The 119,826-nt window shown below is 49.4% G+C and overlaps 7 protein-coding genes across 8 annotated transcripts; 3 read left to right on the top strand and 4 right to left on the bottom strand.

The window, feature by feature from the left end:
* Positions 1-14,671: 14,671 nt before the first annotated feature.
* On the top strand, positions 14,672-20,884 carry FITM2 (fat storage inducing transmembrane protein 2). Its single transcript, XM_030963253.1, has 2 exons — positions 14,672-14,845; positions 17,471-20,884. The coding sequence occupies exons 1-2, from the start codon at positions 14,673-14,675 to the stop codon at positions 18,120-18,122; spliced, it is 825 nt and encodes a 274-aa protein (XP_030819113.1). The 5' UTR covers position 14,672; the 3' UTR covers positions 18,123-20,884.
* Positions 20,885-27,672: 6,788 nt separating this feature from the next.
* GDAP1L1 (ganglioside induced differentiation associated protein 1 like 1) lies at positions 27,673-41,432 on the bottom strand. Its single transcript, XM_030963195.1, has 6 exons — positions 41,117-41,432; positions 38,624-38,816; positions 34,156-34,329; positions 32,105-32,202; positions 31,869-31,983; positions 27,673-29,062 (listed from the first exon to the last, which is right to left on the bottom strand). The coding sequence occupies exons 1-6, from the start codon at positions 41,294-41,296 to the stop codon at positions 28,719-28,721; spliced, it is 1,104 nt and encodes a 367-aa protein (XP_030819055.1). The 5' UTR covers positions 41,297-41,432; the 3' UTR covers positions 27,673-28,718.
* Positions 41,433-45,428: 3,996 nt separating this feature from the next.
* Positions 45,429-50,424, bottom strand: LOC115911937 (oxidative stress-responsive serine-rich protein 1-like). Its single transcript, XM_030963218.1, has 4 exons — positions 50,376-50,424; positions 49,388-49,508; positions 47,660-47,770; positions 45,429-47,041 (listed from the first exon to the last, which is right to left on the bottom strand). The coding sequence occupies exons 2-4, from the start codon at positions 49,462-49,464 to the stop codon at positions 46,366-46,368; spliced, it is 864 nt and encodes a 287-aa protein (XP_030819078.1). The 5' UTR covers positions 49,465-49,508; positions 50,376-50,424; the 3' UTR covers positions 45,429-46,365.
* An 89-nt stretch (positions 50,425-50,513) lies between these two features.
* OSER1 (oxidative stress responsive serine rich 1) lies at positions 50,514-56,375 on the top strand. Of its 2 annotated transcripts, XM_030963312.1 has the most exons (4): positions 50,514-50,568; positions 52,807-52,922; positions 54,724-54,837; positions 55,564-56,375. In XM_030963312.1, exons 2-4 carry the CDS (start codon positions 52,813-52,815, stop codon positions 56,255-56,257), a joined length of 918 nt encoding a protein of 305 aa, XP_030819172.1. In that variant the 5' UTR covers positions 50,514-50,568; positions 52,807-52,812; the 3' UTR covers positions 56,258-56,375. The 2 variants fall into 2 exon arrangements, with proteins under 2 accessions (XP_030819172.1, XP_030819173.1); XM_030963313.1 differs by lacking the exon at positions 54,724-54,837.
* A 3,254-nt stretch (positions 56,376-59,629) lies between these two features.
* Positions 59,630-91,431, top strand: JPH2 (junctophilin 2). The gene is given in 7 exon segments (XM_030963537.1): positions 59,630-60,420; positions 67,517-68,300; positions 82,355-82,473; positions 85,891-86,150; positions 86,153-86,677; positions 87,912-88,009; positions 88,913-91,431. Coding segments are annotated over 6 exon segments (2,148 nt in total). The 5' UTR covers positions 59,630-60,041; the 3' UTR covers positions 87,993-88,009; positions 88,913-91,431.
* A 6,361-nt stretch (positions 91,432-97,792) lies between these two features.
* LOC115912168 (thyrotropin-releasing hormone receptor-like) lies at positions 97,793-102,005 on the bottom strand. Its single transcript, XM_030963578.1, has 2 exons — positions 101,235-102,005; positions 97,793-98,173 (listed from the first exon to the last, which is right to left on the bottom strand). The coding sequence occupies exons 1-2, from the start codon at positions 102,003-102,005 to the stop codon at positions 97,793-97,795; spliced, it is 1,152 nt and encodes a 383-aa protein (XP_030819438.1).
* An 8,362-nt stretch (positions 102,006-110,367) lies between these two features.
* OCSTAMP (osteoclast stimulatory transmembrane protein) lies at positions 110,368-114,016 on the bottom strand. The gene is made up of 3 exons (XM_030963577.1): positions 113,973-114,016; positions 112,059-113,097; positions 110,368-110,781 (listed from the first exon to the last, which is right to left on the bottom strand). The coding sequence occupies exons 1-3, from the start codon at positions 114,014-114,016 to the stop codon at positions 110,368-110,370; spliced, it is 1,497 nt and encodes a 498-aa protein (XP_030819437.1).
* Positions 114,017-119,826: the final 5,810 nt, after the last annotated feature.

The raw sequence follows: 119,826 nt of genomic DNA, 5'->3' as shown, positions 1-119,826 counted from the left end.
CCTCCACGGTGTCCATGTGTCTGTCCCCGGGGAGGGGAAATGGCTGTAGCATCCGAAAGCCATATCCTGCAGCATCAAGTGTGTTTCCCTACAACATCCCACACAGTCACGATGCCAGGGGACAACTGAGTTATTGCAGGTCACAGAGACACCTGGCCAGCTGGAGGGGCTGCTTGCAATGCCTGTCACATCTTCCTCCCACCGTGCTCAGAGCCAGCACAGGTGGCCATGTGTGACCTGCAGCAGGGCTCGCTGCTGCCACCCCCCCATGCTGCAGTGCCCCAGGTAAGCAAGGTACTTGTCCCCCTGTGCCTCACCAGCTTTGGGTTCACCACAGGCAGCTTTGGAGCCAGGATCTGGCTCTTCAGTTGCATCAAGAGGAGCACCAAGGCCAAACTCCCACTCCTGAGCTGGCAAGGGGTACAGAGATGGAGTGCAGGGAGGAGAAGGCAGTCCCACAGCAGCAGCAGCAGGTCACTGCTTCTCATGCCCACAGCTCTGACTGACAAGAACTGAGGGTCCCAGACCCATAACTCCTGCCTGTGCAGGGGCTGACAGCATGTCCCAGAGCCTGGCTGGCTGCACCCAGCTGCCCCAGAGACCTGCTGAGCAGCAGAAGCTGACCAGGAGCTCAGGGAGGCACAGACCTGAGCATGGAGCAGGAATAAGGCCCAGGTGCTGAGCTGATGTGCTGTATCAATACAGCCTCACCCTGCTGGGAGCCTCCAACAAAGAGACCCCTCTGTACATTTTTCCTGGCATTGTCTCTCTCATAAAGCAATTCAAGGTGCTGTGGGCCGTGGGGAGCTGTTGAGACATGTGCCAGAGGGGTATTTCCATCCACTCCCCACCCAGCAGGTGGGATGATGGTTGTGCCAGTGAGGAGACAGGGAAAAAGCAGCTGGGGCATGTCTGGCCCCACTGCAGCACAGCAGCAGGGGATCCCTCAGTGCAGAGAGCAGCAGCACCCCATGAACGAGCAGGGCTGGGTATCCTGTGGTGGGCTGTGCTGTGCTGGGCTGTGGATGGCACTGGGAATGCCAGGGTGTCAGAGTGGCTCCCATAGCCCTCTGACTTTCCAGGCTCTCTGTTGTAGGGGTCTAACAGCTCAATCTCACCTCCAGCACCAGATCACCCCAAAACACCAGCCACATCTCTGCAGGTGCTGGGCAGAGTGCCATCCCCAGTTTGGCAGCCCTGCAGACACTCCTGTTTCATGTTCATCTATGGAGACAGGTGTGGCAGCTCCAGGGACCAGCAGCAGGACAGCACTTTGTGCTGCACCAGGGGGACAGGCACTGGTGCTGCCTCCCTCCACTCAAACCCAGATATCAAATCTCTCATTAGCGAGGCTGGTAAAGGCAGTTTCATTCCCAGCAGATTAAAAAGGCAGATGGGGACATGCAGCAGTGATCTTAACTGGGCAGACTGGGAAGTGCAGCTGCTGCCAAGTGCACACTGAGGTAAGGACTTTGGGGCTGTGTTGTGGAAAGGTGGTTTTTAATGATCTATTATTACACAGAAGACAGAACCCTGAGCAGCAAATGCTCATCCAACACTAGGAACTGCAAAGCTTTTAATTTGGGATATTTTTTTTGAGTTTTTGTCTCCCTGGGGGCTCGGGGAGATTGAACCCACTGCAGCTCCCTGTGCCACGCAGCAGCTGAGCCTCTGCGCAGAGGCAAGGCGAGGGTTTTGTCTTGGGTGCAGATTGAAAGCACTGCTTAATCAGCACTCCACGAGACAATCCAAATTCCAGGAACTGGAAGGGGTTTGTGTCCCTGCCAGGCGTAATATCCTGCAGCCCAGACTGGCCCGGCTGCCAAAGCACACGGTATCTGCAGCGAGGACCTCGCTGGGAGCCAAGAAGCACATGCATTCAGCTGGATACAGCCACAGCAGGCAAATTCCCTTTTTAATGAGCATCAGGGGGAACAAAAAAGATAAATCACTGCGTTCAAGCACTCTCTTGGCAGAGACACCCTCTGATGCTTTTATGACCAACAGACAGCAGCTTGCTCCAGAATAAGACATAATGGGACTTGCAGGATTTCTCTGTCATGTTTATTTCTCCCATCTGTTGGCTTTGGGCAGCACCCATCACCCACATTCCAAGGTGGCAGACGGTGACATGAGCCCATACCGGACTGAGCAGGGCTTTGCCCTTTGCTGACATCAGGATCTGCTGTGCTCCCTGAGCCTCCTGATGCCTGGAGCAGGTTGATGTGGATTTCCATAGCAGGAGCCTTCTCTTTATTGGGGTAAAATACAATGAAACCAGGGTCCTGTCTGAACAAAACTTTCCCCAGGCAATGCACAAACTCTGTAGCTCAAGTAAAATATTCCCCTCTTATCAATTGACAGAAAGGCTCATTTTCCATCTTTGCTGAAAGATGTTCCTTTCCCCCATTCCCACCTCAAACATCAAGAGCACCAGATACCTTGATGCCCACCCTGGCAGGGAAGAAAAGTGGAGTTTTTGGTGGATTTTTTTCATTTCTGGAGCCCTGTAGAGGTGCAGCATATCCAGAGCTTGGTTCCTCCTAACACACCATGAAGGGAGATCTTCCTTCTGACTTGGAGGTTGGAAGATTTGATCTCCATGTCTTGTGACTTGAGTAAGCCCAGGCTGAGCTCCTGTACATTCTTCTGTGATCTTCCAGGAGTGAAATACCCATTGAGGTGTAACACAACTGAGATCCGTCCTGAAGTCTGAGGGCTCCAAAGTGATCCTTCTTCCTATTTAGGAATTCTTTGTAAATGCTGAATCCCTTACTGAGCTAAGCTGAACCTTGGAGGTTCAGCTTCTGTCAGACCTCACCCTGAAGAGGTGACCATCAGCAGGGACAGGAGCTCTCCTGGAACTTTTCATACAATGCCCAGCACATCCCTCTGCTTCAGGTGTAATGTCCTCTTATAACCCACAGCTCCTGCTTGTGCATTTGCTAAGGTGAGGAAAAAACCTTTCCCATTTTATATACAGTGATGGTGTAGAGAGCCATCAGGTGAGAGTGTGGGCAGGAGCCTGCACCTGTGGGTCTGACCACCCAGGCACAGAGCAGCTCTGCCCTCAGTCTGGCTCCTGACCCCTCTCCAAAAGTGACCTGGGCACTACAATTAGCTCCTTTTAGTGGTGCAGCTGGCCAGGACTAATGCTTTTGAGTCCTGAAGTAAAACCACTTGTTTTGGGGTATTAACTAAGATGTCCCTCAAGGCTGACATGATCCTCCATGAGATGCTTGCTGAAGAGGTGGGTGCCAGCCCCCCACCTCTCCCCACAGTACCTGTGGCACTGTCAGAGCTGTGGCCCCACCATCAGCCTGTGAGGAAACTCTGATGGCCAATGGCTCCAGCCAGCACCAAGATATATTTGGAACCTTTGAAAGATGAGAAATTTTTCCACTAGCTCTAGAAATAAACATCTCTGAAGTCAAGCTCTGTGGACAGTAATTGCTCACAAAGGTATTTTTTTTACAGTAACTGGGCTAAGTTTAGAAATTCACATAAATAACATGGAAGCTCCTCTCAGCACAATTTGGAAGATAGTTAATTTGCTGCTTGCTAACAAATGGTTGTTTAGCCCGATGCAGTGGGTGTGTGATGGTCTCACTGCACACTGCCAAGATGAGAAGAAACTCTCAGCTCAGTGGGAAGAGGGACCCATCACACCCCGAGTCAGCTGAGACCAAGACAGACCCAAACCTTGGAGCTGTGAGCTCCTCACCAGCTGCAACCAGGCTGGGTCCGGAGACCCCCTGCCCAGAGCAGTGCTGTGCCCACCCCCCATCCCCACTGCACACCCACAGCTGCCCCAGCAGGTGCAGCCCACATCCAGCTGTGCCCAGGGACCCGTGCCAGAACCAACAGCCCTGGAAACACGGTGCTGGTGGGGTTTTTACTCTGCTGCCGCCAGATTTGTGCATGATTGTTTTCCAGGCTCACTGGTGGGAAACCCATTGCTCACATCCAGGAGTCCTGGTGGGAATTTCCCACCTCACCAGTCTGCACAAAATTCATCATCTGGGGTGAGCTGGGATCATGTCTTTCCTCATCATCTGACACAACCACTGTGTAGTGGTTGGGAGTGGTCCAGCAAAGGGCTGGATCAGCTGCTGGACGGGGGCTAGTGCATCCCAGCCCCGAAAGCCCAGACCCAGGGAAGTGAAGTCAGGACACCCTGGCAGCCTCACCGTGTAATTTTCTTGCTTGGACGGGGGTGTGCCACAGCTTGACTGCAGCCCCTGTGTATTCACTCCATTCCCTTTTTTTCCAAGACCAAAATTAAGATAGAAACTGAGCACCTGGCACTGGTTCACAGGCAGGTTTTTCGTGGCTGCACAGGGAGGTCTTGTTCCCATTGCTCCTCTTCTTGGGGTGGCCTCACTGCTCACATGCCCATAACTCCACTGAGGCACCAGCAAACACCCTCTGACCATCCCACCAGTGCAAGGTTGCTTGTCTCCAGCTGAAAAAGGTTTTTGCTGTAGAAAAACACTGCCAGTGTTTGTTTGTTTGGCTCAGATTTAATGACTGGGGCTAAGAGAGATGCTGCTTTTCCTCCCTGCCTCTGAAGGAAGAGGGCGATGCTTGCAGTGTTTTTTTGTGCACTGGGATATTGGGATGGGTGTGAATTGTCCCTGGGGTCTGCCAGGGGCAGGGAGGTGGAGATGCAGCTTAGGTGGGTGATGATCATCCAAAGCCTGAGGAGAATTTAAAAGCAGGCTCTGGTGAGTGCAGGAAGGTGGTGCAGAAGGAAAGGCAGAGCACAGGAACTCTCAGGGACATCCAGAGGTGATTCAGGGCCTTTGGGCAGGAAGGATGTGCCCCCAGAGGCTCTGGGTGTGTTAACATTTCTGCACAAGGCTGGGAACCAGAGCAGTTCAGCTCTCCCCAGCAGTGCTGAAGCAGAGCGAGCACCTGACAGGTGACACGGGGATGAAATCCAGAAGTTTCCCATCTCCACAGTGACACTGAGCAAACCACTCTCCATACATATTTCTCTGCCCATACTCTCCCATCTGGATTGATCACACCTACCAGAGGGCTCTGAGGGGTTTCTGTGACCTGTCCTGCATCAGAGCCAGTCCTGCCCCTCCAGGTGAGCGGGGCAGGACTGTGCAGGATTTCTGCAACATCTGCCAGATCCTGACATGGAAGCTGAAAGGAGCCTATGATATCTTTGCTCACTTTTAAAATCTTTTGCTGTACCTGCACATCTTGGGGCCCCCTGACTTCTGCCTACAGAAAGTGAGAAGTTTGATGGACATTTTGTATTTTCCCTCCACTCTCCCATAAAGATGTATTGTGAATCTTTGCCAAGAAATCTCCTTTTTCTCATGGGACTTCCAAGCTTTCCTATATCCAGATGGCTGGATCCAAGCCACCAGATTTCTCTTTGCCTAGACATGAAATTTCTCAGGTACAGCCACGGAGGCTCAGAAGTTTGCAAGAACTTTGCTCAAAGCTGGAAAAAATCTGGGAAAGAAGAAATTGAGACTCGGGATGCTCTGCAAAATGGGAGCCATTATCTCTGCAGGACAGAAGGAGCAGAATGGGGGATTCCTGCAACTCTCTGGCATCTCTGTCCATCACTCAGGCTGTGTCCACACCGTGACACAGAGGTCTGACAGTGGCTTGTGCTGGCACACCCACGTTGGCCTGACCTTGTCTGTGAGCCACGAGCAATGGGAAGGAAAGAGCAGCAGAGCTGGGGACACCCCAGTGCCAGGAGGTGTGCCTAATACTTATTTGATATATAAAAATATTTTGATCAAAAAATATATGCATCAAAAATATTTCTTTGATATATAAAAATATTTTGCTCTTTGGATATAACCACCAAACATGCTGCAAATTCCCTACAGCTCCGATCATACCCTTCCTATTCACACTTGAGGAGAGCTGGGGGGGAAATGTGTGACCTGCAGAGGTTTTCAGGTGCCTGGGCTTGTTGTGGCCCATGAGGACCAGGGCTGATGAGGTTCATGCTGTCTTGATGCCCCTCTTGTGCTTCCCCTGCCCTGAAACAAGGGGAGGTGAGAGTACAGTGCCCCAGGCACGGGGAGGGGGCACCCCCAGAGCCTCCCCCAGCATTTCCCAGCCCATGTCTCTCAAAGACACCCTCAGGGCCTTTGCATATATCCAGCTGGACCCTGTTACAGCCCCTGCACTTCCTTTTGTGTTTTTAACATCCAGCTGAGGGTTTCTGGCCCAGAGAAAGGGAGGGTGCCATTTCCCCAGGGACCACGTTGGCTCAGTGAAGGGAAGGGGGTGAGGAATTAGCCCAGCCCCATCCATCTGCTTTTGTTTCACCTGGTGCTCAGCTGTTTCTACTTTCTCCCTTCCCTTTTTTTTTATTGAAGCTGCATTTTCATGCTGTGCTGATAAGCAAGAGGAAGCCTGGGGGCGTTGGTGGGTGGTTTGGTGGCTGAGTGTGTCTGAGTTTCCCCCTCCAGCAGCTGCTGCAGTACAGACATCATGGGCAGAGTGATCCAGCAAAGCCCTCTTTCCAAAACAAACACCCTGAGTCTCCCTGCAATGGGTTGGTGGGATGGCAGAAGCCAGAACTTGATAAATTCACGGGTGTTATATGATGTTGTGTCTTCTGGAATAGGTGACTCACAGTGTTCATGGTTGAACCTGCAGCAGCAGGTGGGACATACAAAGTGCTCTCTGAGCAGCTGATGCCCAGCTGGAGTAACTGGCACCAATGAAGTTGTTATAAAGCTACAGCAGCAGTGCTGGGAGCAGGACTGGTCTTCTCTGCAGACAAGAAAAGGATTTTCCCCTCTGCCTGCTCCCATGATGGAAAGGATGAGGTGTGTGCAGGAGTTCATGGACCGTGCTGAGGGGAGGCCTCCAGGTCTCCTGGCTGTGTTTTGTGTCTGCCCAGCTCCTGAAGTGGTTCAGTAAATCAACAAGGCTCCCCCCTGTGCCTTCTGAACCCCCTCCAGCCGTCTCACACCAGTGACTGCTGAGGTGACGAGGGGGGTTAATTGACTCTGACAAATATTTACCTGTTTCTCTGGTTTGCAGAAACCTCGCTCCAGCCCCAGCTTTGAAGTGCAGTTCAAAGCCCCAGCAATGCTGACGTCTTGGGAGGATGGAGCTCACCCCAGCATGCAAAACCTCTCTGAAAGGAGGGAAATGCATCCCCCCCATCCTCCTCGGGCACCAGGTGCAGTCCTGGCATTTTCCATCCTCTCACAGGGTCCTGCTCATCTTCTCACCCCAGAGCAAGATCTGCTTTGCCAGTTGTTTGGGGCCTACATTAAATAATCAGCCCAAAGAAAGGCCTTGTTCCAGCAAAGAGGCAGAACATGTTACACGTGTATTTTTGTTCCTAACCTCACAGTGGTGTCAACAGAGATTGGGCTGAGTTGCACATCTGTGGTGGGCTTATATTTAAAAAAAAAAATCTTGTTTGAACTGTACAAATAAACACTTGTGAAAAGAATCCTGTTTCTTTAAGTGAAGTTGGTAAATGCTCTGATTTAGTTAAAGCATTAGGATTTGGCTTTAATTTTATTTTTCACCAGAATTAAAGCTAGAAGAGGAAAAAAATGTTTATTCTCAGAACAGGTAGAGTCTAGGCAGGAGGAGCACAACACCCATCACCTACCTCCTCCTCCTTGGGCTGCTGGTGCCAGGGGCTGGTCTCTGTGCACTGGTGACCACCCTCCACACCTTCCTTCCACTTGGCAAGGTGCAGGCTGCGTTGCTGTATTTTGGGAGATGCTGTGTGCCTGGCAGGCTGGGATGGGCTTCCTTGGTGAAAGTTTGGGTCAGGCTGTAATGAACCAGTCATGGTCCTGCCACCCCTGGAGCCTGACAGTGAAATGCCAGGAGATGCCTTGGAGAAGGTTCAGAAGCTCAAGAACAGACACTTCAGGCTCAATCTGATGTTTGGGAGCATTTAATCCTACTGGCAGTTCTTCAGTTCATGGGGCTCCAAAACTCCTGCAGATGATAAAGGGAAGGGTCCTGGATGGGAAAAAAGTGGGGAAAACTGGAGCCCAGGCATCAGAACAGCTCTGAGCTTCTATTTGAGGCAAATTCACTCCTTCCCTGCCCTCACCCTGACACATCCTCTCACCTCAGTGCCTTCCTGCCCCTCTTGTCTGTCAGGTGCCACCCATGGCTGATATATATAAATAAACAATATAAATTCCATGGCCTGGGGCATCCTGGTTTCTTCTGCCAAAGGTTGAAATATGGGGCAGCCCCGTGGTGAAAGCATGGCAAGGTTAGCAGAGATGTTGAGTTCACTGAACACAGGGAATGCATAGGTAAAAAAAGCAAACAAATAACTCTTAAAAAGAATAATTTATAATATTGGGCATCCAAATTAAGCCTGTGACAGAATTGAATGCACTGGCTCTTCGGCACACCCTTTGAACATCTTTGTAATTATTATTTTTTTGTCTGCAGAGCATTTCAATGGTCATTGCGGTCAGGAAAAATCCAAATCACATTTCCAGCCAACACTTTTATCATTATCCAAGCCAGTAAAGCACAGATTAAATATTATGTATACATATATTTTAGATTTATACTCAAATATTTATAATTATTCATTGGACTGAAATAGCTCATGTTTTGTGGCTGGCTGTACCTGGTATCCAGTCAAGAAACCAATAATGTGAACTGTGGTCCTGCAGCTAATCAACACAAAGTCACTTCCAAATTTTGCACTCTGATTCTTTCCTGCAAATATATGAGCTAAAAATGCACCAGTGAAGTTTGAAAAGTCCATATTTCTGAATTTGAATTAATAAGCACAGTCTGTTTCCTTCCCATGTTGCAATAAACAGTAGTTTCTTAATCTAAAACTAAAAAAAAAAGCAATGTTTTGGTAGAGTAGCTTGAGGGCCACCCAGGAAATGGTTTCGTGGAAGTTGTCGTTGAGTTTTGTGTGAACTCTAATCTATGCTTGATAATCCCTATAGAAAGGGAATAAAAGGGAACAATAAATAATGCTTTTAGTGTATGGCTAACAGGAAGGTTAATTGGTCTGGGCAGGAGTTAATTCCCTGTAACTGCTGCTGGGAGAGCACTGCCCACTCAGCCTACAGGGGAAAACTTCTCAGCAGCTACCCCTGAAAGAAAACACATCGAGGATCAGATTAATTCAAATGCACAGGTGTGGGGATGAGGAGGTTCTCTGGCAAACACGGAAGGTGTGAATTATGTGTTGTGGAAAAAAAGGGGAGTATTTCATCAAGGAGCTGCAAGTGCAGCCACCACAGCTGCTCAAGCAAGTCAGGCAATTAGAGATAAACATGAGTAATTAAGATCATTTTATGTCTAAGTACATGTACCCTTAATCACATGAATTATATATTTTTTCACATGTAATCTCATCCCCATTCCATGTGCTAATGGGCTCCTTAATCTGTATTCTATGCAGAGTAGCTATTTTACATCTTTGTGAACTCTGCTTATTTTTAAGCTCTTCAGACCATCATTGCAGCTCTCTGCAGCCTCACCCTTTTCTCTGAAAGTCATTTAGGAAGGAGAAGAACAGAATTTCTCCCATACTGTGCTCAGGGTGTGGGGATACGGAGCCTAAGGGTCTGTGGCTGGGGAGGGAGTTTGTCAGAGCCACAAATTAAACTCATGTTTCTCACAAGACCATTCTCTCCTGTAAATCAAACCCTGTCATTAGTCTGCTCTGCTGTGATCTAGCTGTGCCAAACAAGAAATGTAAATATTTTGTAGCAGGAGGTATTAATTTTTAGCATTAATAAAGTTTGCACCACTGAAAACTGAATTGGTTCTTTCTTATGCTTTGCCCCATATACCAAAATATTTTGATATTTGGATGTAACCACCAAATGCTGCAAATTCCCTGCAGCTCAGATCATACCCTTCCTATTCACTTGAGGAGAGCTGGGGGGAAGATGTGTGACCTGCAGAGGTTTTCAGGCTGGGTCTAGCTGGGTTCACTCTGTCTAAATTCCCTGGGGTAATTTCCACAGCTTTTTCTAAAATTCCTGCTGTTTTGGTACAGGGAAAGACCTTTCCCATTTGTTTGGGGAGCCACACAGGTGATGAGTTACCAACATCTCCCTTCTGTTTCCCAACTCATAATCTCCACTGCAAACAGCACATCATCCCCTCTCAGGTCAGCCTTGGCTCTGCCTGGACCCATGGCAGGGCTGGGGCTGGTAGGAAGAGCATCCCTTCCCATCAGAGATGGGCAGCAAAGATCCAGGCCAGTGTGAGAGAAAGGCTGCTATGCCTCCACCCTGGGCTGCATTTCAAAGGCATCACTGACACAAGGGAACAAAGCCCAATATTATTTTTTGATCTCTTTTCCTAAGCCAGCAGTGAATAGAGAAGGCTGTGGAGCTCAAAGCACTGAGGCTGATGGAAGTGTCTCAGCAAAGGGCCAAAACTATCTTAACTTCAAGCTTAAGCTCCCATTAGGCAAAGAAAATACAGCCCAAATTATGCTTATGTAGCACCTCTCATGCAAACATCCCAGGACACTCCAGGATCAAACTCAAACACAATCAATCATGGAGATGTGAGCAGTGCTCACCAAGGAAAACAGAGAGCAGGGGAGGCTGGGCAGGAATGAGCACCTGGCTCCCCCAGGGAAGGGCTGGAGGCTGCCAGGGCCCTGGGCAGGCAGGGATGGGTCAGCAGGTGCTGGCAGGCTGTGGGAATTGCTGGGAGGGGGGAGGATGAGCTGGGAAGACAGAAGATCTCCCAGATCCAAAGGGGTTGTTATCACTGGGGTAACTCATCCCCAGGGAGTGTGTGGACACAGGCTGATGGCTCTGCCAGCCCAACAGACTGGGTGCTTGGATGGGCACCCACCAGCTGCTCCTGGAGCACACCTTCCCAAAAAACCCACCTTACCCCAAATGTGGGTCAGAGAAGAATATTGCTTGAGTTTGGTAAAAAAAATAATAATTGTGTAATTTTCTCTCCTTCCCCTCACAGCATCCCTCCTTAGCCACAACACAGAGCAGTGAACCCAGAAATCCCATAAAATAAAACTATTCCTATTTAGCACAGTCAAGAGGTTTAGTTTGACTGTTTGGGCTAAGATTTCAATTCAAATGTCTTGGTCCTATTCCACAGCAAACCTCCCAGCCTTTGCCAATTTATTTTTAAGTGTCAGGACACTCAAGGTGGCTGAACCTCCTGCAGAACTGAAGAATTAAACTCCAGCAACTCATCCTCTGATGGCTTTAAGGCATAATCAGCTTTTCAGTAACAATCTTGCCACTTTCTAGCCTGTAATATTTTTAAGTGATCATCAGGAAGAACTTGTGAGCAGGGGTCTCAGGACATTGAGGGGTGAGGCTGTGACCCCACTGCAGCATCGTTTTAATCTCACCATTGAGGCAACAGCAGATCACAAACACAGCACCTGAGCAAAGTGCCACTGTTTTGCAAGATCTGAATTTCTCCACAGCTAAATTTAAGTGTGCAAATTAGGTGAACAGTGGCCCTGTGCTCCTGGAAAGGGCTGCTAAGGCTGTCTTTCCACTGACTGTGTTGAAAGAGGTGTCTGCTTCAAGATGAGGAGCCTCAGTTCTCAGAAGGTATCCACACTATAGTCTCACATCAATGAGGCAGACTTCTTTGCACTCAAAATGACTAGCAGGTAATTAACAGAATCACCCAAACAAGACAAATAAAATTTCTAAGCAACTTACTTATTTAAAACAATTAACAATTCCTAGTGTCATTATTCCTTCTCTAATTCATAGTTGATATCATGTGAACTCTATGAAAGATTTCCCCCCAGCCTGCTGCAGGTTATGAGGATGCTTTTTTCAGCTCTGTTGGATCCTATTTCAAATCTCTGCTCAGGGAGCTGGGATCTCCCCATTACCTGTCCAATTAAGTGTCCTAAGCTCTGGGGACTGGGCATGAAGGGACAAGGCTTACCAGCCACTCTTCAGCCCTGGAAGTTGTTCTACAGCTCCTAATGAATCTGTCCCTACAGATCTTAGGGGCAATATGGGATTTCTCAAAGAGAAGCAATTTGTTGGAGGCTTTGGTTCAAATTAAATCAGAAAAATAAATTATTCCCAAACTGGTTTTAAAAATCAAGTAGTCTGAAAAATTTCAGTTTCAACCAGGCAGGGATTTGGTGAAGTTAAGGAAGAAGTTAAAAAAAGCCAGATCTGCTGTACCTGACAAATTAACTCAGTTTAGTGTGGTTTATACCTGTCACACCTTGACCAAGTATCCATGAGAGCTTTTTAGGAGCCTTCTGCCATTCCCTTAGAACAAACCTTAGTCCTTGTTTATGAATGAAAGTTTTATCTGCTGTTTTGAAAGACCTAAATTCCACTTCTCTGATTCTTCACTGAGGTATGGCAGTCGGCTCCTCAGAAGGTCCACTGGCCTTGGCTTGGTGCTCATGGCAGCAAATACCAGGCCTGAAAGTAGAGATTGTCTCTAAATCTGCAGAACACCTGGACCCAGCGAGTTTGCTCGCTGCGCTGGTGAGAATCCGTGATTTACAGAGCTAATCCTCAGACATTTCGAGCTGGGCTGAGGATAGACAGCATTTGCAGCCCATGCCATCAGCTGCATTCATCTGGAGCAGGTGCCAGGCTTACGAAATCCCCCCTGTGTGTGGCAGACAGCACAGCACGCTTCATTAGCAGCCAGCGCAGCAGCTCCCACCTCCAGCACTGCAAACAGTCTGCGCAGCACAGACCCAAACCTGGGAAGCACAGGAGGCAAGGTTTCAAAGGCACAGGGGATTTAGGCAGACAATGAGGGACTCTGTGAAACCTGCTCCCAGCCCCGCTCATCCTCACTCGTTTGAGTGAGCGCAGCTGCCTGTCGTTTCTAATTCGGGGTGCTAGACATGGCCGTGGCAGTCTTGTTAAAAACAACAGCTAATAAATTGCCAAATGCCATTTACCCTGGATAACCTCCTTAGCCCAAGCCCTCCATATCTGCTGGGGCTGCTTTGATGTGTTGATCTGCTCTCTCAGCCCAGATGTTGTCATAGATTTGCTGACGATGACGGCGAAACAGCTTTGAAATACTCTGGCAAGAAATACTTTCCCATCCTGTCTCAGATGGGATCTGCTTCTCCCCCCCCCCCACCACTCTCACATTTTTCTTACTGAGGCCATTGGGATGAATAAAGGCTCTTTGTTCACTGAGCCATTTCTTTTCTTGCTGATGATTTTTTTTATATTTTAAAAACTAAGCTGAAATGACAGCGGCAGCTGTTCAATAGATGAAATAGGTCTCAAATACCACAGCGATGGCTGGTGTTTGGACACCGCTTTTAGCCACAGACATGGAGAGTGAAAAGGCATGAGAGCCTTAACAGCTCCAGAAATACTTTGTCCCTTCCTCTTAAGACCTAGGAAAAATGGAAATAATTCTACTGATTGAGAAAATTCTCAGATTTTCTCATTAATATCATGGTAAGACCCTCTTTTCAGATATACTGGTAACCTAGTTAAAAGTAGTGCTTGCTCTTTAACAGGGCAAGAGGAAACAGCCTCAAGTTGCACCAGGGGAGATTTAGATTGGAGATTAGGGAAAATTTTTTCACCAAAAGTGTTACAAGCACTTGCAAAGGGTGCCCAAGAAAGTGGAGGGGTCACAATCCCTGGAGGGATTTAAAAGACGTGCAGATGTGGCACTTGTGGACATGGCTTTGTGGATGGGTCTGTGGGCAGGTGTCTGTGTGGATCCACGTGGATGGGTCTGCATGGATGGATCCACATGGATGGGTTTGTGTGTGTGGATCCATGTGGATAGATCTGTAAGGATGCATCTATGGGAATGGCTCTGTGGGGATGGACCTGTGGGATGGATCTGTGGGCATCCACCTGTGATATGGTAGGTGGATCCATGAGGTTCTGTGTGAAACCGTGTAGATGGATCCTTGTTAATGGCTCTGTGTGGATGGATCCCTGCGGATGTCTCCATGCAGATGGATCCATATGTATCCGTGTGAATGATGGATCCTTGCAGATCCCTGTGGTTGGCTCCCTGTGGATGGATGTATGCAGATAGATCCCTGTGGACAGATCCCTGTAGGCTGATCTGTGTGAACAGACCCCTGTGGATGGACCCATGTGGATGGCTCCCTGTGAACAGATCTCTGTGGACGGCTCCCTGTAAACAGATCTCCATGAACAGATTCCTGTAAATAGGTCCCTGTGGATGGCTCCCTGTGGATGGATCCCTGTGAACGGATCCCTTTGAACAGATCCCTGCGGGCAGATCCCTGTGAACAGATCCCTGAGGATAGATCCCCGTGAACGGATCCCTGTGGACTGATCCCTGTGGACTGATCCCTGTGGGCTGATCCCTGTGAGCCAATCCCTGTGAGCCGATCCCTGCGACCCAATCCCTGAGGATGGATCCCTGCGGCCTGATCCCTGCGGGTCGATCCCTTTGAACCGATCTCTGTGAGCCGATCCCTGAGGATGGATCCCTGCGGGCCGATCCCTCTGGGCCGATCCCGGTGGGCCGATTCCTGCGGGCCGATCCCTGTGGGCCGATCCCTGTGGGCAGATCCGCGCTCACGGCTCCCGGTGCTCCGGGCGCTCTCCCGCGGGCTGCCAGCAGAGGGCGCTGTGAGGCGGCGCCGTGTGGCGGTGCCGGCGGTGGCCGCGCGGGGGCGCTGCGGGGGCGGGGCCGGGCGGTGCGGGCGCTGTGGGGCGGCCATGGAGCGGCTGGAGCGGAGCGGGCGCTGGCTGCGGGCCGCGCTGGCCCGCGGGCCGCTGCGCCGCCGCCTCCCCGCGCTGCTGCTCGCCATCGTCGTGCTCGGCTCCGCGCTCAAGGACAGCGACCTGGTGCCCGACACGCCGCTGCAGAACAAGCGCAACCCGCTCAACGTGTGAGGAGGGGCCCGGGGGTCGCGGCCGGTGCGAGCGGGAGGGTCCGGGCTGGGCGGACCGAGCGGGCCAGAGTGCCCGGAGGGGGCCGGGGGTCGGTGCTGGCCGCGAGTGCCTAGCTGGGCCCGGGGTTGGTGCTTCGGTGATGAGATTTCCTGTTCCTGACTCAAAGGTTTCAGAATACCGGGAGTTTCTGGCTCAGTCTTTATTGGAAGGGGGGAAAAGGAGCTTTTTTTTTTTTTTTTCCTTAATCTCGCAGATAATTCCTCGTATTTGAGTAAACTGATTTCACTTTCTCTGGCAGGCAGTGGCAGGACCCGAGGGCAGGGCCTGGGGCTGTGTCAGAGGGCTAGGCTGGGTGTTAGGAAAGGGTTCTTCATGGGGATCATAGCTGAACACTGGAACAGGCTCCCCAGGGCAGTGGTAACAGCGCCAGGGCTGACAGAGCTCAGCGTTTTGACATTTTGACAGCATTTTGACAGTATTTTGACAATGCTTTCCGGCACATGCTGTGACTCTTGGGCTGTCCTGTGCAGGGCCAGGAGCTGGACTCCATGACCCTTGTGGGTCCCTTCCAACTCAGCAGATTCTGTGATTCTGTGATAGTAACTGAGCTGATCTAAAAGCCAGCTGAAGGAAATAGGTCTTGTAGCATCTTTCCTAAAAGCAGAGTGGCTGCCATCCTTTTCTGGCACTTGGGCAATGATCTAACTGGCTTAGTCATTCTGTGAAATTAGTTTGAGCATTTTGAAGGAAGCAATGTGCTGGGCTGGAGCACATGTGCTGTCCTGCTACAGGTCTAAAGTAAAACTAAAATGGCTGTTTTCCTCTGTCACTTGGGGAGCTTTGGACTTAACTCATTCAAATCTGTCATTTGGTGACATGGGAGAAGAACTGTTTTCAGTGTGATTGAAAGAGCATTGACAGGAAACACTTAGAGAGAAATTGATCTTACGGTAAAAACATATTTCATTTCAGCTCTCCTTTTTAAATAGAGGAAGGTGATCTGTACTGACAGTTCCTGAAGCAAGTATTTTTTCCCTGCAAATTACTTGCCTCCTGGCTTGTCAGCAGTAGCCTTGGCAGCCTTTCTTGCTTTTAAATAAAATGAGGGATTTATTTCCAATTACTGTTTCATGGTAGCAACTGCAGTTGCCACACAGGCATCACTTCTGTAAAATTAAAGAGTGAATGAGGTACTCCTCAAAATCCTGGGCAAGGCCCTGACCGGTTTGTTAGGGTCATAAGGAGAATGCAGAACTCCAGACTGGTTTGGCTTTGCCTTTGATGCTCAGGTGAGGATTAAACTGTGTGTGTCTGCCCACAGCTCAGCCACAGAGCAGAGTTCCGCTGTCTCTGTTTTCAAACTGGGCTCTGGGTAACAAAGGGGCTGCACAATTCCCTCTCCCACCAGCTGATAGGAAGCAAGCACCTTGGAAAGTGCTGATAGGAGAAACAAGCCTGGACTGTGGCCTCCTTTATTCATTAATAAATTCACTTACATGTGCTCCAGTTTAAGATTTGAAAAGAGATTGAGTTAACACAATACTGTCTTCTGTTAAACAAGATATCAACACATTGTCAGCCAGGCTTCAAGATTTTATGGGCATCACAGCAAAAGTTTTCAGGCCAGAGAGTGAATTTAGAGATGGAAGGATCTGTGTATGCTGAAAGAAGGCTCTCATTGATTGAAAAGACAATAAAGGAACAACATTGAGCTGCTTCATTTATTTAGAAGGACATGAGAGAGGAAAAGCTTCACAGGCTGATGAGGGAAAAGAGCCAGCCCTTCTGGCTCTCTTAAGAGGCTGAGGTTGTGAAAGGCTTTGTAAGCAAGGATAATTGAGATGGTGGAAGAGTCAGAGAAGAGGTTACTGTGGTCAGGGTGGCAAGCTAAAAATACATTCTTTGCAGCTGCATTTTGAGTAGGGCAGAGTTGAGCTGCTTTGTAGGGTCAAAGTGATTGCAAAACTGAACTGCAGGTCTGCTGCAAGGCATGAGGGCTCTGGGTCCAAGGCAGTGCTGCCTTGGGAATGAATACCTGGCTGAGGAAGTATTCAGGTTTTGTGCTTGAGAGAAGTACTGGAGAGAGGGTTAAGATTGTGGCTAAGCTGTATTTTGGGAGGAGGGCACAAGTGTGGCATTCACATTCTCTGAAAAAACCCCTTCACCCAGGATTTTTCTCCTGGGAAGCTGAGAAGCCTCAGAGAAAAGGAAAACAATTCTTATCTCATTTGCTTCTCCTCTGTTTTGCTCATGTGGAATGTGTTTGGAGATTGTTTACCCATTGGATTCTGGTGTGAGTTGTTTTGACTCGTTGGCCAGTCAGGGCCAAGCTGTGTCAAGACTCCAGAAAGAGTCATGAGTTTTCATTATTATCTTTTTAGCATTGAGTAAATATCTTTTCTGTATTCTTTAGTATAGTATAGTATTCTTTAATATATGATAGTATTATAAAGTAATAAATTAGCCTTCTGAGAACATGGAGTCAGATGCATCGTTCCTGCCTTCATCGGGACACTCTCTGCAAATCTCTTATTTAGACGGTTCTGAACACTGACCTTGAGCACTTCCTCCACCGTGGCATTTCACCCATGCTGGTGTCTCCTTTGCCTTTCCTCTGGCAGATACTTCGTGAAGGTGGCCTGGGCTTGGACTCTGTGGCTGCTGCTGCCTTTCATCACCCTCACCACGTACGAGTTGGGCCGGAGCAAGTTCCTGTACGGCCGCACCTGGAGCGCGCTGCTGGTGCTGCGGCGCCTGGGGGCCCTGCTGGTGGGCACAGCCGTGTGGTACTTGTGCACTGAGCTCTTCATCTACATAGAGAACCTCACTGGGGAGTGCTCCCTGCAGGGCAAACCCAGCCAGCCAGGCCAGCCCCCCCGGCTCTACGCCTCCAAGCGCGAGTGCCAGCGGGACAGCGGCGTCTGGGACGGCTTCGACATCTCGGGGCACTGCTTCCTGCTCTCCTACTGTGCCATGATGATCCTGGAGGAGCTGGCTGTGCTGGAAGCGCTGGCCATAGAGCACAGCTCCAAGCTGCGTGTGGTGATCAACGTGCTGCTGGTTTCCCTGTGTTCCCTCACCATGATCTGGGTGTTCATGTTCCTCTGTACTGCTCTGTATTTCCATGACTTCAGCCAAAAGATTCTCGGTGTGCTGATAGGTCTGGCAGCTTGGTATGGGACATACAGGTTTTGGTATTTAAAGCCCTTTTCTCCTGGACTACCTCTTCCAAATATACCTTTGAGTTCAAAGAAATACAGCTATAGCAGATAAAATAAGGTTTGAAACGTTTTGGATTTTGCTTTCAGTACTGGAGTAGTTGAATGTAGGAATGGTTACTGTATTTCCACTGTAAGGAACAAGGTGATGGGTTGGAGGAAACCAAATCTGTACTAGCCATTGGTTGGCAGGTGATAACGAGCTTCTTCCCTGGGAGAAGAAAAAAAATCAGGATTGGAAGAGGTCTGCTCTTGTTTAGGAGTTGCCAACTGGGATTGTCAGCAAAGAAATCGGGAGCTGAATCTGTTTCTCTCACTAATAAATGGAGTAGCAGACCCAAGGCTAAAAGAGGCCTTTGATCTTTAGGAGTGTGATTTATCTCAATTAATTCTCCCTCTTCCTTTTTGAATTATGTCAAGATATTGTGGATGATCCAAACCTCAGGCTTTTTTTAATGTTCCTATTTGTATTGCCTTATGGGAAAGCTCTAATAATCACAGTGCTGCTAAGCATTGCAAAAATATCAATTCTTGTGGAAAGCAGTTCTTTTGTGAAACTGGAACATCTCATGTTCTCAAGCATTAAAAACACTAACTTGCCAGAAATGCCTCATAGCTGCTTCTGCAACAGAGAGTAAACCTGAGGTGCAGTGTCTGAAGCAGACTGTGACTCTCAATTCATGCCATGTTCTAAAAGGAAACTCTTGGAAAAACAAGCCTTAACTTTCTCCTTAGGTGAGGTAGATGTAATAATATTTTGTCATTTTATTCTAGACACTAAAAAACCCAAACTCCTTTCTGTTTTGCTAAAAAGTCTAGTATGAGGATTGGAGTTTTAATTTTTTTAAAATCTAATCCACTACACACTTTGCAACAACAAATTCCTTGGGTTTGTTCTTTCTTCTAGAACAACAGTGGAATTCTGGTGTTCTGAACGAGCTAGCTTATCCTGCTATTTCCCAAATAGTCTGCTTGGTAATGAGTGAAATGCGTTGTTTATCCTGGGAGCTGCAGAGCAGAGTGTGCTTGAAGCAATATTTATTCTTGCAATACCAATAAGCTATTTAATTTTGATTGCACATAAAGCTGTGGCCACTTTTGATGCGGCTGTAAACCTACTACTGAACAAAACACTGCTATTAGATAATGAATAGAGGTGAGATGGGTTTGCTCACCTTATCAGTCAGATGTTTAGCATAGTTTTTATCTCCAAAAGCTTTTAATTATTTCATAGAGGCTCATTCATGATGCAGTTACATGAAGTGTGTTTGACAGTGATGACAGGACAGCCAGGAAGGGCTGTGGGCAAGGCTGTGGGTCACCTCTGATGCCACAGAGTGACTTTTTCTGGTACAGGGTGTGATGCTCCATCAGGTAATCTTGGCATGTTTTGCCAGCTCAACCTCTGTCTTCCAGCAGGAGAGTGGAAGCATTTGCAATTCCTCCAGCAGTGTTAGTTCCATGCTGTGGTCTGCCTCTGAGGAGAACTAAATTCACTGGAATTCCCACTGAATTTGGTGGCAATTGGAAGTTGTGTGTCCTTAGCAATTCACCTCTCAGAAAGAAGCTGTCCACGGGGTTATGTCTTTTCTGTCAAACTCCTCTTGGTTTTGTATTAAATTGCCTTTTAAGCTGACTCTTTGAAAATTGCACTGATTAACTCATATTGGGTTTAACTAAATTTGTTTAAACAATGCAAATATATTTGCAGACTCTTTTGATGTAATTTAAGCCTACTCCCAATAGAGCTAAGCTAGGCTGCAAGCCACATTCACCATGAAAAAGGATTATATACCCAGAAGGTTCTATGATTAATTTCATTAAGTTCCTATTTTAGGTTATCTTTATGTAACTTTGCTGTATAGACAAACCCTTGGAACAGGAAATGCTGTTTACTTAAACCAACTGACTTGCTGAAGTGATGTTCATTTTCACAAATGTTTTGTGCAATCACTGTGGATATTTCTGTCCACTTTAACCAGTGTCATGCAGATTATTTTTTTAATGGAAATTATGTAGAATATGGTTATTCTCTTATTTAAACGGTGAAAGAAAAACATTTGAAAACTTTATCAGTGTTTGTGTCTTTGAGAATCTATTCCTGCTATCTGTAAAGATGTTGTTGGTACTCCACATCCCTGGATCACCCAGCCCCACAGAGTCTGTGTGACTACTGAGATGTCTGATCAAAGTGGCACTGAAAATTCTGCACTGTTTGAAAGGGTTAACAGAGGATGGGTTCTCAGGAGTCAGGATTTTAAAAATAAACAAAAACAAACAAAAGCCATGGCTGACTAAAGCAAGTTTCCCAATGTGTGCCTGTTATGCCAAGCACTTCATTTTGTAAGCCTGGTTTATTGTAGCAGAGGGGAATCCTAATCCATTGAAATGTATGGGGGAGCTCCCATGGGCTGGAATACTCCTTGTGAGTTTGGAAATCCTGGGGTCTTTCTCAGAGCCCAGACACCATGGCCAGCTCTTGGCTCAGAAGGTTCCTTTGTGCTCCAGACCTTATTTGTGCTTTTTGACTCTACTCCAAACTAGGAATCTGCTTCCTTGTGCTTCATCTGGAAACTTAAGGTTGCAAATTTCTTGTTCACATATTTGCCGTCTCATTTATTTGACTTCTCTTTGTCTCCCAAATTTTATCATTAAAATAAAAATTGCAGCCTCTCCACAACAGATTTGCAGCCAAAGAGAAACAGTGCTGGGAGCAGCAGGATTTGGTATCCTGTGCCAAAGGCACAAATCAGCTGTCAACAGGTATTACTGGTTTGTTTCGAGTGTTGGGGTGGATTTTTTTTTCTTTTTCTCCATTAAAGTATTCCTGTTTTTCTCACAGAGTTGTCTTTCTGTCTGCAGAATTACCTAGGGGATTTTTGTCTCCAGCATCTTACCAGACGTATTTCAACATCTCTCTGCTAATCTTTCATTGCCTGTGTTGGGGCTGTTTTGTGGGCCCTGTTTCACAGTTCTTCCATAGGAGCAGCATTGGCCTGACTGTGTGGCCCAGGCACCTCTTGGTGCCTTAAACATTTTCCTCTGCTGGGCACAGGTAGAGCACAGTGGGAAGAGAAACTGCCTTAGGATTCATTTCACTCTTCACTTACCTGGGACTCTTTCAAATGTTGATGTCACTGCAGGTGATATCAGGCAAACAGGAAAGTTGAGGTCTTTCATAAGAGCCATGTGAGCAGTTCAGACTTTAAACATGCCTGAACCCAGGGTTTGATTCTTCCTCCAAGTTTGTTAAAGCAAACGTCATCCATGAATGCTTCACTGGTGCTAAATGATATTCCTGGTTTCCCAGTTTATTTGTGTATGCTGAAACTTGGGTTGTGGGTGGCTGTAAAAAAAAAAAATCCTGTTTTCTGTTTTGGTGTGTGGCAATTGGTGACAAAGTGAGAAACACCCAGTTATGCCCTGGAGTGCACTTTAATGGAAGAAACTGCTGTGATATGTTAAATATTTTGGGAAATCAGTCTTTAGTTGTGAACACAAGTCAATGGTCACTTCATGAAATAGTAACTGATTTTTCCACTGCAGTTTAATGTTCCTCAAACCAGGACACTTAAAGTAGCTCTGTGCAGCTCTCTGCAATCGGCCTTCTCCAGCTCTTTGATCACCTTGTGTTATCTCCTTTTGCTCAGAAACCTGCTTCCTGGGATTATTTCTTTTCATAGTTTCATCTCTCCTCCTGGAGCACAGATTAGTAATAAATGCTCTCCACCTCTGCTGGATGTGTGCTCTCTCAGTATTTTGCCTTCCTTTCTTTGAGGTATTTTGCAAAGCTTAAGATGAAAGTAATTACTAGACACAAAAAGGCTGTTGTGACTCTAACCGATGTTTAACTGTTGTTAAACTGCTCTGTCACTGTGCTGGTGGAAACCTGGAGAAAAGCACATGGTTTATTCATTTAAGCAGAACTGCACCTGATGTGCTCAAGCTCAGGGAAGGAAAAAGGTGATGTGATGAGCAGAGCTCGATGCATTAGGAGAGTTACCTTTGTCCTTCTCTTGGGGACTGAGTGCTCACTTCACTGGAGGGTACTTTCATCCAGGTGCTTAGCAGGAAATCATTAATTTGGATATGGGAAGAGTCCCTGAGTGCTTAAATCAATGAGAGCATAAAATTTAAAAGCTGAAAAAGCAGACATGGAAATGGCTATCAAGATTGAGTGCAGCCCATGAAATCTAAGGCAATTATATAATTGTATTATTTAGTCTGAAAGGTTATTTATTTTTAAACTACCCCCCGTCCATCACAAAACAAAAGACAATGCCATGTGCTTATAACAAGCCAAATTACTCCTCTGTAAAGCTTTGGGACTAAAAGATGGCACAGAAAATTAACAGTAGGGGAAGAGCTCTACCAGCCTTTCAGGAGGGTTGGATATCACGGGAAAGCAGCAGTTGGAAAAATGCCCTTTCCCTGTTGTGCTCTTCCTGACAATGTGTGCAGTGGCAGGAGATCTGTGGCAGAGCTGAGGATCTCCCTGGAGGTGAAGGCTGAAGAAAGGAAAATGTTCAACAAGAATAAATGCAAACAATTACTTTTTTCCTCACCTCTCCAAAGCCTTTTCCCGTGTCCAGTCCGGGTTAATTTTGCAGCTCTGGGCTGTGCATTCCCTCAGTCCTGGTTGATTTCAGAGCAGGAACTGGGCACATCCTCAGTGTAAATGTCAGCTTCTGAAATGCCTCCCCTGGATCCTGCCTTGCCTGCAGAGCCTTCCCATCTCATGGGTTCTGTGCTGGGAGGTCACTCATGGTGTGACCATGTCTGTGTCAGCCTGAACACCATCACTCACCACCGAGGAGAATTCAGCTGAACAGGCTGAGCTCAGAACAGCCAACTATGGGGGGAAAGCCATGAAAAAGGGGGGAAATAAGGATGGTGCCCAGCCCACAGAGACTGTTAAGCTTATCCAAATGTGTGAATAGTTGTTCCCACACCTAGCAGGATTGTGCTGTTGGGAATGGCACCAGGCCTGCCTGCTGCAGGTTTTGCAGGTGATGGCAGCAAGCACAAATCTGGTGTGGGCTTGGTACGGTGTCACTCCAGACCACAGCTCTGGTGCCTCAGCTTTGTCATAGCCTGACCTTTTCCGTTTTTAGAAGAATGGGAGTAATAGAGGTTTGAGGTTTTTATGAATATATGTATTTTTTGTCTTGATTGTCATAGTTTGGAAGTTAGGAGAAAAAAAATGGGTTTTGGTTTATTTTGTTTACTGGGGATTTTTCTTTGTTGTTTCCAGAGATTTTGTTTGGGTTTTTTTTCTTGTGACCAAGGGAAGAAAGACCTATTGCTGTTGTGCAGTGCTTGGATCCAAGGGCACAGAATGGAGAGAAATTGCTTCTAAGCAAAAATAGAAGAGTGTTCAGGAGGCTGGTGGTGGAGTGACATGACCTTGTGATGTAAAGAGCGTGTGCAAAACTGCACTTAACTATGCAGGATACTTGGTTCTGTGTCAAGAACTGCCTGCACCATTACACAGCACCCTCAAACCTGGTTACACTGTTCTCATTGCAAAGTAGCTTTATTTGGATAACTCGCCTGGAGCTAAAAAGGATTTAGGTCGCAGGAGAGATGAGACGCTGGTAGGAAAGGGCTGAGAAGGGAGGCAATGCAAGTAGGGGGATGGATAGTGTTATTTTTAAAGGAATGTTTTAGAAATCATTGATCTGTGCTGTTAAGAGGTTTTTAGCAAGATTCCATCTCCTTCCTTTTCAGCAGTTCTTCCTCAGACAGGGGGAAGGGGAGGTGATGCAGAACCTGAGAGCCCAGGGACTCCTGACAACAGGATTGGTCACACATGGCCTGCTGTCTGTGACAGGAGAGTGACACCAGGCAGCCCAGGGGACAGCAAAGGGGTAGGACAGCAGAGAGGGGTAAAGGAAAAAAGGACCTGAAAGTAGATCATTGTGCAGAGGAAACAAAAAGGAAGAAAAAATCCTGTGAGCTCCTGAGAAGTGGGCGGAGGCTGACATTTTGCTTATTGAAGCTCTTCAGCACCAAAGTGACATGGAAATGGAAATGATCTCCTCTCTGCAGGTACAGCCTGGCCAGCAGCACACAGGTACTGCTGCAGTGATGGACACCTGTGTTCTGACAGAGCAATTCTTCATCCTCATTATTTATGGCAGAGCTGCCATTCCTTCTTCCACTGAGAGCTGTTCAGTGCACGCTGTTTTCTCTCTCTTTAATCCTCCAGAGGAAAGTCAGTTAAAAGGAGAATGAAAGACAACGACAGTGAAATGTCCTTTGGGCACATTTGGGGATCAGCACCAGGGGAAAACCAGGAAATGTATTTGTCATGAATGTGCTTTATCAGAAAATCCAAGTTCCTGTGTGGTTTTATTACTGCTTGTAACTTTAGCTTCAGTAGAAATGGCTGGGTCTGAAACATCTGCAGTTTGGCCGCTGAGGCCATGCTTTGGGAAATCTTTCAGACACACAAAATCTGTTCCTGTTCACTGCATACAGAGATGTTTTCACTCTCCTTCACACCTGTGGGGCTGAACTTTTCCCTGGGCACTGCTGCAGAACTGGGGACCTTATTCTGTCCCACCATGACAGAAGGAGCCTTTCTACACAGACTTGTGTAGCAAGAGCATCTTTGCTGTGAATAGAAATTGCCCTTTTATCCTCAGCTATGCCCCAAGTAATTGCAAATTTGGGGTTACAATAGTTAGCTCTTAGGTTGTACATTATTTCCTGTTTCTTTGGGTTTTTAGTTCTTAATGTCATATTATCATATTTTATATTATCCTAGCCATCTCAAAACACTATATTCATGTTATCCCACATTATTTCAATCCCATATAGCTTTCAGCAGCCTGAGGGATTTAGTTGCTGTCACTGCCTGCATTGTGGATCCAGTCTGGGTGGTTTCGGCTTTGATCCTAATGATGGCAGTGAACGCCACCAAACACAGCCTGATGTTAAATATTTTCACAAGCTTTAATGTTTTGGTAGTATGTGGGGAAATCCTCCATTTACTTTCACAGCAGAAAGGAAGCAAGGGGCAGCTCTTCTTCCCTCTAGTCTGGATTCTGAAATTGCAGTTGGGTGGTAAGGATGGTTTTTTTCACTGGAAAACAGAGGAGCACTTGGCAAATAATTTCTGACAGGGCCACCAAATGGTCACCAGACATTCTTAGGCAGCTCTTGATTCATTTGGCAAGTTGTGAGAGGCTCTGTGGTGTGTTGTCTGTCCTCTGGCCAGCTTGGTGTTGAAATCCTTTGTTCTGCATGGAGAGGTCTTCTCCATCCCTTGCCAAGCAAAGGAGAGCACTGCCAGCCAGCAGTAAGGATGACATGTACTTTTTCAATTTTCATAATCGAGTCTTTTGAGCAAATCCTGTAGGAGTAAAAAGATTTCAGAAGCTGTAGCTCTGCAAATGTGACCACTGGGAGCCTGTTAAACAAGAGGCTTGGGAGGCAGGAGGGAGAGACTGTGTCATGAAGCTGCGTCTCAGGGATGCTTGGACTTGACAGAAAGCCCCTGATTTTCATCCCTCTGATAATGAGAAGTTCCACACCTCGGCACAGACACAGATGTTAAAGCACTGAGGAGCCTCAAAGCACATTTGTCTCTAAAACACAGGGATTTCAAAGGATAAAAATTTGCTTGGGTAAATAAATACATCTAGAATGAGGGAGAACCCTGGCTGGGGTTGGGTCAGGCACACAGGAGTGTTGGGTGCAGGATGCAGCCATTCCCTCTTGTCTAAAATATAAAATAGCACCTCTGAGGTGCCTCACCTTCCAGCCTTTCCCCTTGGGCACTGCTGTTACCCCACACCTTGCTGAGAGCAAAGCATAGAGTCCTGGAGTGAGAAACCAGTTTTGCCATCATTTTCATGTTTCTGTGTACAGAACATGCCCTGGGCAGCAAACAGGCCAGTGCCTGGCTCATGCACAGGTCATGCAGTGGGCACCCCTTGCAGTGGAACTGGAGCAGAAAGGTCTGATCAGGCTGAGATCAGTCAGAGCAAGAGCAAATTTTTATGATGACAGCCTGTAATCACCCCAGGGCTGCCTATGGACACGGGCTAAGGGGATTGATCAGGGCTCTGACATTCATTCAGGGATCTCACACATCAATCCAGCCTCTGCCTGCCACAGTAATTGTCTTTTATCACTCTCACCAATTGCTTTTCCCTGGAGCAAAGTCCTGGTACTTTTTCATTACCAGGACAGGAAAACAAGGCTTAGTGACAGGGAGTGGCGCCATTTTTTTTTAATATTTTATTTTTATTTGGTCCAGAACAAAGGCTTATTATTGACTATTTCTAGCTGAGAACCTGTACAAAACCCACCACTACATCATCAGTGGCTTCCCAGCAGCCCACAGTGCAACTCTGGTGACAGCTCCTGCCCATGCCTTGTTCCAGCTGCTGGATCTGCCTGGCTTCCTCCTAACAGCTGCATTTTAACAGTGTGCTCCAAACAAAACCCGCACCTATTTTCTTCAGTGTTTAGAGATCCGATTTGCTCCATGACTTTACATTTCTGTGGTTTAAAGTACAAAAATAAATAAAATGAAGGAGCAAAGTAACCAGCAGCAGTCTTGCAAAGCAGCTTCCTTCTACCTCATTCTTGGGCTGAAACCCCAGGAATGGAGGAAGTTTTTGTTCCCCTGGGTTTCCTGGCCTTATAACCCATTAATATTCCTTTCTGCACCTGGTGTGTGCATTTCATCATCTTTTGGAGATCACCAGGGAATGTGCATGAAGGTCCACAAAGGGAAAAGGGTGAAATCCTGGAAAGGGTTTTATGTTAGTGTACCTTTATAAATATTTCGGGGTGGGGGGTTTATCACCAGCTAATTGACCAAAGAGAGGATGACCCCTAGTTCATCTTACACCTTTCAGATTCAGCAAAAGGGAGGAGTTCAGGGCACCCTCCTGCCTCCCTCTTCAGAAGAAGGAAAACAACTATTTCTTCTGAAGTCACCGACTCCACAAAGCAAATACTGAAGGTATTTGGGAGAATGTGTATCTGCAAGGTTTCAGTCAGCAGCCTCAGCTGCAGGAGCCAGGTGGATTTAGGTTCTCACACACCAATTTTAAGTGCTTACCCAACCCCACGGTGGTAACAGGGATAACACAGCCTCTGCAGCTACACAGCCTGTTGTATTCCAGAAGCCTGTGAGACCAGCCTTATGACAAGCACCATATAAAGGTGTGTTTTGCACTCTCTATGTGCTCATCCCCTGTAATTCCTGCTAATTATTCCCAATTCTGTGACTGCCAGGTTGTACCAAAAAGTCCTGGGAAAGCTTGCTGCTTTCAAATACATAAAGATAACCTTTGAATCAGAGGCAAATGCAATTCCTGTTATTTCAGCCACACTTGGCATTTGTTCCCAAGACCTGAGATACAGCATGGCTCCCAGGGATCACTGGAGTGCCTGGAAAGCCAGCAGGCTGAGTGCTGACAGAAATTAGTGCTTGGAAGAGGAATACATATAATTTCCATGCAAGTTTTATACCAGTGCAGTACATGAGGCAAAGCACAAACCACCTGCACATCCCAGTGCCCTGGGGCATGCCTTGCACTGGGACCAGTAAGATGTGGAACACATTTAGAGATGCGAAGCCATTACTCCTCCCATATGGTTTATTGAGGATCTCAGTTTCCAAAGCATGAGTAGCAGTGAGGCCTGTTATTCTTTCCAGCATGCAAAAGGCACAAGAAAGTCATCAATGTGATTCTGTGCAAAGTGTCCCTAAGAAAACACACAGCGAGGAAATGACAGAAAAGAGCCCCTGATGGAAGAAAGCCAAAGCGCCTTCAGGAAAGTGCTGAAAAGTTCTGAAAATGGTTGTACTTTTTCAGAGTCCAAATATGCTCAGTTGGTGAAAGATGCTTTGCAAATCCGTGAAAGAAAACTCAAGAGACAGAGCCAAAAGGCTTAAAACAATAATCTCCTTCATGTGCCAGAATTCAGGATGAAAGTCAAAATCATTTATCTCAAGAAAAAAGTGCGGCAGTTACAGACAGACATTAAATTCCCTTAAAAAAAAGCCCACCAGAACCAGACGTAGAAAGTGGATACATTCTAAGAGCAGCTCAATAAAAAATATTCCTTTTAATGAAAATAATTTTTAAAATGGAATACTTGAAGAACAGAAATCCACCTTGACTGTGACCAGCTACTGCACCCTGCTCCGAGCATGACAACACAACGCCTTCTAGAAGAAGAAAGTCCCCACTACCTGCATGTGTGAAATGTGGCCGGTGAACAATTTGGAAACACAAACGTACAGGACCAAGTATCCAAGTCCCAGTAGTCAACTTGGCTGTTGGGAAGCCTCCTGGGATTCTGTCTGTCCCCCTGGAGCTGGTGGTGCTGGAGGCAGTGCCGCTTCCCAGTGGGCAGGGCTGGCCCCGTGAGCCCTCGAGCCTCTGGCTGGAGTTGAATATCTAAACCTAAAAAAGGCATTTACAAGTTGACGCTTTTTTGTTGTTGTTGTTGTTGTTGTCTTATTTCCTTGCAGTATAGGTTTCTACTTCTAGACTATGGAATGTTACATTAAACAATATAATTATTCATTACCTTGCTTCAAATTTCATTACAGTTACTGAGGCTTCATCATAATTTCACACAGCACAGAGACACCAAACTAAACACCAAGCAGTCAGCACTAGATGTATTTTTTCTTTAAGTACCAATAAGCAAAATATCCCATTCCCCCCAGAGATCCCATCAGGAAGGAGGCTCCAAGGAAGGAGGGAGGTTTCCGCTTGACCAGCCTGAAGGCATTGGGTACCACTGCAGAGAGGAGCGTGGTGTGGATGTCTCCCAAAACTTTCCTGAAGGCGAAGCGTTTCTGTATCCTGTCAAAGAAGGACTGTAGGTTGGGTCTGCTGCCATCCTCCCAGTATTTCTTAGAGAGTCCCAGAAACTTGAGGCGGTGCAGGGTGGCTCCTAACAGGACATCGGCCAAAGTAAAGACGCATCCACAGAGCCAAAGTTCACACTTCTGCCCTGGAGAGAGAAGACACAGAGCAGAGGTAAGAATCCCTTGGGGGGGCACCTAAAATCTTGCTCAAAAGATCCACATAGGCAGGAGCATTTGTAGATCTGGGGTGGTTTTCCCCAGCTCTTTGATGGGCCAGGAGCTCAGAGCCCATCTACTGTGATGGAGAGTACGGGGGTGCCAAGAGCTGGGAATAGGAGATGATGATTTATAGCTGGTGTGAAGAGACAAATTACTGGCTGCAAAGCGGCTCTGCTGCCTCTCCCCCCAGTCAAGAGCAGCAGGAGATGGCATCCTCGTGTACCAGGAGGTGCCTGGAAAAGAGCCCTCTGCCCCCCTTGAAGGAAGATGCTGTGCAGTGACCCCTTCTGCAGCGTCAGTGCTCAGGAGATCAGCAGTGTCTGCCCTTGGCAGCACCAGGAGCTGTTTCAGGAGTGTCACGTCAACTTGGCCTATTTTAGGGATGTGAGAAATCCTCAGGAATCAAAACCATTTGCTGGATGGCCTGGCTGCTCTCCCATGTGTGCTGCTGGGGAGGTTCTGCCTTTGTTCTCTCTCCTGTACCAGGGACCCTGCTCCAGGACACCAAAACTGGCAGCACCTCTGTGCCAAGAGCCAGGATTTTGGGGAGACAGAGCTCAGGGTGAGTGCAGGACATGAAGAAAGATACTGAAGGGTTTGAGAACCCCTGATAATGGGTGATCCCAGAAATAACCCCACTAGAGAGACATCCAAAAATAAACCAAGCTGCTGTTAGGCTGGAAAAAGCAGTTTCAGGCCAGGATATTGTTAAGCACTCCCTCAGTGCCCTTTCAATACTGAGGAGCTGGGCTGGGATGGAGCTGAGGGAGATGAAAGAAGATGCAGGTAAAGAACATCAGAAGGGACACAAAAATCCACCCTCAGTCAGCTTTGCTCCAGATTCCTAATTCTGGGGCTCTTCACTGTGCTGTGGCCATTGTGTCAGGAAAGGGAAGAGAGGCTCCAGTAGAGCCCCCCAGGACAGGCACTGCTGCTGCTGCAGGGCTGCCTGCAGGACCAGGCTGGGGCAATTATGGGTAATTAGCAACCCTCATTTGTAGCTGCTTGGCAGCCTGCCAGATCCTGCTGGAGGCACTGCCCAAGTGGACAGATTGCCTGTGCCTAATTAATCAATAAATATTTTCAGTGACTAATGACTTGTGCGGGTGCTGCAGCCAGAGCTTCTCGGGTGTGGAGGGGACCTTGTGGGTGCTGCTGCTCAGCGGTGAGGCGAGCAGGGCTGAGGCAGCTGCCTCACTCCAGGAGCTGCTGCAGGTGAGCAGAAAGCACATGTGAGGGTGGTGACTTCGGGAGAGAGCTGTGATCCAGCCCTGTCCCTCTGTCCCTCCTGGCTCTGGGCTTGCACCTCTGCTGAGGTCTGGAGCCCCGTGCACCCCTGCCCAGCACCCAGTGGGGTGGAAGCACAGGCACCTCTTCCCTTTGCATGCCCAGCAGCCCCAGCTGGGCTCAGCCTGTCCCAGCTGAACGGAGTGCCTGTGGCTGGGGTCTCCTGGTGCTGCTGCAGCACCTCCCACCCTGCTCCTGCTGCAGCCTGGGCTGTGTGGGAGCAGAGCTGCTGCACTGCAGCTCCTGGGAGCTTGCCAAAGTGGTGATCCTGCCCACTGCTGACATCCTGACCATGGGCACAGGGTGGGAGTTTGGGGCTCTGGAGCAGAGGGCAGGAGCAGCACCCAAGGACTGAAGGCACTGGAGCACCTGGGTGCTGGCAACAGCAGCAGCAGCAGCGATCCCTCTGCTCCAGGCACCTGGGATGTCCTCCCAGGGCACCTCATTAGGCTGAATTCTGCTGTCCCAGCCCTCACAGTGGTTAATGAGGGTGTTTGAGGAAATTAGGGCAAGGCAGGATGCCACAATGAGCACATCAGGGCTCTGGTAAATGCCCAGCCCGATGCCCTGCAGGGCCTGACCTTGGCACCTCCGAGGGCTCTCCAGGGTGGCCCTGAGAGTGACGCAGGGCTCGCCAGGGCAGGGCCAGCTGTGGGACCATCCCCTCATTAGCTGTGCCTGGGCTCTGCTCTGCATCTGGCACCTGGTGCTGGCAGCCCTCCCGGGGCCAGGGCTCTGAGCCCGGCCAGCAGTGAGGCAGAGAGCAGGAAGGCTGGCACCACCCGAGGGTGATGGCAGGACAAGGGCTGCCCAGCTGTGCCCAGGCACCCCTGACTGCCAGGGCTGCTCTGGGCAGGCTCCCAGCGCCGTTGTTGGCTGTCAGGGATGGCTGGTGTCCCTGTCTCCCACCTGCTGGCATGTGACGCAGGCTCTGTAAAGGCTCTGCCCTCAAGGGCCCCTCAGATTCCTGGGTTTCCCTGCCCGTGCTCCTCTGGGATGTGCCACAGCCTGGTGATGTGAGGGCTTGGCTGTGGCACACGTCCCCATCTCTGCACTTTCAGCAGCCAGTGCTCCTCGTGGTGCTGGGGCCAGCCTGCTGCTTCCTAAGCCAGACAGAGCATCAGTCACTGTCAGTCCCTTGCTGGGGTAGAGGGCACCTGCCATCACCCTGAGATGACTTTGGGGCTCCCAAAGAGCACCCTTGAGGACTGGGGTCCTGCTATTCCCTGTGGCAAGGAGTGCAGGGCTGGTTTGCCCGAGGTCAGTAAGACCATGGCTGCAACAACATCAGTGTACCCAAAACCAGGAGAGCCCAGAGGCAGCCCCAGACCCAGCAGTGGTTGCTCCATGAGCGTTGTTCATCAGGTGAAAAGCTTCTGGCTGTTTCTGGTGTTGCACCTCAGCCTCCCGTGGGAAAACACCCCATAAGCACAGCCCAGTGCCTACCTTGGTACTCCAATTTCCTTTTCTCCAGCTCAGCCTCAATCTGGTCGAGCACCATCCCGAGCTCTCCAAGGATCTTCTTCAAGTAGTTCACATTATCGTGCTCCAGGATCTTGGCCTGGGTGGAGAGCAGGGTTAGGATGGGGAATAAGTGGATGCAGGGACACAAAGCATCAGGTGTTCATGGCAGGTCTGTGTTCCCCCAGCACCAGGGATGTGTGTGGCTTTCACCCACTCACCATGAGCTTCTTCTGCTTGGAGAGGTAAGGCTCAGAGAGCTGTGGCTCCTCTTCATGGTCCAGCTTCATCAGATCCGTGGTGGCATTAGCTAAATGTCCTGGGGGGAGACAGAGAGGCTGGGATGACCAGTGTGTGATAGCGAATCACCTCATCCTGCAGCCAAAATATGGCTGTAGCACCAAGGGAAAGCATCCCAGAGAGCTAAAATGGGCCAAATTCATGGCTTGCTGCTGCTGTGCTCCCACATCTGAGGGTGTGTGGCTCCCTGCACACAAGGATCTCAAGGAGCAGGGCTGGCTCCAAGGTATGGCCAATCTCCTTCCCTGTGGTGAGTCCCAGCCTGGGAGTTTCAGCTCTTCATTTCCCCTGCTGGATTCATGGTAGAGCTGCTGGAAGCTCTGTCTGTTGCTTGCTGGTTAAGGACAGCCCTGGGTTTGCCCACAGCCTGGCTCCTGCAGCTCCATCCCCAGCAGGCTGAGCCTCTGGGATGTCCAAGCTGGCTGCCCACACTCGGGTGTACATTCAGAGCAGTGGGGCAGGGAGGGAGTGCTCCCTCCTGGGTGAAGCTGTCCCTCAATTCCATGGTGTGGAGCCCATCATGAGCATGGAGAGATGCCCACCCCTGTGCCTCTCTGGGCACAGGGAGGATGGGAAGGGCTTTGTGCAAGGGAGCTAAAGGAGGGAAAGGGGCAGAGTGAAAGGAAGAAAGGAATCCTAGAGGCAGAGTATCCTAAGGGATAGCATAAATTACTCAAAGTTGGGCTAATGTCTTCCAGCCAGGGACCATCTGTCTTTCCCTCCTTGTTCCCTCCAACAAGGGAGGCCTTGGCTCTGCCAGTGTGCTGATGCAGGAGGTGCCAGGGCCAGCTGGGGTGGGAGCCAGCAGCAGGCTGTGCACTGCTATAAAATGCTGAAATTCCCATTTCTGCCGTGAGCTTGTGCTTGCTAAGGCTGCCAACCTGCTCTCCTGGGGCTGCAACGCAGATGGAAACCTGGATATCATCCTGATTTCATTCCCCTTGAGAGAGCCTGGAACCTGGGTTCACCCTCTCCTTGGGACACCACAGCATTGATTTCCCTCAGCACCCACTGCAACAGGGCAGCTGAGCCATTGCCTGAGGGCAGAAGATGAGCTGGGGAGGAACCATCAGCCCATGGACCTGCTCATACCCCTGCTGTGGCTTGGGAAAAATGCCACAGTGACAGGGTTTGGACAAGGAGATGTGTTCAGAGACCTCAGCAGGGTGCTGGGGAGGTGATGTGAGGCAGATAGGGGCTGAAGCCATCACAGCCACACCCTTTGGGGGAGGGAGGGGCTCTGGCCCAAGGTCTGGGGGTGGAGGTGACACTTGGTGACATGGGGAAAGCTGTCTGTGACGGGTGTCAGCAGAGGCAGGGCAGACCACAAGCTGCACCTCAGGAACTGCCTATTTCTCTCTGTGCACAAGTGCATCCCACCCCAGCAGGGCCATCTGGGACCCAGGCAACCAAAGGGATGGGGGTGGGAACAGTGTTTTCTATGGGCTCAGCTTGGGGCTGGAGCCTGAAGGGAGAGATCTGGGACTTGCCAACACCCTCCTGACAAGGTCGCTTTTCTGGCCAGGAATTCTCTCCAGGAGCAATCCCTGCCATTGAGTTATATTAAGCATCGTCAATGTTTCATGAGCACTTGAAGGTCAGGTACACAGACTTATGCCGATTCATCCCCTGCCTGCAACTCAATCTGGCTGCTCCCTCCTGCCTTTGCCCTTAGAGTTATTGGAGGGAGAGGGGCAAATTCCTGTGGCCCAGAAAGAGCTGAGGAGAAGCCTGGGCACCCGGACACCCCCTGAGTTAGGAAGTCTCTCTAGGATGCCTGCAATTCCCAGATCAGGGAATTGCACTTGTGCAGGTGCTGCAGGCAGAGCTTTTTGAGCATGGTGGGGACCTTGTGGGTGCTTCTTTGTGCTTTGCCACTTCCCAGCTGTCCTTTGGCAGGAAGGGGAGACGAGCAGGAGCACGGTGGGCTGTGGAGGAGCTGGGCAGCCTCCTGGGAAGGTGACTGACTTACTGCGGATCTCAGTGGTGGCGTACTTTGGGATCATGGAGTCGGTGGTGAGCTCGGGGTGCAGGATGCAGCCGTGGGTGTAGGCGTCCATGGGCAGCGAGTCCAGCAGCTCCCGGTACTGCAGCACCCGCGAGTGCAGCGGGCTGCCCGGCTCGGGGATCAGCTGCGGCACGTTCTCTGCACGGCCCAGGAAAGGGTGTTAGCAGTGAGACACAGTGGAAATTCTCCAGAGCAGAAATCAGTTTTGATTTAGGTGAAATGCACATCTATCCCTGCACAAATCACAAACAGGACGGGACTGCTGGGAACGTGCCTTGAACTGTTTTATTTTCCAGCATCAGTCTCATTACATGGTTATGGCAATGGGAAAATGCCAGCAGCTCACATCCCAGCAGCAGACCGAGAACTTAATGTTACAACTTACTTTATAAGTTTTTTGACCAATCACACAAAGCAAAAGCATATTGGCAGTAGTTCCATCCAACCACTGTAAGCACACATACCTTGGGTTGAAACAATGCCTGCTTATTTTGAATACAACAATATTCAGGTAATATTTCATCCAGGCAGAAGCCTTAAAACACAATGCACAGAGCTCCATTATTAAGCTTAAAACTTCCTAATATCTTGCTAGATAAATTTTTCTGTAGCTTAGGGAATTATTCTAGACAAGCAAGCAATTAATACGCAGACCATTGTTCTAGTTGTCCTTGCTTTTCTACTTTTTACATAATTTTCCTGCTGACCTATCTCATGGCTACTGCTTAGCTCTAATCACAGTTCTGCTGTCTCTGAGGCCTGCCTTTTGCAGCTTTCCCAAAACTTTCTGATTTACAGATTCCCACACATCTTTGAGTTAAGTCTGTAGCTTGAAAACACAGCTGTTTAGTGTGATTGCCTGTTCTCCTAAAAAGCCTATGCTTGGAGAAACTGCTTCAGCCAAAGGACAGAGATAAGGGGGGCAGACAGAGAGACTGTTAGAGAGGGGACAGCCTGACCCAGGAATTCTTTCTGATGAAGAAGAATTAGAGGCAAATGTCACATGAAAACAGTAGAATGAATATGTGTGAACCTATTGTGAAGTGGCATGCATATGTATTTGAGAGAGAGAGATAAAAAAGGATCTAGAGTTCCCAGAGGTACACATATATTTTGAAGGGAGCAGTCCCCACATGTGTCCAGCTCTGTAACAAACATAGCTCTGTAATAAACATACCAGCTTTACAACTTTCACAAAAGTTGTGGAGTTTGTTTTGCTTTCACAAATCAGCGGCACCTGGGAGGGCTCAAGCGCTCCTCAGCGGCTCTTCAGCCAGCTCTGAACAGCAGGGAGCAATCCTGCTGAGACAGCAGGGCTGCCTGGGGCAGAGCTTTCACTCAAATCTGTCAGCTCTGCCCTCGCCCTCCCTGCTGCCCATCCCAGCCAGGAGTGCAGCCAGCCCGTGCCCCGAGATGGGCAAACCCACAGGATCACAGGGCAGTGTACAGATTTATCACCCAGCCACACAGCCCTGGCGTTCCCTGGGGTCAGTGCAGCCAGCCCTGATGTCCACACTCTAATTTCTTGTCTCTTAGAATGGGAGGAAAATCTTCCTGGTCTGCAGAAAAGAGCTAAAAGATGAGGATTTAAGTTTAGGATCTCCTGAGTTACATATTCTTTACTCCAGTGGCAGTGAGGTACCTCATTCTGCTGGGCTTCCTTGAAAATCCCCAAAATGGCAATCAGAGTAGATGACCAAAGAAGCCCAGTGCATCTTCCCTCCATGCTCAGCCAGTGTCTCAGCTGCAGGAACATTCCTTGCCCTGGCTGGCTCTGCTCCTCCCTGCCTTGTTGGGTTTATTCACTTTCTATGGATGGTGGTGTGCATCGTGCCTTTTATTACACTGTCAGCCCAAAATACATGGCAGGTGACACCAGAAGAAGCAAAACATTGCTCTTGTCTCCCCCAAGATTTTCAACTCTGCCATTTTTTTAAGGGATCATAAATGTTTATAGTGTCTACAGGCAGTGAGTAAATCCACCACCAGGACTCTGACTCTTGCCCACATCCTGTCAGCAGCACTGGGCTCTCCACGTGCCGGTGTCCCCACTTGAGTTGGGTCATGTTGGCAGGGTTTTAGCAGATGTGAGCAGGGCAGCCCCTTGTTTCAGGGCCTGAAGGGACAGCTGTGCTCTGCCCAGCCCTGCTGCTGGTGGCAGGAGCTGGCCTTGCCTTTATCCTGCCTGCTGGTGCCCATGGCTGGATGAGAACCAGGCAAATTTTGGTACCTCCTGTACTGGAAATCTCATGGCTCGGACCCCGACTGTCCCTGCTGGAAGGCTCCACAGAGTTGTTCCCACTGATAGGCATCAGTGTTACTGTCCCCTGAGCAAAGGGAGGTTTTGGTGGCTCCTCCCTGCCATGGGCTGCTCCCTGTCTGCACTGCCTGGGCTCCAGCTCTCCAAGTCGGGATTTTCCACCCGAGAAAAGTGACCAGATGAGCGAAACAACAACTGACCTATAGCTTGTGTGCTCCTTCCACAGGGCTCCTGGCCAGCACCCAAAGGGCTGGGGCTGAGGCTGGGAACAGCACATGCAGAGGGACAGCTCCATCCCGCAGGAAGATGGAGCAACCACAATGAAATAGCAGCGTGCTGGCCACCAGCCCATATCCTTCAGCACGTTCCAGGGAGGTTTTTCATTGGGATGGCCTGACTTGCCTTTACATGCCACAGCAGCCTGCACATAGAGGCTGCTGATGCACTCTGTGGCTGTGCAAGGGGGTGCAGACCTTGGAGGACACTCCTGCCTGGAAGAAATATTGCCCTGATCAGTTTCTGGGTTTCTGGGCACTGCTGGGCAGTGTCCTAGTGAGAAGCGTCCTCAAATGTGGCTTATTGGCACTATTCACTGCTATTTTGGGAGGAAAGAAAACATTTCTCCACACACTACCCTTTACTGATAGCTGGACCCCAGTGTGTATAAGCAGCTGATAAAGGCCATGCCCTTAGCCCAGGGGAAAACACAGCTCAGTAAAAAGACCTTGTAAAGGCCTTTTCAAACTGTACACATTTCTGCAAGGTGGCTGATTCCCCCTCAGATCAGCACTGCCACATCCTGGTAATGCTTTGGGCAGCTGCACTGCTGGGTGATGGGATGGAGCAGAGCATGGAGCAGGGACTGATGCTCTGGGCCCTCTTTCCTGGAGCTTCCCCTCTCCATTTCCCAGCAAAAAGGTAAGAAACTACACCTGGCTGGAAGATCTCAACGACAGGAGTTTCCCAGTGCTCAGACAGCTCTGTGTGCCCCTCCTGCTGGGGACAGCCTGTTGTCACATATGTCAGACCACCTGCCCTTCGCAGAGACCAGCTGAAGTGGTGCAGGGACTCACACCCCTGATGTCCCCTGGTGCTGGGGCTGCTGCCAGGCAGGAAAGCAGCTGCCATTCCCTAGGACATGCTGCTGGTGTGGGATTCTCCCGATGGAGCCATCCCTGCTGCCCCGCTGGGAGGGAGCTCTGTGCCTCCACGGAGCAGCAGCGCAGTGGAGGGGCCAGGAGAGGACAGCAGCTGAGCTGGCAGGGAGCCCTGGCTCCGGGAGCTATTTTGAGATGTTTTTGATGTCTCTGTTGCAAGGGGATGGATGCTGGGCTGAACATCGTGATGGCAAAGCCCGAGATCCCTGCTCAGCTTTGAAGCCTGCCCGGTGGGTGTCCCAGCCCAGCAGCCCCCAGGACTGGGGGAATGAGGGTGAAGGGGTGTGAGATGCCAGGGAGAGGCTGCTCACAGCAGCTGCTGAGCAAAGCTGGCTTGGAGCTCTGTCTCAGCATCCCGGTGTGCCAGGCTCAGCAGGCCTGCAGCCCTGCTCCAGGGGAATATGAGCTTCCCTCTCCTGGCTGTCCCTTCCTCTGGGTTTGTGTCACATCATCCTCCCATGGTCCTCAGCACTGCTGGCTGGTTTTGACTTTAAAGAGGCTGTTTCCTCTGAGGCACAGCAGCAGCAGGGACAGCAGGGCCCCTGGCCCAGGAATCCTGGAGGAAGCAGGGCGAGGAGCAGCAGCACACAGCTTACACCCACCTTCTCTCAGCAGAGGCCCTTTTGGCCCCTTTATACAATTACCCAGGGCCAAAGCACAGATGTGCCAAAAGTCAGAAGTGCTCCCATGGGCTGTGCCCCAGCGGGGACTCTGGTGAAATGCCACCATGCACCATGGGGACTGAGAGAAATTGTCTGGTTTGGAAGCGTGATTTCCAGGTCATAAAAAGGGGAACTTAGCTACCACACCCCTCAGAGCCCTCCAGCAGGGCATTTCTGTTGGAAATTCTTCAATTTCATGGGAAAACATAGAAGTCTGGGGCGGGCTGGTGGCTTGTTGATTTTCTGGGGTGAAGACGAAACGTTAAAGGAAAAAAGTGGGTTCATTGAGCAAACAGAATGTGGACTAGACACAAATTTCCTCTGAAGCAGAGCCCAGCCCAGCCTTGCCTTACCTCCGGTGAAGTTCTTCTCCATGTAGTCGATGATCTGGTTGTAGTCGCTGATGATGTTGTCCCTGTGGATGATGACGGGCACCTCCTCGCCCAGGTTGAGCCGCATGAACCAGGGCTCCTTGTGCTCCATCAGGGGCATGCTGACGTCCCTCTCCTCGCAGGGCAGCCCCTTCTCTGCGATCACCAGCCTCACCTGGGGCAGGAAGCCAGGGAGAAAGAGCTCAGCCCCATGCACCGAGCTGGTCTCCAGTCCCCCCTACCCCATTGCACCCTCAAACCTTTCCCTTAAACTTAATCCTGACATGCCAGGATCACGGGCATGCCCTGCAAGAAACCAAGCAGCTGTTGCCATGGGGCAGCTGCAAAATCCAGGCAGCCAGGAAAGAATTTGTTTCCTGGCAAAGAGGGGATAGCCAAACCCATCCTGTCTTCTCAGAATCATGGACCATCCTCCCTGGTCCTGGTGGCCTGTGTGACAGGCAGAGAAGAGCCAATCCCTCAGTGGGTGGAGGGAGGCAGGAGCTCTCCAGCTGGGAAGTGATGCTGCTGTGGATCCCAGCATGGCCCAGCACATACCTGAAGAAAAAAAGGAGGAGGAAGAGGAGGAAGCAGGGCTGCAGCAATGTTATGCCTTACACGTGCACCCAGTGAGTGCTGCTCACAGTGCTGCTGGCTGAAGGAGACCTGGATGCTGACTCAGGTATGTCCCACTCTGAGGAGAGGACTCTGCCTTTACCAGTGAAGGCTCTGCTCTGTGGGAAGTTCCAGGCAGCCCCTGTGACCCTGCACAGCATTCCTCCTCCTCTTCCTCCATGCTGGCATTATCTTGAGGGCATCACCCAGCACCTTCACACCTCTTGTGTCCAACCTGCTGCCTCCCCCTTCCGCTTCCCCTGCCCTCCTCCAGCCCTGGGCCTGCCCAGCACAGCAGGGATGGCACCCACACATCTCAGCGGTGGGAAAGGTGAGTCCAGCCTTGCAGAGGGCAGGGGGAGGCAGGAGTGGGACTGGATGTGGGACACCATCACCATCCTCACCTCAGGGCTGATCCTGCTGCTCTGCTCTGTGCATGAGATGGTGCTGAATATGCACTCAGGGATGGCATTTTAGGCTTCTGGGTTATAAAACCTGACTATTATGAACTAAGTATGTCAAACATGAAAAAAAAAAAGCCCATGGGGGATGTGAGAAAGCCATGATTTCCAGAACCACTGAATGAGGCAAAAGTACTTGTTTTCATCCAACTAGCAGCAGCTAAAAATACAATTTAACATATATAAGCCTTTCTATGAGTACTTCAGAGTTCCTGGGGAATTAGTCATTAATTATTCACAGGACTGGCAAGTTAATTTTTTCTTATAAAGTCAAACAAGAGAAAGCCTGGGCTCCTCAACTGCAACTCACTCCTGGCCTTTTCCTCACAGCTGATAAATAAACCTCAGCCAGCACCACCCAGGGTATCCAGTACCGCCCGGGGTATCCAGTACCACCCGGGGTATCCATCCCCAGGCTCCCTGGACTGCTTTCAGGAGCTGAAGGCCTGGCAGGAGGCAGCCAGGGGTCCCTGCCAGCACCCCAAAGGGGATCCCGGGCTGGGGTGACAAAACATTCCGGGGAATTGCGCGGGGAGCGGGCACGAGCATCCCCGGCAGTGCGGATCCCGATCGCGGCGGCCCCGACCATGTGCAGCCACCCTGCTGCATTGGGCATCCTCCCTCCTTTGTGTCTGCTGGCAGGAACGGGCACCTCTGCCCGGCCTTCCCGCCGGGCTGTGCAGCTCGAGGAGGCCCTGGCACCGGGAACTTGGTGTTCCGACACCCACCCCTCCGAACAGCCCATTCTCCATATGGTGTTCATGGCTCGGGAATGACGGGGGGTTTTGGGGCCGGGGGAGAAGGCTGGGTTTGCTACACAGTTGCCGTGCTGCGAAATGAGCATTTACTATTGTCTGGAAAACGGGATTTCTTGCTGGGGCAATCCGGGAATAGAATTTCCAGGGCGCTGCTGCAGTGTGAGGAGTGAATGAATCATCGCTGCGTGCCGGGGTCCGGGATCCTCTCCCGGGTACCAGCCTGGCTCGGGCTGCCTTTCCTCCCGCAGCAGCATCAGCAGCAGCATCAGGGTGGTCCCGGCCCGGCTCTGCCTTTGTCTGCGCTCCCGGCCACGCCAGTGTGGGGCTGGCAGCGAGCACAAAAGCCGAGGCGGCTCCCGGTGCAAGCCGTGATACCAAAGCAAAGATTTGGCTGAGTCCCCCCCATCCTCATCCCCATCCCCTCCCCAGGCAGATGCTGTAAAAGGTACAAAGATCTGCCTGGCCGCACGTCGCTGCCCCGGCCAGCCGCGGGGCTGAGCCCCTCGCTCTCCCCCGAGTGCATCCATCCGTCCATCCATCCGTCCATCCATCCATCCATCCATCCTCCCAAGCAAAGCGATGCTCTGGCACCTGGAGGTGATTCTCGCCCGAGCGCCCGGCCGAGCGATGGTTCTCTTTACCTTTTGTGAGCTGAAAGACTGGGTCCAGTGGTACAAAACCAATCTGTCCTGGGATTTGAGAGCGGGGTCCGTCGGGTCGTGATTTTCCTCCCCTTCCGTGGATTTCCCCGCGCTGTTCTCCAGCGCCGAGATGGGCCACCAGCTGCAGTTGGTGGGAGTAACATTATTGGGAGTCGCCATGACAGCAGCGAGCGAGCGGGAGAGGGACGGGGAGAGCGGCGCCAGCCCAGCATCACATGGGCTCCAGGCAGCCCATCCCCGGGGCAGCCCCGGCTCCCGGGCAGCGCGGGCGGTGGGCGCGGGGTCACGGCACGGAGCGCTCCCGGGGCCGCCGCTCCCGGCGCTGGGCTCGCCGCCCGTCCCCGCTCGTGGCGGGGCTCCCACGGAAACGTGCAGGCATCGCTGCAAGAGAGGAGTCAGCAGCGGAGGCTCCTGCCTGCCAGCTCGGCAATCCGGGGCAGCTCCAACGCCTGCGGCTGCCTAAGAACATTTTTCAGCAGAGATTAAGATATTTTTTTTTTTAGTGCTTTAGATATGGCGGATGTGTAATAAATAGCCACAGTGATGGACACTGGCTTTAAAATGCCTAGAACGTGTCATTGCAGCCTTCATGGAAAGAAGCAGCAATGGCTCTTTAAAGGTATTCAATTATTTTTGGAGAGCACAAATTAATTTCTGCCTATTGGGTGTTATGCAGCCCATAGAGGGGCAGAGCCCAGGAGCCTTTGGGGTGTGCCAGAGCCCAAACTGGATGAAGTAGGCACAGCTGGGGGTAACTTCCAGAATTAGCAAAGTGTGTCACAATTCCTAACTGGCCAGGAGACTCAGAGGGCACTGGGGCTTCTGGAGCTGCTGCTGCTCTCCAAGCCCTGCGAGCATCACACAGGGGTTTGCAGGCACAGGTGTGTAGGCAGCTGGATACAGTGACCTGGACATCTGGACTTGTGCATTGGACACTTGGCTTTGTCATGCCCCATCTCCAGCAATCAGGGAGCCTGGAGATAATTTCCCACCCTTGTAGCTATTGCCAGTGCCAGGGGATAAAGCCAGTCCAGTCAGGGGTGTTGTAGGGGCAGGTTCTGGTGAGGATGGGGGAGAGGCCCTGCAGGCACAGGGAGCCAGCCTGTGTCTCAGGGCTGTGTGAGGGCTCTCACTGTGAACCACTGGGACTGGTGAGGATAGAGACAGGATGGTTTGGAAGAGCTGGTTTGAGTGGGGAAACTGAGGCACGCTTCACCCAGGAGCACTGGGAGGGAGCAGGGCCAAACTGGTACCCAGCTGCATGAATATAGTGCAAGGAGCAGTTTTCCGGGGACTGGGGGATGAAAATGAACTATTTGGTTGTTGTGATGTTCTGCTCCTCAGGGTGTGCAGAAGGTGATGAGAGGGGTGAGGCTGGGAAGTGCTGTGCCTCCCTGTTTTCTCCCCCCCAACCCTGCAGCCCCCTATAACAACCTCTCTCCCAAGTCCCTGAACTGGCCTCAGGGTCACCACAGGGAGAGGCTCTTGCTTGGCCTCCGCTTTGGGGCTCCAAAAACGAGAGAAAACTGAGCTTTGAGGAGCTGGCACCCCATGTAGTGCCACCCTGCCCCTGCTCCACAGCCTCCCCTCGCTGCAGGCGTTTTTGGGGGCTCCTTGCACTGAAGGGGACACGGTGGGTGCAGAAAAGGCAAGGAGCAGGTTGGTCAGGCAGCAGCTGCTCTCCCTGGATCGCTGTCCAGAAGGCCCCATCTAGTGGTACAGCTTGTGGTGAATTAGTGCTGCGCCGTGGGGAGCAAAACACGACAGGTTTTACTGCATCCCCCCGGGTCCTGCAGGTACACGGAGCCTCTCTAGGGGCCTCTTTATTTAGCTGGGTTTTGGCTTGCTAAACCGAGCAAGGCTTGAAGGGCACGAGGGGTGCCAGCCCCCCTGACCTTGCGTGACCTTGAGATCATCCCCAGCATTCAACACAGCCTCCCTGACTGCCAGAGGGGCTGGTGTGGGGCTGCCCCATGGGATCTGTGCACAGCCCTGGCAGAAGGTGCCACGGGAGCAGGATTGTGCTGCTGGCAGTGTGGGAATACAGAATCAGGGAGGGTCTCATCTCAGAGCTGATGCAAAGATTACAGAGATGAGAGAACAGGAGGATGGAGTCAGTCACGGGACTTTGCAGGCACAGAAGAACCCTCCCTGTTTTAGAAGGAGAGGGTGGAAAACAGGCTCCAGAAACAGCTCCATTGATTTTTTTCCCCCCCAGTGGCCTGATTCAGTGTCTGCCAATGTAAAGCTCAGCTTGGATTCGATTTGGCTTCTGTAAGGCAAGAAAGAAATGTCATCGATCCAGGGTGCCCTTCTGCTTCCTGCTTTGGTTTAACTAGTCCTGAAAGCAGAGGGACAAGGACTTGTGCTGCTGGAAAACACTCAGGCTGGGTTTGCTGAGATAAGAAGTAGAGAGTTGGGATCTGGTAACAAGAAAGTCCTGGGAGCACTGCAAGTCCACTGGTGCTTTCTCAGAATATTTCAGACATATTCTGTAGGTTGACTAGGAACAGATCCTAGAGCATCCACACACAGTAAAAATCCCCCAGGCTTGTTGGGGCAGGTAGAGCAGCAGCTGGGAGCACTAGGGCTGCATTCAGCACTGTTTGTACCAGAGCATCTCTACTCATCAATCAAGCCAAAGGTGCTGTTCAGGCATTCCCAGAGAAGATGCAGTTTTCCAATAAATCCTGAGGTTTCAGGCAGGCAGCAACAATAAGTCACTGCGTTATCAGAGTGACATGGATAGACATGGACAGAGTGAGCTGAATTGAGAAGGTTTTGATGGAAACAATAAGTTTGGGCCTCTCTTAGGGCCCATCATTTACCCCCAGGGGTTGGTCTGTGCTGTGCAAATGTCACCAGCAATGTTCCAGTACATTTGCTGCAAACCTCACAATTGCAGTCAAGAACCAAAATATCTGCCCTTGCTCTGCCACAGGCAGCACTACATGTGCTTAAACACTGGCAAAAACAGGGGTTCAGGAAGGAAACAAAATGACTGAGTTACTGTCTTTTTTCCCCTTTTGCTTCCTCCTTCACTAGCAGTTCCTCCAGTCCTCCATAGGACACTATGTGCCCTCAGAACCTGTTCTCAGGCTGTTCCCTCCCACCTGGTGTTCTGGCAACCTAAATTCATTTCTCATCCCTCAATTTCAGGATATATCGTGGACTAGTTTAACCTCCACGATTTCCCCAATTCCTCCTCTCTCCCTGGACACAGCAGGTGTGTGGCACATTGTCCTGCTCCACAGCTGAAAACATGCCCTGCAACGCTGTCCATCCATACTGGGTTTATGTAACACCAGCCCAGACACTTCCTGGGGTTCTGCACACTTTATTCAAGAGCAGCACAGCAGAAACTGCCCCAAGGTGACCTTGACCAGGCTGCCACTCCACATTTCTACAGAAGGGCCTTGCTGTGCCCCTTTATTAGGCTCCAGAGGCAGAAAGGAGTGGGGACAACCAATACCAGGCTTAAAGAAGCATTTTTGTGCCTGTGGAAGAGCTTTGCCTCAGTTTCACAGACATGGACTCTGGATCAGGGCTCACCAAGAGGCAGGGAAACAACCTTCTGTCTAGCAACAATTCCCATGGTGTTAAAGAGGGCACAGAACCAAAACATGAATAAAAATAGGAGCAGATACCCTCTGCTGAAGCAGAAACACCCTCTGGAAAATAGCAGCAGCAAAGATAGCTGGTACTAAATATTTATGTTTACAAGCAAAGTACATATGATACCAGATTTTCTGTAGGGAGAAAGAAGGGAAAGTGGAGAAAACCCAGAGTGTGTGTGGGTATTGCAGGATAGAGCTGGAAGAGGGAGGTGACAGGAGGAAATGTAGAAATCAGTTACATTTGAGTAAGAGCAAAGACTGCATCCTAAATATATGCATGAAACTTAAGAGCAAAATGAGTTTTAGTTATATTTCTATGTTTTTTGATTTATTTGGATTTTAAATCTCAGCTTCCTGAACTTGTAAATTTTTGGGATGGTGAGAAGAAAATCTACAGTGATTATCATCTAGAATGTCTGAGCCTTCTCCAGCACAGAATACAAGGCCAATTGTCCACATCTGCTCTTCATCTATTTTTACACAACTGCTTGTGACTCCTTGGCTTGCTGACCACTCATTTTTCAGCATGTAAGTAAAAATTACAGTACTTTACTCAGACATGGTTGTTGAGCATGTACAGCTGACAGTGAAATCAGAGTTTTGTTAGGTTTTTTTAACTAAAAAGGTCTTGAGGGAAGATGAATATGTGCCAAATTATTCAGACTTTAAGTTGCTGGGTTTTGACAAACATTTATTAATGCAAGTCTCGGCAACAGAATTTTTTATTGCAGTTATTTTCCACCAGCAGGAATGTCATAGCTCTACAGCACAAAGCCAGGATGATACACACGTCTTGCTCACCACCCCCTTTCCACACCACTCTGTGTATCAAATGTGCTCAGAAACATCCTGCATAGATGGCTCCACCCTCTCCACTTCTGAGACTGCACAGCCCAAAAAACCTGGTAGCCTGCTCCACTCCCCCCTAAATTATTCCATCTGTAAAGCACAAATAACAAAATATATTTTTACTTCTAAGAGCTTCACTTATCTGCAGAAAAATAGAACTGCTTAAGAGTGAGCGAGTTCGATTAAGGAAGGGTCCAAGTACACACGCTCTGGACCTCCCAAAAAAATTGTAAGGAAGAAGCATTCACAACTTGATCCAACTAAAAAAGGAGCCAGCCAGTGTTCAAGGAAAGGAGATTCATCCTATCCAAAATGCTGAATGCCTTCTCATCCTTCTCTCTAGAGCAGGATAAAGAAGATGGAGCTGTAGCTGTGAAACTTTTCTCTAAGTATGGAGATACACTAAGAATGAACATTCCAAACACATCAAAATATCAGAAAAAAAATAGAAGTTTTTTTGGTTTTGTTTGGTTTTCCCAAAACATAGTGAAAACGGCATACAATATCCACAGCACAAACCAAAAACCAAACAGAGCTCATTTGATCTAGAGTGCTTTTGTTAAGGTATTCAGAGACTTTAGTGCATTCTTTTTAGAACTAAGCTCAGAAACTATATTTAATTTTTCATTTTATTAGAAAACTAAACTGTATGAGGCAAAGAAACATTTAATCAAACACACAACAGTGAAAACATGGCACTGACAAGGCAATTAGCCCAACCATTGTATCAAACTCTGCTTCAGGATTCTCTATTGCTTACAGTCAAGTATACATCATCTCTGCCATGTGAGACATTTTCTTGGGAATATATAAGTAGTATTCCATGTATCCCGAAAGATCTTCAATAGTCACATCATCCACAAAGGCTCGAGCTTGCTCAGAACAAGACCTGGGAGAGCTTGCTGAGGCTGTCGCAGAGGGAGATCTGTTCTGGAGGGAGTGGGCATGGACTCCCAGGACAGCCTTCTCGCACTCGGACAGGACGCTGCGCAGCCCGGAGAAGGAGTACACCTCCATGGTGCGCCACTGCTGGCACTGGCACTTCCTGTCCCTACAAGGGCACTGCCTGCCGTTGCTGAGCATGGATAAGGACTGGAAATCTGAGGTTTGCAAGCTGTTCTCAAAGGATGAAGGGAGAGCAGGGCAATTCTCCCCCAGCTGCTGCAAAGGCTCTTCGGCGGTGAAAGCTTCCAACGGTTCAGTTCTGTCGTTACTGGCCTCAAGGTGAGAATCCTGCCCGTCCTTCGTACCACGTTCTGCTGGGACAAAAACATCTGAGCTGATGACACCCTTCGAAGTGTCTGCCTGGGCTTTGTGTTTCAGCTGGTTGTTGGCTTTCATGTTGCAATAGGTGAACTTGGGAGGGTGCAGGACCGGAGACTTGGAGCGCCGGCGCCGCGGGACCCTTGCCGATCCTCGGGAGGGCTTTCTCACACACCTGCAGGGTTCAACAGGGGAGCAAGTGGGTAACTCCACAATCTAAACTACAGCTCAGTAAGCTCTACAATGTGATTAAAAACATTTTACAAGATTATTTTTCTGCTCAGAAACACCAGATGACTGGACACTTACAATCTCTGACACAAACCGTGGAGGACTCTGAAGAAATTCGGGTTCCCCCAAAGGAAAGATACATACAAGGAACCCTTATTCAAGGTGCTTCCCCCCAAGTCTTCTGCCTTAAGCAAATGATACTCTGTCATCCCAAATTCAACTGTAGTGCAGAACCTGGGTCAGTTGGAGCTGCTGGAAGATCACACTGAATATCCAGGTACTTTAAAAGCAATAAAAGAACCCAAGAGTGAGGTGAGAGGGGGTTGCAAACGTTTAAGACTTGCAGAAAAGTATTACTGATGATATCAACAGAAAAGAAAGTTTTGGGAACCCTCTGTAAGAGAAGATGCAATATTGTTTTTAAAGACTTTAATGAAATCAAAGAACAACATATCAGTTATGGAAACATTTTGTGATAGAAAGGAAAGATATCTTGAAGCAACTAATTAACAACAAGTGGCAGTGAAAGCTGCCTGCAACTGTTCAATGTGTCATGTTTTACCCATGCCACGCTTCCTTGGAGCTGACAGGCTGCTGCTTGGCTCCATCCATGGCTGCTCTTGTCACTGTTCTGAGAATGGTCCCGTCGCCCACGGACAGAGCTGCAATACATCTGGGTAAAAAGGGAAATGCCACATCACAGAAATGCCTGAACACACAGCTCCAGAAGCCCACAGCCAGCCTCTGTGCTTTGGATGCCCATCAAATTTGCTCCCTCTGTAGTCAGTGGGTAGAAACAGAGCCTTAGAGAGATTTATACAACCCCTCTTACTATACTGGTCCCATCAAGTGGCTAAAGATAGGTGAGATGAAATGAAAGGCAGCCAAAATTCCCAGAGCTTGATGTCATGCCCTATTTGTACTAAAATGACGCTTTAAAGGAATGTAAACTCGGGTTCCAAACGTTCTTGTCAGACAATAGTCATTAAAGACAGTCTCCTACTCCTCTGAAATGCAAAGCAAGGTACTTGGAGCAGCAGGCTGAGGGGGAGTGGGTGGAGAAGTGGAGTAGGTACAACAGGCAAGGACAGATTACTGATTTATTTAGTTCTCATTAAATTTTTGAGATAAGCATGGGATGAAAAAAGCATCTGACCCTAGAGGTCTAGATGACAAACATAAATGCCTCAGCACATGAACCTGTATTTATAGTTAAGATGGCTGCAGGTGTGATTTGGAACACTGGAAATTGTAAGAAATGAGGCTGAAATTCAGCAAAGAGCCCAAATACTCTGCCCAAAGTTGATCTTAACAGACTAGTCACAAGATTTGAGCTGTTCACAACACAAGCCTGCAAAACAAGATCTTTTTATGCCTAAGATGTCATCAGGAATCAACCAGAAACCCACACAGTCTGCCAGTGGTACTACATCAAAAGTGTTATGATTAATAACCATAGTTCCTTGATAGAGAACAGCTATTTTTTTTCCACATTGCTCAGAAGACATCCTGAAGTAGAGGGAAAGAGTAGCAAAGCAAAATATATTTCCACATGCAGAGGAAGCCCTGAATTCACAGTGTTGATGGCTGTGGGGATGAATTCACAAGGTAACACTGTCAACACAAAACTTCCTCTTGTGTTTGTAAATTCCCAAAAGACTTCAAGTGAACTGTCTCACAGTGTTAGACTGCATAATTTTATCAGCTCTTACATTACATATTATCAGCACACCTAGTATCTTACTGAGTAAGTTTTTACAGTAAAAATGTTTGCAGACTCCACAAAATCCCCTGAAATCAGAAATGCTCAGAGCTCATATTTAGCCTGGCCCTTCCCAGTGAGACTGGGCTCCCCAGCACTCTGAGGTGTTGGTGCTGCTTTCCAGACACCTTCCAAGCAAAATTTTGTGCACTAAATAAAGGTTTATAATGTGGCTGCAGCCACCAGTGTTTACAGGAACAGACAAACAAATTCTGTGTCACACCAGGTGCCTACAGCTACGACAGTTGAAAGTGGGTTCACTGCTTTAGGTGAATCTTTCTATGTTTCCATGCAGTCACTGTGTGATTTCAGTTGGATATTAGTCAAAATTACTCTGTAATAAAGTACTGCTTTGCATATTAGACAGTTATAATGACTGTATTTCATCTGAAGGGATGCAGTTCAGAGAGAGCAAAGAACCTTTCACCAAATGACTTTTTCTTTTTGAAATGTAAAATAATAGAAAAAACATACAAATATGTAATAAAAACCTGACAAATTACATTGCCTTTTTTGTTGCTCACTTACCCTGCTGCATCCACTCTCAGCTTTTTGAATGCTGTTTGTAGACTCTCTTCCTCTTCATCTTTAGCTTCCAAGTCCATTGATGTGCTCTCAGTGGGTAACCAACCGTGCCATATAGAATAAACTGAAACACAGACATTGGGATTTGATACTGAGGTCTGAACACAGATGCTCTGTACAAAAGTGACTGACACCATGATGGGTGCTCATTCTTCTGTGGGCAATGTCACTGTCCAGACCCACCCTGGGCTTTTCACTGTGAACTCCAAAGTCTGAGTTTTTCAGAACAAGCACAGCCTGTGTAAAAAATATCAAACTGTCTTCTTATCAATGGGTGAATACAGATCCTGGCAACCTGTGTGACTGAGTTGTGAGCATGGCATCTGCAGCAAAGCTTCAGAAAGGTTTCAGGAGTCACGGGATGGTTTAGGTGGACAGGGATCCCTGGAGGTTCCACTCTCCTGCTCAGGCAGGGCCACCCCACGCTGGTTTCCCAGGACCATGTCCAGGTAGCCTTTGAATAACCCCCAGGAGGAAGACTCCAGAGCCTCCCTGGACAGCGTGTGCTCAGCCACCCTCAGAGAAAAGCGTTTCCTTATGCCCAGACAGCGTTTCAGTGTGTGCCCACGGTGCCCGGTCCGGGCCGCAGGCAGCACCGAGCAAAGCCTGGCTGTCCCCGCTGTGCCCACCCTTCAGGCATCTCACACCCCGCTGAGATCCCTCCCGAGCCTTTCCTCACGGCCAGCAGCGCGGGGCCGGCCGGGCACTGCCCGGTGTGACAGCCCCGCTGGCCCGGGCGCGGGGCCGGGACCGGCGCCAGGCCCGAGCCAGGCCCGCGCTGCCCGTGCCCGCCAGAGCCTCCACAGCCGCCCAGCGCCGGCCCCGCTCCGCCCCCACCCCCCGGGGCCCCCGAGCCGCCCGCCGGAAGACGCGCGGCAGCCCCTCCGCTCCCCTCCGCTCCCGGGGTGCCGGCGCCGGGGCCGCCACTCACCCTCACCCACCGCCGCCGGCCCGGGGCGCGCAGCACAACAGGACGTGACGTCACCGCCCGCGGGGGGGCGCGCCGGGCCCGCCCGCCCGCCCCGCCGGGTGCGCGTGCGCGAGCGGCGGTGGTTCCGGGGGGCGGCGGGCGGCGGCGGTTCCGGGGGGCGGCGGGCGGCGGCGGGCCCGGCCCGCGGAGCGCGGTGAGTGTCATTCCCGTTCCTGTGTCCATCCTCCTCCTTATCCCCTCCGCGTCCTCATCCCACTCCCCTGCGCGGGTCCCCCTTGCTCCCCCCGGGGGCCGGTGAGCGCCGTCCGGTCCCCGCGGCGAGACGTTCCCGCCGCCGCCGGTCCCCTCGTGAGGGCGGAGGGCGCCGGGGCAGCCCCGCCGGGCGCGGGGCGGTGCTGAGTCACGGCCCAGGGGTAGCGGCGGGGGCTGCTGGGGCTCCCCGGAGTGCGGGCGGGAAGGGCTGGGGAGGGAGCTCCGGGCGGTTAAAAATACAGAATGAAAAAATATAAAATACAAATGAAACATACACAAGTTCCTGTCCCGCGGCCCGTGGTTAGCCCGCGGGGGATGGAGGTGCCCGTGCCTTGTCACTGCGCTCGGTGGGCTGGTAGTGCGGTGGTACTGGGAAATAGCCGAAAATAAAACGGAAAAGGAACGGTGCGTGTTTTCCTGGGAGGTAAAAACAGTAAGTTTCAGTGTGTTTTTTGACACGGTAAACTTTGACTGGTTTTCACCAGTGATGATTTTTTTACGTGTGTGCTCGTTGGCTCGTGAATCTAAAATGCTTAAGCTTATACTTTGTTATCACTCAGTGAGACTTTTATTTAAATAAATTTCGCATTGTTTTGAGGGTTTGCAGTGTTGGTGTTGAAGGGCAGCACGATAAAATATTTAGTCTGAAAGCTGGTGATATATTTTGAGTAATGTACAGTGATTTTAAAACTTTTTGCTTTCGTCTTCCTGCTAAAGCTATGTAATACAGGACTTTGCTGTTAAAAAATCCCAAACTTATATAGCCTGATTTTTTTTTAATTTCAAAGAATCATCTGAGGATGACTTGGGGGCCAAGGAATAAAAGTGAAATGCAGACCATCTGTTTCACTATAGCAGTAATATTTGGCTAAGAGAAAATATGAAATAGTAACTTGCTCAGATGAGCGTCATGTTGTCAGTGTTTAAGCTTCTTCCTCTCCTGTTTACTCCCTGTGTGACTCATTGGACACCATGTGCCTTGAAATTGTTGTGCTACATTATCCTTGTGTGTGTGTCATAATAGCTGTGTGCAATCCAGGTGGAATCACAGCACAGTGAGCAGCCAGAGCAGCAGTGGGGAGGGAGAGCTGCCACCTCCAACTGCAATGAGAGGGAGCAGAGATTTCCCCCATCCCTCTGCATGAGTAACTGAGCTGCAGAGCTTCTGACAAAAAAGATCTCAGTGAAGAGAGAGTTCTTTTCCTTGCTACAAAAAAAAAAAAAAAAAACTTGTGCAGGGCTTTGCACTTCCCTTTGCTGAAGCTCATGAGGTTCCTGTTGAGGTCCCACTGGTGTTTCAGCCATTCATCCCAGTTTGGTGGCATCAGCAGATGTGGTGAGGGTACCCTGCCACATCACCCAGGTCATCAATGAAGGACTGGACAGTCCTGCCCCTGGGGTACACCCCTTGGCCTGACCTCCAGCAAACCCAAAGAGCATCAAATTTAGAAAGATTTGAGGTCCTTTGTAGCTAGACTAAATGATGGTCAGGGTAGATTAAAAAAAAAAACAAAACAAACAACAGCCTTTTTTTTAATTTAAAACAAGGCTTTCTGATTGTTTTTTCTATTTTTTTTTGGCATTTGTACTTGTTCACAAGCTGATCCTGGTAAATTTTAACAACTATTTGTAACCATAATACCATGTTCTGGCAAGACTGTATAACTGTTGCTGGGACCTAGACATAAGGTCAGAAAGTTTTGTTTGGATTAAAACTTTATCTTGTTTTAAAAAAAAATCTCTTGGTTTGGGTTTTTTTAAAGTGTATGTGTAACACTGAATCCCAAATTTGGAAAGAAGAGTTGTAGAAGGTTGACTGTTTCTAATAGTGTTGTTCCTTCTCCCTTTCACCTTTTCTACAATTATTCTGGTAGCACTGTAAGACAAGTGGAAGAGTCTGGCTGGGCTGTAATGTATGTGCAAGATGCTGTTGACACTAAATTTGACTTTGAATTGTTAATTCACCTACAGTTGTACAAGAGACTGTTCATTTCATTCTTGGGTACCATGTAGCTTGTTCTGAGTCAGCTTTCAAAAATGTTCTACTAGAATGACCTCAGCTTTGTGTGCTCAGTGTGCTATTTTGAGTTTATTTTCACATATTATGGTGCTGCTGGGCAACTAATGTTTTTAACAAGGATTTGGCCCTTATTTTCTTGTGTCTTTTTTCTGATTGTAGCAGTACATGGTAATTCCATCATCTCCTGGCCATCCAATGATGAAATCAGAAGCTAAGGATGGAGAAGAGGAAAGCCTGCAGACAGCATTCAAAAAGCTGAGGGTTGACACAGCTGGGTGAGTAACAACACAGGAAGGGGCAGACATAACATCTTACAAATGGACTCAAAGGGAACACCCTTGCTGTGAAATTTGAGGGAATGAGGTAACTGCAAAAGGTTAGGCACAGAAAGCTTTCATTGTAGGTAAACAGACTGAAATAAATTCACTACCTGCCTACTGCACTTCTTAAGGAATTGTAAATTGTTTGATTGCTGTCAGGTTGCAGCAGGTTTGAAAGAAAACTGACAATCATGATCAGCTGACAATGTGCTTGAAATGAATTTTGGTGTGAATCTGGCTGCCAGAGGTTACCAGTACTAGAGTCCATAGGACTAGAACTCTGCTGTTGAAGTTAGCATATTACCATGGTTTGAAGGCCTGTCATGAGAATAAAGTCACATCTTTTCCCAGGAGGGAAACTTTCTTTCCATGTCAGTAAGGGAGAGCATTAGATTCAGTGCATGATTCCCACACAAACTATTTTCATTGCTGTCACAAAATTTCTATTAATAACCAGAATCACTAAATGGGAAAGAATGCTTTTTGTGTTGCCTTGGTTTGTGGAGATCTGTCACGTGGCACTTACCTTCACTCTCCCAGGTGCAGAAGACAAGCACCACATCTTCTGTTTGTAATGATAATTTTTACCTGAAATTAAATAAAGGAAGGCTTCCATTTAATGTTTTTTTCTGCTGACAAATGTGTACCATTGCATATTACCTGTTGAATCTGGGATCCCAGATCCCAGATGCAATTACACTGTCACTAAAATGAAAGGGCAGGTCAGGCAGCATCAACATGGTAATTAGAATTACCACAGAGCTGAGATTGTGAGTAGATGGGCTTCTAAAGTTATCTTTTGTTTAAGTAATTAAACTCATTAGTAATGAATTCCCTCTCATTTCTTCAGTATTTCTAGTACCATCCTCCGGCTGGGCATATTTGATTACTTTGGAGTTTTTATTGGTGCCTTTTGATCTTGTGTTCTGTATTCATGGTTCTTTAAATGGAAATTAGTTTGATTAATAGTTTGGATTCTCTTAACCCCATCCTAGATCAGTGTGTGGGGACTTATTTTCACTTTTTAGGGAATCTGTCCTGTTTACAAACTGATTTAGCATAGGATTTGGAAAATAATTTTCTTGGGACTTCCAGTGTAATATGTGAAGTCACAACTTGAAAGAATTGTTGTGGGATTATTGCGAGTCCTTCAAAATGGGAGTGTGGAATGAATTCATAGCACCAGAAAATTTAGTAGATCTACTAAGGCCTCTGCCTTGAATAGAAGCTGAAGGTCTGACATAACTCTGTGGCTCAAATGATTCAACTTGCAGGAGTATGAAGAGTTTTAGCTTATGTTGACAGGCTATGTTAGACAGAGGCTTAAGTGTTCTTCAGCTAAACAAAGTCTATTTATGTCCAAAGAACATTTATTTTTAGGAAAGAATGGCTTATTTGTCTCTGGAAAAAGAGACGTGTTTCTTCAGTGCTGGTGTTTCTGCCTTCCCCTCTCCTGGGAAGCTGAAATTTGGCCATTGTGTGTGTTTGTCACTGACACGTGGGGTTGGCTCTGCAGCGGTGAACGGCATCTCTCGGCCAAAGGGTCTGTTACACAAACCTTGGAGATGGGATGGTGTCAACACTCATCCTTCAACACTCATCCTTCTGATTTGGGTCCTTGTGGGCAGGTCTTTGGAGATGTATTCTAAATGATTTGGAGCACTGTTTTCTGGGAAAGAAGATGGACAAGGGTTTATTTTCATAATCATAACGCTAACCAGTGTAGGCTGTTAACTCTTCATTCTGTCTCTCACAGATGTACCACTTCTCTCTCTGTGGGTGATGGGACAAGTCCCAGAGCAATAGTTAGAACAGTGGCAGATGAAACCAAACCTAAGAATGTGTGTGCTTCTAAGGAAACCTGGCATGGGTAAGAGAAGCTTGGGATTATCAATTTCCAATGATAACTGCATTGAAAAGGAATATTAAGTAGACAGTTTCTAGTTGGTGCCCCTCTAAACAAGAGATTTGAATTGTCTTTGCCAGAGAACTTTATAAAATACTCACAGCAGCTTTTTCTCTTCATATATGACTGCTGTTCTTTACAGTTATGTGAAGTGAAAGGAAATGCTGGTCATTGTAGATATTTCTCAATGCAAATGTGAGCTGCTGGTTTTGAATCAGACAATCATGAATGCATCTCATTCAGTCATTGTTTGACGCTGCAGAAACTGTCATTGTGCCTTGGGAACTAGATTAAAAAAAGAATTGGTTTCTAGAGTATCTCTGCAGAACTTCATGCTCATCAGAAACAAAACCATCCTTTGCCCTTGATTCATTAGTTTTGTGCTCTTTTCTTGTACTTTGTCCTTCTTGTAGCGATTATTTTGTCATGTCTCACAAGCTTTACTCATTTTCTGACCTTTAAAGCCCACTCTCTGAGATGCATTTCCATGGTGTTCCTTTTATATTGTATATAACTGCTTGTCTAGAACTGAGTCAAATTCCAAGACAGTAGACTATCCTGAGCAAATACTCCAAACCTAAAGCTTCTGCATGCAATATAAATGCAGGAGAGATTTTTCTCAGTGTTACTTATAACCCAACAATAAGTATTTTAGTGCATCTTCATTCCCTTTGTGTCTTTCCCTGGCAGGTCTGTGAAGAAGCCCTCGAGAGGAGTTGTGAGAACCCAGCGTCGCAGGCGTTCCAAGTCTCCAATTCTTCACCCTCCCAAGTTTATCCATTGCAGCACAAAATCACATTCCACATGCAGCCAGCTGGTGCAGAAGAGCCAGGCTGATGCCCAGGAGGACAGCAGTGGGTTTGGGGTGCCAGTCCCAAAGGAAGCCTGTGCACATGAACACTGCAGCGTCACTCCGGACGTTGGCCACAAGGGAGCTGATGAGCCTTTGGGAGTTTCTGTTGCACGGTTGACATCAGAGAACTCTCTAGCACAGGAGAACTCTCCAGCTGCAGCTTCTCCAGCATCCAAAACAAGCCTAAAGACTACAGAGCTTTCTGACTTCCAGTCCATGTGCAGGCTGAACACGAGTGAGCCGTGTGCATGTGCAGATAAAGCCTGTCAGTGCAAACTCTGGCAAGATATGGAAGTGTACAAATTCTCTGGCTTGCAGAACACTCTCCCTCTGGCACCTGATAGAATGGTTTGTGAGGATCACTCCCAGCCTTTGCCATCAAGAACTCCCTCAAGTTCTCCACGCTCTTGCTCTGAGCAAGCCAGGGCCTTTGTGGATGATGTGACAATTGAAGATCTTTCGGGGTACATGGAGTATTACTTGTATATTCCAAAGAAAATGTCTCACATGGCAGAAATGATGTACACCTGACAGCAAGGAGCACTAGAACCAGAAGGGTGGCTTAAATCTGCCCTCAGGCACACCATGTGAATATGCAACCCACTCCCTGCTCACTGTGCTTGCAATAAAAACACTTCTTTGCATCTCAGCTGATGTTGATTATTTAAGCTGGACAAACAGTTTAGTTTCAGCATTATAATTTAAGCTTGGAATAGATAGTGTGGTAAATGAAGTTAGACCGTACCTACCCGTACTTAAGAGACCCAACACTTAATTCTACTTTGTTTCCAAAATCCTCTTTTTGCTTTGTTGGAGAGGAATCCCTAGATTGCTCAGTGATTAGAGCTCTTCTTGTGAGACACCTGGTGTCATTCAGCTCCTTTGAAATCACTTTGACCTCAGGTTGTAAGACTCAGGCTTGTGGTTTTCGATGCTCGTACCTCTGATTTTATTTCATAAAGGAGTGTGACCATCTCCTATCCTCCCCTAGGTACTTTTACTGGAAAAGTGGAAAGCAAACCTTTCACTGAATTTCTAACAGGCCTTAGAGACTTGTGCTCAAGAGAAACACTCTGCATTCTTCAGCGGAGTTGCTGCTGTGGTTAACCAAAGGAAACATGAGGGCAAGGGCTCTGCTCACTGTATTTGTTATGGTGACCAAACCAGAATTTGCTCATTTCAGTGGTCTTAATTCATACACTGTCTGTTAGTTTTGGGGGATTTTTAGCCTACTCAATAGGATCAAGTATTACCCTTCCTTCAGGCATTAAAACCCATTGACTGGAGTGAACAGTTGTCAGTTTTAGGGGAATCTTGAGCACTGTCTCCACTCCAGTCCTGCTAAACCATCATCACTTCAGCTGCCCTGTCCAGCTTTGCATTCTCCTGGAATTTACTGCTTCAGAAGCAAGCAGCTCTCCATACATAGTGTGCATCAGCACAGTGTCTCTTTTATGAGTGTCCAGCAAAGGAGCATCCCATCAAATAATTTGTTGAGGGTAAGAAAAATTGTGTTTGGTTTGTCTTTACTATTTGTGGTACCTCGACTTTCTGAGGTGTAAGATGTGGAGAAGGAATGGAGACAAACATTTTCCTGCAAAATCATTTGGTGTTTCTCTTGGGGGTTTTTTGCAGTTTCTGTGGCAGCACAAGTCTCAGAACAAGTGGCCATGTAAGTTTACATGTTTTGCTAGTTCTGAAGTGTCACCTGCACCATGCAGAACATACCTGTGTCCCACATCTCTTTCTGTGCTCTGCAATAGCTGCATTTCTGCCACCTTGTTCTGAAGTCAAGGCAATTTTTTGGTGACTGTTGTCTACAAAACTGGGCTACAAAGTGCAGAATGACTTTATTTCTCAAATAATTATTCTTAACTGTTCTCAAATGCAAATTCCAACCACAGCACTGTTGTGGGGCTGAAAGTGCCTTTCAAGAGTGCACTGCTTTTAGCACTTCATTCATTAGTGACCACAGACCTTTACTGCAGGGTTTAGGATTGCACTGTCCACTGCTCAGTACTGTGTTAAAGTGGATTGAAATCCAGGAGATGTAAAAATAGTAGAAAAATGTGAGCTGGTGCTGCCTGAGAAGGGATGAGCAGTGCCACTAGAGGTCAGCCCCAGGCTAGGGCTGGCTGCTGCAGCAGGCTCAGTCTTCAGGGAAAATGGGAATTTTTCTGCCAAAACGAAGAAATAAGAGCAGCTCTTATTTCCTTGGTGCCTCTCGTTTCCGTGTGGTGCCTTTGTGCACACAGGCTGTCAGTGCTTTCTGAAGTTTGTGTGCGTTTGTTGGTGGTCAACAAAAGCTCTTTAAATGCCAAAATCTGCATAAGTTATTAATGTTTAAACAAAGTGTGCAATCAGGTCACAACTGTGCTGTGCAATTAGGAAAAGTTGCTAAGTAAATAATTACATAGTCCTGAGCTTGGCATCCTCTTGGGACAGTTACGACATCTTTGGGCTTGTGAGTGCTGGAACACCGTGGAATAGAAGCCCATGAGTTGCTGCAACCGCTGCCTTAACGCTTTCTCTTCTGTTACCACAAGTTGTTTTCAGATGTTTTGGTCTTCACAGAAACCGTAAAGCAAAATCTGGTTTTGCTTTGAGAAAATGTTAATTTATGGCCTGTATTTATGTAGCAAGAACCTTAAAAACTTGCCTAAGCAGTCTAAAAACTCGGTTTAAAACAACAAAAAAATTTAACTTGAGCCAATTTCAAAATCTGACCTTTTGTTAAAGAAGGCTTTAGAGGGCTGGTTCTGCCAAGTGGCGCTTTTGAGTCATGTTGGAGTCCGTTACCAAAGAGCTCATTCCTTCCTGTGGCTGAATAAAAGTGAAGCCCTTTGTAATTAACTTTCTAACTTGGTCCTTCTCACCTGTGCCTGCAGGCGTTCTGTGTTTATGTGCTGTCCATACACAGAGCTTCTCTTGCAGTTAATATATTGTGTGCTTCCTCTGTGCCTTTTCTTCCTAGAAATGCCAGGGTGGAGGTTGGAAGTTGAAAAACTGAGTCTGAACCCACCACTGTCTGTGGCAGCTTTGCCCCAGAGTATGGTGGGGTTTTGGGATCTCCCCTGGAAAGGCTGATAACTCCCCACAGCTCCTGCAGCTTCTCAGCGTGGTGGTCAGTAAGGGATGGTGATTTCTCCAAGGTCTTTCTGGGAGTGTCTTTTTAGGAGTGGGATGGATGTGCTGGAAGAAGAGAGGGCTTGGATTAGCCCGTTAGCTGGTCTTTCAGTCCTTGTTGTCTGCCATCTGTATTTGATGACATTATTACACACCAGGTGTCCTGTCACTACGCCCTGTGTCTGCAGCTACCATCTTTTCCACACACAGACTGAATTATGCTGCTGGCTGTTAAACCTAAGGAAATTTGGGAATTTTGTTGTTTGGGAGAGAGGGCTAAATGACTAGTGCTGAACGTCTTTCATTGCCCTAAATCAGCGCTGGAAGGTCACTTTGGGAGTAGCAGAGGGGCTGAGTGAGCTGCACTCAGGTGACGGCTGTGCTCTCACTGCCTGTTCCACCTCTGCCCAGTTACACACGGTGTGAGTGACCCGGCCCCGGGCGCTCCGTCCCCGCATCCCGCGGGGCTCCGGCGGAGCGGGACAGCGGCTGCCGGCCCGGGGGAGCGGCGGCCCCTTCCCAGGCTCTATTTTAAGCAGACATTTACTTTCCCAGCCTCTTCTCCGCCTGGATCCCTGCCCGGGGCGGGGGACGGCGGGGGGGTGGGATGTGTCTCTCCCCTCCTTCATAAAAGGGCCCCGAGGCGGGGGCCGGGCTCCAGGGGGGTTATTTTTGGGAGCAGCTCCTGGGATCCGATGGCCTTGTTAGGGCAGCGCTGACCTTTCTCCCGGCGGGGGAGGAGAGCGGGACGGGACGGGGCGGGCGGCGGCGGCCGGGGAGGGGAGAGCGGCGGGCTCGGGACCCCCATCCCTTCTCGGCCGCGGGGATCGGGACCCCCATCCCTTCTCGGCCGCGGGGATCGGGACCCCCATCGCTTCTCCGCCGCGGGGATCGGGGCCCCCATCTCTGCCTCTGCCGCGGGGCGGCTCCCCGGGCGGCCCATGCCCGTGCCCGCGGGGCAGGTACCGGCGCGGAGCGGCTGCCCCTACGGGGGGGCTGGAGCTCGGCCCGCCCTTCTCCCCTCCCTCTCGTCCAATTTCTCTCTCCTCCCGTGCCCCAGCCCCTCGGCCGGGCCAGGCGAGGCAGGAGCGGCCGCTCTCGGCGCCCAGCCCGTTCCCTCCGGGGATGCGGGAGCCCCGGAGCGCTGCCCCTGGGAACGCTGCCCGGCTGAGGGGCACCGGAGGGCACCATGAGCGGCGGCAGGTTTGATTTCGATGATGGAGGCGCCTATTGCGGGGGCTGGGAGGGGGGCAAAGCCCACGGGCACGGCATCTGCACCGGCCCCAAGGGCCAGGGCGAGTACTCGGGCTCCTGGAACTACGGCTTCGAGGTGGTGGGCATATACACGTGGCCCAGTGGCAACACCTACGAAGGCTACTGGTCCCAAGGCAAGAGGCACGGGCTGGGAATCGAGACCAAAGGACGGTGGGTTTACAGAGGAGAGTGGACCCATGGCTTTAAGGGACGGTACGGCGCCAGGCAGAGCATGAGCAGCGGAGCCAAGTACGAGGGTACATGGAACAATGGCCTGCAGGATGGCTACGGCACCGAGACCTACGCTGACGGAGGTAAGGGTGGCTCTGGAGGGAATGGGAGCGGGATGAACAGTGTCACACTGTTGTCTCTGCCGAAGGGCTGGCCTGGTCCTGTTCCCACTAGACAGGCACCGTGTCCTACAATGAGCCATTGGGGTGCTTCAGTCAAGAAGGGGAGCTTGGGCTACAGCCATCTCATCCATATGTGCATGCCCCGATTTTCCCAGTTGGGCACAGAATGCGCAGCTCACCCTCAGTGGATATGAGGGAGGAGCAGCAGGAGCATTGCCCCAAGCTGCCCTTAAGTGCCTGTTTTGGCAGTTAACACCAACCAACTTGGTGGTGTGTAGTCTTTGACTGCTGGTTCCGCGGGGACTGGTTAGTGCAGCTTCTGGCTGAACCACCCCAGAAATCCCCAGCTGGTGCGACACGGCAGCGAGCCGTGCGCTCGCTCCCCAGGCAGCGAGTTGTGAATGTTCTCCTGTCGGATATGAGCCACCCACAGCATCCCAGCACGCCTTCCCTGTGCATCAGCACTGCCTGCATGCCTCTGATGGGCTGCCTGCACATCTGCTTTGCCAAAGAGTTTTGATTGAGTCTGTCTAAGCTGTTTAGAATATGTAGCCACACATATTCCCCAAAATCCCTTTGGTTATTTGGAAGTTTCAACCTCCACTACTATACAACTGCACCATGTAGTCAGATATTTGTTATGCTCTGTAAATGCTTAGTCTAATTGTGTTCTTGCATTAGTGGCAATTCTGGGGTTAGAAACATTGCAAGAATTTCTGTGCAAGTAATTTAGTAGCTCTTCAGCACTGTAATGTTCCAGGCTGCCACATTTAGGATAGCTAAATAGAGAGGGTGATTTGAAAAAAATACCCTTCAAAATATGGATCAAAATTGTATCTATATTTATCTAGGACAGGCATTGGACTTTGTTTATAAAGCAAAATTAATATAAATCCTCAGAATGAAAAGCATCACATTTATAGAAATTAGAAAACTGGACTAATTCAAGACTCGCTTTCAGAGCTATGTTTTTCGTAAATATTTCTCAATGAGTTGTGTGGGTTTATGGCTAACTTTAAGATTGAGAATACAGTCTTGAAGTTGACCCATTTTCCTTGTGCCCTTGGATGTTGTAGGTACAGACACAAACTGACACATCGCTCCAGCTCCTTAAATTTTTTTCCCCTTCTCTCCTGTGGCCATGGAATGGTTTAATGGGTGCAGGTTGTGTGCACAGAACCTTCACGTGAGGCCATAAGAGGAGTAGGTGACATGGGAGGTGTGCTCTGATGAGTAAAGAGCAGCAATCAGGTAACTGTCAGCAGCAGCTGCCATTGGGAATTTCATTCTGGAGATGTCAAGGTCTCCTGTGAATTTGCTTCCTTGCTGCTTTCCAAAATGCAAATCCTTCTAAGAGTGAAGGGCTACTGGAATTCCAGTTAATGTTCTGGGGGAGAATTTTGAGGGGTAAGACTTGACATAGAGGTTTGATTAGATATGGGACAGAAGAGTGAGAGAGATGAGCCAGTGCTCTCTCCTGCAGGGATATAGAATATCCTGCTTCTGTCAGCACAGTGCTCCCTGGGGTGTTGTTCCTCACCCAAGAACGTGCCAGCTGCTTGGTCCCTGGTGCCACTGGAAGCTGGCACTTCAGCCCTGATCCATGGAGATGTGCCCTGCCAAAGCACTGAGCTCAGCCCCACGAGGGCTGTGCTGGGGTGCCCAGTGGCTGCTCCATGTGCTGGGTCATCACACCCTGGCTGATCTGAGCTGTTCATTCAACACAAGAGCTTCTCTGATGGCACAGGAACATGGATAAAACTGCAGTCAAGGCCAGGGATCAGCATCCGGCGCCACATCTGAAGGACAGGGGTGGAATGGTCCCACTGACCTGCAAGACCTTTTCCTGTTTTGTCTCCTCACCTGCACACAGCAACCACCTGCAAGATCCAGATGTGGCCAGACTGCTAATGGGACCTGTTAATGTTTGAATTTGAGGTTGCCAAGATAAACATCTGGAAAGGCTTTGGATATCTGCTGTCCCTGGGGTAGGGGACATGATTCCCAAGCCCCTTGGAAGCCAGCCACACGAGGAAAAGGGCTCTGGGAATGTGCAGCCCTTGCCAGGTCGTCAGAAACTTTAGGTCATGGTTGGACTGTTTGCAGATTTCAGGGAAATGTAGCTGATTCTGATGTTTAAAATAGACTTTAACTTTTTATATATACATGTGTATATATATATATAGACAGACATAAAAATTTACATTTCAAAATACACTTAAAATATACTTATAGGGCTGTCTGTGTTTGAATCTTGTGTCTGGCCAAGATTTAAAAAAAATCCCAAATCTGGAGTGAAGCTTTCTGAAATCCCATATCGGATTTTGGTTTCCAATAAGAACCAGGGTCATGGTACAGTTTAGCCCAGGCACTGTGTGACTTATTTGCTTTTCTCCCCACTACCAAAAGCCCATTTTTGTGGAAGCTGTGGGAGACCGATGGCTTTAAAGAGATTGAAATCAGCCAAGGGGTTCAGAGCTCCTGGTGTGGCTGTGCAGACACAGTGACATTCTGATATATCTCTCTGTGTATCCAGGCTCTGTGCGCTGCTGTCACCAGGGGAGAGCTCAGAGCCCTTTAGAGAGGCAGAATGCTCTGGCTGAAGCAGTGAGTGGGGCTGTGGAAGGCATAGCATGAAGGAACTCATTGTTCTGCAACATAAGCTATGAGTAAACATGTTATTTGGCTTTGCCCTGTGAGTTGTCCATGCTGTAAGGAAGGCCTCATTTTTTGGATAATTTTGTGCATTTGACTGTGAGTCAAAACCCTGAGTCAAGTCTTACTGCAGAAAAACTGCTCACTGAAGCATGCTGCATACCCACGGTCCAGCCCAAAGCCTGTCTTTGCTGTACAAATAACTGCTTACATGTATGGAGGGGAAAAACATCACTTGCAATCAGTGCAGCCTGAAACCAACTTATTTTTGATACTGCAATTTGTTCTCTAGGGTGCTAAGGGAAACAGTGGTGTCAACCACGAGGGAACAATTAGACCAGTCAGTGAGCACAAGACCACAGAAGAGGGGAAAAGAAATGCAGAAGTGCTTTACTGGGGAGATGAAATCAAATGAAATGGGTGATAGGGAGCAGCACAACTCTTCCCTGTGGCAGGGCAAGTGCAGTGGAAAGGAGCCTGGACCAGGACAGAAGGAGCATCCATGGGATTGTGGCTGGGAAAGGAGGAAAGGGGCCTGGGAGGGCCACTATGGTGCTGGCTTTCATCTGCTGCCTCTGTAGCAAAGCTCCTGCCTGGCTGAGTGTGACCCATGAATTAATATAGTAATATTAATTAATTAATATAGGAATTATATATTAATTATATAATATCTATTATTTATTTATATATATATATTTTATATATATATGTGAATTTTTTTACCCCTCTATGAAGTTTTCTTTGCTTTTCTTTTCCAGCAGAACCCATCAGACACTACTGCTGGCACCTAAAGGCAGCACTCTGTTTTTGCTGGCCTGTCCTGCACATGGTGCTGTGCATCATTGAAATGTCCCTGGCCACTCACACTGAGTTCCACCCTGCCTGTCATCGCAGTATCTGGGTGACAGCAGGGGACTGTAGGGCAGGGAAGCGATTTGAGCTGTTTGCATTATTTACATGGTTGTTTGTATTATTTACATTCATCACTAATTATATGGGAGCCTTGAGACAGGCTGGGAAGGGGAAGTGTGTCACTGCTGGTGATGGCATCTTGCTGCTGGGCTGGAGGGCACTGGCAGCTGAAGTTTTTGCACTGGATGCAGCTGTGCACCATCCCATCCTGCTGCTGGGGTGAAGCAGGGGCTGCTCCCACCCCTTGGGAGTGTTTGGGGGTGAGGCTGCAGGGATGTAATTTCTATTGATCCCAGAATTTAGTCCTGCCCATCCTATGAAGTTACCCAGGCAGCATCACCTGCTTTTGGCTGGGGCTGTGCAGAGGTGATGAATTGTATTCCTGGGGGCTGCAGAGGAGCCAGTGGTTTTTGTCATTAGGACAAATAAAAATGCAGCCAACAAAGCATTATTGGGACCCTGTCCCTCACTAATCACACCCTGATGAGATGAGGTGTCTCTGTCCCACTACCCTGATGAATCACTAGGGCTGGGAGGCAGGGAAGTGGGCTCCCTATCCTAAACAGGGATTTATTTGTTCCACATCCATTGCTTTTAAATTATTTTAACAGAACCTCAGATGCATGTGAGCCCGTGGCAGCCTGGCTGACAGCTCTGTGTGCTGCCTCCTTGCCCAGGCTGTGTTGGATCTGGGGTGTGGTGGTGACCTGGGGATGTGCAGCCCTGCTGCAGGGGCATTTTGCAGAGCCCCCATGTTGTGTGAGGTGCCTGCCCTGGGCCGTGTTGGCGAGGCAGGGCTTGGCTGTGCTCGCACCCTGCGTGCCCTGACGCACGGCCTCCGGCGCCTCCAGCCGCTCCCTGCAGCCTCTGGCTCCTCTCCAGGGCTGCTTTATGGCCCTGCCCTGGCACAGAGCCTCAGCTGGGCAGGGAATGGCAGCATGATGGGGACATGGCAGTGCCTGCTCGCCCCTGCCTTGGCTGGGCAGCCATGGGCAGCACTGTGTCGGTGCCCTGCGTTCATCCAGGCAGGGTTGGCAGCACTGTGTCGGTGCCCTGCGTTCATCCAGGCAGGGCAGGGTTGGCAGCTCTGGTCACAGGGGCAGTGTTGGTGCTGTACAGGCTGAAATCAGGGAGCAGAGAGCAGCCTGCAGAGCTGAACCCTGCACTGAGGGTGGCACTCCATCCCTGCTCCCTGGAGACCCATTGTGCCATGTGGCTCTCCCACCCAGCTGCCTCTGGTGCTGTTGAGGGGGACAGAGGGGGATTTGCTGGAGTGCAGCAGCTGCTCTGACCTGACCCCTGAGGAGTGAGTGAACCCCCTTAACCTGCAAGATTTTCCAGAGTTCCTTTTCCAGGGAATTAACATGGAGGCATTACCAGCTGCAGCCTGATACGTGTGAAGTTGTTCCCATCCTAGGAGAAGGTCTCCAATGTCACCCTGATCATGTGTCAGCCCTGCTCGCTGGCTGGGCGGCTGGGGTGGAGCACTGACCTCAGCAGGGAGGGACATGGGGGCACTGTGGGGTCTCTATAACTTCAGCTTGCACTAGGAAGACTCATCACCATTTTATGGAGAGGGATTTGGGAGCATGGTGAGGAACATGCTCAGGCATCTCCAGTGATGGTCCTTGCCTCCTGACTCGTGCACAGACCCATGCTTATTTTTCCTTATTTTTCCTTAGAAGAGCTTCAAACTCATCCAAGAAAATGGAAAATGGTCCCTTGCTCTGGCAGTTGGCTCCCCATGGCTGCCTGCAGCCTGCAGAGACCATGTACTACCTGAACCCCTACATTTTTGTAGGGGAGACCAACTGTTTACAGGGACCCCATAATCCCCTGTGTCACAGGGTGGGCTCACCCAGGGCAGCAGCTGCTGCTCACTCGGGCACTTCTTGTCTTTCCTGGCCCTCAGCACTGTAAGTTAACACTCCACAGGCAGGTCCAAAGAGGATTTCAACGAAACCTGAAGCTTGGGAGGAGAGATTATGCTGCAGAAGTGGCCTGGGAGACTGTAAAATATGCACTCCCACGATCACCAAAGAAGGAACTGGATTTGCTCCTTGGGGAGCAGGGTCATCCCTGGGCTCAGTAATAGTGTCTGAGGGGGGAGATTAATGCCTTGAAGATGGGTCACCCCCTTCCATGTCAGCCCAGCCCTGGCTGAGTCTCCCCAGGACCGTGGGAGTGCCTGCTCTCTCAAAATAAATCATGTGTCTTCTGGTGGGTCACTGCTTTTTGCAAACCAAGTTTAGGACAGATGTCTGTGAAAATACACCCAGCACAGCTGACCCTTCACTGACATGAAGCAGCACCTGGGAGAGCAAAGGACTAGAGTGGCCTTTCCAAAGGCATTTGTGCTCCCCCATCACCCTCTGCCTGTGCCCCAGGCTGAGGGAGCTGCTGGGGTGGCCCATTCCAGGTCCTGTAATGCCAGGATCAGAGAGGAATGCTGCCTTTGTTTTGAGTGGTTTGCTGGTTTCTGAGGCAACTGCACCTATAGACTGATGAGAGCTTGGCTGGGAAGATGGTCCATCCCATCCCAATCCCCAGGGCTCAGGGATGCTCTGACCTTCCCTGTGCATGGTGGATGCTGTGGGTGAAGGCTGCCTGCTGCCCCACCAGCCCCTGCCCTTCCCAGGAGCTCTTTTTGTGGGGCCTCTGATGCAGCTAATTTAAGTCTCTTGACACCCTAGTGAGAAAAGTCAGAGTGGGGTCTCCACTCTGCTGGAGCCTGCAAATGTGCTCACCTTTGGGATCAGGGCATCTGGAAAGGAGCAGTGTCCCAGTCCTTCAAGGACCACCTTGGGTCCTGTACCCAAGGTGCAGCCCTGGCCATGGTGAGCACAAACCTTTCTGTCTCCCATCATATGACACCATCTGCCCTCTCAAGCTGGGTCCGGAGGAGTGGGGTGGGGTGGTGCTTTCTGGGGTAGAGCTGAAGGAACCCCACACAGAGCTGCTTCTCTCCTCCCTTTTTTGCCCATCTCTTGCTTTGTGCAGTGTGGCACAAGCCTTGATCTTGGGAACTCAGAGAAGCCATAAGTCAACGCCAAGGAGATGTGGCTTCAGGATTAGGGCTGTCAATGGACATGTGGGATCCTGACTCAGGGGTCTAGAGGTGGTCCTGGCAGCCTGCAAGGAACAGGCTGAAAGGGACTGTCACCAAGCCAAGGGCAGTTGTGCTAGTGCAGCTCACATGCCCCCTGGGGCTGCTGCACAGCCCAAACCCCACCCCTGGGGGGCTGCATCCCGCTCCCTTCTCTGGATGAAAATCCAGATCCTGTACAGTGAGTGGGTCTGCAAAGCCCCTTTACAACCAGCTGTCACCTGCCAGCAGAGCCTCTTGTGCTGCTGTCCTCTGCTCCCTGGGCACTGATGCTTTGCATGCGGGTGAGCACCAGCGGAGCTGGGCTTGGCGCAGCCCCACATCTCATCTCCCTTGGCTGTGCCAGCCCCGAGGCGCTTTCTCACGCTGTCTTGTCTCCCTCAGGCACGTACCAGGGCCAGTTCACCAACGGCATGCGGCACGGCTACGGCGTGCGCCAGAGCGTGCCCTACGGCATGGCCTCCGTGGTGCGCTCGCCGCTGCGCACCTCGCTGTCCTCCCTGCGCAGCGAGCACAGCAACGGCACCCTGCCCCAGCAGGACTCGCCCGACGCCAACGCCGAGAGCCTGCCCCTGTCGCCCACCATCACCCGCGGCGGCTTCGCCCTCAGCCTCTACGCGGACGCGGAGGCTGCCAAGGCCAAGAAGGGCGGGCTCTTCCGCAGGGGCTCCTTGCTGGGCAAGCTGAAGAAGTCCGAGTCCAAGTCGTCCCTGGCCAGCCAGAAGAGCCGCGTCAGCTTCCTCAAGAGCGAGAGCGGCATCAGCTCGGCCGCCAGCGATGCCACCTCCACCGTCAGCCTGGGCGAGGGCGCCGAGGGTGAGGAGTACACCCCCTTCGAGTCCGACATCGACGCCACCACCACCGAGACCTACATGGGCGAGTGGAAGAACGACAAACGCGCCGGCTTCGGCGTCAGCGAACGCTCCAGCGGGCTCAAGTATGAGGGCGAGTGGCTGGACAACCTGCGGCACGGCTACGGCTGCACCACGCTGCCCGACGGCAAGAAGGAGGAGGGCAAGTACCGCCACAATGTCCTGGTCAAAGGCATGAAGAAGCGGGTGATACCGCTCAAGAGCGCCAAGATCCGGCAGAAGGTGGACAGGAGCGTGGAGGGAGCGCAGAGGGCAGCGGCCATTGCCCGGCAAAAGTCGGAGATTGCAGCATCCAGGTGGGTGCTTGGAGCTCCAGCACGCAGGTTCCCGTGGGAACATCCCCATCCCGTGTGTTTGGGAGCTGTTATTTTTCTCATCCCCTCTCGTGTCCCCCTGCAGCCCTGGTCCAGAGGGGAGGTGCTGGACAGCAGGGATTGTTACCAGCCCTGGCACTCAGCAGGATGGGGAGCATCCAAGCTGCTCCTTGATGCTGCTGTCAGAGCTGCTGGGCATTGATGGGGCAGCCTGAGAAACAGAGGGTTTGATGGTGATAAATCCAACAGGCTCATGAGCAGCCAGATGTGTCCCAGACAAACTGGGGCTGCAGCAGAACACAGTGTGGGCTCTGGGGGAAGTTTGTGGGATGCATGAGGGTTGTCAATTTTAGCAGCTGAGTGTAATTGCTCCACTGTCTCTCCTGGGATGGAGGAGAGAGGAAATAAGAGTGGCTTCAGGGTCTGCTTGGAAAGGGCACGGGAAATTCTCCTCCTCCAGCTCACATCCCTGCCTGTGTCCGAGCTGTGTTGGCAGCACGCTCCTCCTGCAGCATTCCTGCCAGTCTCAGAGCTGACCTGGCAGAGAACAGAGATCTGGGAGCCTTCGCTCCTTTCCTCTTCCTTGGGGAAATGTGGTCGTAACAGTCCTTGAGGTTTCACCTGACCTCACCAAGAAAACCTCACTCTGCACAGGCTTTGCTCAGCTGCTGGGCAGTGGCTGTGACTTCATGGCTGTCCTGTCTCACTCCTTTTAATTCCCGTTTAATTATCAGTTACTTCATTATCAACCAGAGGAGGGAAATAAGCAAGGAGGACACCTATTCCCAAACCCCATTCCACTCCTTGGAGAAACCCCCACTTTACTCTCCTGGTGGCCATTTCTTCTCCAAACTTTAGTGGGGAGCACAATTGATTTTTTTTTTTTTTAATCAAAACCCAGTTGCTTCAGGGACTGGTGAAGAAAACCCAGCAGGATTGCAAGTGAAGCTCCATGCAGGGCCAGCTAGGATAAAAATAACAGGCTGGAGTGGCGTGGGGCCCTGGATCCTTCTGGCAGGGCAGGCTCAGCCCAACACCAGCTTTGCTGTGCCCAGGAAAAGCGTGTGGCTGTGGTGTGAATAAGGAGGCTGGAGCTGCAAACACTGCTCCCCAAGAGCTTGGCTGGTTTACACAAACCTCTTTTTATTATACACTATTTACACTTTGGATCAAAAGCGGCTCTGCAGTGTTTTCAATCAGGGGCTGGAATGCGCCCGCTGCCCTGGCCCGGGATTGCATCCCTCCCCAGTGCAGCCAGGGAATAATTTCCTATTAAGGAAACCTTGGAGCTGGAGGAAATAGGACATGGAAGGAAGCTGATTTCCTCCAGGGAGCCCTCAGCCAGCAGACCCTGCAGTGGTGTGGCTGCTGGGCAGGGAAGAAGGGATTGTTGTGCTGGCTGGCAGTGTAGAACCCCAGTCCTGTTCCTGCAGCACAGATTCCAGCCAAGCTGGGCCCGCTGGGAGAGGGGAATTCAGGCTGCCTGTCCTGTAAACTGTAACTCAGCACTGCCATCAGTGTTTATTCCTGGTGTATCTTGCTCAGGGCAGAGCTGCTCTCTCTACCTGATGCCTTCTGTAAATCCGACTCGTGCTCTCCTCCCTCCTCCTTTCACCTCAGATTTGTGGTAGAGAGTAGATCTACATAATTTTTCCTGGAGAAAATCCTTAGTTTAAATCCCAGCTCTGCCACAGCTTTTGCTTTGGCCTTGAACCTTGCCTCAATTTCCACACCCAGGGCAGAGTAATTGCAGACAGATTGTGAAAATGGATTATTACAGTTTATAGAAGGTCTGCACTATCATTAGCATTGCCTGAGCTCATAACTGTGAGGTGGAGCTTTCTAGATGGAGCATTTACATTTCTCCTCAGATGGCAACGTGTCCCTTACCCAAAAAAATGCCTTTGAGGCTACACCCATCCTTTCCTGGGGAAGATATGACATTTCATTTATTACTAGGCACTAATTATCAGGACACAGCAGGTGGGCTGTGTGAATTCCCAGCTACCTCTGCACACCTGTGCTGTTGTTCATGGATGTTTGAGTTTCATTTGCTTGTGGCTCTCGGGGGAGCCCCTTGCAGAGCTAAACTGCTGTAGCATCCAGCCTCCTGCTGTCTGGGGGTGAAATGCCAGGAGAAGGCCAGATTTCTCCCTTTGCACCATAAAAGGCTCTTTAGGGATAGAAATTCCAAGGAAAACAAGCCCAAGCACTGGAAGCTGCCAGTTGCACTGCAGGAATCCCAGGCACGTGCCGAGCCCTGGGGTGCATGGCTGGGGCTGGCAGCAGCACTGAGGGGTGCCCTGCCTGGGAGCTTTGGGCAGGAGAGCAGTGACAGCCAGGGACCATGGTCGGTGCGGTCACCAAAGCTCCCCTGCCCCATGCTCTGCTCCAAGGGTGTCTGAGGCTGCTTCACAGCTCCTGTCCCAGTGAAACAGCACTGTTTTGGTGTTCCAGCCAGGGCCGTGGGCAGTGCCAGCTACTGCCTGTCCTGCTGCCTCTGCCCCCACAGCACTGCCCCGGCCTCCTCAGCTCCCTCCTGAATCCTCCTGGGTTGGCAATCCAGCTGCTTTCCCAGTTGTGCGAGAAGCTGAGGACATCATCTCACTGTCAGCTGAGACAACAGCTCTGGTTTTCATTATTTCAGTGGAAATCATTTGGCACGGGGCCATCCTCTCCTGAGCAGCCCATCCAGGTCAGCCAGCTGCACCCCATGCAAAGCCCATTGGTGCTGCTCAGATGTTGGGTATAAACCCTGGGCATGTCCCTCAGCAGCTCTGGGGATCAGCTGGAGGGATGGACTTGATGGAAGCTGGAGTGTGAATCCTCACCCAGGCTGCTCTCACTCAGGAGAAAAGTCGTCTTGGAATGCAGCCTCTGTGGCAGCTGGCAGACAGGGCTTTGCTCCTGCCCAGGGGTAGCCACGGATGGATGTGGGGTTAACACACCTAACACACACCATGAGGGTTCATTAGCCCTGCCCTGCACTGCTGGTGCTGCAGGACTGGTCCTGCTGTGATCCCAAGGGACTCCTGTCAGAGCTGGGACCTGGCTGTTCCTGCAGTGCCAGGTGAAGGCACCTGCTGTGTCACACCCTTCCCTTTCCCCCACTACATCCTGACTGGGGACTCCTTTGGAAAAAAGTTGGGGTGGATGGGAAGCACAGGAAGAGCCTGGGATCACAGCTGGGGCTTCACCTCCCGGGAGATGAAGTAGACAAACTGGCTGCAGGACTGTGAGGAGGGGACAGCTGCCACCAGGCCATGAGTGAGCTGGTTCAAAGCCGTGCTGAGGTGTGCAACAGCTGCCCTGCAGCTTTCTGGGCACATGGGCTGGTACAGAATAGGGTGCTCTGTACCCCAGGTACTTGATGCTCCTTGTGCCTGGGGAGCAATGTGTTTGCCTGTCAGGTGGGGAGGATGGTCCCACAGAATACAGGGAGAAGAAGCATGAAAATGGTCAGCTTTCATCTCTTCAGATTAAAATAAAGTAAAACAAAGTAAGAGGAAGGGCAGGGGGAACCTTTGAGTTTTGAAATCTGTGTGCTCAGTAGCTGGGCAGCTTTTACAGGGGTTTTCCTTTTCTCTGGTGCTTTTTAAGGACAAAAGGAGTGTAAATACTGCAAATCCCACCTCTGTCCCATGGCAGCAGTATCTGACGTGGTCTGCTTCTGCACATGCTTGTGCTTCCCAGTGACTTGGACCAAAATCAATGGAGGGACTTGGCCATGTGTCCTGCAAGGCACGGGTCTTGCCAAGCTCTGAGATCCTTTGAAGGGTGCCTGTCCTGGCAGGAACACCTCAGATACATCTGCTGGATGTCACGGGATCAGTAGGAAAGCAAGATATTCGAGGCTATAATGGCTGCTGTGCCTCACCAGTTTGTACTCATGTGCTGGCCCTGTAGCCCCTGCATGGTTTATACCTGGAGAGTACAACTACAAGTGAATACACTTTGGATTTATTTTTGTTTTAATGTAGTATCAGTAGACATCTGTAGGATTTTCTGTATTCTGTTCTGAAGTGTGGGGCATCAATTCCTGATTCAGTGGGGTTTGCTCATTAGGGTGAGCCTGGGCTCTGTGGAAGCACAACATTACATTGATGTGGCTTCCTCACCACCAGCACATGGGCATTACTCAGTGTGAGTGTTGCCTGGTTTTGAAGCCTAAGCTGATTTTCTATCCATACCCATGACTTTGGGGCACATCTTAGCTCTCCCTTCAAACAACAAGAGCCCTTGGCAGCTCCTGTATCACTTTCCAAGGCTCTTGTGCCTGGCTGCACTCCCAGCAGGGCTGTCTCCCTGCGCTCAGCATTTCCAGGCTGTGTGGCCGGGCAGAGCGAGCGTCTCCTTGGGGAACGTGGTGCAAATGACGTCCCAAAATCGCTGCAGTCAGCACAGGCTCCTGACTAAATAAGGGCAGGCAGAGCAGGGCTTTATCAGCATAGCCTGAGTGTGACAGCTGAGAGCTGGGGCTGGGGCAGCCCACGCCGCTCCCACTCGGAAGGTGCTTTATTTGGCACAGCTCTGCCCTCGTCCCCACTGCTCTCAGGGGTTTAGGCTGCTGGTGGGGAAAGTGGGCAACCAAAGGGATATCTTCCCCAGACACCTCTTTGGTGAGGTATGGTTTGTGTCCAGTGCAGTGCTGGGCTGGTGGGCACTGTGGTGTTGGTGCTCCTGGGGCTGACACCACAGCTCAGCTTCCCCCGAGGCCAGATTTCAGACCTGGGATTTTAGGTCTGTTGAATCAGACTTGGAGTTTGCTCTAAAAAGGCAAAAGGATTTTTTTTAAATGTGCTTTTAGCTAGAAGCACAGGCATTAGACGCCTCAGGAGTTCAGCACATTCCCAGACCTTTAGGTCTAAAGGCAGAGGAGGACAGGATGCTCATGGCCACCCTGTGAGTGAGCAGCAGCAGCGGCGGCCGTGGCTCAGGACAGCCCTGCCAGGACAGGAGGGACCAACTGAGCCTCCTGTGCTCTCCCAGCCTCACAATCTCTCTGCTCTAGGACTCCACAGCTCCATGTGAGGGATGGGTGTGTAATTAGGAGGCAGCAGCAGGCAGGAGATGGGCAGAGCTTTTGCCAGCTCCAGGTGGGTCACTGGCTGCTACTGGCCAGGGAGGGACACAAGAGTTGTGAGCAGCATTTCTGCAGTCACCAAAGATCACAGATGTCACCCTGAGCTCTTATGGGGCTTAAATGACAAGTGCATGGAGGTGCAGGGGGACCAAGGGCTGCCCCTCACCTCCCCATGGGCTGCAGTGGAAGGGTCACTTCTAGCAAGGTACAACCACACCTGGAGGCAGTGGAGTGGCCTGAGCTGAGCACAGCTCCTTGATGCTGGGTATTCTGGCTGCTTCAGGAATTCTGATTGCCTCACAGCCCCCATAATGGGAATCTGCGTCTTGGAACTTCCATGGACAGAGTTCAGGGAGTCAGTGGACAGGGAGAAGCAAGGGCAGCCACGTGGCTCCCTGCTATAACTGAGTGCCAGGACACAGCATTGAGGGGACGCTCCTCAGTCCTGCTGTCCCAGTAAAGATGTTTCTCACAGAGCTTGGTGTGTTTATAGAGAGGATAATCCTGTTTCATCACCCTTGCTTAGTAGGAACCCAGTTGCTGGCATCTATTTCTGCACCAGCCAAAGCCCAGGGCTGGGACTCTCCCTCTTTCTGTGTGGCACCACAGTCTCCAGCTCTGCAGAAATATTGCTGTTTTCAAACCTCTGCCTAATCCTCATTCCAGCCATCCACTGGAGCAGTGCAGGCTGTAGGGTTTGAGTGAGCTGTTCTCTGTTCCTGATCTGGTGTGGCCATGGGGACAGCATGGCTGTCCTGTCTCACTCCTTTAATTCCTGTTTAATTATCAATTACTTCATTATCAACCAGAGGAGGGAAATAAGCAAGGAGGACGCCTATTCCCAAACCCCATTCCACTCCTTGGAGAAACCCCCACTTTACTCTCCTGGTGGCCATTTCTTCTCCAAACTTTAGTGAGGAACATGATTGATTTTTTTTTTAATCAAAACCCAGTTGCTTCAGGGACTGGTGGAGAAAACCAGAACTGTGGGGTCCAGTGCCAGGATCAGACACCCACCCCATCTGCAGGACCCCCACAGTGTGTCCCCCCACAAAGGGGGGCTGTGTGTGAGGCTTTCTGGGCTGGAGGGATTCAGTGTCACTGGGTGAGTGATGGTGTGATGCCTTCACCCCCTTCTTCCAGCCCTCTCCCAGAACAGCCTCATCCAGGCTGGCTGCGGCTCCAGCACTGACACATTTTTGGCCCACTGTGCTCCTTACACGGGATGTGCTCCGATTCCAGAGGAGGGTGCACAGCTTTATCTGCTTTCCACCCACCTCACATGAATTTCCTCAGGCACTTTCATGCCTTATTAGGGTAAGAGGGAGCATGCATTTTCAGTAGTTCCAAGGAGGAGGCATCTGCTGGACAGCACACAGCTTTCTCCAGGGCTTCCTGGGTTATCAGGGTTGAGGCAAGTGAGGCTCTGTCCTGCAGGGATCCCCTCAAGAGCAGCAGAGATGGGATGGCAGGATGTCAGCCCTAGGGATGGGTACAATTCAGATAGCCAGCCAGGCAGGGAAAGTGGAATTAATGGGCTGTTCATTCTGACCTTGTGGGAAATCCTTATCTCAACAACTTACAAACACAGAAAGGGAAAAATGAAGTGTCACTTTAATCTGCAAAAATGACTGTAGAAAATGATAGCATCTCGTTCAATTGATCTGCTGCTGCGTGGAACAAGAGGGCTCTGACTCCCATCCAATGCTTGCAGGGAGCTGGGCTTTGAAATCATTGAATTCAGCCATGCTTTGCTCAGAGATTATCCTCATTTTAGTGGAATGTGAAATAGCCTTATCTTGAAAAAGAAATAATATTTAGGTAACACGTCCAATTTAAACAGAAAGCCTGTGATGCAGAAAGCCTCCCTTCTCCTGGAGGCAGGGCATCTTTTTCAGCTTATCCTGGAGCTGAGCCAGACCCCTTTGGCTTTCTCAGTCCCAAGTTTTTTAATTTTGCTCCTGCAGAGCCTGATGATTCTTCACTGAGGGCTGGCAGGGACCTGGGTGCTCTCAGCAGCCTTGGGTACAGGTGCATGGGAGCTGCAGTCACTGAAGCCTGGGACGTGGGCTGGTGCCCTCCCAGCTCCAGCTCCATCTCTTCTTTTTCCTGGAACTCAGATCTGTGAACATCAACTCAAGAGACCTACAGAACTCAGAGAAAAAGGCTCCTACTTTAAATTTTGATAAGTAATTGGGGTTTTGGGCAAATGCAGTATTTTAAGAAATACTCCTTAATTTAAAAAAAAAAATAAAAATCAGCTTTTCTTTTTTTGACTGGGAAAAAAACTCCACAAAACAAATTCAGTAGTTCCTCACTCTTTTGGTTTGGATTTCTGAAATCTGAAAAACATTTGATTTAGAAGGTGCTAAAACTTTTGGTTGAAAAAAACAACAATCTTAGAATGAAAGCACAGACTTTTTCACCCATTTTAATGCTGGTGGATCCAGCAATCTGGTAAAGCACACTCCTCTTATGGGTGGAAAAGCTGAAGGACCCTGATTACATATGTGCTGTAAAGATGTTTTGATGCACTGGTCAGTGGGATAACCCAGCTCCTTTCCTTTTGCAGTGGTACCTAATTAAATCAGGGTCCCCAGGGCATTTGCTGAGCCCCTTTGGGAAGGGTGTTCTGGAAGCTGGAACAAATCACTGGCATTTGGGCATAGCCCCAGGGCTGTGCTGCTCTGAGGGACCTGCTCCTGCCCCTCGGGGCTCCACTCAATCTGCACCCAGAGCAGCAGAGTGGCCCTGTAAACCAGGGGGAGAAGGAGAGGGTCCAGCTGGCAGCTGCAAATCCCCCTTTTCCCAAAAATATCTCTGTGGATGATCTGACAAGCTGCTCCCAGCTGTGCTGTCAGGACAGGCTCCAGCAGAGCCAGGAGCTGCCTGTCCTGCCGGTGGTGCAGTGTCCCTGGGTCAGGGTGTCATCCTGGTGTCAGCAGCCCTTTGAGCTGGCAGGCTCTGGCTTGCTCTGCTCCCTTTGTTGCCAGCTCTGGGCAGCTGCTGGCTGCATCCTGGGGCTGTGGGGGAAACAGAGAGCAGCTGTGGGCTGTGCCAGCCCCATGGGCTCCTCACAGGGTGGCACAGCCAGGTCCTGCTGACCACTGCCTACCCAGTCCCACTCAGCTCCCAGGGCACTCAGGCTGAGACTGATGGGGCACATCCTCCTGTATGTGGGGCTGGGGTGAGTAGGTTGTCCTCTCATTGAAGACAGCTGCAGATCTGTCTGCTGAAAGATTAATATCTCTTTAACTGTTCCAAAGGGAAGTATCCCTCAGTGAAAGATGCAAGTGGCTCAGAGCTATTTAGAGCTGAGGATAACATTTCGGTATTTTAAAAATTCACCAAGTAATCATAAAGGATGAGCTTGTTAGGTGGCAGGGAGTTCTGCCCGGCCTGTGCTCCAAAGCACTGCACAGAAAAGGATGCTTTTCTCTGGGCTGAATGGCCTGGTCATGCCCTTTCTGTGGAAGGAAAGAGAAAAGGTCTGATTTATCCAGCCAAGTAGCCTGGGCATGTACAAAGTGCTACCACTTCTGTGTAAGTGCTGGTACTGAGAGGGAAAAGCCTGGGGCATCTCATGAGCTGCTCTGCAAAGTCAGGATGGTTTCTCTTTTTGGCTTTCTGCTTCAGTAGTATGGAGGTGTTTCCTTTAGGATGCAAATTGTGTTGATTTATACTTATTTCAGAATTTAGATCACACCTTGCAGGTGCAGAGCCTGTATAATAAAACAGCAAAGGCTCATGCACCCCAGGGGTGTCAGAGTGGAAATGGAGTGGGTACATGCATGTGAGTGATGGAGCGACAAAAGCAAAAGGAACATGAATGGCACAGCTGTCTGTCAGGGCAGGACAGCCATGGGATGGGACGGATGGGTTTGACTGAGGGCAGGGAAAGTGGCATGAGAGGTGGACTGAAGAGGGATATTCAGTCCTGTGGTCTGGTTTACAGGCACATGAAAGTAGCAGAGTTTTGCTGGTACCTGTGTGCATGCGGAGGCAGAGGGAAAGACACAAAGGAGATGGATTGGGACTGAGCAGGAAGAAAGGGATGCTCCAGCTAGAGAGGTGACACAAATATGAAGATGGTGTGTCAAATGGAGAAGCCAAAAAGTTCTGTCCTAGTCAGGATGTAGAATCATAGAATTCTGGAAGGGACCTTTAAATGTCATCCAGTCCAAGCCCCAGCCCAGGTGTGTGCTGGTCAGGTCTGTGTCCTCTTGCCCTTCATGATGTGAGCACAGAAGGGACCACGTTGCCATTAACAAAAAAACTTCTTCAGCTTTCCCTAGATCCCTTCTGAGTCCTGCAAACATTCCTGCCAAGACAAACAATTGTTTTAACTTTCTTCAGAAGGACAGAATGATTCCTGCTGGATGCTGGAGCAGGGATTTGGCTGGGAGTGGAAAAGCCAGTTTCCAGGAGAGGAGAGTTCAGCACAAGACTCTCTTCCTAGAACTGACTCATGAATTACTTTTGCTTAATGGTCTTCTAGACAGCTCCTAATATCAAGAATGGTAAGAATCATAGAATCACAGAATGTGTTGGGCTGGAGGGGTGTTCAGTTGGTCCTTGCTCAGGGTTTGCTGAATCAGTGGGAGAAGAGGGACCCTGGAGAAGGATGGACAGCACTGGACAGGTCTGACATTCCCCTTGTAAGCAAATGTGAGGGCAGAGAGCTGAACTCTTCCCCTATTTCTAGCTGCAAGGTCATTGCTGCATCTTCAGGCACCCCAGCACTGTCTGGTATTTGCAGTATTCCCTGCTAATTCCAATTTCATTTGCAGCCTAATCCAATGTGGATGTGCAAAACCACATAAACTGTCCAAAGAGCCGGGGTGCTGCTGGGCTGGGCCTCACCTGTTAGCGCGGTGCTCAGCTGCGGCTCGTGTGTCCCTGGGGGATTTTAGCAGCAGTTGGAGGAATGATCCAGGCAGTGTTTCTGGGAGATGGCCAGGAAGGACAGGAGTGGTGCCCTGTCCTGCACTAGTACAAAAACGATTAGAGCATTAGAGCCATGCCAGAGGAGCAAATAAAGCAGCAGATGCATTTAACCCTCCCGTCCTGCTGGGGTGTGAAGCCCAGCAGCTGCTGTGATCCAGCCAGGAGGCAGTGGCAGCAGGGCTGGGACAGGGGCTGCAGACATTGCCCACATGCCTCCCCTCAGCTCGGCTCCGAGCTGCTGCTCCTCCTTGCAAAGAATTCACTGGAGCTATTTTTAGCAGCACTGCCCAGGGAGATGGCTCAGGGTGCAGTTGGGAAGTGCTCATCCTGGCAGCGCTGCCTTTTGGGACGGGGAGCACCAGTGTGGGTTTGTAAAGGTCCCTCTTTGTGTTTATTTCCTCCAGCTGGATGTGTTTATTGTTCGTGGCTGATTTTCCAGTGCTGCCTTGAAAAGGGTCGTTTGGATTTTGCTGCTGGCTGCTCTAAAGCCCCTGGGTCTGTGTTTCAGTTCCCACTGAGCTCCTCTATCTCCAGAGTTTCTTTGCTGGTTTTTGCAGAGGCTGTTTACTGAAGAGTTAGTGGAAGCTGACAACACAACAGCAATAAATAAAAAAGTGTGGCCATGATTAAAGTGTGCCTGAATAGCATCAAATTTATCAAGGCTGGTATTTCCTTTTTGTGAAAGCTCATTTTGCTTTTTGAGAAGATCTTAACATTGGAAGAGATTTTTCTTCTTGCACATTTCACTTCTGGGGTTTGAAATCACCTTCCTGACACCCTCAAACCTCCCTGGGCTTTTTCTTTCCTTAGCTCCTGCTCCTGGCAGACCCCAGGCTGTGGGATGGGACAGGCTGTTGTGCTGCATGCACTGGGCTCTCCCAGGGTGGCTGGCATTTGTCTCCTGCTTTGCTGCCAGGGCCAATAGTTCCTCTGTGCTGAGCTCCCAGGCTCTGCCAGCCACGCAGATAAATCATAAATTCAGGGATACTCGAGGCCAGCTAGAAGTTATTGTTATGGCTGGACCCTTTCCTCTAGGCTGGGCTTTGTCACAGTGCCATTAAACCTTCAGTGTGGGTTTTTTGGAGGGCTGCAAGCAGCACTGCATCCCTTGGTGCCCTGGGCATGTGCAGCTCAGCCAGGGAAGGTGAACTTCAGACACCATGCCATGTCTCTGAAAGCCAAATATTCATCACCTGGCTACTGCCAGATAAATGATGTCAGCAACAGAGGGACCCAGCACGGGGCATCAGCATCCCTGCTGGGGCCAGGCTGGCTGGGAGAGCAGTGCTCTCCTGGGATGCCAACAGGGCCGACGTGTGGTCTGCTGGAGGTGCCAGACTTGAAAGGGCAGCTGTGTTGACAATAGTCCCCCCAAATCAAACACCTCTGGATGACTTTGCAAGCAGGGGGACAGGAGCAGAGGTCAGCTGTGTCCCACAGAGTGAGAGGTGCCGTGGGGCAGTGCAGGGTGCCAAAGCTGTGCTGCTCAGCTTCTTGTCTCCACTCCATGTGTGCAGCCCAGGATCTGCCCCAGAGTGTCCCTGCCCTCACAGCCCTCATTGTAGAGCTCTACTACCCTTGGGCCTGTGGTGTCTCACAGCAGTGGCTCAGCTTCCCACCACCCACAGCATCCTCACTGCAGCCTCTGCAACCCAGGCTGGATCCTCTTGGTCTTGCCATCTCTCCTTCTGCAGGAATTGCAGTCAAATAGCATCCAGCAGCTTCTCTGGAGAAAAGCAAAACTCCAGCAGAAAAAAAGCATAATTGGGAGCTACCTCAGCCTCCAACATCTCCAGGCACCAAGGGATGCAGTGCTGCTCACAGCCTCCACAAGACAGCCCTGTTCTCTTGTGTTGTCCCCAGGTGCTGGGAGAGAGCTGAGCATGCAGGAGCCATCTGCACCCACTTGGTGACATGTCCAGCTCTGTCCTTACTAGTGAGAGCAGACCCCCATCTAGTGCCCTTCCAGATTATTTCTTTGGGAGCTACTTTGAGGAAAGCACTTGCCAGGAGCTGCCTGCTGTTCCCCCAGCTGGGGCCAGCTGGGTGATTGTCTGGCTGGGAATTGGTCAGGATAGCATCTGCCTGGCTCAGAGAGCAACTGAAAGGGAGAATTTTATCTTTTGATGGTGAATCTCATCCTCCAGGAGCAGCAGGACAAAGGCAGGGCCTGGAGCACGTCCTGCCAGGATGAAGAGCTGGATCCTCCCTTGGAAAGCCTCTTGCCTGGGGCCGGCGCCAGGCAGGCTGTGTGCCCCAGGCACAGCACACCCAGCCCACTCTGATCCCCCAGGCATGGAGAGCACACACACATTCCCCTTGGCCCCTGCCAGATTATAGTGGAATTAATCACGCTGATTATATGCTACCAAAAAAGGAGGTGCTTTCTCTGTTCAGAACTGGCTCAGACCCCCTGCTTACAAGCAGCAGCCTAAAAATGCTGGTTTCTGCCTCATCATGTCTCTGGGTTTTTCAGGAGCTGTAATAATTTTGGATAAAAAGACAAAGAATGACAGCAATCCCAGGCAGCTCACCCTGTAGAGAAAGTGGGGAGATAACATGTGAGTGTGGGCAGGGAGGTGAATCATGGCTCCAGCAGAGTGGGATGTCATCCCAGGGAGGGACAGGCTGAGCCACAGCAGCTCTGCACCCTCTTCTCTATCCCAGGGCCCTGCAGAAGTGTTTTTGGCCCCTTGTCAAGTCACACTATTGCCTGTATCAGTTGGGATTGCTGCCCTACTTTCAGTTCTTTCCCTACAGCTACTCAAAATGGCATTTGTGTGTATCTTCTCCCTTGAAAGGGTCTCAGAACAGCATTTCTATCATCTTTTCATTGCACCTGTTGAGTATTCAAACTTCAGCTTGTCTTGTCTGCCTACTGCATCTCACTTTAATGGGAAGGAATCAATCCTCATTTCATGACTAATAGCCCAAAAATTCCTCTGGAGTGTTTTCACTGCAGGAATGAGAACTGCATCTTTCCTCCTTTTTTATCCTATAACATGACCAGATACCCACCTGCATCTGAAAAGGGCTCATCAGATCACATTAAAGGTTGTAATTTAGGGTGAATTGGAGTTTGAGGAATGCTAACTGCTTATCACACAAAAATATGTGGATTTGTACATGAAATGGGGAATCTGCCAGTGAGAGCACAGGGAAGGCAGCTCTCAGTAAGACCTGAGTGCAACAAAGCAGCTGAATATACTGTTCTTCACCCGCCCTTATTTTTAAGGTGCAGCGTTGCTGTTTGAAGTCAGCTCCTTCCCAGCCTGTGAGCAGCTGGGCTGTAAAGCCATCCCTGCTTTTAGCAGGAAGATCACAGGGCCCCGAGCCTGAGGCATGTGAGGAATATGACAGCCGGCCAGTAAAATAACTCCCATAGCCTGCAGCCCTGCGGAGCAAGGAGGAGATGTGCTGGGAAGGAGTGGAAAGGACTCAGAGAGCCAAGCTGAGAGGGAGACAATAGCTCTGGTGAGATCAGCTTGTCAGGCTGCAGTGAGTAACGGAGCTCCTGGACAAGGCGTGTTGTTTGCTGGGGAGCTACAAGAGAGACATTTCAGGGAAAACCCATCATGTGTGCTGAGCAAGGGCACACTGCCTCTGGTGAGGTGCAGCAGCTCAGGGCTGGTGACACACAGAGGAGTTCAGCCACCAACCATGCCTGTGTGATGCCTTGGTCGTTTCTCTGAGCAGCACAGCATTGAGCCCATTCTGCAGTGCCTGCTGCCTCACTGCAGTGTGTGAACATGCTCCCATTTACAAACACACCTGCCCTGTTCCCTACGTGCAGCCTTTCCACCTTACCTTTGAGCAGCTGGGCCCCTTCCATGTTGAAAATCTGCTCTTCTCTCCCTGAGTGTAGGTTTTTGGCTCATGTGGGCAAGTTCTGAGTGCTGTTATGCCAGCTGTGCTGATTCAGTTGTGGTGGCAGCCAGGGTGTGCTGTGTGGTGGGATGACCTTGGCTCAGAGGGTGCTCACTGTTCTCCCCTCTTCTCTCTGCAGGACGGCTCATGCCAAAGCCAAGGCTGAAGGCTCTGAGCAGGCAGCTCAGGCAGCCAACAACGAATCAGGCATAGCCAGAATGATGGCCAGGGAGCTCTCCCCAGACTTCTACCAGCCAGGTAGGATCCGAGGCATCTTCCAAGAGGTGTCTTGCAATTTCCATGGGGAATCCGTTCAAGTGCTTCACCCACTTAATAATTCCACGAAATGCTCTCCTGTCTATCATAAATCCTCTTTTGCTCAATTGCAGCCAGCCCCTTGTCCTGGCTGATTTGCTGTCCTCCTGACACTACTCTTTTACTCACTGTGTTACCATAGCCTGGAGGAAAACCCCACAGTTTCTGAGCTTCTCATGTTTTTCCATACACCGAAGCCCTCAGAACACCAGGCAGGACAGGCAGCAAGCTCAGGGCTATCTGCAGCTCCCCTGTAGATACATCCCTTGTGGCTTTTTCTTGGAACAGTGTTGCACATTGACTCACAAACCCACATCCTGTGGGGCCTCAGAACAATCAGACTCTGCTAATTAGGGGCTGTAATATCCCATAAGAAAGCAGCTAATACAATATACTATTTTCCTGATTCTCTATTAATTTGTTAGTATCACTATTAATTATTTGGCTGGGTAAACACTTGGGAGGTTCCTTCTGTGAGACCAAACACTGAGGATTAGTAGATGAGAAGTGTCATACTAGAATCAGCATTGTGAATGCCATTACTTTTCCCCAGACTGAGTTAGATAGAGATAAGTTCTTCCTGGAAAACTTTCCTTTACAAAGAGAGAAGGTAATAACAGAGCAGAAAATAAAATTCCAAGTGCTTACATTTTCATCCTTTCTTTCTTATTATCTGGATTTATTGTCTGGAGTGAATGTCCCATGGTTACTGAGGCAAGATCACAAGGGACTATCACAGTGGTAAAACTGGGGGTAGAAGCCAAAGGTTGACTTGTGCTCAGCAAAACCTGACACCTTCCCCTGCTCTGATTTCGGTGTCTCTGCATCTCCTGTACCACTCCCAGCGCAGGGCACACAGTGGGAAATGGGAACAGCTCAGAGCTGGTGCCTGGTTGGGGAGAGTCATGGTGACAGATTTTCCTAAATTCCCTGTGCTCTTGCCTTGTCCTGCATCTATGAGCTGGGGAAATGCTGTGCTGGAGGGCTGCCCCTTCCTCTCCAGCGCCCAGCAAGGCCTGTTGGAGCTGGCTTTGAGTGGGGAAACACCAGAGCACCCAGGCATGGGCATGAGCCAGCCCATGGCACTTCATTTAACAATGGTTAAATGTCGCTTGATCCTCACATAAACCCCCCAGCTGCCACTCACAGCTCTACATTCACCCTTTGCACACTGGGGTATTTATAGAACAGAAACAAAGGAAACTGGAATCCCTATGGGGAGGTTTTGGACATCTAGCTAGATTATTTTTCCACCCGTGGCAATTGAATGAGACAATTGAAACAGTCTCTGTAAAACACTTGGGGCAGCCTGACCTCCACTCCTGGCTCCTTAGGTGCTGGATCCTCTTGCTGCTGTTGTGTAGGGCCTCACTTGGGTCCTGGCCTTTCTCAAGTTCCTGATGTATGTTATTCCTCTATGATTCTTTTAAACCTCTGAATTCCCAAAGTGCACAAGGATATATCTCGTCTCGCACGGTTGCACCATCCAGGAACAGACAGACAGTTTGTTCTGTCAAAAGCCTCAAAAGTCCTAGCTTTGGATTTTGCTAGGACTGAGAGCTGCTGCTCACACAGCCAGGAGAGCCCCAGGTGTGTTTGGTAGCTGTATTTCTCCCTGCTGTCCTGGCAGATGGACTGTGCTGTGTCTGGCACAGGCAATCCTGCTCAGCAAGCCGCATATCCCTAATAACTGTTGAGCCCTGAATTTCAGGGTATCATCCCTGGTAACTTAGAGAAGGATGTAAGCCAAAACCCTTGCTGAAATGTGCGGGAAGATGAAGGTGGGGAGCTGAGTGTGTGCCCTCCAGGCAGTTGGGGGTTTTTGTGTTGTGAATTATTCAGGAAGAGAAGAAAGCAGCAGGAGAGAGCAAGGAGCCTGGAGCTGCAGGCAGCCTATTTTGAGGAGTCTGAACAACTGTTGAAATGGCTTCCAAATAACTCAGTTGCAGCCAGAAATAAATGGCCCTGAATGGGTCATCTGCTGATTGACAGGAGTGTGCAGGCAGAGCAGAGCAGCTGAAATCAGTGCCCTCCGTTTCCTCACTGCCCCTCCAAGTGGAGGCAATGCCTGAATGGACAGGAGGTAGCAGTGTGCAAATCATACCACTGACAGAGCACCAAGTCAAATTTCCCAACTAGACTCAGGTTTGAATTGGTCCTTGAGACGGAGTAGATGAGGGGGGGGACCTTAAGGCAGCCAGAGGCAGTGTGGCTCCAAGATCTGTGTCGTTCAGGAGCACAGAGCAAGCCCTTGTCAGCATCTCTGGGGTTCAGCAGATTGTGGCCAGAGCAGGTGCTAGGCTTTCAAAGAAGCTGCTCTGCAACCTCACACTGCACAGGAGGAGCACGATGCTCTTCTTGTTCTCACTTGCTATGAGCATCACCGTGATGTGTGGGGACCCTTCTCCCAGCACATCTCAGCATGTGGAGCACTGTGGAGGGTTGTTATTCCACAAGATATTTCCAGTTCTTTAGTGATGCATTTTGGTGGATATCTTAAGTGTCAGGCTCTGTTTGAATTCCCCTGGCCCAGGCTGGGCTGTAATTTGTAATAGGGTTACTAAGAAGTAAAGATTTAATGATAGGTGAAAAATTGAAGTGAGGCAATGTTGCTAGGAAGTCACAAGTCAGTGTGTGAGATGAGGCCAAAATGAAATCTGAAGCCCTGAGTCACCTTTCGTGATGGTGCCAGGTAATTTTGCTGCTGTTGTGGAGCTCAGGGCAGACAAGAGGGCTGTATAACTTCCAACCCTTTTTCATATATAAAAAACCATATTTTTCTTATCTTGATGGATGAGACATCGATAATTTGGGGACCCTTCCTTTCCTGATGTCACTGGTCATCCTGTATATCCTGTGAAGTTACCATGCTATTTGACACCAAGGGAGCCACATGGAAGACTTTCCTAGCCATTAAATAAAAAAAATAAACAAAGTTCATTGGAAGCTGTATCCTCCTTAGCCCCAGCATGACCCATCTGTGTGACCACATGAAGCTGGGGTGCAGATTTTCATTGTTTCATTATGTAACCTTATCTGCAGCTCCTGCCTGCTCCTTCACCTCTTCCCAACTGGACAGTTGGGAATAAGACTTGGAGGAGTCCACAAAAAGGAGCCCACAATAAGGCTTTGAGCCTTCAGGAGTTGCTAGAGGAAATTCCTAGAGGAAGTTACTAGAGGAGGTTCCTCATGGCAGCAGGGTCTGATTTGGGAGTTCTTCCTCTCCCAGACTCCAGCCTGGACCCTTGCACCATGGTCCCCAAACCCATTGCTGCTGGGGGCACAGCTGCCAAAGCCATGGCACTGGGGTACCCCGCTGTCCCCCGTTCCAGAGTGACTTCTCACACATTCTCTCCGCAGGCCCCGAGTACCAGAAGCGGAAGCTGCTGCAGGAGATCATCGAGAACGCCGACCACGCGGTCAACATGGAGGAGGAGGCGCCGCGGCCCGAGGCCGCCCCACCGCCCCCCACGCCGCCCGAGAGCCCCCAGCTCCACGAGCAGGAGGAGCCGCGGCCCCGCGCCAGCCCGGCACCCAGCCCTGCCGCCCCCCTCCCGAGGCCAAGCGGGCCAAGGCGCCCCCAGCAGGACGGGGCCCTGCGGCCGGGCAGCTGGGCCGAGGCGAAGCGGGCGGGCGGGCGATGGCAGCCCAGCACCCTCCGAGGGGGGCGGCCGGGCCGGGCCGGGGCCGCGCCGCTGGCGCCGAGCAGATGGAGATCGGGCCTCTGCAGCGCATGGCGCGCGAGCCCGACGTCGAGCTCTTCAAGGGCTACCACAGCTACGCTGTGCGGACGTCGCCGGTCACCCCCGCCACGGACTATGAGGAGGAGCAGTTCCCCGAGAATGAGCCGCCCTCCCCTGAGCCCCGGGGGGAGCCCCAGCGCCGAGGGGGCACCCCTGGCCCGCCGCAGGGCCGCGAGGAGAAGCCATCAGCGGAGGCCAGGCCGGAGCTGCCTCGGCCCAAGGAGCCGCAGCAGCAGCAGCGCCCCAGCCCTGAGCGCAGGGCCCTGGGCCGGACCGAGCCCGCGGCCGACAGGAAGACTGAGGCCAGGGCGCCGGGCCGGACGGAGCCCAAGGCAGGGGCCAAGCGCGGCCCGGCCCAGGCGGCGGCAGTGGTGGCAGCACAGAAGGCGGAGGAGTGTGAAGAGGTGACGTGGGGCATCCCTGGGAGCCTCCTGGGAGCCACTTTAGCTTTTCCTCTACTGGTCTAGCAGGACCTAGAGGGATGCAGACCCCCCGGGCCTGCCTCTTTCTCCCCAGCACCCAGCAAGGCCTGTTGGAGCTGACTTTGAGTGGGGAAACACCAGAGCACCCGAGCACGGGCATGAGCCAGCCCATGGCACTTCAGGGCCTGGGGCTGCAGTGGTGCCAAGTGGTGCCTGGAGGCTCTTTTTAGGATCCTAGAGCCTGCTGGAGGAGTGTTGGCATCCCCCTCTCCTGCCATCTTCCCAGCCTGCCCTGCCTGAATGCTTGCTCTGACATTCATAACCTCCTCTCTTGACCTCTCATAACATTGACCTCCTCTCTTTACCTGGGCAGATATGATTTCAGATAAGTTGTATTTCAAAATTTGTACAAAAGCAGGCATCTTCCAGTTAATTTTATCCACTTTTCTCACCTTCTTTTCTCACCCCATTACCAACCAACTTGGATATGAAAGTTGGGGGAAAAAAGCCATGAAGAGCTCAAGTGTGTTTCTCTTTTACCCATTACTTTTTTTTGCTGTAGGGGCACCTCATGAGCTGAACTGTGGTGTTGAATCACCAGCCAATTTCCCAGGTTTAAAATACAGTCACTGAAACTTAATTTTGCTCTTAGCAAATACAGCTGGAAACCCAGACATTTTATTAGCCCTCTGAGACCCATCTTGCAGTCCTTTGGACGTGAATGATTCTGATGTGACTTTAGAAAAGCACAGCTTGGAAATACTTTGGTCTGAAATTACAGCAATCTCACATGGTTTCATTTGCTGGGGTTTGGAAATAGATGATCTTCAAGGTCCTCTTCCAAATCAAAGCATTTTATGATTCTATGATATTAAAAATGACAAGTTTACAAACACAGGCAATGTGGATGCAGAAGGGAGTTGGGAGGAGCAGCATGACGTGGGATCAGGAGTTCATGTTCTTGTGGTCAGCGTCTCCTTTAATCTAATTTAGCTGCAAAAGAAGCCTGATTTAACATCCTTCAGATGATTTTGCAGGGAAGAAGTAGGAATAGGATAGGATAAACATTCCACTAGTTTGAAAGTCAGGCTGGTTGTTAAGTGCCACATTTCAGTGCATTGGGAGGGGGTGATTGTGGTATTTTTGAGCAGCAAAATCAAGCTATGTCTGTCTGGAGCTGTGCTGTGTAATGCTCTGTTTTGGGTTTTTCTTTCAGGGACCTAACACAATTGTGATCTGCATGGTCATCTTACTGAACATTGGTCTGGCCATCCTATTTGTACATTTTTTGACATGATGAGCCTCTTGAACAAGGTAAGAAGCAGAACGAGACTTTATCCTCAATTTGTAGATGTCACTGGATGTTTTAAGGTTGACTGACTTTTCATAAAATGTCATCAAATTATTGCATGAAACTATTTCATAATTTCATACATTTTCTCAAAATTAAGAACTGTGTGGGTGGGATACAGTCCCACCATATAGTTTTGCCTTCCCAGTACCATGGGCACGTTTCATGGAGTGAGAATTCCATTGCAAGAGTGTGTGATGTTAAAGTTGAAATTTGTTTACTGCAAATCCTTCAAGAAACACTTTAAATTTACTGTTTCAACATGGCTGCTCCCAGGTAACTTGTGCATTATAGTATTTCTTGGCACACAGAGCAGCAAGATGCAAGAACACATAAAAAATGTGAAACTGTGAGAACTGCAACTCTAATTGCACCAGTACAATAGTTCTGCAGCAGTTACTTAATTATTTTACTAAAGATAAATATGAATCAAGATGTCTGTAAGACTGGAGCTTGCTCAGGTCTTCCATTTGAATTGGGATAAGGGTTTACATTTGGATTTAGTGGCAATAAAACCTTGTGAGGTTTCTCATGCCTGTGGTACTCCTACAGACAGGAAAGTGTCCTGAGCTTGCACAGGACTTGTCTTGGGCTCAAATATTTCAAACAAAATCTGCCATCAAGGCTGAACCTGGCCCTTGAGCCTCATGTGAACACAAGAGACACCTCTAAGCCCCTGTGAGAATATTGGGCTGCTTTCCCAGGACCTCCTGGGGGGCAAAACTGCTCTGCTGGGCACTGCTTTCTGTCATGTTTTGAGTCTCACTCAGCCTGCACAGGTGAGAGCCTTGCAGGCAGCTGTAGTAATGTGTTGGTCATGTGTTTTGCTCTGCCTTGACTTTCCCATTTATCTGTGTCCGGGACAGGCGTCGCTGCTGGTGGAGACCTCAGACCTTGGTGGGGATTAAAGCTCAGCCACCTGGAAACACCTAAGAGGAGGACTTGAGATCCCAAGGTTGCACTGCAAACATCAACCTTAAATGAGAGTGTCTGAAGATCAATTCAGTTTCCTGCTCCCAGGCTGTGGCTGGCCTCTGCAATCTACCAAGGAAAAGCCAGGGTTTCTGCACTGTGGTCTCCTCTTCTTTGTATAAAATAGCAGTTGCCTTAAATTATTCTCACCAAAGCCATCAACTGTCCTGCCATGCCAGGGATGAGGGATTTATCTGTAGCTGTAGGAAAATGAGTGAGAAGGTCTCATACGTGCACACTGATGTGTTTTGTAACTCCCTTGGTTGACTCAGTGTCAGAGATTTTCCAAAGATTGTCATCCGTGGCACGGAGATGAAGCAATCCAGCAACCAGAATGACTCATGAGAGCCGCGCCGTGGCTCGGGGTGGACGGCGCTGCTCTCCGTGCTTGGAAGTCATCCAAAGGGATGAACAAAAAATCTTTCCTTTCCCCTGTCACCTGGCATCATTTTCCATGTATGGAGGACTGAGAGGGGGAGCAAGTTGAAATTTGGCTTGTTGAAGTGTGACCCGAGTCCTGCCCATGGCGGCCGATGCACCACGGATGGGGCCGCGGGGTGGGGGGTGAGGGACTGGTGGATCCAAGGCTGTTGGTGCCTGTGGGGGTGCTCTGGGTGGAGATGGGGCCTCTTTTGGGACCAGGCACCATCCAAGGGCTCTCCTGCCACCAACAATGCTCTGCACAGAAGCAGCTTGCAGTGGGTGACTTCCCACTGTAACGGGAAAGGCAGTAGGTGTGCTGAATTTGTCCCTTTACCCCTTTTTTTCTATGAAAATGTTGTGAGTTACAGTGAAAAGGAGGGTCTTGCTGAAAATGCCTCTGTACATCTGCAGGTTCCTCCCCTTGGTGTGCCAGGCTGTGGAGGGGTCCTGGCCTCTCATTGCACCCAACAAACAGATTTTCCAGCAGAGGATGCAGGGTGGCTATCATGGGAGAGGTTAACTTATTCCTGAAAGAAAAAAGGTGCAGAGATGTGAGTGACTGAAGTGTAATTGGGTGTTGGGCTCAGAAATATGCAGCAGCCAGGCTGTCAGCAGTGGCAGAGTGCAGTGGGGCAGTGTAACTGTTGCTCATGTGTGTGAGGCTGAGAGGCCTGGGTGATTTGCACCCATTTTCCCAAAGCTGTGACAGGGAGTGACCTTTGGAAGGAGATTTTTCCACCATGATCTGCTCTGATCCTTAGCAGTGCGAGCTTAGAAAGTCAGCACAGATGAAGTTACAGTTTAGTGTAAGGCTGAGTGCTTGGACATGTTTCTTCCTTCTTTTAAGAGCAATGTGTATTTTCTATCCCTTTTTAAGATAATCAGAGATGTTATTTATAGTTGGTTGTGCACCTCTGTGTATCCTGAAGTCCCACAGCACAGGACTGGGTGGGAAAACTTTGTTGGACTGGAAAGAATGGGGAAATGATAGTTAAAGGAAAAAACAGATGCCCAGTCTGCTTCAAAGGTCAATCTGAAAGGATTTCAGAGAGGGAATGGCAGACACACAGGGATTTACACTCACTGGAGACATGGGGCAAAACCTACCTAATTTATCTACTCTAGTTATGGCATAAGAGAGTGAGAATAATTCACTACTTTTCTTTGTGAACCAAGTCTATTTTTTAACCTTATTGAGCTCAGGAACATTGCCACAGTAGCAAATATGTGGTATTAAGTGTGGGAGAAGTGAATGTGATCCTTTCCTAAAAGCCATGTGGCTGTACCAGTCCTGAGAAAGCTGTGCAGCATCATCTACACTTCCACAGAGCATAGTTTAGTAGCAGTTTGCTTATTTTTTTTTTTTTTTTTTCTTTCCTTAAATATAAATGTATTGCAAACCCCAGGCTCTGCTGCCTTTAATGTTTTGTCTCCATTTGCTGGCATTCACTTGCCAACTCTGCAGTTTCAATATCTCAACTGCTTTTATTCACCACCAAGACAATTTCCATTGAGAGACCTGAGGGGCTTTTATTTATCACTAAGCACAAAAATGGATCTTTTTCAACAGTGCTAAGGTAATTCCTTCCCCCCCCTTCCCCTATTTTTTATGCATGTGATATGTGCTCAGTAATGTGCTTTCCTCCTAGTAACCTTCTGAGAAAAGTAGGTAGATTTGCTTTTATGTGACGTATAACTGTATCCATATTACACTGAGATATGGATATATACACATACAGAGAGAGCCCCTTAGGGATTTCATTTTCTTAGATGCAAAATACCAGATTTACCTCAAACTGCATGCTTTCAAAACTGACTAGAATTTTGTGTTATACTTTTCAGGTCTTACAAAGATGCAGATACCTTTCACTCTTCACACAAAAATACCTTCTTCACAGATTTTGCTAGCTGTTTACTACAATCTGTGTACTACTGTCCAGAGTTTTCTGTCGGTTGTTCTGCTGGATTATGTGCAATAATAAACAGTTATCTGCTCACTCTATCCATGTGGATTTTTGCAGGGGAATCTCCAGGTTTCTTTCCATGATGACACATTCACTCTAGTTTTAAAACAGAGAGTAATGCAGAATTTCACTAGTGGCATCTGGATGCTCTTTAGCTTTTTCTTAATTATCCATTTCAAAAATTTGCATTTTTTAATTGATGGGGGTACTTTGCAAAGAGAGTTGTTTTCACTGAATGCTTTTAGGCAGCCTTTAAGGACTCTGCAACTCTCTGAGCACGCTCCATGTGCTCCCATGGTGCTGGCCTCTGGCAGGGCTTGCACAGGGCCAGGAGGGAAGGCAGCTCGCTGGCCCAGAGCCTGCCCAGGCCATGCAGATGGCTGCTGACAGGTCCCTTTGCTGCCTCCTGACCCCAGGGCTGCTGCCAGGCTCATTCTGAGCTGTGCAACACTGGGTGCTCCCCCTGGCTTTGGGATGGGGTGATTCTCCACTGCCTGTGCCCCAGCCTCTCACTCAGCCTCTGGAGACAGCCTGGGTGAGAGGAAAGCCAGGCACGAGGCGGAGGGAAATGGCAGCTGGGTGATTTATGGGGGAGGATGGATGAGCAGAGCCCAGCACCAGCCCGGGCAGCAGGGCCCTGGGGCCTGAGGAATCCAGAGTAGCCAAAACCTCCAATCCTTTTTCTATTTCTGGAGCGTCTCACATGAACGAAGCCAGACTGTGCAGAGAGGCTGGGGGGACACAGGCTCAGCCTTCATGGGTTGGAGTGCTGCTTCTGTGGGTGTGAGGGGTCTCATGGCAGAAGATTTCATGCCCTGGTCAGACTGAAGGAGCTGAGTTTGATGAAATGATGGCTTTACGCTCTTCTGGTCTTGCTTTGTTTCTGGTATGGAAGGAGTCAGCTACATCTCATTCATCAGTCAGGGGCAGCAGGGTAACTGGAGCCTTGTGCACCTCATAAATCTCAGGCTGATGAATGGAGCAGGTCCTTGGCTCATGTGTTGCAGAGGGAGTAGGGAGGGAGGTGGGTCTGCTGCTAAAGCAATGACACATTGCTTTAAAAGTATTAATAAAGGCAAGACAAAAAGTCTGCAGCTTCTCCAGGGTAGGGGGGACAGTGCTGGGCTCTCTGCCTCAATAGCTGCTGGTTTCAGGGATAACATCCCCACAGAGCCCAGCCAAGTGTCCCCAAGGGCAGGCAGGGAGGTGTCTGATATGTGAGAACCAGGCTAAAGGCACTGGCCTGATCCTGTGTCGAAGGGCAGGAGCCTTACCCTCCACTGGTGGGAGGGAAGGTGCAATCTGAGCCTCAGTGTCCTCTGACAGTGACCTGCCCAGGCATCCTGGGGACAGCCACGCTGCCCTCCACCATCCTTGTGGGGCATGGGGGCTCTCAGGAGCCACCCTCTCTTTTGGTTTGCATCTTTGTACAAGAGAAGGGTCGGAGCTGGGGTGAAGGTGACCCTGACACTGAGAAGGGGCTGAAATGTGCAGAAGGGTTCCTGTGGTCCTCTCTGGCCCAGGAGCCAGGAATGGGGCTGGCTCCACACACTGCCTTTGCTTCAGGACCCTTCCTGGAGGAAGCTAGCCTGAGCCCCAGGAGCACTAATACATCAGGGAACATGCACCACCAGCAAGGGCATCCCATGCCCAGCTTGGGGCTGGCAAAAAGGGGCCTGTGGAACCCTCTTCTCTCTTCTTCTGTTGGAAATGCTGGCACCTCACAGCTGGAAAAAGTTGCTTTAAATTTACTTCCTCTGAGCAACCACCCACACTGTGCCCAAAAGGACAGGATCAGCCAACTTGGGAGCCCAGTGGGCCCTTGCTGAGGACCTCAAAACCATGTTAGTACCAGGATCACCCCAGGGCCTTCTACTTGAGAGGGTAAATTTTTTATAGGCTTCACAGCTTGTGTTTTCAGGCATTAATTCCCTGTTGGCAGAGCAGCCACTGGTGTACTCACAGCATCCCCTGTCTCTATAGAAACAGCACACTCAGAGCCCAATTCATAGGGTAGTTATTAAAGAAAATTCATCAATTATAAAGCACAAATTGCCCTTATTACTTCTGCCCATCACCCATGGCACAGGGACCTGTGGTGTTGCCATCATGTTCCCTCCCTCAGGCAGAATCTGGGAAAGCACCCCAAATTTGGGCACAGGCAATGCTCCCCCATTGAAGCCTTCATTGAGACCCTGGCAGGACAGAAATGTATAGGGCTGGCTAACTGCTAAACTGAGTATTTTAGTAAATTAAAGTCAGTCCCAGAGGACTGGCAAGCTTTGATCCACTGTGTGGGCTGGGGCAGTTCTGGAACTCAGAACTTCAGTTGAAGAGTCCTCAGGAGCAGCCCCCGAGTGAGTGCAAGCCTGGAGGCAGATCTGGGGGCAGCACTGGTCCAAGAGCCCTCCAGAAGCCTTGGGAAACAGGAATTGCAAAATAAACCAGTAACTTTGAGTGATTACATTAATATTGCTGGAGGACTATCCCCAGGTTTTATTAGCAGCTCTTTAATTGTGATCTGCTTGAACTAATTAGTTCAAAGAAGCAGCTGGGGCCAGACCACACTGAAAAAGGGCTGCATCCGAATCTTTCTCTAATGTGTGGTCCACCCTTTCTTGTGGCTTTTAAAAATGTAAGCAATTGCTCAGCATCCTCTTTGGTGATCTGAATATTATTCATTTAAAGGTACCACTATTTTATCTTAGAAACATGCTTGGGTACCACAGAGTGGAAGCCTGTTCTGGTTGCAGGGAGGTGCTGGATGCCCTCATGGTCTTTACATGCCTTTTTTTAGGGGACTGCTGGTATTTTGTTGGTTACCCTGTAATTTGGCCCTGGAGCAGGCTGGCTTCCAGAATGCTGGCCAGCAGCATAGGTGAGAAACTCTCTCAAAAAACCACCTGCATGGCCATTCTCCTGTGACACCGGCTGGCATAGATGCCCTATTTCCCCAATTTCCCACCACCCAAATCTAGAAACAAAGTGAGACGACAATCTGATAGAATCTTGAACTGCAGATTTTGGTAAATTACTTAAACTTGTGTGTTTTGCCAGGGTAAATAACCCTTGCTGAGGTCCCATCCATGCCCTGCATACAGGCAATTACTGTGCAGCCTCTACCCCTGGCACCAGCCAAATTCAGGTAAATGTGCTGGATGTGGTGTCTCCTAAACTGAATAAATGCCAGGAGCTTCAGCCAACCTATGGCTCTTCAGGCACAGAAACCTCACTCACCACTCTGCCATCAGCTCTTCCCCAAGCCTCTGTCTCCTCCACCCCCCTCTCTCTGCACTGCTCACAAATTCTTCCCCTCACCCCAGGGCTCTGCAGCACTGCCAGATCCCTCCTCTCCTGCCAGGGACTTATTTGTTTGTAATTGAAGAAACCAGATGGTGTTTTACCAGGTTAACAACCCCTGAAAGGGCAGGGGTTAGAAATAATGAGCTTTAATTAGGAGAGTAACAGGTTAGATCATGTTGAGTTGCACTTCAATGCAATAAATTATTTAGGAGCAATAGATTCTTTATTTGCTGGCATGTTTATAAACTCACAGCCCACACTCATGCTGTTGAGACAAATAAATGCTGAGGGTAAAATACAGCTTGAGGTTTTACAAGCAGGGTGAGATGTTGCAAGGTACAAGGTAATGCAGGCTGAAGTTTCAAGGGAGCTCTCTGATTTCTTATGAGGAATTAAGGTTTTTATTCAGACCCTGAATATCCAAAGGAAGTTACTGTGATGAGTTATTTATTTTAATTCCTTTCTGCTAGTGATTTATTTCCCAGCAGAATACGTCTCTCAAGCAGCATCTCCTTAGCAAGATGAGTGGTGACCTTCTGCCTCCACTTCCACCCAAAAGTCTCTCAGCTCCTCCTAAAGTGTCAGAATACATGCCGGGGGAATGACTAGGAATTCATTCTTAATCTACAGAGTTTAATGCTCTGCTGCACTTCTTGGAGATCTCATGGTTCCAGGAGAATTTATCTGCCAATTACTTCTCAAAAATAATGAAGGGTCATGCAGTACTTGGCAGCTAAGAGCAGAAAAGGGAGTAGAGAACCAGGTTTTAATTGAATCTCAAGTATGCTGAACAAATATTTTAGAACTTTCAATTAGCTGTTGGCCTGAGGCTGAAATTGAATTAAGAAAATAATGCTTTTAGGGTGTCTCCATCTGGGGGGAGATGCAGAAAGGGGGAGAGTGAAGATAGGAAATGTGATGAGGAGGTGGAAAACATCCTGCTGGGGATACTTCAGAATTCAGCTGCTCCTTGTGTCTGCAGAGACCAAGGATGTCAAACTGCACAGCCCATGCCTGAGCAGTGCCTTAGGTCAGGATGCAGGTGGGTTTCCAAGCTCTGGCAGTAAATCCTCTTCCCACATCCAGCTCCCTGCACTCACAGCTTCAGGGTGGAAGGCTGGAGGTCACAGGGCAGCCCATCCCTGAGAAGATGCTGCCACCCAGGGATCCCCTTCCCCCTGCTCCACCTTACCCTGGTCCTTACTGCTCAGGTTTGTTTGCACATGCTTTTATCAATGGCTTCTCCTGAGCTGCTAAGGAAAAATCTGTTCTAAGGAGGGAAAAATAGTCTGTACTATAAAAAAGACTGTTACAAGCAAATCCTCATGTTAGCAAAAACTCCTCCATTTTCTTCAAGAAGTAAATCCCAAATCTCTGTGCAAAACTTTCTTAACAACAATAAATAGGAACTCTGTTCCTAAATTCACATTATACAATATACACAAAACAGTGCAAAAACAGCATGAATCCTTGAATTTCAAATGCATTATGCTTAAAATAATTGCAAAAAGACAATGTTCTCTTCCCTCATCCTATATCTAAATAGAAAGGAGCAAAATAAATACCTACATTCAAAATCTAATATCTATAGTCTATATCTAAATATCTATACCTAAATAAACAGGGGCAACATAGATGGTTTAATAACATGCAATATAATAATCATACATGCAAAACCTCCCTACACACAAAAAAATAGGTCCTGGACATTTCCAACACACTGAGGGGACTTGAGGTCTTGTGCTGACTCACCCAGTGAAGCGATTTCCTGTAGATGTAGAACGGTTAATTAACATCTTGTGCCCTTGAAAATACCATGGACATATTTTCCTGAATGGATGCAAAATTTTAGGCTCTTTTAACTCTGTAGTTTGGTGAAAGCCAGTGTTGACTAGTGAGGCTGTTCAAGTAGTACTTCACAGTCACTTGAGGTTTACTGGTGGCAGATACTTGTTTTATTTGGCAAGAGCCCTAGGGTTTGGCTCATGTGCAATCTTTTTGATTTTACTCATAGTCCAGATAGTCTCCTGCAAGTGTCCTTGAGCTGGTCTCCTGGATGCTGCAGGGTATGAATATCTACTTTGCTTACAAGATGACAACAGCAACAAATACTTGTGCCACTAATCACAAAACACTTAATGGACTTCACAAGTTCTTGCCAGGAAATAAGAGAATTTCTTCACCTGCCTCTGAAATGCACCTGTAGCTGAGGCAGAGAGAACACTATGGCAATGACTACATCACACTGGGGCTTACAGGACAAGAGTACAGTTTCCAGTTGAAACAATCAGAGGAATTTGGACAGGAAAGTTAAATTATCCAAAAGAAACTCAGACCACAACGTTGGAAGTACTTCTGTTACATTAGGGAACGCTCATTATTAGTTTGTTCATTATTTGTTCATTGTAGCAAATCCATCTGGTCTGGATGGGTTTCTGTGCTACCAGCACTGCAGTGTTTCCAGAAACATGACAGGAGGCTCATGACACCCAACTTTGGTTATTCCTAATGCAGGAGTCTCCCCATGAGAGTCCCTTTACAGCCAATGGCCTCATACCTTGGAGGCATTTATCTCCTCTGTTGGGATGTGTACTCCTCACAGGAGAGCGTTGAGATGAGAGGAGACACATGAAAGTGCCTAATTGTTCCCATTGATTTCAGAAGGACTCCAGAGGAGCAGCTTCCATGGGATGTTGGTGTTACAGGCATGTCAGTTTGGGTAGAGAGACTCACTCTAAAAAGAGGTGTATTTTTTCCTTGAATGCCCTTCTGTTCCTGGGATTCCTTTCAGTGCTTTGGCCCAGCTCAGCACTTACACCTAACACAAAATAGGGTGGCACTGCTATATTTAACAACAGATGCTTTAGAGATGCTAAATATTGACACATGCCTAACATTTCACCAAACAAGAATAAATCAGCACTAAGGAAAAGCAAATTAATTTGCTTACAACAATATGTTTTGTTAAATGCCCTGAAGAAGTATTGAATGAAGCTTGCTGCAATGCCAAAGCAATTCGTCTTGGCACTCTCCCAGCACAGTGTGCACAGCCACACAGCTCCCGCTGCCTGCATTGTTTCAGGCTCACAGGATTTGTTTATTCTTCTTTGCAGGTGCAGGGAGCCTGCTCAGATCCTCGTGCTCGGTGAGGTTGTGCTCGGAGCTGTCATGAGAACAATCCTTCACAGCACTGTAGTACACCGGGGTGGTGCACGGGGCAGGGTGCTCTGCACTCTTCTCCTGGCACTTGTACAACTTCCTAAAGGCAGCCCTGAACTTCTGTGACATGAGGTTGTAGATGATGGGGTTGATGGCACTGTTCAGGTAGATGCACAGGCGGCAGAAGAGGAGGAACCAGGTGTTGAGGTACGGAGGGTCCACGAAGGAGTTCACCACCACCAGCATGCGGTAGGGCAGCCACAGCACGGCAAAGAGGGCCACCACCACTGCCAGCATCTTGGTCACCTTGGAGGGGGACATGCAAAAAGAGAAACAGCCAGATGGGGCTAAATCTCCAGCAGAAGTTTCCCTCCAGCAGAAGTTTCCCACCTGGAGCACGGGTGCAGAAAGCCAGTTTCTCTCTCTAAGCATTTAAAAGAAACACCCAAGCCATGGGGCTATTTCTCACTTTTTTCTCTCCATTTTAATCAGTTAATAATCTTGCATAAATAAAACCAGAATGACAGGTTTTTATCTACTATTGAAGAGCCTCTAAATCTCTTTAGAAAAAAGTATTCACCGTCCTGGAAACAGGCTGGGATAAGCATAGGAATGTCTGTACCAGAAAGCAAATTTGAAAATTGTACATAACAGTAAATGAATGGAGAAAATACTTGTCTAAAGGTGGGGACCTTGGTTTTAGAGGTGCCATGGGATACACTTCATCTCCACCCCTAGGGTTTCCTGGTTTCCTACACCACCTATATTGCTCCAGGGAATAGGATCCTGGTACAGAGCAACCCTGGAAGCAGAGGAGACTGTTAGGAATCTTATATTACTTGTGCTGATATAGGGCTTAGTTAGCTACTTCCCATGGGTTACTTTAATTTTCAGCACACTAGGGGAGTACTACATAATCATATGGGGAACAAAAAGAAACAGAGAACTCAGAAGTGAGCAATAACTGCCCTCAGCTCAGCATAAGCTTGTTTAGAAAATTGGGGTTTTGCACGGAAACACCAGTCATCCTACTGATTTCAACAGCTGTTTCTGTGACAATCTGCTAAATGACAATCTTCCTCAAATTACTTACAAAATACACACATCCTCAAAGAAGAAAATATGACTAAACACTGATGCCACATGCATATCTAGGCAGTGGTGTTTCAAACGTCAGAAGGGAAGTTGTGCAATAATCCAGTTCTTAGTACGGACACAAGCACTGGGATCAGATTTAGAGTCTCTAAGCTTTTTTTGGAGTGCTTTTTTACTTCATCAAAAGAAACTATGCCTTTCTGTTATGCCGTGAGTAGAAACTGGGAGTCATTGTTTGTGACAACAAAACTTCTCCTAGAAGAGAGGAACTGTTACCAAGCTGTGGCTGAAATAGAAGGGTTTGCTGTGTGTGGATAAATGGAAATGTGAGGACACTTCCAAAAATAAGATCTCAGAGTGATACAGTGAGTGCTGGGGCTGTTGCTAAGACTAAAGCTTGTTTGCTGCCACAGTGTTTTGCCTTTTGGGAAACATACGGCAGAATGTACAAGTGGTGTCTCACAAAGCTGTGTCCAGCCTCTGCCCCTGTCCAGGGAGCCACAGATGCTTCTCCCCAGCCAGTATCCTCTCTCCTTGCTCCTGCTCCATCATTCTGAGTTGAACATCCTTTTTTTAGGAATCCCACTCCCTCTAGTGGTCCCTCTCCGGGAGGAGAAGTACGGACTTCGAGGTGTTCGTTGAAGTGATGAATACAGCAAAGCTCACACTTTGTGTTGTCCTGCTCAGGATTTAGGCGCTTTTGAAGCGCCAGTGAGAGAGCAGCAGCATTTTCATACCCCAAAAGCAGTGCAGTTTTGGGGCTGTGTAGGAGCACAGCCACAGAAAATCTCCCTCAGCCATCCAGGCAGGGGATAAAACGGGCACCTCTGAGAGAGCACCTTTAGGACCTTCCCCAGGGAACTCTGGGCATGGGGCCTGGAAGAGCCAGTTCCCCTGTAAAGAGAGGCCAGAGCAGGAACGCTGATGTGAGTGCCTGTCCTCTGTTCAGAGGCACCTCCAGAGCTACACACACACACCAACTGGAAGCCCTGGAAAACTGCTTTACAGTTTAAAAACTTAGTGCCATCTTTATTCCTGTCAGGCCATTCAGGGGAAGTCTTTGCATGCTAGGATATTTTGGGAGGTAATGACAATCTCCAGTAAACTCCTGGTGTAACAGTGAAGACAGCACAAGATGTTTCCAGGAGCTGGAATGCCTCAGCAGCCACTTGTCCTAATGGTGCTGGATCACACTGTGCCCCTCCATGGCACAGCACTGCAGGGGGGACAGCACAGCCCCTCCAGCAGCTGCTCTGGAAGGAGAAATCCATCAACCAGTCAAGAGCCCTCACTGCCAAACACCCTGCCCGAGGCTCCTGCAGCAGCCAGTGGTCATGGGAGAGCAGGCAAATGCTTTTGAAGAAGTCAGCACTTGCTTTAAACGTTTCAGAAAAAAAGGAAGGAAAATCTGGACTGGAAAGACTTAGATTTTCATGAAGGAACAATCATTCTCTGAGCTGTTTGCCTCCCCTCTGTGACCCTGACTCATCTCTCCTGGGGAATGGAGGTTCCTGGACAAGGCAGGAAACAAGTTACTGAGCTGGAAACAGGACAAGCTGAAGTCTACTTTGGGCTATCTGCAAATCACAACAGAACTAGTGATTTCAAGGGCTCAAGCCAAACTCCCAGATTCAACCCTTTCCTTTAAAAGGAAAGCTGAATGGGCCCTAGCTATTCAGAATGGGACTGTCCCATGTCTGACCTGTCCAAAGGGATGGGACACGAGGCTGAGATTGTCCATGTGAACAGAGCAGTGAGGACAGAAGGAGGTGGGAGGAGAAGGGCATGGGGAGAAGGAGGCAGGTGAGAGACACAGGAATCACCAAAATGCAAACACTGTGACAATGTCACCACTGTGACACCGAGGTGACTCACCTAGCTGGCTGCAGCCAGAGCTGGGCTCCAAGGGAAGACAGTTCTCCCTTCTCTTTGCTCCTTTAAATCTGAGTTCACATGCACAGGACACTGTCTGAGAGGTGACCCAGCCCTCTCTTCCTCGGGGAGGCAATCAATAATTAATTAGCCAGCAGAAGTGCCTGCGCTCCTGCCTCTGCTTGGCTGAAGCCCTGTCCTGCTTTACCAAGCCCAACCAAAGCAGGGGCAGCCCATCTGTACTGCCAGACCCCAGCTGGGCTTGAGGAGCTCCTTTGCAGCAAACCAACCCTCCCCATTCCCTCCACCAAGGCAAACAAAGCACTGTGGCACCTCTCTCCCGGCCAGAACGCCCCTCAAAGCCCTGAGCCCGGCCCGCCTAGCCAGCGGGAGCCCCTACCTGCCTGCGGGAGCTCAGGGCGCCCCTGGTGCCCCGGCAGGAGAGCCGGAGGGAGCTGCCCTGGTGCACGGAGCCCAGGAAGCAATGCTGCTGCTGCTGCGGGGTGCCGGGCAGCGGGCTCACGAACAGGATGCGGGCAATGAGGCCGTAGAGGACAGTCGCCAGCCCCAGCGGGATGACATAGAAGACGGCAAAATCCAAGAAGTAAATGGGCGTGTAAAGGCTTCTGGAGACCCGGTAGCCACAGATGACCTGCGCCCCGTCCGAGAAGGTGACCTGGGTGGTGTCCACCAGGAAGAACCACATGAGGCAATAGAGGGAGGTGAAGAGCCACAGCGAGGCGATGATGCGCCGGGCGCGGGACACGGTGCACAGGAGCTGTGCCTTGATGGCGTGGCAGATGGCGATGTACCGCTCCACCGTGAAGGCGGCGATGGACCAGGCGGAGATGTTGATGCCCAGGTACTGCAAGTAGGTGATGCAGAGGCAGCCGGCGTAGCCGTACACCCAAGAAGCCACCACTTCGGAGATGTTGGGCAGCCCGGCCGCCAGCAGCACGATGAGGTCGGCCACGGCCAGGCTCACCAGGTAGCAGTTGGTGGGGGTCACCATGTGCTTGGTGCGCAGCACCACCAGCACCACCATGGCGTTGCCCGCGATGCCCACGCCGCAGATGAGCAGCACCAGCAGGATGGTGACCACTTGCAGCTCCAGGGGCTGCCGGGGCATCCTGCCCAGGCTCTGGTTGCCGCTGGCCGAGCCGTTCTCCATCGCGCCCGCAGCCACCGGCGGAGCCCCGCGCACCCTGCGGCGGCAGCGGGGAGCCGGGGCTGCCCCGAGCCCCCTCCCCGCCTTCCCGCCCACCCCGGCTCCTCCCTCCCCTTTTTTTTCCCCACGATTCACCCCAGGTCTTGCAGCCTCGCTGCTCCTTGTATCCCCCTGCAAACTCTCCTCCCGGAGGGGCAGGGAGCGGCTCCCCGGGACCCTCCAGCCGGGACTGTCGGGATCCCCCAGGCTCCCGGGGCTCTCCAGCGCTCCCCTTAGCCGCCGGGACCCCCGGGAAGCAGCAGCCCTCCCCCAGGACAGCCCGCAGCCCCCCAGGGCTATCTCGGTGCCCGGGACCCCGCATCGCCTCCCGCCGGCATCCCCCGGCTCAGCCCGCCGGGTCCCAGCGCGCCCGGAGCGGGAGCGGGAGGAGGAGGAGGAGGAGGGTTCAGGTGAGAGATCCCAGCGTGGGAAGGCGCAGAGGCTGAAAGCAGCCCAGCAGTGAGTGGGACCCCGGACGGTGGGTGCCTTTGTCCCCAGCCGAGGCTTCGCTGTCCCCCAGTGTGACGGTGTTCGCAGGGGTCCCAGGACGAGGGGAGAGACGAGAATGTTGACTCCATGTTCCAGAAGGCTGATTTATTATTTTATGATATATATTACATTAAAACTGTACTAAAAGAATAGAAGAAAGGATTTCATCAGAAAGCTAGCTAAGAATAGGAAAAGAAAGAATGATAACAAAGGCTTGTGTCTCGGACAGAGAGTCTGAGCCAGCTGGACTGTGATTGGCCATTAATTAGAAACAACCACATGAGACCAATCACAGATTCACCTGTTGCATTCCACAGCAGCAGATAATCATTGTTTATATTTTGTTCTTGAAGCCTCTCAGCTTCTCACGAGGAAAAATCCTAAGGAAAGGCTTTTTCAGAAAATGTGTCTGTGGCACCCCAGGGCAAGTGGAGCTGAGGGTGAGGAATCCTTTATTTCTCATCCTCAGGAGGATGGGAGCAGAGATGCCGTTGAGATCCACAGCCTTTCCCGTTTACCTGGGGCTGGGGCAGAGGAATGGCAGCCCTGAACACGGGGTAGTGACCTCCTCATGCTGTCCTTCCTGTAGCCATCCCTGTCTCATGTCGCCATGATATTTTCTGAAAACTCCCTTTGCCAAGATTTTTCTCCTGAGAAGCTGAGAGGCCTCAGAAACGAAATGTAAACAAGAATTATCTTGGCGCATCTTTGCAACAGGTGCATCTTTGATTGGTCTCATGTTGTTGTTTTTAATTGATGGCCAATCACAGTCCAGCTGTCTCAGACTCTCTGCTCAGTCACAAGATTTTATTATCATTCCATTCTATTCCTTGCTAGCCTTCTGATGAAATCCTTTCTTCAATTCTTTTAGTATAGTTATAATATATAATTTTCTTAGAATATATATCATAAAATAATAAATCAGTCTTCTGAAACATGGAGTCAAGAGTCTCATCTCTTCCCTCATCCTGGGAGCCCTGCAAACATCACCAAACAAGCACAGTGTCACTTCTGAGGGAGAAGGCTTAACCAGTCCTGGACTGGGAGATTCCAAATCTTTCCAGCAATGAGCCTGGGGTATCTGGTATCTCCCTGGTGGCCAGGCTGGGAGATGCAGTGTCTCCATGATGGTCAGCAGGAGACACAATTTGCTACCAGCTCCATGCTTGCTCCTGTCATCTCTACAATCTGTCAGAAAATGCATTTTCAAATTGAAAGAGCAATTGTGCTAAGGGCACCCTAACCTGTGGAGTGGAGGAGAGAACGAGGGGAGAATTCTCTTTTTATTAATTAGATTTCAATTAAAGGCAGAAATGTGCTGTTAATCCCAGACACTGAGGTGCATATCCAAAGTGTGAAGGATCATTCTCATGCTGAGGGATTCAAGTCCAGCATTTCACAGGCAAATTTTTAAACATGAGCTGTGCAAATCTGGGTGGATGAAAAGCCTTTTGCCTCAGCCCAAGGAGCAGCACTCTGTCCCCAGGCTTTCACTTGCTGTGGCAAATAGTATTTTCCCCTTTGCTTTGGGAAACTTTATGCTACTCTTTGGCAGACAACAATCCATGTAGGTTTTTACTATTTCCCATGATATTTCATTCACCTATGGGTCAATTTTAAAGGACAATTATTGTCTTCTTCTCTTTCCATTTGGTTTCCTTAGGGCTCCACTAGCAGCCTGTACCAGGTCCTCTGTGTCCCAGCAGCCTCACACCCTCTATGGCCCCAGGTTTGGGGGATGGCAGCTCCTGTCCCTCACTGCCCTTCTGTGGGAAGGTCTGGCAGTGTGGGCACATCTGTTTGCTCACATAATCCAAGGGGTTGTCTGTTTTGGTGCTCTGGAGTGACCCAAAACCAGACACAATTGCAGCACTTCATCCCACTGCTGCTGTCTCACAGTAATGCTGCACATCCTCAGGATGTGGACTGTGTCCTAGAGCTGTGTGTGGAAGAGGAGAAGGGACAAATCTGGCTCAAATATCCCAAGAGGGGGGTTGGGGTTCATTTGCTTCCTCAAACCCATGCCAGGAATTGGCTTTGTGGGATCAGGAAACAAAATCAAGACAGACTCTTACAAGTACTGGAAAAAGCTTTGTTTTGGTTCAAACCTGGAACACTGTGCAGGATAATTGCAGGTAATTATTTCCCTGGCTGCTTTGCTCTGTGGCACAGACAATCCAGCAGTTATTAGTGCAGATAACAACAGCACTAAAGCACCCCACTGCAGCAGCTCCTCCTGCCTGTCCCTGAGCTGCTCGTGTCCATCCCCAGGCTGGGGCTGAGCTGGGGGGAATGTGTTTCTGCCCAGTGCACTCACTGGGGGATTCTGTGTCAAAATTGTGAGGTTTGCTGTGATGACTGGTTAATATTCCCTTTACAGGCTCCTTCAGTAACTGTGATGTTCAGCATGTGACTGAGGCATGTATTTTAGAGGCTACCCAGCTTGACACTTACAAAAGTATTTTCATCCAGCTTGACTTAAATGTAAATGTTTTGATGGCCAAAGACATTGATTTTTTTTAAACTAAAATCCCATGGTTTTGTTCTTTTAGTGCACATCAGCATTTCCTTCTCTGCTGGCATCACCTGGCACTGCCATCTATGAATACCTGCCACCACCCACTCTCTGAAACATCAGCAAAGAGAAATCTTCATTTTCCTGAGGTCCCCAAATGGGAATGGCCATGTCCCTGGGTGCTGGCAGGGCTGTTTTTGGAAAGGGGGATGTGTACAGTTCCATGGCCAGGTGAGCAGCACTGTGCCCAGGCTGGGTGCTCAGGCACTTCAGCACTGCATTCAGGATGTCCATGAAGTCTCCTTGCAGCTCATGCCTCTCACACAGCCTCACTGGGCAGCTCCCTTAGTCCTATGAACAGAAAAGAACTCTGAGGTTTCATATATTAAATAAACAAAGCTAAAAGAAAGTGATCCTCCTACCTAAATCTGTGAAAAACTTCTTTCTGTTCCTCGGGCTTCATTGCTACAAATATTAAACCCATAAAACTTCTGCTGCTAGAGCTGGGGCACAGAGGTGGCAGTGTCCATGTGGTGCCAGGGAATGTGGAGAAGTGCAATTACAGAAGCCACAAGTGGTTTTGAGACACTGGTGACAGGGTTTAGGCAATGGCCAAATTTTGAGTTGTGAGTGATGGTGGGGAAGTGATTCCCACTTCTGCAGTCCTGCAGCTCAGCAGGGAGCAGGCAGGAAGGTGCTGGAGGCTCTGCTGAGCAGCCTGAGGACTGACAAGTGCCAATGGAGATGGGGAATGAGCCAGTCTGACAGAAGGGATTGTTCAGTTAGAAGGACAAAGGAGAGAGAAGTTCTGTCAAAATCACCTTCACTGTTTCAAAGTCACAGCCAAGAAGTAAATTGCTCTGGGGCTTTCTGGGTTATTGCCCTCAGAGATCAAGCAGAAAAGGCAGCTGACAAGGAATTAAACAGATGCAAAATTGTTCTGGGTTTGTACTTCATGAACACAAAAATGTGAAAAAAAACCCCCAAAACCACAAACCAAAACCCTGATGGTTTTCTACTGGTTTCTGTGAACAGCCCTAGAGGGAGCAGCTCACAGACCTGGTGGCATCACATCTGTGCCAGCAATGTGGAAGGGAGCAGCTTTATGGAAAATGCTGAAGACTGAAGAAATGGAAAACAATTAAGAGGGAGGCAGTGGTGTGGATTTCTGTGGGTGAAACCATTCCAGGCTTGAAGATGAGAATATCCTCAGGCTTTTCTCTCAGGTCCCAGCTCAGGCAGCATCTCCTGGGGGGCAGTGGGTGCCTGATGGACCTGGTGGTGCCAGGAGCTCCAACCTCTCATTGTAACATGGAGCCTGGGGAAGAGCTGTCCCAGGGAAAGGATGCTTCCCCATGCTCATATGACGACAGGTTTGTTAATTCCAGGTTCAGGGAGCACAGGCAGCTCTGTGGACCATCGCAGGATGTTTCCCTGTTTCAATGGCAGAGTTTCCTCCTGGCTTCTGGGTACCTTCCTCTCTGGTTTGAATAATCTCTTTTAAAGATCTGTTGCTATTCAATCTGTGATGCACTGTGTCTTGCAAATGCCTTCAGGACACAAAGGAACTGGTGATTTTTCTTCAGCTAATAACTGTAATTTGAGCTTTTAAAGAAAGTCAAGTGAGGCCATTTCACAAACAGGAAAATTATCCCTTCACCCTTCCCCTGCTTCCTTGCTGTGTTTGCAGCCTGAGACCTCAAGGAAAAAGCCTCTCACTGCCCCAGAGTTATCAAACTGATGAGAATAGATATTGCAAATGAGGGGCTTGGCCAGGACCAGCCATTCACAAGCCTCTCATTTCTGAGTATGTCCCTACTAACATTTTAATAAGCGCATCCTTCAAACTCTGCTCCAGGTGGCTCCTGGAAGGGCTGAGCAGCCTGAATAGTAAAAAAATGAAAAAAACCAGAACAAAACAAAACAAATTGCAGCAACATGCATTGGACTGATTTGATAAGTCAATGAACCAAACCACTGGGCATTTATCCAGCTCTGCAGAGAATACCAGAATGGGAAAGGATGCTCTGTGCAGGTTTGAGTGTATTTGTGTATTTTACACAGCCTGTGAAAACAAACACTGTCATCCCAGGGGATTCCCCACCCTGTGTCACCAGCAGTGCTGCTCTGGGCTGGCTGTGGGAGCCTGGAGGTGCCATGGGAGAATGGGCCCAAAGTGTCCCTTCCCCTCCCACTGAGCCCATGGATGGCATCACCTGCACACCCCATGGCCCTGCAGGACCTGGGCATCAGCCACAGCATCAGGGCAGGGTTCACAACTCTTGCTGTCACCAATAAACTCTGCCACCTGCTCCAGTGTGCTCAATCCTCCAGGAAATCTGCCTGGATAAGCAAAAAGAGAGAAGCAGGTGGAAGTGTTGGCTTTCAGGGCAGCACAAAGAAATGGAAGCACTGGGAGCTCCACTCTTTCTGGAGCCTTGATGTCTGTAAGAGGAAACTGTGGTTTGGGCAGCCAGAGCTGAGCCTTTGCCAGAACCAGCAAGGCTTGGAGGTGTGCTGTGGAAAATGACACATCTTCTGATGTGCTTTTGGGGCACTGTCTGTGACACATCCCACCTCAATCTCCCATCCCAGTGCTCATCCCAGCAGGCAGGGGAGGATGTGCCTGCAGTCAGGACAGAGATTGGCAGCTCCCAGAACAGTCATCTGGGTGGATGAATGCTGGGGGGCATCCTGGGGGGATAACAGCCACAATAATGCTGAGGGGAGATAAAAGCTCTTCATGTGATATTATGAAGTAATAAAAACTCTGGCAGAACAATTAGACTGTAATTATGAGTTATTTCATATTCTGTGACATCTGAATGTCAACACCATAACTCTGTAACAACAAGCACTGGGTACAGCAAACTCTGCACACCTGATGAAGTAGCTTTTTGCTTTTATTAATGTTCAGTAATGTTTCCTTTTCTAAAATTTGGTGCATGGAAGTGTCGTGTCTTTTCTCTATTGCTATTACAGTGCAAATAATATAGATAGGATAAACAAAATAAAGATGGAGTTTGGTTAAAAATCAGAAAATACTTCTGGAGAAAGGTTTTTGCTTGCTTGCCTGTCTGCTGTGATAGATGCAGATTTGTGGCTATGAATGAGATCTTTCCTAGAGACTGTCTGAGCTGGATTATTTACACTTGCACCTCAGTATATTAAGGCCATTCATTCTTACCTTTCAGCCAGCCATAAAAAGGACTATATTAGCATGTATTATACCTAATATACCTGAGGCTGAGGAAATGGAGTCAGTTCACCTCCATCCCTTCACTAAAATACACAACAAAATTCCAAGGGAATCAGGGGCTTCAGGGGCTTGAAAACAAAGGCAATGAGAGCCCTGATGAGCAGGAGTGAGGGTGTGAGTGTGGAGGGGCTCTGAGGGATGAAAATCCCTCAGCAAATAACCAGCCTTGTACATTGGTTCTACTTAATAAAAAATATGTGAATAAATTAACATTTCCTGCTGGTTAATCTGCTCAGCATTTCTCTCTTGCACCATCAAGCAAACCTTGGCAAGGCAGCTCACCCCTCCAGTGGGCAATAGAGCTTTATAATGGCAATGTTTTCTGTTTTGTCACACCTTTATCTGGCTGAGGAACAATGCCTCTCAGGAGAGCAGAGCAATTTCCAGCAGCTCTGCCTCCTGCCAGTTCCCCTGTCTGGGGAAAACATTAAATACAGCCCAATTCAGCACCAGGGACAACATGGCTGATGTCAAAAAGATAAGTCTTCCTGAGGAAAAACTCCTTTTCAAGTTGCTCTTGTTGGAAGACAGCATGCTGCTGGGATGGTTTGCTGTCTGAAGGCTTCTCTCCTCCCAGCTGTTTGAACCCTCAGCTCCAGATAATTTCAGCTATTCAGTGGAAATCTTTTTGCTTTCACCCAAACCATAGAGCACAGGGCATTTTCTACAGAAACACTATGACAAAGCCCCCCAGTTGCTGTAGAGGCACAAAGATGCTTGGATTAATCATCAGAACAACAGGGCATTAAAAACCCTGGGGAGAAGAATTCACCAGGGTTTTGTAAGATAGATGCTTAAAAAATATAATCCAAACGTACTTGTTTCAAGTACCTCAGAAGATGAGAAAATTCAGTGCATCTGGCAGCAGCTACCACTTCATTTCTGTCATTTAATCTCATTGAGGTGCATTATGTCAAATAATTACCTTAATGAAGGCTTTAATGGAAGAAGGGAGGAAAATAATAGATAGGCTTCGAAGAAATGAAGCTGTGAAGTTGCTCAGTTTTTAACCTGGCAGGGATTTATCTCCCTCTCCTCTGGCTCCTACAGAGGGGTCCAATCTGCCTCTCTAGCAAAAATAACACATTTCAGATGCTGCCCAAGTGATGCGTTTATTAATTCAGATACAATAACATATTTTCTGAGCTTGAAACAACCCAGCATTTAAAACCATGAAATCCAACCATTAACCCACTGCCAAGGGGACCATTAAAACATGTCCCCAGTTCCACATCTTTGTGTCATTTAAATCCCTCCAGGGATGGTGACCCTACCACTGCCCTGGGCAGCCTGTGCCAATACTTGGTAAACCTTGAAGAATTTTTTTCCTAATATAAAATCTAAACCTCTCCTGGCACAATTTGAGGCTGTTTCCTCTTATCCTATCACTTCTTACTTGGGAAAAGATATCGATATCCAAATTGACCTTTATTGACTGTTCTCATTCTCTTCTGAGGTCCTGCAGTTGTTTTATTTATATTTTATTTTGAACAGCCATTTTGAAGAGATTTTGTAAAGCCCTCATGAGCTGATTTCCACCACCCATGCCCAGGATGAGCCTCTTATGGTCATATTGATCTTGAATTTACTTCAGCAGGTTGAAATGACACTTTTTAGGTGAATAAATTACGAAATTTATCTGGTCTACCCAGGCTTCTGTGCACAAAACCTGAAAGAAAAACTCATTGAAAATTAAATGTATCAAGTCAAATGACTTTCCCTTTTTGTTGCCTGAAGGTATAAGTTAAGAAAGTAAGGAAGTATGTACTTCTTCCAGCACAGATGTGGTGGAGAAGGTAAATTAGCTCCTCCCTGACTCCAACTCCCATCTATTTCTCAGTTAGCCTTGCCTAGTGCTGCAGATATGCAACAGCTGATTCCAAACCTTCTTATAGACATTAAAATGGAAATGTAGCCCATTTTTCTCCAATTAATGCAAAAATGTGACATTTCAACTTTTTTTTTTCTTTTTTATTTAGGGTTGGGATTTTTTTCAGGGTTTGTTGGGGTTTTTTTTTTAGTATTTTTTCCCAAGCCCTAAACCCTTCCTGAACTCTGGAAAACTAAATGCGCGATCCCGTGGCAGAAGCCTGTGCCGTGGTATCAGCCATCCAGCCATCCCCCTGACCATCCAAGGCACCCTTGGCAGAGTTTTGCTCCCTGCTGTGCCTCCTGGCCAGTTTCCTGAAGAGGTGGAGCACTCTCTTCTCCTCGCAGCCCTGGAAGAAGGAGGCGGCGATGCCGCGGCACAGGCGGCGCGCGAAGGGCTCCAGGAACGCGGAGCCGTAGAGGATGCAGAAGAGCAGCCCCACAACCAGCAGCACAGAGGGGTTGGGGGGCCCGGGGGGGCTGATCCTGCAGCGGGCAGAGCTGAAGATCAGGTGGTGGTGGTAGGTCCTGTTGAAGTCACTGAGCAGCAATGCCTCAGAAGAACGCCAGAAAAGTTTGTATAGAAAGGGCATGATTCCTATTTCAGCCTGAAGAAAGGAGAGTTAAAATGGAAATCCAGTTTGGTATGAAGAAACCATTTGGGGTATGAAGAAACCAAAATCAACTGGTTACTACAGAAACATCTGCCTGGGGGTGTGGAATCACTGTTACAGCACTAAGAGAAGGACACTGAAGGGTGTGATTGTCACCCTGATTTTTAAAGATTTTCCAAGCCTTCTGATGTTTACATTCTTGTAACAAACTTTCTCACACGCTTTCTGTAAATAACTTATAGTTTGACATTTTTTTATAGAAGAAAAGAAATTTGATAGACTGTTAGTTTGTCCAGTGTCATTGGAGAGGTGGCACTTTCATCCTCCAATCCTCTGTCACTTTTAGAAATCTATAAATGTTAGAGTCAAAAAATAAACTTCCCCTTTTTCACAGCAGTGTGTGTGTGTCGTATTGTTTCATATCCTATAGAGACATGTGATCTCTTCAGGCTGAGTAACAGTGCAATGTGCAGGCACTGAGCACTGGGCGGGGTGAGATTCTGTCCTATCCGTCATCTGCATCCACTGGAACAGACATCATAACATGTATGAGATTTATGGTGAAAGACACCATCCAGACCATGGTAGTAGTGGCTGAATATCTGAATATTAGAGGCTTTTTCTAAGCCCTGACTCTTTCCCTGTAAATCCATCATAAGCAGGTATCTGCAGTGAAGATCCTGGGCTGGGGAAGGAGGCAGGCTGTGTGGCAGAAGAGGAAAGTTCAAACACCAAGCAAAGCATATTGACTTAGAAACTGGGGAGGTTGTGGAAAGGATTGCAGAGGGCAAGGGCAAAGCCAGCAGGCAGGGATTGCTACTGAAGAAACAGCCCATGCAATAGGATGAGGAGACATTCTCAGTGTTCATCAGCTGCCTGCTGCCTTTCGGACTTGCACCCACTCTGCAGTGGGGGGACAGTGTCCAGGGGACTCCCATTCCTCCTCCTTGCTTAGGGAAGGGGCCTGGAGACACAGGGACACCTGACTGCCTGGTCTAGCAGTGCCTTTGCATCATGAGGCACTATGTGCTCCCCTTCCAAGCTCCCAAGGGGCTGTAACCTGGAGAGTGTCGGCTGCTATTTGACACTCTGGGAGGAGCAGCTGAGGTTGTGCCACTGCCTCCTTCCCCAAATCCTGTTGCTCATCCCGCTGGCTGCTGGGGACGGAAGTCAGGATTTTGTAAATAAGAGTACAAAGACTGCAATCCCCACCACCCCCTCCCTGAAGTGACACAGGTTCCCCCCACAGGGCAGGACACCCCAGGACTCACCTTGTATTTGATGCTGAGAGTGACAGGCACTGCAGAGAACTGAGCTGCCTTTCTCACCGCCGTGTCTGCCACGCTGAAGGCAAAGTGGTCCATGGCCACCAGCACCAGCATCAGCATCAGGGCCACGGTGACCAGCATGGCCTGCACGAGGCACAGCACCACTTCTTCCCTGGACAGCTTCAAGCCTGTTGGTCGGATGAGTTTTTTGGATGAGCCCACCAGGAGATGAGCTGCTCTTCTGTCTATGGCTAAACGTTCCAGCTTCTTGGTGATGTAAAAATTGTCAAAGCGAATGTTGGTGAGATAATTTTTCAAATACCAGGTGGACTCAAAGCAGAGATAGAGCATGAAGAATCCAGCAGCCAGTCTGTTGGCTACTCGTACAGAGTCTTTGACCAGTGCCTCAACAGACAAGAACTCTCTGCTAATTTTCTCACCAGCAAGGTGCATTTTTTGGTAAATCAAGGAGCTGTTCTGCAACAATGAAAAGCGAAAATGTCCATTCATAGGCTTATAAATGGAATGAGTGGCTTCTTGGACTGCATCCCCAAACTCCCAGGAAACTTTCTGTAGCAGGGCAGTTGAGTTCAGAAGGCTGTCAGAGGAGTTCTTGCAGATGCATTGAATGACCTGCAGTATGGTTTTAATGTTGCTTATGATGTTGGGTGTTATGTTCACCACTGCAATCATGATGCAGGTGGAGAAGAGAAGCTTCCGGCCCTGCTTGGTGCCTAAGGTGGGCATGATCATGGTGAAGACACAACGGGCAGGATGCACCAAAAAGAGAGTCAAGAGAAGCAGCAGGCTGAAGGAAATGGCCATGGCAATGGAGAGGTGCCAGGAGTACTCCAGGGAAGCAAACATCCAGTTGTAAAAAAGTCCTCCTATCACTGCTGTAATGCAGGAGCACTGCAGAAACAAGGTCCATAGCTCTCTGCCGTCTGCTGGGACAGGTTTAGAGTAAATCCACCACAGCTCTGCCATAGTTCTGTGCACCCTTGGGAACAGAAAGTCTTCACAGTAAACACGGGCTCTCATCCTGGAAAATCAAGTACCTGTGTGTTAGCAGAGGAAGTTCATAAACACTGATTAGGGGCTTTCTTGAGATGATCATTTATGGGGTTTTATACTGTCCTCCTCTGGGTGCCTCTGGTCTCACCCTTCTCTCCTTCCCTGCTAACTTCCCTGAGTTCTGGGGCTGAGATCTCCCCTGGAAGCAGCAGGACAGGGAAGTTCAAGGCATTTATTGAAAAATAAATACAAATTATGATGCAACTGTTCCTCTATTAATGCAATCACAGGAAAACATTGTGTTATTCTAGAAAAACCGTAATAGAGTCATTCTGAGGGGTCACCTCATTGGCAGTGGTTGAGGCTTTAATGCTTATTTAGAGGAGAAAGAGGAGGCTTCTGGCTTCTGTGGAAATTGTTAGACCAGCTCTGTATTTCAAAGGTTTTACATGGACAAGAGGAAGTTGAGTGGTGCTCTCCCTGCCTCTTAAGAGGAGGCCAAACACAAATCCACATGTTTAAAGGTGACAAGAAAACAGTTCCACACTGAAGCTGCAGTGCCAGGGGAAGTCTCCAAGGACAAGAATTTGGCCACTACAGACAGGATGAAATGTCCCATAAAGCTATTCAAAAGTCTAATGGAAACAAACATTTGGGAAAGAACATAATTTCTCAGGCCTCACATCCGGAGTGACTCTCCAGAAACCAGAAAACCTGGAGGAGAGGAGAGCCTGTCCTGAGGTTAAACCCAGCCACGCAATCCCTGTCTCCCACTGTTGGACAGCAGCCTCAGCTATCCCTTGAGGGACAATTTTAGCTAAGAAAGGGGGCTTTCTGTGAAAAAGCCATACAATAGCTATCAAGACAGAGAGAAAGAGAGGGAATAAAGCTGACTGTACATACCCAGTGGCAGTGAGGTGCCCCAGACTTGCCTGAAAACTCTCCATGTTCCAGTGCCTCACTGCTCTGAGAGAGGATCCTGATGTGGCTGTTGGGAGAGGCAGGGTGGGAAACCAAGGCAGCACCAGAGAACCAGGACTCCAAACCCAATTTGATTTTTAAGGCAATTCAGATCAGCAATCCCTGAAGTGTGCAAAACCTGGTGAGTGAAGCCTGGGGAATAACAGCACTACAGAGCAGTGCCAGGATGCACAGCACTGCTCGGGCTTCACACTATTTCTGATCTCACCCTTATTGCAGAGAAGGCTTATTTTAATGACACATTAAGAAAGAAAAAAGAGACAATGACACATGGGCTGACAAAGATGGAACAAGGATCCTGGAACCAGGGGTGTCATCATTCCATATGGGGAAATCAGATGACTACTCCTCACACTGCCCACCAGCAAGCAGCGAGAAGGGCTGGCATCTCTCTCAGGGTGGAAGGGACCTTTTCCTCTTTCAGATATCCTATATCTATGCCCTATATGGGCACAAAAGGCACAGCAGGATCCAGCAACCCAGTTGGTAACTGCTCATCTGTTCTGACAGGCTGCTGCTCCCTGCTGAAACTGTGTGCAGGGTTCACAAATGGCTTCAAGGTTCATCTCACTGTCCTAGCAGGGGAAGTTTTAATCTTGAACCTTTCTGAATTCCTGATAGTCAGCAAATCCACTGCAGAGAAAACCCAGCCTCAGTCAGGATTCCCAAACTGTTGAGAAGCTCCCAGATGTACAGGCCAGGATGTGCAGTCCCCAAGGGACCAACTTGCCTGGCCCCCAGGATGTGCCCAGCAGAGCTCCAGCCACCAAACCTGCTCACCTGGAGATGAGGACCAACCACAGTGTTTGCTCCTCAGGTATGAGCTCAGGGGTTACAGGAGCCTTCCCTGCCCCTTGGCCAGACTCTCTCATGCTAAGCCACCATTTGTGGGCCAAGGTGACACAGCTCACCCAGCTGCCACTGAGCCCATCCCCTCTGGGGACCCGTTGTCCCAAGCCAAGCCCTCCCGCCAGCTGGGAACCGCCGGGCCCCCGGGATGTTCTCATGCTCCCCTGGGTGGGAAAGGGCAAAGGGCTCAAGGTCAGCCCTGTCCCAGCCACCCCTGGGGACAAAGCACGTGGGGCTCTGCCCTCCAGAGAAAGGTGGGAGAGCAGCACCTTCCCCAGGGGACGTGGCTGGATCCCATGGCAGGGGCAGGAATTGAAGGACAAGGAATGAGGAGCACAGCAGGCAGAGCAAACCTCTGCCCTTGTGCCCTTGCTGCTCCACTCAACAGCTTCACTTTATAGCTGAGGGTTTCGTTTTTCCTGTGTGGCTGGTGGAGCAAACCTTTCCTCCTCGTGCCCTGGAGCACAGGGGCCAGATGAGAAACTCTGCCGGGCTCCAGCCAGGCAGAGGCACCAGCCAGGCGGGCAGGAAAGAAAGTGCTGTTTGTTTGGAGCATCCATAGCAATTGCTTGCACAGGCCATGAATTAGGTCTTTAATTCAATGTGCACGCTAGAAGGGACTAACCCAAAAGACCCATAGCTGGATCCTGCAAGGCTCATCAGCTTCTTCTACAACTAAACTCCTTTCTCGCTCTGCTTCAGAGTGAACTGGTATTAGCATCAGCCCCTGGGACCCCATCCAGGCTATGCAGGCAGCTTTCTGGGGCAGAAAAAGAAATAAATTTAGCAATAGGCTATAAAGAACAAAAACCTCTCAAGTCCACAACATCATGGTGTTTTCTGAGTCTGCTACACCATCTGGCAAAGGCACCTGAGGTCTGTGGGGACACTGAGCAGTAACTCTGGCAGCACTGATTGTTTGTACTTATACTTTGATTTTTTCCTCTGGCTCTATTCAAAATTGTTGTCTGCCAGCTGGACCTCCAGCAAGGGCATAAATCTGGGGAAACTTTGATTTTATATACCATGAATGACCTGTATAAGGATAGAAACCTAAAAACCTTGCCCAGAATACAACGAAGAAGCTTGCTTTGCCAAAAAAACCCCAAAAAACAACAAACAAAAAATAGCAGCAAAAACCCCAAATACCAGCGTGTGTGTTCATAGGGATACCTGGGGTTGAAGGCTGGGAGTGGGAAAGGGGCAGGACTGGGACACGGGAAGGGCAGGATCACACATTGCAGCAAAGCAACTGTGACATCTTGTGGTCACACTCTGCTCAAGGACCCTGAGGTCTGGCTCATTTTGGTTCTGCAGAAAAATACTCTGTGGTTGGGAGAGTTCTAAGATAAGGAGCAATGCTGTGTCCTCCTGGGATGCTCCAAGGTGCCTTTTCCCACCCTGAGTCATTTCCAGATGGTATAAAAGGAATTTGTTTTCTTGACAAGCTCCAGTGTCTGTAAAGCCTAAACTCTAAAATTTTATAACATCACCAGTTTTGACTTTTTAGCACTACAGGAGGAGCCTGAGCCCCACATGCCTGTGAGCAGCTTGCTGGAACTGTGAGACAGCAGAGGATTCCTTTGGCATCATTTCCAGGAACCAGAGCCTGGCTTCACCTGGATAAAGAACGAGCACTGAGCTTGTACCCACCAGGACAGCGGTTTTAAACTCAGTTCTGAGTGCAGACTGCAGTGTTTGGGGTGGGTCTGTGCCAAGACACCTGCAGGTTCAACCTGTGGTGACAGCGTCACCTTGTCATGGTGACAGGGATGGGAGGGAGTGCAACGCTGTACCCCAGGCAGAGGGTGGGGTAAATGAACTATACAGCTGGAGAAAAGGGCTGGAGAAAGAAGATGAATGAAGGGCTAAAATAGAATTATTTAAGTCTGAAGATAATTCTCCGTGGCAGTATCATCTGTTGATCATGCTATTCTGCCCACTTGAAAAATTGAGGGTGTGGGAAAGGTTAACTAATTAGGGGTGGTTCTTTGTTTGTTAAAATCACTTGACAATGAACAACTTACAGTAACACAGAGCCAGATCATGTCTTCTTAGGTTACTACTGTAGAAATACAGGAAAATCCCAGCACTATCCTTTATAAGGGATAAATGCGATAAGGGAACCAAGGCTGTCTGACCTGTAATAGCTGAATTCCTTATCATGCTGGACTTCCATTTGTTTCATGACTCTTTCCCTGCCTCTCCTGAAATTCCAGCATTGCTGCTGAGTGCAAACTGATGAGCACAGCTTTGGAATCACTCCCTGCTGTAAGGACCCACAGAGCAGCTCCTCCGTGTGAACAGTTTGTAAAGCAACTCAAATGCTTCTGGGATAAAAGACAACGACGAAATGCTTTCCTACTACAAATAAACCAAAATTATTTTCTTCCGAGTGTCTCAGGAGAACATATGGATGTTAGTCCAGGACTTGATAGGGAACATCAAAGGAGTAAAGCAGAGATATTCTGGATGTTGAATTTCAATGAGTGGCATTTCCTGTTAATTAAAATTCACAAGGAGGCTGCTAATGTGAATGGCTTTTGTGATGGTTGTGGATTTTTACATTCCTAGAGAAATGGTGCATAGGCAAGCAAAGTTCCATTAAAATAACACAGTCAAAGTTATAGAAGGTTACTACAGCACTTGAAATACCCTTTCCTGGGAATTTTCATATCTCTACACATATCACAGACCCTTCAAAACTAATGGGGTTGACTTGCCATTAAAAGCTACTTTTGGCAAATCTTAGTACTAGCAGCAGAAAGTGGAATCAGAAATTATTCATGCAGGCTTGTTCACCTTTGAACCCCAGAAATACTAAATCTTAAAATCTCCACTTAAAAAAAATAATTAAAACTCAAGCGTGCCAGACCAGTCCTACTCTCACAGAGGCCTGAGTATAAAAGAGTAGAATCAGATAATGCTGTTGTCCACATGCCTTAAATCAGATCCTCTGGGGAGCCCTGGGAAACACAGGGGCTGCTGACAGAACTGGCAAACAGGTCTTGGACTAAAGAGGTTTAGGATCCAGGTGCTTCTTACACCTTTCCCAGGTGTGCCAAGGCCTCGTTGTGCACCTTGGGTAAGTCACTGGTCCCCTCTCTGCCTCAGTTTCTCACGTTGGCACAGAGATCACAACCCTGCCCTGGCTGCATTCGTGGAATACCTCCTGATCCCTGGATAGACAATGCCACAGGCATGCCAGGACACTGGAAGTGATGTTTGGAGACTACTACACAAACTCTGTGGTCTCAGCTCTGCTTTCAAGCCAAAGAAAGCCATCCTGGATTCGATCACATAGGATGCACCAAGTCAGAGCTGAGACCATGAACAAACCTGCGACACCTGAGAGAGAGCTGGACTGGATGTTACCCTTTGGAACTGGGTGATCCCAAAGCCCTTGCTGCCTGTCCTGCAGGCTGCAGGGACAGAGGCAGCTCTGTGCCCGCGGCTGACAGGATCCCCTGCAGCAGGAGTGGCTCAGGGCAGTGGGACCGCGGGGCTCCTTCCTGTGGGCACAGCCTGTTCCTGTTCCCTGCTTGTTCCCTGTTTGTTCCCTGTTCCCTGGCCCGGGACAGCAATCCCGTGCTGTTCACGGGCAGCTGGCTGAGAAAGCAAACTGCAGGGAGCAATTTTCCCTTCCCATTCAGTCCATCTTTGCTAAGGCATGACGAGGAGCATCCAAGCAGAACGACAGTGCCCAAACCCAGCACAGCCAAGCAGGGATTTGGGGTGTGCTCAAAGGCTCTTGAGCAGAGCAGCCCTGAAATGCTGGGGCAGGTTTTCCCATTGCTCCAGTGTTTAACAGGTCTGCACTGCCCTCCTGCTCCTCCACTGCCCAAATCAGGGATGAAGCTGGAGCAGGGGGAGGCTCAGGCTTTGTTTTTCTCCCCCCGAACTACAGAGCAAACAGGACCATGTGATGTGCTAACCAATGTGCTTTATTTTAAATTTTCCACAATCATGAAGGATTTTGTTTGAACATTGAGGATTTTTTTTTTAAACTTGATTGATCAAAGTTCCACATTCAATTGGTTTTGGCAATTTCAGTTCATCCCCTTCCCACCTGCCACATCACCCCAAGGTGACCCCCACAGGGTAAGTCCTGCAGCAGCAGCTGGTGAACATCTCCCTGCCAGCCCTCCTACCTGGCCCTGGGGGTTAGCAGCAGCACAGGAGCAGGGGGATGCACTGGATCCCTACCCCAGGCCATTGTCAGCTCCACCAGTTTACATTGTCAGAGAAACGGGTCCCAGCACAGGGATCCAGTCACTCACCTTCCACAAAACAAGAATCAGATCCTTTATCATTCAATCATCTATTTCAATGACTGATGATTTAAGTTTAATATTTTATATTCTTACAGAAAATAAAATAAAAATAATTGGATAAAATGGTGATTAAAATCACAGTCAATTTGCAATGCTTTCATTGAAAGTACCCAAGCAATCTGATTTAAAAAGACGTTAAGAATCAAAGCCTATTTTTTAAGAAATGTCAATAATATTCCAATGCAACTTGTCCACTGACCTGTGACTCAGCAGGTCATTTGTGAGTGAGTCAATCTCACAGCCTAAGACTAGCCACAGTTACCAACAGTGAAACACCACTGATGTCCAAAGTTATGCCAGGAATTAATTTGGTCCCAAGCCCCCATCCGTGCACTCAGTGCAAAGAACCAGGCAGCAGTCACTGTCCCAGGTTTTCAAGACATTGAACATGTTTGGAAACAAACCGTGGCCTTCCAGTTTCCAAAGCATGGAGCAATGCACCGAGTCCTACCAACACATCTCCTGAGTCATCCCTTCACACACAAACCTGAGGAAATGCTCTTCATCCTCCATGAGAGAATTACTCATGAGATGGCAACGAGACCCCAGCCCTACACCCTGCCACAAGCACCCAGCGACGCCGCCCTCTCCCC

Source organism: Camarhynchus parvulus, chromosome 20, assembly GCF_901933205.1.
Source record: "Camarhynchus parvulus chromosome 20, STF_HiC, whole genome shotgun sequence".
NCBI lineage: Eukaryota > Metazoa > Chordata > Aves > Passeriformes > Thraupidae > Camarhynchus > Camarhynchus parvulus.
This window is presented reverse-complemented; position numbering and strand designations above follow the sequence as displayed.

Excerpts from the sequence above, each read along its gene's own strand:
- LOC115911937 (XM_030963218.1), bottom strand. The coding sequence starts at position 49,464 with ATGGACTTGGAAGCTAAAGATGAAGAGGAAGAGAGTCTACAAACAGCA. Across the intron at positions 47,771-49,387 it reads CTGAGAGTGGATGCAGCAGG|ATGTATTGCAGCTCTGTCCG; the intron begins GTAAGTGAGCAA and ends CTTTTTACCCAG. Across the intron at positions 47,042-47,659 it reads TCCAAGGAAGCGTGGCATGG|GTGTGTGAGAAAGCCCTCCC; the intron begins GTAAAACATGAC and ends TGAACCCTGCAG.
- OCSTAMP (XM_030963577.1), bottom strand. The coding sequence starts at position 114,016 with ATGGAGAGTTTTCAGGCAAGTCTGGGGCACCTCACTGCCACTGG. Across the intron at positions 113,098-113,972 it reads GGGCACCTCACTGCCACTGG|GATGAGAGCCCGTGTTTACT; the intron begins GTATGTACAGTC and ends TTGATTTTCCAG. Across the intron at positions 110,782-112,058 it reads CTCTCAGCATCAAATACAAG|GCTGAAATAGGAATCATGCC; the intron begins GTGAGTCCTGGG and ends TCCTTTCTTCAG.
- FITM2 (XM_030963253.1), top strand. The coding sequence starts at position 14,673 with ATGGAGCGGCTGGAGCGGAGCGGGCGCTGGCTGCGGGCCGCGCTGGCC. Across the intron at positions 14,846-17,470 it reads AAGCGCAACCCGCTCAACGT|ATACTTCGTGAAGGTGGCCT; the intron begins GTGAGGAGGGGC and ends TTCCTCTGGCAG.
- GDAP1L1 (XM_030963195.1), bottom strand. The coding sequence starts at position 41,296 with ATGGCGACTCCCAATAATGTTACTCCCACCAACTGCAGCTGGTGGCCC. Across the intron at positions 32,203-34,155 it reads CGCCACCACTGAGATCCGCA|GACATTTAGCTAATGCCACC; the intron begins GTAAGTCAGTCA and ends GTCTCCCCCCAG. Across the intron at positions 29,063-31,868 it reads AAGGAAATTGGAGTACCAAG|GGCAGAAGTGTGAACTTTGG; the intron begins GTAGGCACTGGG and ends TTCTCTCTCCAG.
- OSER1 (XM_030963312.1), top strand. The coding sequence starts at position 52,813 with ATGGTAATTCCATCATCTCCTGGCCATCCAATGATGAAATCAGAAGCT. Across the intron at positions 52,923-54,723 it reads CTGAGGGTTGACACAGCTGG|ATGTACCACTTCTCTCTCTG; the intron begins GTGAGTAACAAC and ends TGTCTCTCACAG. Across the intron at positions 54,838-55,563 it reads TCTAAGGAAACCTGGCATGG|GTCTGTGAAGAAGCCCTCGA; the intron begins GTAAGAGAAGCT and ends TTTCCCTGGCAG.
- LOC115912168 (XM_030963578.1), bottom strand. The coding sequence starts at position 102,005 with ATGGAGAACGGCTCGGCCAGCGGCAACCAGAGCCTGGGCAGGATGCCC. Across the intron at positions 98,174-101,234 it reads CCCTGAGCTCCCGCAGGCAG|GTGACCAAGATGCTGGCAGT; the intron begins GTAGGGGCTCCC and ends TCCCCCTCCAAG.